The sequence below is a fragment of the Tachysurus vachellii genome, chromosome 23 (genome assembly GCF_030014155.1).
Source record: "Tachysurus vachellii isolate PV-2020 chromosome 23, HZAU_Pvac_v1, whole genome shotgun sequence".
Taxonomy (NCBI): domain Eukaryota; kingdom Metazoa; phylum Chordata; class Actinopteri; order Siluriformes; family Bagridae; genus Tachysurus; species Tachysurus vachellii.
Genome location: NC_083482.1, coordinates 3,451,418 through 3,592,817, shown reverse-complemented (window position 1 = coordinate 3,592,817; position 141,400 = coordinate 3,451,418). Strand labels below are relative to the sequence as shown.

The following is a 141,400-nucleotide window of genomic DNA, read 5'->3' as shown; positions in this document are numbered from 1 at the left end:
AAAATGAGATACCACACATGTTTACAATACACTTTAGGTGGATAGGTTAATTTACTCTTTAGCCCTTAATTCTGTGTTGTCTTATGAAGCTGTGTGTCTTGATGTAGTACCAGGGTCCTGGGGGATCCTTGTTTCCTTTCACTATGTACTGCATCAGATATATATAAAGTCAAAATTGCAATAAAATCCTCTGACTTCTTCACTTGACTATATGCAAGGTCACAGATTACATGAATTGAGTAGTTTGGAAATGGAACAAAGAAATGATTGGTTGTTGAGAACAATGGTGAAAGGTGACTGGTTGTTAGGAACAATGGTGATTAGTGATTGGTCATTGGGAAATAAAGATGTTCAGTGATTGGTATTTTCGGGAACAATTGTAATCAGTGCCTGGTCAAGTGATTAACTGTGGGGAACAATAGTGATCATTCATTCATTCATTCATTCATTCATTCATTTTCTACCGCTTATCCGAACTACCTCGGGTCACGGGGAGAACATGCAAACTCCACACACACAAGGTGGAGACGGGAATCGAACCCCCAACCCTGCAGGTGTGAGGCAAACGTGCTAACCACTAAGTCACCGTGCCCCCCCCCAATAGTGATCAGAGATTGTGAAATAATGGTGATCACTGATTGGTTGTTGGAAAACAGTAGTGATCTGTGACTGGTTCTTGGGAAACAATAGTAACCAATAGTGAACAGTGGGAATAATGGTGATAAAAATGTTACTAGATTAATCGCTAGGCTCATTTTTAAAAAAGAAAGTTCTCAAAGTGACACTTTTGATTTTCCAAATTAATGAAAAATTATATTTTGTTTAATGTTTTTAAACAAAAAATGTTTTTTAGTAAACCTGCCCATTGTTTGATTTTTGAGTTTTGATTAAGTTGCTACATTGGATAAGTAATTTGGCAAAAATACCTTTTTTACAGAGTTGTTTGTTGATACACACTACAAAGTCTCTGTTGGTAACGGAGGCATAAACCTGATCTATGCACAGTTTTACTCTGTTTGAGAACTGAAATGTGGCACAGTGAACCATCTCGGAGAACTTGCCACAGCTATCTTAAAGTTGCTTTAAGAAACCAAGAGGAAAACCAGCAGTAGTTTCTCTTTTATTACGTTTACATTTACAGCATTTCGCAGACCCCTTATCCAAAGTGACGTATATAAGTGCTTAAATCTCTAACATTGGATACATTAATGCTGGCTCACTAGGTTACATACTTAAGATACCATGAGTTTAAAACATTGTTCAAAATTACAATGAAAAAGTGTCAAAGGTTAGGATAGGGAAAGAAGTGCTAGTTGAAGTGTTTCCTGAATAAGTAGGTCTTCAACCGTCGTTTGAAAATAGTCAGTGACTCAGCAGTCCGGACCCCTAGGGGAAGTTCATTCCACCACCTTGGTGCCAGTACAGAGAAGAGTCTTGTAGTATACTTGCCTCTTACCCTGAGAGATGGTGGGACCAGTCGAGCAGTGCTGGTAGATCGGAGGGTTGCGGGGTGCAGTGCGAGGAGTGATGAGGGCTTTGAGGTAAGACGGAGCTGGTCCATTTTTGGCTTTGTAGGCCAGCATCAGTGTTTTGAATTATTGCTGACTGTTGCTTGTCTCCTTCAGTCGACCCAACAAATCAAATAAACATGATGCTTACTATATCTAGTCATAATGTCATAAACATTCAGCATCAGGGGACAGGTGAACCACCTTCATAGTCACTTTGTGATACAGAGAGACAAGGTGAGCACTCAGCAGGTTGAGTGAAATCAATAAATAAGTTGCCTGCCATGTTTCTCCATCTGCTTCATACATTTGTCAGTACACAGAGAAAGACATGAGAAACATACTTTTAGGAAACTGACAGAATGAGGGATTTATGAGGAACTGGGAATAAATGCTAAGGCTTCTACTGTATATGTAACTTCTGACCAGGAAATTCATGTTCATTTTTATTCATTCTATCCTTCTTTACACTTCTTCAATTATTTCTAAATTTTACTCATTCTTTCAAGCAAGTGTTTCATCCCATACTTACCCTCTTCATGTATAGTGTATCATATACTGTATAATTATCATTAACTCCAAATCATAAATGTTATTTCTACACAAAGTTCCATAAATTTGCTTTCTAACAGCCCTGAAAGCCCTTGACCAAACTAGGACCAAGACAAAACTGCAGACCAGTACATATCATCCTGATGAAAATCAGCACTGCTGTGCCTTATCTGAGATTTTTAATGCAGCTGTATTATCTAGTGTCTTACTAAAAGTCTTTCTGTCAGTGGAGGTCACATTCCCATGTTATGGTTCCAACTCTCACTTTCCTTTCGCTCTGCAACTTTCTCTCCTTATCGATCCGTTCTCTAGCTCTCTAGAGGGTTTTGCCAGGGTTAGCCCGAGCGGGATTTAGCAGCAGTCTTATCGATGTGGCACAGGAGACCGGCTTGGAGCAGATAAACCTCGAATCGAACTGTAATGCCTGCAAGGTGGGTTAAACATTGATTGGGCAAACAGAATGTTTCTGTCTCTCCTGATCCTACAGGACAATCAATAAGTCTCAACTTGCTGCACTGTTGCATCCAAACTGAGTGAGCACGATTTATTTGCAGTGTACTGTTTGATAAATAGGAAACTGCTTTGTATTCTGGAGGGTTCAAATAATCAATAGGGCCTTTCTGACCTTTCAGACCTCCATATACAGTATATAGCGATTGAGGTCAGTGGAGAATGGCCAGATTCAGGTTCAAGCTGCTAGAAAGGATATAGTAACTCGAATAATCACTCTTTACAACCATGGTGAGCATAAAAGCATTTCAGCCTGCACCAAACATTGAACCTTGAGGTGGATGTGCTCCAAAGGCAGATGATCACATCAGCTTTACTCCAGTCAGCCAAAAACAAGAATCTGTACTTTTCCACTGCATTGTGCTTGCAAAGTATTTAAATGAAAAAAAAAAACACTTCTTTTTTTAAAGTTTGACCTCTCCAGGGTACCGAAGCTCCAGGTACATAATTGCCTAAATGACGACACAACTGACTTTTCATTTGCCTTCGTCACTTCATCTGAAGGTAAGAGCAAAAATCAAATTCATAAGCTAGTAAGAGTGTGTAAAATGATGTGAATATACATGACCGTAAAATAGAAGACTTTGTCATATATACGTTGCAGCACAGTGAAATTCTTTCTTCACATATCCCAGCTTTGGAGGTTGGGGTCAAAACACATTGACTGCAATGATACAGCACCCCCTGGAGTAGTGAGGTTTAAGGGCTTTGCTCAAAGGCAGTGCTGGGGCTTGAACCCCAATTTTCCAATCAACAACCCCGAGCCTTAACCACATGAACCCTCACTGCCCCAAGCACTGTTGGATAAATAGTGATGAACTGGAAGCTGCACAACACCACTTAAACCCTACCCAGAGAACACCTTCCCACAAATGACAGAGGGACTGGTAACGGAGGCCAAAGTGACCAACAGTCACTTTGGGGGAGTTAAAGAGTACAGTGGCTGACAGTGGAGTGAGGGTTCTCCGGACAACCAGGACTGTATGGGAAGCATGGCTAAAAAAAAAAAAAAATCATTGAAGAGCATTGAAACTGACCCATGTGTTCTTTTGAGATTTTGTTCTTTAGGCAAGTTTCAAACACTGTGTCGTGTATAATCAAGCCTGTAGCCTAGAATTGCTTGAATCTATGTGGAAGGTGTGTGTTAGGTTTAGCATTAGGTTCAGCTGTACCAGGTGTAATTATGTTTTGTTGATTAATACGAGCGCTTAAAGACCAAACCCATGCAGGTGTCTAATCGTCAATGTACAGGGAAGTGAAAATAATAACATTTCCCCTTTCATTTGTAGTTACTTTTAGAACATATCTGGATGTGTGACATATTTTATCAGATTTTTTATTTCCTTTTTTTATTTCTTTGCATATTAACCATAATATTTACTCCTACAGAAACGTTCCTGTGGTGGTGAAATCATTTATGATGCATGAATCCACCCTGAGGCCATCTGCAGTACCGCACCACTGACAGCAGCATGTTCACTGTTTCTCCAGGTAACTGGAGTCGATCATGGACTAACGATATCTAACAGGATGAGCAGAATGATCACTTTATGCTAATCTGTGACCTATCATAATGTCTGAACAGCCTGCTGTTGCTGATACTAGTTTTGCTGTTGCTGAACCATTATATTAAGGTAGGCAGAGCTTCACTTTATTTTAATAAGTTTATGGTTATCGGATACTGTTTGTGAAGGACTGTTCCTGGTTTTTAGGGATAGGGTTCAGATTGGCCATAACTTTTACCAGAACCGAGCTGTTACTGAAGAGGGGTGAGTGAGAAGCACTGTGTCATATAATAACCCCTGTACGGCCTTTATACACTCTCCAGCCTTCAATAAACCCCATTAAGACACAAGTATCTTTCAGGATGTGGTTTCTTTGATCTTGTGATTCTCATAATAACTCATTTTACTCCACTATTATTAGATATGTGGGGATGTGGTAGCCTAGTTTTTAAGGTGTTGGGCTACCAATCGGAAGGTTGTGAGTTCGATTCCTACGTCCACCAAGCTGCCACTGCTGGGTACCTGAGCAAGGCCCTTAACCCTCAATTGCTCAGTTGTATAAAAATAAAATAAAAAATGTAAGTTGCTCTGGATAAGGGCGTCCGCTAAATGCTGTAAATGAAGTGAAATAAATGAAATATGTGTATGATATATCTTAGTATTCACAGGGATATGAATCAACTTTCGCTGCTGATGTAATTCCATGATTTCAACCAGACCAAGTATCATAACAGATTGATGTCAACGTCATCTTGTCATTGATGCCTACGTCATCTTTGCCACATGAGATGCCACTAATTTGTGTGGTTTGTGTTTTTATATATAGTTTTATTTTGTGGTTTTATAAATGTTTTATCATTTTCACTCACTTGACTCATTGTGAAACAAACCATTCTTTTTATTCAAATAAATGAGGAAGGAAACAAAGCGAATCTGCTCCAAGTTTCCATTTCAATGAAAACAACATAACAGACAAGAGCTCTTTTGAACAGAGGTAAGCTTTTTTCATGTTTTTTATATTTTTTATTCAGTGTGTGGTGCTTACGGCCACAGAAATCTGTTTATAGAGTATTGTGGACATAAAAACGTGATGCTTGTTCCAAATAGTACAGATGCCCTGGACTGCAAGTTTTAAACATTGTAGTGTCATGTCATTATTTTGACTTAATATCTTATTTCATGCTTTTCTCATTATTAAGTAGATCGATTAAATATTCAACACCTCACAATCGATAAATAATCAAAAAATTAACTCTGATGCTCAATGAACATCCTTTCAATGTTCGTCATTTTTATCTGGCTTTATAGTATACAGCTGTGGAGTGACGACAGAATCACATCTGCTGTCATGCAGATGAGTTTTGATTCTCTGAAAGTCCTTGTTTGTGTCATCTCAGGGTCTTGTTTTTATTTTTTTGTCCCTAATTTACTCATCATTCTTATTCAGAATATAATGTTTCCCAGACTGTAAGAAAGCCAAAAGTTGCTTTAGTAAAATTCAGTTCAGAAATATAATCTAATGATGGTTATTACATGCATTTAGGTATCACAGTTAAACTAACCACTAGGACCATTACATTATGAGTCAAAGTTATAAGTTATAAACTTCTGTAAGATGGAAACTTTCCTAACTGTGTACTTTTCCATTAGTATTTTTCATTGATGTAAGTATCATGTATATTGTATTTAACATTCTATAACCATATATTATACCCATGTACTGTATAAAGTATATAAAGTGTAATCCTACTAAATATAATCTGTCTTTAATCTGTCTTTGCAGCCATGCTGATTAGGAAAAGAACATTTTCCGCAGCAGTAACAGGTCTCTTGTTGCTGCTGTCAGGTACGATTTTTTACCTTTTTTTTTTTTAAAATATATGTTAAATTTTTTTAATTAAAATTTGCTGCATTATATTCCTCTGTGCCTGTGTATTGTGTAGTATGGACCAAATTGTTTTAGAAGTAAGAAGAGTGTAAGTGCTTACTATTTTGGGTGTGTGTGTGTTCCAGGAGTTCAGGCTCAGCACAGTGTAACTTTCTCCTCTCAGAGTCTCTGTTTTGTTACTGGATCTACAGTAAAAATCCCCTGTACATTTACACCTTATCACTCCAGAGTCACAGAGAGACAGTGGTATCGAGTCCAGAGCTCTGAAGGAGAACCACAAGACCTGAAAAAAGTTCCAGAATATTCAGGACGTGTGTCTGTAAACACCGGGAGGTCTTACTGTAGTCTGACAGTGAAGAATGTAAGAGTGAGTGACTCTGGAGTTTATAACTTTAGATTTAAAACATGGAGCAGTGACTGGATATCAGCTTCATCTGGAGTTCAACTGACTGTTACAGGTAACACACACATACATACACACACACACACACATTATTGTGTAATATGTAGTATGTATTTACAGTGATTTGGTCCATAATTGTGTGTAGACTTGCAGGTGAAGGTGGATCCTAACACTGTAGGACAGAGAGAAGTGAAAGTGACCTGTAGCTCCACCTGCAGACTCAACACACGCCGTTTCTACTGGTACAGGAATGACCAGAATATCAATTACACAGATGACGCCTCCACTGTACTTTACTCCACCAGTCTATATTATGAAGGCAGCTACTCCTGTAAGGTGTATGAGAGTACACACCGCTCTCCTCCAGTGTGTAAGTGTCAGAGTAAATCTCTGCTGACAGTTTAGCAGTGGACATGATGTACAAATAATTACATTTGTTAAAATGAATGTCACTGTCTAGTGTCAAAACCGATACGCAAATAAAATTAAACTGAACTGAATTGAATAGCGTACACAGATGAAGCGCCGTCATGAGGAGTCAGCTGACTGTTTAAGCTGCTGGACACAAATAAATTGAAATCAGATTTTCCGCCATTATTTTGTTGTGGTGTCGTCACAAGGCATGTTCAGCCAAAGTCAGCTTCGATACATCAAACATAAGAAATATAGAAAGGCTTTAAATATGTCTTTATTGAAAAGAAGAATCCAATATTTGCAATTTATGTCCTTTTCTGAAAAAAATAAAATGATGAAAAAAAAACATTTTGAATATAGTCGCAGCAAAATCAAGCATTTTTAACCACAACAAACAATCAGAGAAAATCTTAGAAATCCTTAAGGGAGTGTTAAGAAGTGTCACCGGGATGTGTGGAGAGAACCCCACAGCTCGTACTTAAAACATTTCAAACATTTTGTTCACCCATTAATGAATTTCTTCAGAAGTGTGGGCTTTGTCTCTTTGTGTGTTTCAGGTGTACTGGGTCAAAAGTGTTGGGGTGTGACTTACACTGCTGAACGTGTGTGTGCTCTGAAAAACACATCAGTTGATCTTTCCTGCTCTTATAAATATCCTGCAGGTCACACAGTGATAAAATCAGTGTGGTTCATTAAAGAGAATTTTTATCTTGAGCCTGAGGATGTGAGAGAGGATGAAGAGTATCAGGGCCGAGTGCAGTACACACAGAGCTCCCAGAATGACTGTAGTCTGAGAATCACTAACCTGAGAGAGAGAGACGCTCAAACATACAGGTTCAGATTATACACTGATGATCATACAGAAAAATACACCGGAGAACCTGGAGTCTCTCTGTCTGTCACAGGTAATGCTTCATGAGAAACTTTTAAGTTAACTATAAGACTATTCTACATTTGAAAATAAGACCAAACCATGTTTATTGTTTGCAGATCTGAAGGTTACAGTATCAGACTGGTACAGCTTGAATAAGAAGCTGAGCTGCATCACCACCTGCACTCTGTCTAACAAACCCACTTACATCTGGTACAAGAACGGACAGCGTGTTACTGACCAGGACACAAATGAACTGGATATCAGCAGTGAGGATGGAGGCAGCTTCTCCTGTGCTGTAAGAGGACATGAGGAACTTCGCTCTCCTGCTGTCTGTAAGAACTCACTTTAAACTTCACTCACTCTGTCATTGTCTCACAGGCAGCTTTTGTTAGATTTAATATTGAAATACAATAACATTGATATAAAAAAAAAACTGCAAGGTTGCCATGATTGGCTCTTTAAACAACGTCCTTAACCCTTGATCCTAAATGTCAATAAGCCCAAATAATAATATACATCATGAGCAGTTGTAATGCATAATTCTATGCGATAACATTTCCCTCTTACACAAGAAGAGTGCTTTGTTATATCAATATTGTATCATGCTAGGCTCTAAAGCAAAAACCAATGGAGGAGCACATTCAGAAATTACTTTCCCTAGGGTTCATCCAGCCGTCCACCTCACAAGCATTAGTGGGGATATCCTTTGAGAGGAAGAATGATGGAAACCTTTGTGCTTGTATAGATTACCTGATCCACAAGATCATCCCTACCCACTGCTTCTCATAAATATTTCTTTTTAATCACTGTATGCATTAATTCCAAGTTGGTCCAGCACAAAGCGGCGGCACTTACTGCCCTTGCATTGGGTCAGATTTGTTGGTTGGAACCTTTCAAAGACTACCTAGCTATGACATCCTTTTTATTGCAGAGGTAGATGTCTCAGATGTGGGCATGGGGCATGCTGGTAACAACCAAAAGCCATACCAACAACACATTTGCCCAGTTTTCCAATTGTCTCATTCCAGTTAACAGAAGTATGTTGTGGGTAATACAGTGAATAAAGCAATCATAGAGGAATAGAGACAATGGTTGGAGGGGGCCAAACACCAGTTCCTGGTTGGGGCAGATCATGAGAACTTGATGTATATTCAAGACACCTAACATCTTATATTGAATCAGATCAAATGGACATTGGCTTTGACAAGAAAGACTTATCATCCTACCTTAGGGAATATCCTTTACTTTTCTTTGCTTATCCTTTGCTTTTAATCACCAGATAACCCAAACTGCTAATTACAAGAGGTGATTAGGACCCACCGTCCTTCCGAGGCAGAATGTGTGGTTTTCTACTAAAGATCTACAGTACCTCTGCACGTATATTCCAAGAAATTACCTTCTGAAAATGTTGGACCCTTTCAGGGTGTTAAAATTAAAATTAAGCCAGTCTATTATGGATTACAGCCGGTAGATCAGTGCTGGGAAGTGGTAGCTCAGTGGTTATACTGTGGTACTAATGCTCAGAAGGTTATGAGTTTGAATCCCAGGTACACCACTGCTGGGCCCCTTGAGCAAGGCCCTTAATCCTCAATTGCTAAGTTGCACAAAAAATTAACTAAATATAAGTCACTGGGGATATGGGTGTCTGCCAAATGCCATAAATTTACAGTTCCTCAAATCCAGGAGGATCAACCCCACATTCAAAGTCTTGAGCATCCCATACCAACTGAGTCCCATACCTGATTGACGGGGACCCAGTTCCAAGGAGTTCATCATTCAGCAACATCCCTTGTATAGGTCAGATCTCCCTCCTTTATTGGCCACCTTTATGTCTTTTTCCATGGCCTCATCAAAAAGCAGCTTGATGCTGCAGAACATCTGGCTCTCCTACACCTCTCAATTCAATTAGGAGCTATACTCAGAAGGTGCCACTAGGCACCTCTTCCTTCACCAATAGAGTCCTTTCATGTGTGTGTTAAATACATCTCCACTTATTTCCATCTCACACATGAACTGAGGTTAATTTTCCTGCCAGCAAAGTGACATCCCACATCTCCAAAGTTAGTTTTCATTGCAAGAGTCTGTCTTAAATTGTCCATTACATGACTGTTACCCAAGATATCATACCTCACTTTTTTAAGCTTTCAGTGGGGTCTATTCAATTCCTCTTCACCATAATACTCTTATTCCCAAACAGGATGGGGTACATAACACCTGATATAGGTATGTTATTGTGTCTAAATTATAGATAAATTGTCTAATGTAATTAATATGTAGGGGGACACGGTGGCTTAGTGGTTAGCACGATTGCCTCACACCTCCAGGGTTGGGGGTTCAATTCCCGCCTCCACCTTGTGTGTGTGGAGTTTGCATGTTCTCCCTGTGCCTCGGGGGTTTCCTCCGGGTACTCCGGTTTCCTCCCCAGTCCAAAGACATGCATGGTAGGTTGATTGGAATCTCTGGAATATTGTCTGTAGTGTGTGATTGCGTGAGTCAATGAGAGTGTGTGTGTGCCCTGTGATGGGTTGGCAGATGGGTAGGTAGTTCGGATAAGTGGTAAAAATGAATGAATGAATTAATTAATTAATATGTAATTCTTTATCATTTTCCAATCAGATTCCCCTAAAAACACCACAGCCGTGTTTCTTCCCTCTGGAGACACAGTAGAGGGGGATTCAGTGACTCTGAGCTGTAGCAGTGATGCAAACCCTCCTGTTCTCACCTACTCCTGGTTTAAACAGAGTTCAGCTGCAGACACACTGCTGATAACAGACCAGAATTACAGCATCAGTGAGATCAGCTCCCAGCACAGAGGACTGTACTACTGCACTGTTCACAACCAGCTGGGACACCACAAATCTACACCAAAACTCTTGGATGTGTTATGTAGGTACCAAAGTTTTTAGTTATTTTTGCTTCATACCAATGTTCCTACAGTATGTATGTTATGTAAGTGTCATGCCTTGATTTAAATGCATTCATGCTACATATTATGTGAAAATACTTGTTAGTGTGGCATGCACTAAACCTTTCAGTAATGCAGCTCAGCCTTGCAGCACATAAGGTCCAGACTAAAAAAGCCCTGACACAAAGAATTAAATCACTTTTGCTTGCTTACAATCTACCATACCATACTCTATTCTGTTTCATGTTGGCATATGAGTTCTCCAGCAGTGCAGGTGCCACTATTAATATTTGATGATAATTTCCACAACTATAGGAAGAGGATAGATGCTCCACAAAGTTAGCCATTTTGAAATGATTTGGCTTTGGCACATGGGGGCACGGTGGCTTAGTGGTTAGCACGTTCGCCTCACACCTCCAGGGTTGGGGGTTCGATTCCCGCCTCCACCTTGTGTGTGTGGAGTTTGCATGTTCTCCCCGTGCCTCGGGGGTTTCCTCCGGGTACTCCGGTTTCCTCCCCCGGTCCAAAGACATGCATGGTAGGTTGATTGGCATCTCTGGAAAAATTGTCCGTAGTCTGTGATTGCGTGAGTGAATGAGAGTGTGTGTGTGCCCTTCGATGGGTTGGCACTTCGTCCAGGGTGTATCCTGCCTTGATGCCCAATGACGCCTGAGATAGGCACAGGCTCCCCGTGACCCGAGGTAGTTCGGATAAGCGGTAGAAAATGAGTGAGTGAGAGAGTGGCTTTGGCACATACTGTAGTGTGTTCACCGTATTGTCGTGTGCACTACTTAGCAAGCAAACCTCCCTGCAGTTTCTCCACATTAACGCATTAAAGGTCTTGATATACTTCTGGAGGATTAGATGTTCATATGGATTCACATCACAGCCACAGACTCTGCAGAGGTATCACTGGCAGTGTCACACGATGGCAGCTATGTGAAATCCGACAAGCACAATATATGACAAACTCCTGATCAGAACATTTGTCTACACAGCTACAATAAAACCACAGACACAGTATGCAAGCTTGTGTATTTGTGAGGTTGTTTTCTGATATGTATTTCATATTATAATCTATCCAATTAGATTCCCCTAAAAACACCACAGCAGTGGTTCTTTCCTCTGGAGACACAGTAGAGGGGGATTCAGTGACTCTGAGCTGTAGCAGTGATGCAAACCCTCCTGTTCTCACCTACTCCTGGTTTAAACAGAGTTCAGCTGCAGACACACTGCTGATAACAGGCCAGAATTACAGCATCAGTAACATCAGCTCCCAGCACACAGGACTGTACTACTGCACTGCTCACAACCAGCTGGGACACCACAACTCTACACCAACACACCTGGATGTGTTCTGTAGGTACCACTGTTTTTATTTATTTTTGCTAAATTTAATACATTCGTTGTCTAATCAACCGCCATTTCTAATCAGACCCACCACGAAAACTATCTGTGACCATCATTCCATTCATGTCTGGTGATATGGTCACTTTGTTGTGCACAAGTGACTCCAACCCCAACAGCTCTTATACATGGTACAGGAAAACAAAAGAAGGTGTGAAATTGATCCAAAATGGTACCACGTTACCTTTATCCTCAAGAGAAGATGGATTTCACTACTGTACAGCAAGGAATAGATTTGGATCATCTAATTCATCAGAATGGCCAGATACATCAGGTAGTCGCTTCTCACAAGTATGCAATGTTTTGTATGATGGGATCATACATTACTTTTTCTTTTCTCCATTCAAGACCACGTTTCAGATATTGTCTAACATGTGGATTGTTGCTTACTGATGCAGAAAGAAGAGCTATGAAATACGTGGTCTCTGGATTCGCTATTGCTTTGATTCTGTCGTTCAGTGCTGTCGTTCTGTGGATGAGGTAAGTACCATTTACCTTAATATAAAATAAATTCTATGGGACACCATAAATTGTTCAAATATCTGGATCATTGTTTTTAATTGGTGCCATAATGTTTTACATATTATTCTTCCTCTTCATTTCTGAAATTTCCACACACGCAAACAATTATTGAGTTTTAGAATAAGTTCATTCAAATATATTAACCAGTACATGTACCAATAACGATTAGAAATCAGAAATAATTATGACCTTGATAAGGACAATGCTACACAGCTACATAGATCACAGTAAGTCCATATAGTCTGCTTTTAGCCATAACAATTGGTCCCCCTAATATTGTGTAGGTCCGGTCCTCCTTGTGCCACAAAAATAACTCTGACTTGTTGAGTCATGGACTCCACAAAATCTCTGGTAGTGTGCTGTGATATCTGGCACTAAAATGTTAGCAGCAGATCCTTTAAATCCTGAAAGTTGGGCCCCCAAGGATCAGATTGTTTGTCCTGTATATCCCACAGACCGGATCGAGATCTGGGGAATTTGGAAGCCAAGTCAGCACCTTGAAATTTTTCATGCATTATCCTGCTGAAAAAGGCCGCTGACATTAGGAAATACCGGTGCCATGAAGGGGCATGCTTGGTGTGCAACAATGGTACATGAGAAAATAACATCCACACCAGGACCACAGAAATCACTTGCCTTCTTTCATTCTTTATAGTGCACCCTGGTGCTATCTCTTCCTCAGTTAAATGTGATCACTGCTTATGCAGTTCAGTACACAACCAGGCTGACCAGACTGTAAACCATGGTGTGGTAGCAAATCTAGCCAGCTTGCCTAGCTCTGCGCTTGGTAAGAACAGCCTCAAAATCACGCTGTTCAACACATGATCACTCTCCATTAAGGGCTGTCTGATCCAAGGTCTTGCGGATAATCGCCAGTTAGACTTCTTTTGCTTGGTCGTGACCTGGCAGCAACAAAATGGCTTTTTGGTGCAGAATCAAGCGTGTGTCCCGTGGTTAGTTTACATTACGCAACCATACACTTACGGTCAATGGGGACTTCATGCGCTGCTTTACAACACAATTCACAAGTCATCTCTGGTGACTCTGTCCACATACACTACCTTAGAATCGGTTGCTTTACAGATCACTGGCTGTTATTTATCTACCACCGAGATATTGTAATGTATTCTTAAATGACATTTTTTTGACTTCTCTGTGTAAATTTTCCCGAAATATCATACTTTTGCATGATTTTAACATTCCTGTGGATAATGTTAATTATACGCTCACAAGCGACTTTATATCTTTCCCGAATAGTTTTGGATTCAAGCAATTTATTGACTTTCCACCTCGTTCAAAGGTCACACTGGACCTTGTTTGTCATTTGAGTATTGTACCATCTGAGTTACCTATCTCTGACCATAAATTAGTGTCCTTTACTGTTAATGTTTCGTTATCCAAATCTTCAAAGCATCGCTCCATGTCATTCAGAAATTTAAAAAACATAAATCCTTTCACTGTAGGGGGGCACGGTGGCTTAGTGGTTAGCACGTTCACCTCACACCTCCGGGGTTGGGGTTCGATTCCCGCCTCCACCTTGTGTGTGTGTGGAGTTTGCATGTTCTCCCCGTGCCTCGGGGGTTTCCTCCGGGTACTCCGGTTTCCTCCCCCGGTCCAAAGAGATGCATGGTAGGTTGATTGGCATCTCTGGAAAATTGTCCGTAGTGTGTGATTGTGTGAGTGAATGAGAGTGTGTGTGTGTGCCCTGCGATGGGTTGGCACTCCGTCCAGGGTGTATCCTGCCTTGATGCCCGATGACGCCTGAGATAGGCACAGGCTCCCCGTGACCCGAGAGTAGTTTGGATAAGCGGTAGAAGATGAATGAATGAATGAAATCCTTTCACTTTGACCGGTGAAATCAATAACCTACAATGTCCTGATCATTTAGCTCCTCCTTTAAAAACCCACACCGTCTCTTTTACTCACATCTCTTTTACTCACTCTGCACCCACTTGAGCTTCGTCAGCTCAAAGCCGGAGGCCGCTGTACACAAAAAAATGTATGGTGACCATTTCAATCTCTATAAGGATGCTCTGACTACAGCTAGATCAACTCACTACAATTAACTAATTAAGTCTGGTGAAGGTGACACAAAAGCCCTATTTTGCACAGTCAAAAACATTCTAAAACCCTGTGATACATTTCCAGATCACCTGTATTGCACTCCTTAATGTGATGCTTTAATGATTTTCTTCAATGATAAAATTATTAATATTCATCAACAGTTAACTTCACCATCTAATATCTTTTATAGCCACTTCCCTGTTAAGTTTTTTCTCACAGCTCGATCCTTTACCAAATCACCTGGTAAAACCCTGTCTGCCTGCCCTCACTGACCTCAATAATTTTAGAAATTTCCATATACTGTAATATCAAATCTCTCTTTTATTTCCAAAATTCTGGAAAAAGCAGGGGGGGCACGGTGACTTAGTGGTTAGCACGTTCGCCTCACACCTGCAGGGTTGGGGGTTCGATTCCCGCTTCCGCCTTGTGTGTGTGGAGTTTGCATGTTCTCCCCGTGCCTCGGGGGTTTCCTCCGGGTACTCCAGTTTCCTCCGCCGGTCCAAAGACATGCATGGTAGGTTGATTGGCATCTCTGGAAAAATTGTGTGTGTGTGTGATTGCGTGAGTGAAGGAGTGTGTGTGTGTGTGCCCTGCGATGGTGTGTGTGTGTGTGCCCTGCGATGGGTTGGCACTCCATCTAGGGTGTATCCTGCCTTGATGCTCGATGACGCCTGACGCCCGTGACACGAGGTAGTTCGGATAAGCGGTAGAAAATGAATAAATGGAAAAAGCAGTTGCAACACAGGTTCATGCTCAGTTTAGCGACAATAATCTATTTGAATAATTTCATCCTGGGTTCCATATTAAACACAGTATCACAGTGACTTAATGATAGTCACTGATGATCTCCAGATGGCTGCAGGTGCTGGACTCTTAACAATTCTTGTCCTGTTAGATTTGAGTGATGCCTTTGATATGGTTTCACACACTATTTTATTAAACCATTTAGCTGCTATTGGCATTACTGGTACACCCCTGGCTTGGTTCACCTCATACCTGTCTGACCGTACTCTGTTTGTTCAATTAAAAAATGTCCATTCTCGGTCGTTCCCTGTCAGTAGTGGTGTCCCTTAAGGTTCTGTCCTGGGCCCTCTTGTGTTCTTAATCCAGCTTCTCCCCCTAGGTCACATTTTTAGGAAATGGTATACAATTACATTGTCAAGAAGGTGGTACACAACTTTATATGTTCACAAAACCTGACTCTGTTCTCCCACCCTCCTGCCTCACCAACTGCTTACATGAAATAAACGCTTGGTTTTCCTCCAACTATCTCAAACGTGACAGTAATAAGATTGAGGTTATCCTTATAGGTTCTAAATCTACTCTTTCCAAATTCAACAGTCTCTCACTTTATACTGATGGTTCCTTAGTTTCTTCCTCTGCCCAGGTTAGAAACTTGGCGATCATCTTTGATAGTAGTATTTCCTTCGAGTCACATTTTAACAGCGTGTTCAAATCATGTTATTTACATCTCCGTAGCATTGCTCGTCTCTGCCCGTACCTCAACCCACAAACTGCTGCCATTCTTACACATTGTATGGTCAGCTCTCACATCGATTACTATAATCCACCTTTATCTGTCCTACCACAAAACGTCTTCACAAACTTCTTCAGAACTCTGCTGCATGTTATTAACCCAAACTCCCAACATGCATCACATTACCCCATCCCTTCAAAAACTCCACTGGCTCCCTAATTATCACAGTATCGACTTTAATATTCTACTCCTCACTTTTAAACTCTTCATAGCTTTGCTCCACCGTGCATCTCACATCTTATACAGTTCTACGCTCCTTCCCTTCAGAATAAGCTTCAGAAGAGCTTAATAAGCTTCAGAAGGGCTTATTCCACTTGATCTTAGGCTGCACTTAAATCTTCTTATGTGTGTGTTAGACGGCTGTTTTTTAGTATTGTTTTATTGTGGTTTATTGTTATTTTATTGTTTATTACTTGTTTGAATTTGTATGGTGACCTTGAGTGACTCAAAAGGTGCCTATAAATGAAGTGTTTTATTATTAAACATATGACGTTGATTGGTTTTGTGACATGTGATGGATTTTGAACATCATCTTTGTACACCTCGGGTATTGGGGGTTTTTTGCTGACAATAATGTAATGCATTAGGAAAAAATAAAAGTGCAGCCACGAGCCTGTGACCGAGCGATACTGCATCTGCAGTGAAGCGGCACCTCCAACCTACTCATGTGTCTTAGGCTTATGGGTTAAAAACAGCCAAAATCTCCTGAAAGTGATGAGGATTCTGCAGAAAATTGCTAATATTTATAGTATAAAATCCATTTGTCTTATTATTCTAATGGGGCTCACGACGCCTCTGACTTCACCTGTCAGTGGTTTGAATGTTCTGGCTGATGTTTGAATATCTACTGCATAGTCCAGAGGTTTTTTTTCACCCCTTTACATCATGAGGGTTACATTTGATGATGAGTATAAAAACGGATTGATTTCACAACGCAAGTGTAGCTGGTGACCTTGAATTTTTTTTTTTTAATGACACATATTTCCACAGGAGACGATCACCAGTGCTCAGTATCAGGAGTGAGAACAGCAAGGTGAGTTTTAATGAAAGAGATAGCAGAGGACTGAGATTTCCAGGCAATGGAAATGTCTAATAGTTAGAAGTTGGTACAAGATCTTTAAACTTAAAATATTTTGGCAAAATATTGAGAAATAATGTTCCAATGTGTGTCTATATATTCAGGTTAGATCATAAGGCCTTTAAATCTATCTCTCTCTCTCTCTCTCTCAGAATGACTCTGCTCCTGTATATGGTAATGTCTCAGCCATGACTTCTGACCCCACACAAACAACCTCCCCAGAAGATCAGGACATGGTTCAGTACTCCAGCGTTTTTTTCCAACAGTCCCACACACAGGAAGTGCCTCTCTACTCAACCGTTCAACTGCCAAAGGCTCTCAACCAGGAAGAGGAAGTAGAATATGCCATGGTGAACCTCGTCAGATCAAGAGCTGATCGGTAGGTGATGCAAACGACAATGACTGATAATGTCACACCTTCTGATTTCTTTCCACTTTCTCTTGGGGGAAAAAATACACTTCACAGGCACAGCTGCAGTTCATTCCAGAAATCCCAGTAAACTCATTACTGTCTTTTTGACTTAATTTTTTAGCTAATGCCAGTTTTCAGCAAAAAAAGTGTATACAATGTGTGTGTGTGTGTGTGAGTGTGTGTGTGAGTGTGTGTGAGCGTGTATGTGTGTGTGAGTGTGTGTTTGAGTGTGTGTGTGAGCATCTATGTGTGTGTGTATGTATGTGTGTTAAAAAAATATTTAAAAAACTACACCAGTAATGATTGTATTGTGACGTGACATACGGCTAAGTACGGTGACCCATACTCAGAATTCGTTCTCTGCATTTAACCCATCCAAAGTGCACACACACAGCAGTGAACATACACACACCGTGAACACACACCTGGAGCAGTGGGCAGCCATTTATGCTGCGGCACCCAGGGAGCAGTTGGGGGGGTTTGGTGCCTTGCTCAAGGCAGTGGAGGCACCTCAGTCGTGGTATTGCCGGCCCAAGACTCGAACACACAACCTTAGGGTTAGGAGTCAAACTCTCAACCCTTAGGCCACAACTTCCCCATAGAAAGACCTGATACCTGCGTTCTGAAATGAACTAACTGCAGACAGCACTGGATATTCTAAAGAAAAAAATGGATCGGTCAGAAATGGGTTTCTCTAACAACGGGCCTCATTCATAAACATCAAAAACATTTGTAGGTGAGTTTTTTTATAAGAAATTCTAGAAAGTCTACTTAGTGTTTATGACAAAAATTAACAAAAGCAGAAAGAAACAAATCTATGAATTAGGACCAATAAAAATAGGAGTTTAAATAAGCCTAAAGAAATGCTGATATACAAAACTCCAGGTTATGTAAGTAAAGTTTTTTTAACTGATGTAGACATGAGTTAAAAAAACTTCCATTTCTGCCTCTGAGAAAGGTTCTTTCCCCATTTTCTTCCCTTTTTCTGCAGTTAGCTCCCTTTGGGGTGTGGGTGTGGGTGTGTGTGTGTGGCTAAATGCAAATAAGTTGCATTTATACACAACTTTGCTGAATTTGTGCCAAATGTGACAATGATGCAGTTTTCATTTTTAGAGAAAAATTTGTCTCTTCACAAATGAAAATGTCTGCACTTTTTCAAACGTTGCAGGAAGGACGAAATTTACAACAACCTGAAATCCAAAGAATAAGAAGCATCTAAACAGACCAGAAACGTCATCGTCTCCAGCTAATTTCTTGTGTTAAAATAAGATCCAGATATTCTATTCTACAAAAAAATAATGTATTAATGAATTGTAATTTATGGAAGTGAATTTATACATTTAAAAATGAGATTTTTTTTATCTCAGATTAAACTGAAGTCTTTTTTATATGAAATTCTGTGTTATTTGAAAATGTTTCTTTTATAATTTAATGTATTGGGAGGCTTTTATTTTTTTTGTTTGTTTGTTTTTACCATTTGTACGATTATATTGTTTGTTATTAGTGAACTTGCAGCCGCATATACAAGCAAAATGTAGGTTTATTTAAAAAAAAGTACTTACATACATTTATACAACAATCTTTGCCTAAATGAGGTTGTGCCACAAAAGTTAATTCTGTTTGTCTGAGATTAGAAAATCTGACCATCACCGCCCTCTAGTGGATATTTCCAAACAGAAGACGTTCATCAGACGTTCATCAGATCATAGAACTGGATGCCTCATTACTTTCATTCAATATCTTTTGCCCTGAATTCAGCGCAGGGCCCCATGACATGGTCTGGAATATGCAAAGGCACTATTTTTTTCCTGTTATGTGCAGGGACATGACAGATGCTGTAGCATTACACCATGTTTGGAAATAATTCCATCTTGGGTTTGTGTGTTATTTGTGGCTTTCTTTAACAACATCGTCACCTTATTTCTCCAGACACTTGACTCCTCTGTAAGAACAGCGTCTCTGACACTATCAGTTAATCAGTACCCATGATGTTTCCTCCTCGTATTGCTCATTATTCCATGTGGATTATTCTCAATGTTGATGTTCCAGCACAGTCACTTGTATTTTTAGTTTTATTGAGTAAATCATACAAATGCCACCTTTTTCTGAAAAATTTTAACTAAACTTTCCATTGTAAAGTGTTAAGAGTGTTTTAGTATTAGGACAGGGTTGCCAAGACCACCATTTTCATTTGGAATTGTGCAACATTTAATCTGTTCATAAAGGTTAATTTTTCCCCCATGGAGTAAAGATTTAACACATGACATTAATTATATTATTATTATATATATAATTTATATTTCATCAATGAAGAAAACCATGAATAGCATCAGAACCAGAGGTGTAAAAATAAATTATTTTCTATTTTCACCAGAACGAATGATTTTGTTCACCAGCTGTCAATCTTACGGTACGATGATGTATTTATAAACCCAGACTGTGGGTATGATTAGTCATGTACAGTGATTTTCATATTAAAATTGTATGTAATGCAAAACAGTGACTGTATGGGACTGTATTTTGAATTTTGGGATATGTTTATTGGTCAAACAGGCAGGCATTTTTATGTAGATCTGGCAACCCTACATTAGATTCAAGTGTTTCATCAAAGACAATGGGTTCTTTTTTGGATAATTAAGGTTTATTGGTTGCTTTAATTAGATCAATATCACCAAGAGTACTTAAAGACCGGATGCTCTACTGAAACTGTAATCGTCACTGGAACTGGAAACTATTAACATCTTCTTTCCTTTCTCATTTGTCATGATGACAGCGTCTGTAGAAGATTGTAACTTGAGAGCCTTGCAAGAATTCACTATTTCACAGAAAGACAGACATCTAATTGACTTACTTGGAAGAAAAAAATCTTTGCGTGTACATTTCTTATTACAGTAAACACCAGAGGTGGGAGTAATTCACACATGTGCAAGTCACAAGTAAGTCTCAAGTCTTAACCTTCAAGTCTCAAGCAAGTCCAAGTCATTTTTTGTGAGAGTCAAGTCAAGTCAAGTGAAGTCACTGCTTTATGTCAAGCAAGTCAAGTCAAGTCGTAGCTTGAGTCAAGCAAGTCACTGGCAAGTCATACATATGTTTGATAATTTAACTAAATGTATATATTAAACAAAGTTAAATCTACAGTATTTATGACTATGAGAGTTTTATTTGCAGCAAAAATGATTATATGCATTTATTTTTAAAAGGTGTCCACATACAGGTGAGTTGTAAATACAATAAAAGTCTAAAAATGAATAAAAATCAAAACTACAAATAATATGTAAATGTAACTGAAATAAATTTCAATATGCCTCAAACATGGCAGAAGACCATGGAAAAGTATATATAAAAAAGTACAATGGTTTCTTTGTTCATGGGACATGAACACATCCTTAAATTAGATCCTTCCTTTTAACAACAGAATAACAACAACAACCAATCACGTCAACCAAAAAACGTAAATTATTGAATCCCACAAACCTTGAAGTGAATTAACTATTGGAGAGAGAGAGAGAGAGAGAGAGAGAGAGAGAGAGAGATATGATTGGAGTGAGTGTAATTTATTAATTAAAGGGATAGTTCACCTAAAAATGAAAATTCTGTCACTTTTCTCACCCTCATGATGTTACAAACCTGTATAGATTTCTTTGTTTTGATGAACACACGTAGATATTTTGAGGACTGTTTGTAACCAAACCATTCATGAGCCCCATTCACTTTGTCAGGACTCAGCCCGGACTTTGGCCACGTGCATGTGTTTACGTTTCTCGTCACGTGTCTGCCCTGCCTTCGTCTGCTCCTCCGTGTCGTCACACCTGATCCTTATTGTATCATCATTGTCTTTTGTATTTAATTGTGCCGCGTTGCCTCGTGCAGCGCAGCATCTACTGTGGTCTTAGTTTTGTTTAGTCCTGTCTCGAGTCCGTGTTCCTGTTTTGTGTTCGTGTTAATAAATCCCTTTTGTTTTAGCTATCCTGCATTTGGGTCCGCTTCTGTTCCGCGTCATGACACCCTTCCATAGTGGGAAAAAGAATACTATGGAAGTGAATGGGGCTCATGAATGGTTTGGTTACAGACATTCCTTAAAATATCTTCCTCTGTGTTCATCAGAACAAAGAAATTTATACAGGTTTGTAACATCATGAGGGTGAGAAAAATATAAAAGAATTTTTTATAATATTTTTTTTATTTTTGGGTGAACTATCCCTTTAAATTGAATGTGTGTGTGTGTGTGCGTGTGCATGCGAGACAAGAATATGGCTCTGCTTGCAACTCTGAAATTTTTTATATTTGTTTTTTTTATATATTTGTGCATCCCCATAAACGATCCATACGCTTTTCACTCAAAGCCGAACACTGAAGACCAATTATAAGTCCTATTGCAAAAAAGCTGACATTTCCACATAAACAATGACCAACCATTTACACTACATTGCACTTGCAAAAAAATTAATTTGATAGAACTTTGTCATTCAATTGTGAGCGATGTGGTCGCATTTAACTCAAGTCCGAGTCAAGTCTCAAGTCATGAATGTCAAGTCAAAGTCAAGTCGAGTCTTTTTTTTAATATTTGTCAAGCAAGTCTCAAGTCTCAAGTCTCAAATTTGTGACTGAAGTCCGACTCAAGTCAAGTCATATGACTCGAGTCACCCATCTCTTGTAAACACACAGGGTGACAGCAGATCTCAGCTCTTTTAATGTCATTTCATATTTACATGAAGCGTGAAACCGCCCTGAGGCCCATCTGCAGTACTTCACCAGTTATAGCAGCAGTTTCACACACACTCATTAATTTTGTTCTTTCTTTTTTTAGAGCAACTAATGTATTGCGATATCCCAGCATCCCCAACTTTATATAAGACTTTTGTGATGCGGTTTGCTTGGAGCTAAACTTCCTCATGTAACTCCAGTGTAATTAATGTGTGTATGAGATGTTTTTAGTGTTTTTAGGTCACGTAACACTTCTCTGAGCCCATTATAACAGCAGTTATTCTACTTTGGTTAAGTCTGCTACCAAAATAAAAAGGGTTGTCTTTATCACTGATGACACCTATTGAAACAAGTGTTTATAACCAGTAGTGTTCCTGGTTTGTCAGTTGTCATGAAGGGCTTCTGTGAGCGTCATGTAGTGGTATGAACCACTGATACACTTGACTTCTCATGAAACAAACTACTCTAATTATTCAAGTAAATGAGGAAGGAAACAAGTGAATCTGCGTTCCATTTCAGTGCAAACAACTGAACAGACGAGAGCTTTCTGGAAGAAAGGTCAGCATTTTACATACTTTTTGTACTTTATTCATTATGTTTTACATTAATATACTGTTAAAGTTGCCTGTTTAAACAGTATTGTGGAAATGAAAACGTGATAGTTGTTTCATTTGATGCGTGTACGTTTCCTAATAGCACAGAGGTCGTGAACAAGTTTTGAAAAATGCTCGTTATTTTTGCCGTAGTAGCTTGTTATTTTGATTCGTTATTTCAAGATATGAGGTCTGTATTTCACCAAATGTGTAATTTGTACTTCAAATTTTAACGTCCCACATCCTTTCAGCTCACGGTCTGACTTTATAGAATACAGCTAAGGAAGTGTGATGATTTATCACTGAGTCTTTGGTAACAAAGACTCTTCATTATGCCATCTCAGGTTTTTCCCTAATATTTAACAGTTAAGGTAACCACAATGTATGTTATTATTCCAACAGTTTATCTGTTATGAGTTCAAATAGTGATAGCTCTTTGAAATGATGACAAATTAAGTCATTTAACCCCAGTGTAGGTGCAGGTAATTAGCCTAGCAACGACCTTGCACAGGTCATCAGCCTACAGGTGCTGTACCTGGCCACGCTTCTTTATAAGTGTCACGGTCAGCGCGCCTCCCATGCCCACCGAACACCAACACAGAAAAGCGTCTCCAGAATACTAGCTCTCCCGGACTACACCTCCCAGAATCCACCACTGACTCTGATTACTCCACCACCTGTTCCTCATCAGCCGCTTCCTATAAAGACTGAACTTGAACTTGACACCAGTGCGAAGTCTTGATCTGTTTCGACAATCATTCTGAGCAATTTTCTGGTTTTCTCTATTCTGTTTTCGGTTTCTGCTTCTGTGTTTTTGTTTATGATTGTTTGCTGCCTGCCCTTACCCTCTGCCTGTCTTACCGTTTCCGATTTCTGCCTGCTCTCTGCGATTGTGTTTATTTGCCCTGACCTTGCCTGTACGACTACGAGTTTGTCTTTATTAAAAAGCTGCAAATGGATCATCCACCTAACGACTCTTTGTTACAGAAGAGTTCGCCGCCGGACGATCCAGCAGCGGTCTTTCAACTCGCAGCTCAGCTCTCCGATCAAGCGCAACAGCCCGCCGAACAACACCAGCAGCTAACGCAACTCACCACACTCACCGATGAGCTCGCCGCCACATTGCAGCACCTGCAAGGAATCACCGGCGCACCGAGCCATCAATCTCCGGCGATGCCGCCCACAACGGTCACGTTTGCCACCAGTCCTCACCTCGCCTTCCCGGAGAAGTTCAACGGGGATACCGGGAGGTGTAAGGGATTTCTTATGCAATGCTCGCTCTTCGTGGCACAACAGCCCGCTATATATCCGACCGAGGCTTTATCCGACCGAGGCCTTTGTGTGCACTCTCCTCACTAGCAAGGCGCTGGATTGGGCCACCGCAATATGGAAAGAAGACGGAACCACTTTCCCGTCCTTCGAGCACTTCCTCGCACAAATCCGCGCTGTCTTCGATCACTCCGCCACCGGTGAGAGCGAGGAGGAGCGTCTACTGAAAATCTCGCAGGGTGATCACACCGCCGCTGAGTATGCGCTGGCATTCCGCACCCTCGCCGCGGCTGCAGGCTGGGAGGAACGGCCGCTGAAGCTGCTATACCGGAAGGGCTTGAACCCGGAAATGCAAGCGGAGCTTGCCTGCCGGGACGAAGGGAAAAACCTGGCCAAGTTTATGGACCTCTCCATTCGAATCGACAACCTGATGCACACCCGACGACACCGAGCACGCGCCGTTCGCTTCGAAAGCCACCAATCCATGCAGCTCGATTTCACGCACCTCACGGCCAAGGAACGAGAAAGGCGATTCCACTGGCGCTTCTGCTTGTACTGCGGAGAATCTGGCCACAGGCTGTCGGCTTGTCCCATCCGACCTCCTAACAAGCGTGACACTCTGGTGAGTCGAAGCCTCTCCCTTCCTCAATCACAGAACTGTGCCCAGATTAACGTATATCTCGAGGTGCGAGGAACAAAGATTAGCCCGGCAGCGCTCATCGACTCAGGTGCAGCCGGGAACTTTTTGTCAGAGGAGCTTGTGCGGACCCATGATGCGCCGGTAACCCATTGTGCGCCCCCTGTGGCCGTGGAGGGTATTGACAGCCAGCCGCTCGGAGAGGGGCACATCACGTGTATGACAAGGTAGTAGTAGTAGTAGTAGTAGCCTTTATTGTCACTGGTCACAGGTACCAGCGAAATTAGCCATCAACCTGCCCATACATACAATACATACAATATGACAAGGGGGGGACAGGACAGGAAGACAGGGGATTGAAAAGAAATACAGCATAACATGAGGGAAGGGAGGAGAAAAAAAAAACAACCCCCAGACTATGTGTGGGAACAGGAAAAAAACACCTCAGCAACATAAGCACATAAACAGTACACCATAAACACACGACGTGCAACAGGGGAGGGGAGTGGGGGGGTGGAGGTAATCCAGCACAGGCAAGCAGCCATCAGGTCCTGCGGCCTTTATCTTCGGCGCTGGTCACAGACCCGCTTGTCAGACTGGCGGTACAAAGCGGCGAAGGCGTGGGATGGGGGGTGGGGGGTGAGTGCATATCTTTATATATATGTGTGTGTGTGTGTGTATGTATGTAAGTGTAGGCCTGGAGAGTCGTTGCTCCCGGCATCAAATCTTGGTGCCTCAGTCCGCAAGATTGTCATAGCGTTACACAGCAAATTGCCATGGAGACAACTTTGATTAGGTCCCAAAGAGAGTCAACAATCAGCAGGTGTCTGTAGAAGTGGGGAAAGGAACGCAAGAGCGTCTCGCTGCAGTGCTCTTCCAGGGGAATTGTTGTTCCAACAGCGGCCTTGGACGAGGCCAGTGCTGGTTGGGGGGAGCGGAAAGCAAATAAGATTGGGATTGTTTGGTCTTGGGCCAAAACAGTATCCAAAGCAGTGAGCTTCATCGTGATGTTATCCATATTGCGGTTATTAGTCCCAGCCTCAGTGCTGACCGCTCTGCCCACTGCATCGATCATGACGGGCAGCTTTGGGAGATTTTGAACAGCTTTTACCGTTTTCTGATTCTCTCGATAACCCAGGGCAATGCCTAATCCAATCAGCAGAACTCCTGTTATCATGGTTCCTTATTGTAGGGACCTCAGCCTACAAGTAGGGGCCCATCATCACAAGCTGATCTGCTTCCACATCATCCACTCTCCCCGACATGCCTTCATCCTAGGCCTACCATGGCTCAAACTCCACAACCCAGTCATCTCCTGGCCCGAGCGAATTCTGAGCTGGGGCAGCGCATGCACCCAGCACCACCAGCCCACAGAGAGACCACTTCAGCTTAACACCACGATGACCGACCTACCTGGGCTCTCGAGTGAGTACCAGGACCTCGCAGAAGCATTCAGCAAAGCCAAAGCAACCCAACTGCCCCCACATCATGCCTGTGACTGCGCCATTGAACTCCTGCCGGGTGCCACACCACCCAGAGGGAGAATCTTCCCTCTGTCACAACCAGAGTCTGCGGCCATGAACAAGTACATCGGGGAGGAGTTGAAGAAGGGGTTCATCTGGCCCTCCGTGTCCCCAGCGTCGTCGGGCTGCTTCTTCATAAAAAAGAAGGACGGGGGCCTACGGCCATGTATCGACTACAGAGCCTTAAACGACCTCACGTTGAAGTTCCGGTACCCTCTTCCGCTTGTCCCATCAGCCCTGGAACAACTCCTCCGAGCGCGGTACTTCACCAAGCTAGATCTCCGTAGTGCCTACAACCTCGTCCGCATTAGAGAGGGAGATGAGTGGAAAACCGCTTTCTTGACCCAGTCCGGCCACTACGAGTATTTGGTCATGCCGTTTGGCCTTTCTAACAATCCGGCAGTGTTCCAGTCATTCATCAACGATGTGTTCCGTGACATGCTAGACCGTTGGGTAATCGTCTACATCGACGACATCCTTATCTACTCTGAAAACCTGAAGGAGCACGTTCAGCACGTGAGGGCGGTGCTGGAACGGCTGATCCAGCAACGTCTATACGCCAAGGCAGAAAAGTACAGAACTACAGAACGTTGTTCCTGGGCTACGTCATTGCGGCCAAAGGTACATTCAGCACTATCGCTGCACCGCTCACGTCCATGACCAAGAAAGCCCCAGCCCGTCTCATCTGGTCACCGGAGGCGCTTACGGCGTTCCAACACCTGAAGGAGATCTTCACCTCGGCTCACATCCTTCACCACCCCGATCCAAACCGACCATTTGTAGTGGAGGTGGACGCCTCCGACACCAGAGTCGGAGCCGTCCTGTCTCAGCGCCAGGGGCCGGCCAACAGGATGTTCCCATGCGCGTACTTCTCCCGCAAGTTATCTCCCACGGAGAGCAATTACGACGTGGGAGACCATGAGCTGTTAGCCATGAAAGCAGCATTTGAGGAGTGGAGGCACTGGCTGGAGGGCGCGCTGCACCTGTTCAGAGTCTTGACCAACCACAGAAACCTGGAGTATCTCCGTGCGGCCAAGCGCATGAACCCCTGGCAGGCAAGATGGGCGATGTTCTTCACACGCTTTCAGTTCTCCGTGACCTACCGCCCAGGAAGCAAGAATGCTAAAGCTGTTGCTCTGTCACGTGTGCACCGAGAGGTAGACCAGGACACACCACCTGAACCCATCATCCCCGAGACCCGTGTCCTCGCTCCGATCCAGTGGGACGTCCTGACAGAGATCTCCCAGGCCAACGTGCAGGCGCCACCGCCTACCGAGTGTCCTCCTGAAAGAACCTACGTGCCCGAGAACCTGCGCACCACTCTCCTACAGCTCCCACATGCCAGCCCTAGCTCCGGCCACCCTGGCATCACAGGGACAATCCACCTGGCCCAAAACCAGTTCTGGTGGCCGTCGTTGTCCACGGACGTGCGGGATTTTGTGCGGAGCTGCGGGGTCTGCAACACTTCAAAGGTCCCTCACCAACTTCCCGTGGGACTGCTGCAGTCTCTACCAATTCCACAACAGCCCTGGTCTCACATCGCTCTGGATTTCATCACCGACCTGCCCCGGTCAAATAATTACACGGTCATTCTCACCATCACCGACCGATTCTCGAAAGCCTGCCGCCTGGTCCTGCTACCCAAGCTTCCTACCGCATTTGAGACAGCAGAGACGCTGTGCGATTCTGTCTTCCGTTACTACGGACTGCCCGAAGACATTGTTTCGGACCGAGGTCCCCAGTTCACTTCTCGAGTCTGGTCCGCTTTATTCAAACGACTGAACGTCAACGTCAGCCTCACCTTGGGGTATCACCCACAAGCGATCGGACAAATGGAGCGGTTAAACAAGGAGATCATCCGCTTCCTCCGCTCACACTGCCAAAACAATCAGACGGAGTGGAGCAAATATCTGATGTGGGGGGAGTATGCGCAAAACTCCCTCATCAAACCCGCCACCGGCCTGACGCCCTTTCAGTGCGTCCTGGGCTTCCAGCCTCCCCTCTTCCCATGGTCCGGCGCGCCCACTGACCTACCGGCCGTCGACGACTGGTTCCGCCGGAGCGAGGAAACATGGAGCATGGCACATCGCCAATTACAGCGGGCCGCAAGGAGACAGACCAGGCTGACAGACACCGCAGGGCAAACCCGGAATATCAACCCGGTCAATGGGTCTGGCTCTCGGCCCGCGACATCCGCCTCCGCCTACCCTGTCGCAAACTGAGCCATTCCAAATCATCAGGCAGATCAACCCGGCCTCGCACTGCCCCCGACCTACCGCATCTCGCCGACCTTTCACGTCTCGCTGCTTAAACCTGCTGTTGGGCCTAGAGAGAACCCAGACCGCCCCACTGACCCACCAGATCCGCCTCCGATGCTGATTGACGGGGAGGAGGCGTACCAAGTCCGCGACCTGCTGGACTCCAGACGCCGAGGAGGTCACCTGGAGTACCTAGTTGACTGGGAGGGCTACGATCCGGAGGAATGCTCATGGGTGAAGGCGGGCGTCATCCTGGACCCCTCGCTCACAACCGAATTCCACCAGCGATATCCTGACAAGCCGGCTCCCTGTTCTCAAGGACGACACCTTCATCGCACACGCCCTCACGTTTTGAGCCGCTCGTGCGGGGGGGATCTGTCGCGGTCAGCGCACCTCCCACGTCCACCGAACACCAACACTGAGAAGCGTCTCCAGAATATAAGCTCTCCCGGACTACACCTCCCAGAATCCACCACTGACTCTGATTACTCTACCACCTGTTCCTCATCAGCTGCTTCTGGTTGTCTCTATTCCGGTTTCGGTTTCTGCTTCTGTGTTTTCGTTTATGATTGTTTGCTGCCTGCTCTGATCCTCTGCCTGTCTTACCGTTTCCGATTTCTGCCTGCTCTCTGAGATTGTGTTTATTTGCCCTGACCTTGCCTGTACAACTACGAGTTTGTCTTTACTAAAAAAGCTACAAAATGATAATTTTGTAATAAATGCGCAAAAAAATGAAAGTATTGCATATTATTGCATACATATGGGGTACATAAAGAAAATGTAAAATGGATTTTTTAAAATCCATTATAAAATATACAATCCTAATTGTTATATAAATTACTACAAAATGATATTTTTGTAATAAATAAATGACAACATGAATACAAAACCATTTACACTATTCATGAGGAGAAAGGCTTATTTTTATATTACAAATTATAAAAATAATTGCATATTACAAATGAGGTACAAAAAGAAAAAGTAAGCTTTTTAAAAATCCATTATAAAATATCCAATCTTAATTGTTAATTGATAAACAATTTCAGATCATTTGAGCATGATGTAATGTATAGATAAAAAAAAGTTCAACCAAATTTATTGGAATTTTGGAATAAACACTCTTTAAAATCACCATATCTGGCAACATTATTGCACCGGTGGGCATATTTAATCCATCATAAAATTAAAATTTTAAAATGTTAGTTGATAAAACTCACTCAGATCACTTCATAATGATCAACTCCAGGCTCTAATTAAAGATCAGCCAATTTTACTGCGGAATTTTTTCATAATTCCTATTCAAAGTCACCACATCTTGCAATATAATTGTGCCATTTTAATCCATTATAAAATAAACAAAAATCAAAATGTTAGTTAATAAAACCATCTCACATCACTTCAGGATGATGTACCTGTAATGAGTCTGTCTGTGTTTTGCCCTGTTTCTGTCTGCTGTCTTGCCCTGCTGTTAATTGTTTGCTCCGCCCACTCATTTGTTACCATGGACACTAATTGAACTCTATCTCCCCCCAGGTGTGTCGTCTTAGTCTCTGATTGTCTCTGCGTTGTGATTGGGTCCTGTTTGGTATATCTACTCTGTTTGTTCACTTCCCTGGTGTTAGTCGTTATGGTGTGTTCATGTCTATGTTCCTGTTTCCTGTTTTGCTCAGTGTTCTGCCCTGTTTTGCCTGCTTGTCTGTTTGCCTGTTTCTTGTTTTGGTTTATTAAAAGTTTAAACTGCATTTGGATCCTCACTCGCCTTTGCCTCACCGCGACAGTACCATAGATCTGTTTTGTACAGGTCTATTTTTATTTATTTTTATTGTATCTACGTTTACATTTTTACCAAATTACTATTTTTCCTTATACTTCTACTTTCCTAAAATAAGTCATAAAACACATTTCACTACATGTCATATTGTGTATGTTTATGTAGGTGACAAATAATATTTTAATTTTAATTATCATTTTAGAAATGGATTCCAGACATTGTAATTTGAACGAAAATAGCCTTAAGATTTTACAGTTAAACTGCCTGATATTTGTTGTGAGCATAGAGTTGATCATTATGAAGTGATCTGAGTGAGTTTTATCAACTTATGAGTGTGTGTTTGAGTATATATATATATTATTTGAGTAAATTTTAACATATTAAAATTTCAGTTTTATATTATATTAAATAACTGCATTTCATTGTCTTGTACTTGTGCCTCCTGGTACAATTATACTATATATATGATGACTTTGATTAGGAATTATTAAAAAAAATTTGACAGTAGAATTACTTGATATTTATTCTGAACATAGATTAAGTCATATTGAAGTGACCTAAGATGGGTTAGTCAATTGGTGCAATTATATTGACAGATGTAGTAAATTTTAATAGGAACTATGAAAAAATTCCATAGTAGAATTGGCTCATCTTTATTGTGAACATGTAATGAGTCTGTCTGTGTTTTGCCCTGTTTCTGTCTGCTGTCTTGCCCTGCTGTTATTTCTGTCCACACAGGCTGCTCAGGTACTTGTTCAGTCTCTTGTCATTTCTAGACTGGATTACTGCAATGCACTGCTGGCAGGTCTACCTATGAACGCAATCCGTCCTCAGCAAATGATCCAAAATGCAGCTGCACGGCTTGTTTTCAACCTGCCAAAGTTCTCGCATACCACCCCGCTGCTGCGATCCCGCCACTGGCTTCCGGTAGCTGCACGCATCAGATTCAAAACACTGACGCTGGCCTACAAAGCCAAAAATGGACCAGCTCCCTCTTACCTCAAAGCCCTCATCACTCCTCGCACTGCACCCTGCACCCTCCGATCTACCAGCACTGCTCGACTGGTTCCACCATCTCTCAGGGTAAGAAGCAAGTATACTACAAGACTCTTCTCTGTACTGGCACCAAGGTGGTGGAATGAACTTCCCCTAGAGGTCCGGACAGCTGAGTCTCTGGCTATGTTCAAGCGGCGGGTTGAAGACCGACTTATTCAGGAAACACTTCAACTAGCACTTCTTTCCTTATCTTTTGCATTTATAAAAAAACAAAAAAAAAACACCTTTGACACTTTTTCATTGTAACTCTGAACAAATGTTTTAAACTCATGGTATCTTAAGTATGTAACTTAGTGATCCAGCATTAATGTATTCAATGTTTGAATTAATGTATTCAATGTTTAATGTATTCAATGAGATTTAAGCACTTATGTACGTCGCTCTGGATAAGGGCGTCTGCCAAATGCTGTAAATGTAAATGTTAATTGTTTGCTCCGCCCACTCGTTTGTTGCCATGGACACTCATTGAACTCATTCATTCCCTCTCGGTTGTTGTCATAGTTACTCATTGTCTCTGCTTTGTGATTGGTTCCTGTCTGATATATATACACTGTTTGTTCACTTCCCTGTTGCTAGTCGATGTATGTGTTTCTGTTTCCTGTTAGCACTGTGTTCTGCCTAGTGTTGCCTGCCTGTCTGTTTATCTGTTTCTTGTTTTTGATTATTAAATAATTAAGACTGCATTTGGATCCTCACTCGCCTTTGCCGCATCGCGACAGAATGACTAGCCAGTTCATAGCAGCCATCTTATGAACTGACTCGGGATTGGCGGCAGCCATCTTGTAACCAGGCTTGGTGACGGGCACATAGGCCTCAACCAGGCTTATAGAAAAAGTATCACTGTATTAATGTACATACTTACTACTAAATCTAATCTCTTTTTTTAAGGGGTGATGCAGCCATGCTGATTAGAAAAATGCACTTTTCACTAGCGCTAATTCTCGTGTTTATGGCAGGTAAGCTTCTATAAGTATTACTTTACAGTCTGCTCTGAAAGTATTGAAGTGACAAGGCCAATTTCAGTTCCTTTCAGTGTTCTCTTCAGGAGGTGAAATGCTGCTCAAGTGGGTTAAAGTCTGGTGATTGTCTTTTACAGATTGTCACTGTACTTTATCCCCCGATAAAGTAATTTGTTGTGTTGTCAATGTGTTTTAAATCATTGTGTAAATCATTTGCACAACAAAGTTCCTCTCAATTCATTTTTCTGCATTTCTCAGTAATCTTCAGACAGAATGCTTCTGTTGATTTCTGAAGTCATTCTGCTGCTACCATCATGAGTTAGATCATCATTAAAGATTAGTGAGAATGTTCCAGAAGCAGCCATGCAAGCCCAAACCATGACACTACCACCACCATGTTTCTTTGTGAAATCTGTCCATTCCAGAGATGCCAATCAACCTACCATGCATGTCTTTGGATGGGGAGGAAACCGAAGTACCCGGGAGGAAACCCCGAGGCACGGGGAGAACATACCCTGAACACAAGGCGGAGGCGGGAATCAAACCCCCAACCCTGGAGGTGTGAGGCGAACGTGCTAACCACTATTACCCCCCCCCCCCCCCCCCTCTCAACTTCAAAATGTCTTGCTTCTCTCCTATAGACAGCTCTCTGGTTTCCATTGTGGTTTATCAACAAGTAAGTCTTCACTATTGAAACCCTAGGCTCAATGCATCAGTAGACATTAAGAGCAAATAATTGAAACCAGGGGAGTTTGAGGTCCGGTGTGGGTGCAGGTTTTTATTTCAATCAAGCAGAACCCACACCTCAACCTTGACAGCCGAGATCAACTGAACAAATATGTGGATTAAAGTGTGACTCCTGCTTAACGGGGATGAAAACCTGCGCCCACACATGCCCTTTGTAGATATGATTGGACAGCCCTCCAGTCCAACCAATTGTTGGTTCAATTCAACAGGACACATCTGGGCAGTAAGAGAGCCTTGTCATTTACATGTTCAAATATATTTGATCAATTGAAAAATAGGTGTGTTCAAGCAAAAGGTAAACATGTTCTAAGTTGTTTAAAACATCTAGATGTGAAAATCAGGAAATGAAAGCTACAATTCTGATCCATCAGCTCATCTATTAAACCCAAACCTAACTGTCTTTGGTTTATCGCAAAAATAACAGACCTGGCCTTGCTGTTCAAATACTTTCGGATAAGTCTGTATGTTACTTTCTGTTTCTGTGTATAATGTAATATGCTCGATTTCGGTTAATATCCGTTAGATGTTAACAGCTAGTGTATCCCAGCAGTGTTCTTAATAATCTCCCCTATAATCTGGTGTCACCCAGTAGAAGATAAGCCTAGTTTATTCCTCAAATAAAAATCTTATGTAGATTTTTTCTTCACCACTCTCGCCTCCGAGGTTTTAAATTTACATCCGGATTTCTGTAAAGCTGCTTTGTGATGGTGTCTGTTGTTAAAATTGCACTAAATTGTTGAGATATTAAGTAATTTTGGATTATTAATATTTGTTTATACTGACAGCTTGAGCTAGGAGTGAGCCAAATTGTTTTACAGGCAAAAGGTGAGCAGGTTCAATAGTAAACTCACATATTCAAAGGATTTGTCCTGTGTGTGCGTGTGTGTGTGTGTGCGTGTGTGTGCGTGTGTGTGTGTGTGTGTGTGCGTGCGTGTGTGTGTGTGTGTGTGTGTGTGTGTGTGTTCCAGGAGTTCAGGCTCAGCACAGTGTAACTTTCTCCTCTCAGAGTCTCTGTGTTTTTATTGGATCTACAGTAAAAATCCCCTGTACATTTACACCTGATCACTACGGAATCACAGAGAGACAATGGTATCGAGTCCAGAGCTCTGAAGGAGAACCACAAGACCTGAGAAAAGATCCAGAATATTCAGGGCATGTGTATGTAAAGCCCGGGGAGACTGACTGTAGTCTGACAGTGAGTAATGTGAGAGTGAGTGACTCTGGAGTTTATTACCTTAGATATAAAACATGGGGCAGTTACTGGATATCAGCTTCATCTGGAGTTCAACTGACTGTTACAGGTAACACACACACACACACACACACACTTTATTGTGTAATATGTAGTATGTATTTACAGTGATTTGGTCCATAATTGTGTGTAGACTTGCAGGTGAAGGTGGATCCTTACACTGTAGGACAGAGAGAAAGGAAAGTGACCTGTAGCTCCACCTGCAGACTCAACACACATGGTTTCCTCTGGTACAGGAATGGCCAATACCACAAATACACAAAAGACTCCATTGTACTTGACTCCATCAGTCTATCTGATGAAGGCAGCTACTCCTGTAAGGTGTATGAGAGTGAACACCGCTCTCCTCCAGTGTGTAAGTGTCAGAGTAAATCTGTCCTTCAGCATCTAACCAATGATGTGCACAAATCTAAATTTAAATAAACTCTCTTGCAATGATTCTCATGATTCTCAATAGTAAGTGACCCCCAGGGTCCATGGGTCCACAGGTTTTTTTTATTTGCTTGTTTTTGTTTGTTTTATTTGTTTGGTTTAATTTACAGTGGTAAATAAATGTAATGAGAAAATCAAGATTTTATTTTTATTTTTAACACTTAAATTGACCCAAACTATATGAGAACCTCTGATCTATTCAGTGGTAGTGTTTAATAACTACACTGTATCTACTCTGTACCCTGTACATATAATTATCTCAGGGATGGGGACACAGATTTTGTGTGCAGCCTGGTAGTTTTTTTGTTCATAGCTGCCTTATGTATAAAAGTGTATAAAAGAGAAGTGCTTTCTAGAAAACAGAGAAAAAAACATGGACATAACTTCCTACTCTGCTAAATGCTCAGCTTGTAAGCTCTTAAAAATAACATGTTGCGCTGCGCTGTTTGTGTAGAGCTTCTTTATCAGCCGAGGTATAAGCTGACTGATGCAGGAACAAATTTTACTAGGCAGTGATTTCATCAGTCATCACGTCATTGTTAAGCATATTGAGAAAATTTAACTTGTCAAAAACAGTCATCATATACTCACATGCTCAAGATTCTGTATTACTACAGTAGGTAACTAACTGTATGTTATTGCATCATATTAGCTGCCACTTTTTAGCCAAAACAACTTTGGTCTCCAATCAAAATATGCAACTGAGCAACGCTCGGGAGTTTGATGGATTTATCTTTTTTCTACCATAATAGCATTCATTTATACACATGCTGTCTCTGTGTGTTTCAGGTGTACTGGGTAAACAGTGTTGGGGTGTGACTTACACTGCTGAACGTGTGTGTGCTCTAAAAAACACATCAGTTGATCTTTCCTGCTCTTATAAATATCCTGCAGGCCTCACAGTAATAAAATCAGTGTGGTTCTTTAAAAATGTTGATAATGAGCCTGAGGATGTGAGAGAGGATGAAGAGTATCAGGGCCGAGTGCAGTACACACAGAGCTCCCAGAATGACTGTAGTCTGAGAATCACTAACCTGAGAGAGAAAGACGCTCAAACATACAGGTTCAGATTCTACACTAATGATCCTGCAGGAAAATACACCGGAGAACCTGGAGTCTCTCTGTCTGTCACAGGTAATGTCACGCTATTATACATTTATTTATCTACAGTTTTACAGATACAGTAAAAGTAATTACAATCTAATTTAATATTTGCAGATCTGAAGGTTACAGTAGACTGGTACAGCTGGAATAAGAAGCTGAGCTGCATCACCACCTGCACTCTGTCTAACAAACCCACTTACATCTGGTACAAGAACGGACAGCGTGTTACTGGCCAGGACAGAAAAGAACTGGATGTCAGCAGTTGGGGTGCAGGCAGCTACTCCTGTGCTGTAAGAGGACATGAGGAACTTCGCTCTCCTGCTATCTGTAAGAACTCACTTTAAACTTCACTCACTCTGTCATTGTCTCACTGGCAGCTTTTGTTAGATTACAATAAAATCACATGTAGTGATACATAACTGTGTGATGCTTTAGTTATAGATTTTTTTTCTTCTAACTGATTTTGTATGTTTCAGGTGTTTATGATGAGAAGAACTGCTGGAGTGTGACTTACTCCACCCAGACTATCTGTGGTCTAATTGGCTCATCAGTGGACATACACAGTTATTTTACCTTCCCTAATAAATACAAGGCCATGAAAATGTTCTGGTTTATTAAAGAGCAGGTTAATGTTGGGCCTGTAGATATGATCAAAGATGAAGAGTATCAGGGCCGAGTGCAGTACACACAGAGCTCCCAGAATGACTGTAGTCTGAGAATCACTAACCTGAGAGAGAGAGACGCTCAAACATACAGGTTCAGATTCTACAATGATGATCATACAGGAAAATACACCGGACAACCTGGAGTCTCTCTGTCTGTCACAGGTAATGCTGCATGAGTAACATTTGTTCTTATAGGTAATAAGTTACACGTATTCTACATTTGAAAATAACACCAAACCATACTAATTGTTTGCAGATCTGAAGGTTACAGTATCAGACCCGGGCAGCGGACAAATCGATCTGAGCTGCATCACCACCTGCAGTCTGTCTAACAAACCCACTTACATCTGGTACAAGAACGGACAGCGTGTGTCTGAGTGTAAATCTGCCTCCTGCTCTGTAGCTGCAGTCGGTGGTGCGGTCAGTTACAGCTGTGCTGTTGAAGGCCATGACAGTCTCCTCTCTCCTCCAGTGTGTGAGTGTGGATTTTACTCTCCTCATTCAGAGTCCATCTACATCTCTATCAAACACTGATCCTGAACACACAGCAGCTGATTCAGGTGTTTTATTTCTGTTCAGATTCCCCTATAAACACCACAGCAGTGGTTCTTTCCTCTGGAGACACAGTGGAGGGGGATTCAGTGACTCTGAGCTGTAGCAGTGATGCAAACCCTCCTGTTCTCACCTACTCCTGGTTTAAACAGAGTTCAGCTGCAGACACAGTGCTGATAACAGCCCAGAATTACAGCATCAGTAACATCAGCTCCCAGCACAGAGGACTGTACTACTGCACTGCTCACAACCAGCTGGGACACCACAACTCTACACCAACACACCTGGATGTGTTGTGTATGTGACACCACTTAATATGAATGTACTCATAAAAAACAACAGTTATATATACAGACATGGGGGTAAAAACAAAGAACACACTACTTTAATAACAATAACCTCAAGTGACAAAAAAATAAGGTTTCAACATGTAGACATTGTTTCTCAAAAACTAAACTAATATTTAGAAACCAAGTGGGGAAAAGTAAGTATCTGGCACCAAGATGTTAGCAGCAGATCCTTTAAGTTTTCTAAGGTGCTTCCATGGATCGAACTTGTTTGTTCAGCACATCCCACAGATGCTTGATTGGATTGAGATCTGGGGAATTTAGAGCCCAAGTCAACACCTCAAACTCCTTGTTGTGCTCCTCAAACCATTCCTGAACCATTTTTGCTTTGTGGCAGAGTGCATTATCCTGCTGAAAGAGGCCACAGCCATCAGAGAATACCATGTCTATGAAAGGGTGTACATCTTACAACAATGCTTAGGGATGGCAAGACCCAAGGTTTCCCAGCATCCCATTGCCTCCACCGACTTGCCTTTTTCCCATAGTGCATCATGGTGCTATGTGTTCCCCAAGTGAGTGATGCACACACACCCAACCATCCAGGTGATGCAAAAGAAGACGTGATTCATCAGACCTGGCCACCTTCTTCCACTGATCTATGGAACAGTTGTGATGTTAACATGGCCATTGTTGCCACTTTCCGCATTGGACAGGGATCAGCATGGGCACCCTGACTGGTCTGTGACTATGAAGCCCCATACACAACAAACTATGATGCACTGTGTATTCTGACACCTTTCCATTAGAACCAGCATGAACTTCTTCAGCAATCTGAGCTACAGTAGCTCGTCTGTTCGGTTGGACCACACGGGCCAGCCTTCGCTCCCAATGTGCACCATTATAGTTGCTTTGAGACAATGTGAGACAAGAGCTGCAGGTTTGGAGATGCTCTGACCCAGTTTGTCACGAACGTGGGATAAAAATGGACCCAAATGCAGGACAGCTTAACAAAAACAGGATTTATTAACTAAAAAAACCACGAAACTGGACAAAGACAACAGAAGACACTAGGATTCTGCGCTTGCACGAGGCAACGCGGCTCAATTAAATAATACAAATAATCATGACACATGAGGGACAGGTGTGCAGAGGCGGGGAGGAAAAGACAAGGGCGGGGCAGACACGTGAACAAGGAACATAAACAAAAGGCACATGGCCAAAGTCCGGGCAGAGTCCTGACAGTACCCCCACTCGAGGCGCGGCTCCCGACGCGCCAATCCGTCCTGACAGTCCCGACGGGTCCGGGAGGGGGGAGCAAGGCACACGGCGAGGCAGGTGGGGGGAGCAAGGCACACGGCGAGGCAGGTGGGGGGAGCAAGGCACACGGCGAGGCAGGTTGGGGGAGCAAGGCACACGGCGGCGCAGCCAGAGTGGCCGAGCGACGTCCACAGCCGAACAGAAGGGTTGAGCGACGTCCACAGCCGAACAGGAGGGCCGAGCGACGTCCACAGCCGAACAGGAGGGCCGAGCACAACCCCCGACGCACCACGGTCAAACCCACCACTCAGAACCAGGAAAAGGGGAGGGAGGGCGGGGTAAAAAACAAAATCCTCCACAGAACAGAAAAAAAAAACCAAGAAAAAATCCAAGGGCAAAACACGGGCCTGCAACACCCCCCACGGACAGGAAGTGGGGCGGTGTCCTCCCCGGAAACCGGATGTGAAGCGACACCCCCCCACCGGACAGGTGCGGGGCGATGTCACAGGACACCGAAAAAAAACAAAACAAAACTCGGGTTGGCGACATGGCCCGCAACCAGGAAGTGAGGCGGCGCCCCCCGTGGGGAAACCGGAAGCGGAGCGGCGTCCCTCACCGGAAAAATGCGGACCGATGTCACCAAACCACAAAGTCCAGGGGAAAAAAATCCAATAAGAGAGAAAAAAAAAAAATAATAATTGCTCCCAATATCGGCCGGTCCAAGCTGCAGCTGTCCTGCTGGGTCCTGGTCTGGCGGAATCCTTCTGTCACGAACGCGGGATAAAAACGGACCCAAATGCAGGACAGCTTAACAAAAACAGGATTTATTAACTAAAAAACCACGAAACAGGACAAAGACAACAGAAGACACTAGGATTCCGCGCTGCACGAGGCAACGCGGCTCAATTAAATAATACAAATACTGTAATCATGACACATGAGGGACAGGTGTGCAGAGAAGGGGAGGAAAAGACAAGGGCGAGGCAGACACGTGAACAAGGAACATAAACAAAAGGCACATGGCCAAAGTCCAGGCAGAGTCCTGACACAGTTTTCTAGCCATCATAATTTGGCCCTTGTCAAACTCGCTCAAATCCTTATGATAGCCCAATTTTCCTGCTTCTAACACACTTTGAGAGGAAAAAAATGCACCTTTTTCCTAATGTATCCCACCCACTAACAGGTGCTGTGATGGAGATAATCAGTATTATTCACTTCAATCTGTCAGTGGTCATAATGTTATACCTGATCGCTGTATATCTGAGAAACTTTGTCTCTCTCTTCTTTACAACATTTCTTCCGTTCAATGATGTTTGAGGCCATTTGTTTACAGCACAACAAACGAATGAGTTCAGGTCTGAACTCTAACTTGACCATTCCAAACCCTTTGACATTTTCCTCTTATTGACGTGGATTTACTGGTGTGTTTGGGATCAGTGTCCTGTTGGCCTCACATTTGTCTCAATGACATTAAGCTTCCCAGTCCAGTGGCTACAAAATGATCCAATATTATCACGTCTCCTTCACCATTCTTGACAGGTGGACTGATATGTTTGTAGTGATGTGTTGGTTTTGTGGTGTTGCGCACGTTGATCAAAGATATTCAGCTTGATCTCAATCCAAAGGATATGTTTCCAAACGCATATAGATTAAGGAGGGAAGGGCTTGTTCCTAGCCTTACTTTCTATAACCCCTCCCAGACCGACGAGCAGCAAAAGTCTGCTATGAGGTTATGGCTGATGTCCTTTCTTCTTGGCATGATGTAGACACAGAATATGTCTTGAAAGTTTGTGAACCCTTTAAAAATTTCTACATTTCTACAGTACATAAATATGACCCAAAACATCACAGATTTTCACACAAGTCGTAAAAGCAGTCACTGTGAACCCAGTCAAACAAATCAGGCAAATATATTATACGTGGTAATTTTTTTAATTCAGGGAAATGTTTCAATATTAGATCTATGTGAGTGGCAAAAGTATGTGAACCTCTAGGATTAGTATTTAATTTCAAGATCAAATGAGAGTTTATCTGAATTATTGTTTGCTCATCTGGCTGGAAAAGGTTACAAAATCTTCTCTAAAGAATTTGGACTCCACACATCTATAAGTCAGACAGATTCTGTATAAACAGAGGAAGTGTAAGACCATTACTACCTTCCCCAGAAGCAGTCAACCACAAAGATCATTCCAAAAGCAAGACACGTAATAGTCTGTTGGGTTAGAACGGAACACAGGGTGACTTCTAAGCAATTAAAGGCCTCTTTTATGTTGGTTAATGTTAATGTTTTGCCACCAGGTGAACACTGAACAACCTTGGTGTGCATAGCAGAGCTTCAAGGAGAATGGCACTAATGTCCAAAAAGAACATTGCTGCCCTTGACGTTTTCCCCAAATGGTTTCTGTATGTTGGTTGTGTTTATGGGAACAAGTTTTTTTTTCTTTTTTGGTCACCTGAGGTTATTTATAATAAAATCTATACTCAGCATCTCTACAGGACAGTTTACTTCTTAAGCTGTTTTACTTCCACATGGCTTCACATAATTGCAGAGAAAACTAACAACCACAGATGGCGTGCAGTAATTTTGCTTAGGCACGTGGGAGCTGTGATCTCAGTGAACATACTGTGCAACAAATAATGTGATTGGAGAAATTATGCATAACGGCCTCAATGAACCACAGAGAGAGTGAGTGACCTTGGGGTTTGTCCACCAAGCCAGATTTAGATTTGCTGACAGTAATATTTCACTCTTCCTCTTTTGTACAGTGACATTTCTTTTCTAGCTGCTCTTACTTGTGGATTGCTTTCTTTCATTGTTAATATGAAATGAGCTTAAATTTATCATCATGTTCCTATCAGTGATTCGTCTTATAGAATACAAGGGGTTTTCCATACTAATTCATTTTCAGGAATATCATGTTTCTTGTTTAGATGCTCCTGTGTGTAAATTCATTCATAACCAGCTTCCTAAATAAGGCTTTTAATATTAAGACCTTGTGCCTGTTTTTAGATTCTCCTAAAAACACCACAGCAGTGGTTCTTTCCTCTGGAGACACAGTGGAGGGGGATTCAGTGACTCTGAGCTGTAGCAGTGATGCAAACCCTCCTGTTCTCACCTACTTCTGGTTTAAACAGAGTTCAGCTGCAGACACACTGCTGATAACAGGCCAGAATTACAGCATCAGTAACATCAGCTCCCAGCACACAGGACTGTACTACTGCACTGCTCACAACCAGCTGGGACACCACAACTCTACACCAACACACCTGGATGTGTTCTGTATGTACCACTGTTTTTATTTATTTTTGCTAAATTTAATACATTCGTTGTCTAATCAACCGCCATTTCTAATCAGACCCACCACGAAACCTATCTGTGACCGTCATTCGATCCGTGTCTGGTGATATGGGCACTTTGTTGTGCACAAGTGACTCCAACCCCAACAGCTCTTACACATGGTACAGGAAAACAAAAGAAGGTGTGAAATTGATCCAAAATGGTACCACGTTACCTTTATCCTCAAGAGAAGATGGATTTCACTACTGTACAGCAAGGAATAGATTTGGATCATCTAATTCATCAGAATTGCCATATACATCAGGTAGTCGCTTCTCACAAGTGTGCAATGTTTTGTATGATGGGATCATACATTACTTTTTCTTTTCTCCATTCAAGACCACGTTTCAGCTATTGTCTAACATGTGGATTGTTGCTTACTGATACAGATAGCAGTGCTGTGAAATACGTGGTCTCTGGATTCGCTATTGCTTTGGTTATATTGGTCATTGCTGTCATTCTGTGGATGAGGTAAGTAAACAACAATCCATTGACAATTCATTAAACTCTACAAATAATCCACATATCAAATCTGAGGCTCATTATTGAAAAAGAACTGAAGTAACATTCCCCAAAATAACGGCTTAGCAATTCAGGAAAACACAGGTCCATGTACACAACTTTGAGAACCACTGATTTAATTTTTCCACACATCATTGGGGTTAAATTCACTCATGTAGAATATATAAATAAATTAATGGTTATGTTGTAGGTTTTATGGCACATATTCCAACAGGACAAGAGCACCAGCACCAGCACCCACAGTCAGGAGTGAGGAGAACAACAAGGTGAGTTTTAGTGAATCATTCAATTTGTTCCTCAAAAACGTCAAAGCAGATTTGACACTCTCTCTCTCTCTCTCTCTCTCTCTCTCTCTCTCTCTCTCTCTCTCTCTCTCTCTCTCAGAATGACTCTGCTCCTGTATATGGTAATGTCTCAGCCATGACTTCTGACCCCACACAAACAGCCTCCCCAGAAGATCAGGACATGGTTCAGTACTCCAGCGTTTATTTCCAACAGTCCCACACACAGGAAGTGCCTCTCTACTCAACCGTTCAACTGGCAAAGGCTCTCAACCAGGAAGAGGAAGTAGAATATGCCACGGTGAACCTCGTCAGATCAAGAGCTGATCGGTAGGTGATGCAAACGACAATGACTGATGATGTCACACCTTCTGATTTCTTTCCACTTTCTCTTGGGGGAAAAAATACACTTCACAGGCACAGCTGCAGTTCATTCCAGAAATCCCAGTAAACTCATTACTGTCTTTTTGACTTTTTAGCTAATGCCAGTTTTCAGCAAAAAAAACAATGTCTACAATGTGTGTGTTTGAGAGTGTGTGTGTGTGTGCGTGAGTGTTTGATTGTGTGTGTGAGCGTGTATGTGTGTGTGTGTGTGTGTTAAAAAAATATAAAAAAAATACTACTCCAGTAATGATTGTATTGTCTGATTTAGACAGTAAATAAGACCTGATACCTGCGTTCTGAAATGAAATAACTGCAGACAGCTTTGGATATTATTAAAAAAAATGGATCGGTCAGAAATGGGTTTCTCTAACAATGGGCCTCATTCATAAACATCATAAACATTTGTAGGTGAATTTTTTATAAGCAATTCTAGAAAGTCTAATTAGTGTTTATGACAAACATTAACAAAAGCAGAACGAAACAAATCTATGAATTAGGACCAATAAGAACAGATTTAAGATTTAAGAACATAAGTGTAATGACAGGTCATGAGACGGAGGATCCATGTGCACGCTTTTTAATACAAGCTCGAGGTACAACAGGCGTAGGTCAGAATCAGCAAACACAATATCAAAGTTGAGGCAAATCAGAAACAGTAATACAGACAGAAGGTCGGGGCAGGAGGCAGACAATCATAGAGTGGAGCAAAAACCAAAACAGAGTCGGGACAGTCGGGACGGACGGAGGGAGGGACGGACAGCAGAGGCGGATATAGACTTCACAGAGAAAGGAAGTTCAAGTTCCTGCTTTATAGGAAGCCGGTGATTGAAAGCAGCTGGTGGTGTAATAATGACAGGAGCGGTGGTTTGTGGGAGATGTAGTTCGGGAGTCGCTAGAACTCGGGCTAAGGTTCCCTCTGGTGGCGGTCGGGAGACGAGGCAGGTACTTCATTCATAACAATAAGCCTAAAGAAACGCTGATATACAAAACTCAACTTAGAGTATTGTTACTGTAATTTCGTCAGACGAGACGAGACGGAATATGTTCAACAACCTTTTTTTTCATGACTAAGACGAGACAATGACAAGATTGCACCACTGTCCAAAAACTCTGACTTAAGCCCTATTCGGACGGGACTAGTTTTCTAAACGACGTTAGAGTTAGAATTTTTTTTCAGCCGACGTCTGTCATTTCATGTATGGATTCGGACGGGATTAACATCTCTGTGTTTATTACGGAGGTAGGAGTGTCTGTGTTTTACATGTGGGCGTTGCACAAGACCACATGTCCAGGATGCGTGGATTGCGTTTGGTCATCATATGGTTTTATATAGAACTTCTTATAAACCCACTGGAATAAATAAGTTTTTATATAATTTTCACGTTATGTAATTGACTATAGAAATGAAAGTACTCTTACCTGAAACTGATATTACAGTAGCCAGTCTTAACAATTTACGTGATTTGGCTCTTCTTGTTGAGGTAATTTGCTCTGGAATTTTTACACAGGTCGTGTGAGATAAAGACAGACATGGCAGATTCGGACGGGATTAAAATCACAAAGTACGTCTGTGAAACTGAAATTTCTCTAACGACCCCCTGTAAAACTAGTCCCGTCCGAATAGGGCTTAAGACTAAATTAACATGCATTCGCACTGTTTAGTGTGTGTAGAAACAATTCGTCCACACGCCGCTCAAAAAAAAGTCCACCGTCTAGTCAGGCTTTTTATGTTAAATTATATTTCCTGTCCCTGCTCAGGCTCTTTTATTGTACATGACAGCTTATGTCCTGATGACCGGTCTTTGCATTACGATTAAAAGCAGTATCAATAAAGTAAAAAATGTGATGTGCAGTCAAGTTCGAGTGAAACACTTTTTTTACTGAAATGTTTATCAGTAATAATCTCAGTAATAATGTGTTATTTTAAAAAAGACTACAATTTCTTGACTAAAACTAGACTAAAATGACGAGACTTTTAGTCGACTAAAACTTGACTAACAAGAAAAGATATGTGAATGACTAAATATGACTAAAAGTAACAAGGACATTTGGCACAAGACTAAGACTAAATTAAAAATAGGTGACGAAATTAACACTAACTTATTGGTGCATATGTTGTTCAGTTTGCCATTTAAAAATGTTTGTTTTTTCCAGATTATGTAAGTAAATGAAGTTTGTTTTTTTTAACTGATGTAGACATGAGTTAAAAAAAACTTCCATTTCTGCCTCAGAGAAATGTTCTTTCCCCATTTTCTTCCCTTCTTGTGGTGTCACCTCAGTTTGGTGTGTGTGTGTGTGTGTGTGTGTGTGCATGTGTGTGTATAATTTGTGCCAAATGTGACAATGATGCAGTTTTCATTTTTAGAGAGAAAAATTTTTCCTTCAAATTTGTCTCTTCACAAATGAAAATGTCAGCACTTTTTTTAAACGTTGCAGGAAGGATGAAATCTACAACAACCTGAAATCCAAAGAATAAGAAGCATCTAAACAGACCAGAAACTTCATCGTCTCCAGCTAATTTCTTGTGTTAAAATAAGATCCAGATATTCTATTCTCCAAAAAAATAATGTATTAATGAATTGTAATTTATGGAAGTGAATTTATACATTTAAAAATGAAATTCTTTTTTTTTTTATCTCAGATTAAACTGAAGTCTTTTTTATATGAAATTCTGTGTTATTTGAAAATGTTTCTTTTATAATTTAATGTATTGGGAGGCTTTTATTTTTTTTGTTTGTTTGTTTTTACCATTTGTACGATTATATTGTTTGTTATTAGTGAACTTGCAGCCGCATATACAAGCAAAATGGAGGTTTATAAAAAAAAGTACTTACATACATTTATACGACAATTTTTGCCTAAATGAGGTTGTGCCACAAAAGTTAATACTGTTTGTCTGAGATTAGAAAATCTGACCATCACCGCCCTCTAGTGGATATTTCCAAACAGAAGACGTTCATCAGACGTTCATCAGATCATAGAACTGGATGCCTCATTACTTTCATTCAATATCTTTTGCCCTGAATTCAGCGCAGGGCCCCATGACATGGTCTGGAATATGCAAAGGCACTATTTTTTTTCCTGTTATGTGCAGGGACGTGACAGATGCTGTAGCATTACACCATGTTTGGAAATAATTCCATCTTGGGTTTGTGTGTTATTTGTGGCTTTCTTTAACAACATCATCACCTTATTTCTCCAGACACTTGACTCCTCTGTAAGACCGGCATCTCTGACACTATCAGTTAATCAGTACCCATGATGTTTCCTCCTCGTATAGCTCGTTATTCCATGTGCATTATTCTATAATGTTAGATAATGTTGATGTTCCAGCACAGTCACTTGTATTATTAGTTTTATTGAGTAAATCATACAAATGCCATTTCTGACCTTTCAGACCTCGTACTATTCATGGTGGGAATTAAACTGTGTATTTATGTAGAGTTTGTTCAGGTTGAGTTTAAAAAATGTAAAAAAAATTTAACTAAACTTTTCATTGTAAAGACTTGTGTGTTAAGAGTGTTTTAGTATTAGGACAGGGTTGCCAAGACCACCATTTTCATTTATAATTGTGCAACATTTAATCTGTTCATACAGGTTAATTTTTCCCCCATGGAGTAAAGATTTAACATATGACATTAATTATATTATTATTATATATATAATTTATATTTCATCAATGAAGAAAACCATGAATAGCATCAGAACCAGAGGTGTAAAAATAAATTATTTTCTATTTTCACCAGAGCGAATGATTTTGTTCACCAGCTGTCAATCTTACGGTACGATGATGTATTTATAAACCCAGACTGTGTGTATGATTAGTCATGTACAGTGATTTTATTTTCATATTAAAATTGTATGTAATGCAAAACAGTGACTGTATGGCAGTGGCATATTTTGAGTTTTTGGATATGTTTATTGGTCAAACAGGCAGGCTCTTTTATGCAGATCTGGCAACCCTACATTAGATTCAAGTGTTTCATCAAAGACAATGGGTTCTTTTTTGGATAATTAAGGTTTATTGGTTGCTATAATTAGATCAATATCACCAAGAGTACTTAAAGACCGGATGCTCTATTGAAACTGTAATCATCACTGCAACTGGAAACTATTAACATCTTCTTTCCTTTCTCCTTTGTCATGATGACAGCGTCTGTAGAAGATTGTAACTTGAGAGCCTTGCAAGAATTTCACAGAAAGACAGACATCTAATTCACTTACTTGGAAGAAAAAAATCATTGCGTGTACATTTCTTATTGCAGTAAACACACAGGGTGACCGCAGATCTCAGCTCTTTTAATGTCATTTCATGTTTACATGAAGCGTGAAACCACCCTGAGGCCCATCTGCAGTACTTCACTAGTTATAGCAGCAGTTTCACACACTCTTATTTTTTTTTTCTTTCTTTTTTCAGAGCAACTGATGGTGTGGCCTAAACATCTCGTGTGGCCTAACCATCTCTCTCTCTCTCTCTCTCTCTCTCTAATGAGAGAGAGATTAGGCAGATATTTAACTTCATCTTACAGTTAATGATTACTGAAATATGCTGATGGCCAGCTCGTTTTCTTCCTTAGCTGTGAGTGTGTGTAATGTATTGCGATATCCCAGCATCCCCAACTTTATATAAGACTTTTGAGATGCGGTTTGCTTGGAGCTAAACTTCCTCATGTAACTCCAGTGTAATTAATGTGTGTATGAGATGTTTTTAGTGTTTTTAGGTCACGTAACACTTCTCTGAGCCCATTATAACAGCAGTTATTCTACTTTGGTTAAGTCTGCTACCAAAATAAAAAGGGTTGTCTTTATCACTGATGACACCTATTGAAACAAGTGTTTATAACCACTAGTGTTCCTGGTTTGTCAGTTGTCATGAAGGGCTTCTGTGAGCGTCATGTAGTGGTATGAACCACTGATACACTTGACTTCTCATGAAACAAACTACTCTAATTATTCAAGTAAATGAGGAAGGAAACAAGTGAATCTGCGTTCCATTTCAGTGCAAACAACTGAACAGACGAGAGCTTTCTGGAAGAAAGGTCAGCATTTTACATACTTTTTGTACTTTATTCATTATGTGGTACATTAATATACTGTTAAAGTTGCCAGTTTAAACAGTATTGTGGAAATGAAAACGTGATAGTTGTTTCATTTGATGCGTGTACGTTTCCTAATAGCACAGAGGTCGTGAACAAGTTTTGAAAAATGCTCGCTCGTTATTTTTGCCGTAGTAGCTTGTTATTTTGATTCGTTATTTCAAGTTATGAGGTCTGTATTTCACAAAATGTGTAATTTGTACTTCAAATTTTAACGTCCCACATCCTTTCAGCTCACTGTTTGACTTTATAGATAAGCTAAGGAAGTGTGATGATTTATCACTGAGTCTTTGGTAACAAAGACTCTTCATTATGCCATCTCAGGTTGTTCTCTAATATTTAACAGTTAAGGTAACCACAATTTGTGTTATTATTCCAACAGTAAATAGTGATAGCTCTTTGAAATGATGACAAATTAAGTCATTTAACCCCAGCGTAGGTGTAGGTGCAGGTAATTAGCCTAGCAACGACCTCACACAGGTCATCAGCCTACAGGTGCTGTACCTGGCCACACTTCTTTATAAACCTATAGCGAATACCCTACGTTGTGAAGTTGTCTTATAGACAGACGCACTAAACTACTCTGAGTAGTTTTAAGGGTTAAAAAAGAAAGGGAACTTGGATTCAGAGAAGAAACATATATAGAGAAAGTAAAGGAAGTTATATGTAAAAAAAGAAATTCTTAGAAGCAAGAAAAAAGTGGTCTGAATTCACTATAAATATACAGGTCCTTTAAGTAAAAAGTGATTTGCACCATTCTCATTTTGTGTCTTTAAATTGACAGTAATAGGTCTGTTCTGTGCTACAAAATGATATTTTTGTAATAAATGAAAAAATATGAAAATATTACATATTATTGCATACATATGGGGTACATAAAGAAAATGTAAAATGGATTTTTAAAATCCATTATAAAATATACAATCCTAATTGTTAATTGATAAACAATTTCAGATCATTTGAGCATGACGTAATGTATAGATAAAATAAAGTTCAACCAAATTTACTGGAATTTTGGAATAAACCCTCTTTAAAATAACCATATCTGGCAACATTATTGCACCAGTGGGCATATTTAATCCATCATAAAATGAAAATTTTAAATTGTTAGTTGATAAAACTCACTCAGATCACTTCATAATGATCAACTCCAGGCTCTAATTAAAGATCAGCCAATTTTACTGCAGTTTTTTTATAATTCCTATTCAAAGTCACCACATCTTGCAATATAATTGTGCCATTTTAATCCATTATAAAATAAACAAAAATCAAAATGTTAGTTAATAAAACCATCTCACATCACTTCAGGTTGATGTACCATAGATCTGTTTTGTACAGGTCTATTTTTATTTTATTTTATTTTTTTTATTGTATCTACATTTAAATTTTTACCATATTACTATTTTTCCTTATACTTCTACTTTACTAAAATAAGGAACAGTCATAAAACACATTTCACTACATGTCATATTGTGTATGTTTATGTAGTTGACAAATAATATTTTAATTTTAATTATCATTTCATAATGGATTACAGACATTGTAATTTGAATGAAAATGACCTTAAAATTTCACAGTTAAACTGCATGATATTTGTTGTGAGCATTGAGTCGATCATTCGAGAGAAGAGGAAAGGTAAGAGTGTAGGACTGAGAATAGGAACTCTGAATGTTGGTACTATGACAGGGAAAGGTAGAGAGCTGGCTGATATGATGGAGAGAAGGAAGGTGGATATACTGTGTGTACAGGAGACCAAGTGGAAGGGTAGCAAGGCTCGTAGTATAGGAGCAGGATTCAAGCTGTTTTATTATGGTGTGGATAGTAAGAGAAATGGGGTAGGTGTGGTCCTGAAGGAGGAGTTTGTGAGGAATGTTCTGGAGGTGAAGAGAGTGTCAGACAGGGTGATGAGTCTGAAGTTAGAGATTGAGGGGGTGATGTTGAATGTTGTTAGTGGTTATGCCCCACAGGTAGGTTGTGAGTTAGAGGAGAAAGAGAGATTCTGGTGTGAATTCGATGAGGTGATTGAGAGTATTCCCAAGGGTGAGAGAGTGGTGATAGGAGCGGATTTTAATGGACATGTTGGTGAGGGGAACACAGGTGATGAGGTGGTGATGGGCAAGTTTGGAGTTAAGGAAAGGAACCTTGAAGGACAGATGGTAGTAGACTTTGCTAAGAGGATGGACATGGCTGTGGTTAACACTTATTTTCAGAAGAGGGAGGAACATAGAGTGACTTACAAGAGTGGAGGTAGGAGAACACAGGTAGACTACATCCTTTGTAGAAGAGGCAATCTGAAAGAGATTAGTGAGTGTAAAGTGGTAGTGGGAGAGAGTGTAGCCAGACAGCATAGGATGGTGGTGTGTAGGATGACTCTGATGGTCTGTAAGAGGAAGAGGTCAAAGATAGAGAAGAAAACTAAGTGGTGGAAGCTGAAAAAGGAGGAATGTTGTGAGGAATTTAGACAGAAGGCAGGCTCTGGGTGGTCAGGTAGTGCTGCCGGATGACTGGGAAACTACAGCAGAAGTGATCAGAGAGACAGGGAGAAAGGTGCTGGGTGTGTCATCTGGAAGGAGGAAAGAAGATAAGGAGACTTGGTGGTGGAATGAGGAAGTTCAGGATAGTATCCAGAGGAAGAGATTAGCCAAGAAGAAGTGGGATACGGACAGGACTGAAGAGAATAGACAGGAATACAAGGAGTTACAGCGCAGAGTGAAGAGGGAGGTGTCTAAGGCCAAGCAGAAGGCATATGATGAGTTGTACACTAGGTTAGACACTAGAGAAGGAGAGAAGGACTTGTACAGGTTAGCTAGACAGAGGGATCGAGATGGGAAGGATGTGCAGCAAGTTAGAATTATTAAGGATAGAGATGGAAGGGTGCTCACAAGTGAGGAGAGTGTACAGAGGAGATGGAAGGAATACTTTGAGGAGCTGATGAATGAGGAAAATCAGAGGGAAAAAAGAGTAGAAGGGGTGAACTCTGTGGAACAGGAAGTAGATAAGATTAGAAAGGATGAAGTCAGGAAGGCTTTGAAGAGGATGAAAAGTGGAAAGGCAGTTGGTCCTGACGACATCCCAGTAGAGGTCTGGAAGTGTCTAGGAGAGGCAGCAGTGGAATTTTTAACTAGTTTGTTCAACAGGGTTTTAGAAAGTGAGAGGATGCCTGAGGAATGGAGAAGGAGTGTGTTAGTGCCGATCTTTAAGAATAAGGGTGACATGCAGAGTTGCGGCAACTATAGGGGGGATAAAGTTGATGAGCCATACAATGAAGTTGTGGGAAAGAGTAGTGGAAGCTAGGTTAAGGAAGGTGGTGGAAATTTGTGAGCAGCAGTATGGCTTCATGCCAAGAAAGAGCACAACAGATGCAATTTTTGCTCTGAGAATGTTGATGGAGAAGTATAGGGATGGTCAGAGGGAGTTGCACTGTGTGTTTGTAGACTTAGAGAAAGCGTATGACAGGGTGCCAAGAGAAGAGCTGTGGTACTGTATGAGGAAGTCAGGAGTAGCAGAGAAGTATGTCAGAGTGGTGCAGGACATGTATGAGAGGAGCAGGACAGTGGTGAGGTGTGCTGTAGGTCAGACAGAGGAGTTTACAGTGGAGGTGGGACTGCATCAGGGATCGGCTCTGAGCCCCTTCCTGTTTGCTATAGTGATGGACCAGTTGTCAGAGGAGGTCAGACAGGAGTCTCCTTGGACGATGATGTTTGCAGATGACATTGTGATCTGTAGTGAGAGCAGGGAGCAGGTGGAGGAAAACCTGGAGAGGTGGAGGTTTGCGCTGGAGAGAAGAGGAATGAAAGTCAGTCGTAGTAAGACTGAGTACATGTGTGTGAATGAAAGGGAGGGAAGTGGAACAGTAAGGTTACAGGGTGAAGAGGTGAAGAAGGTACAGGAGTTTAAGTACTTGGGGTCAACAGTCCAGAGTAATGGAGAGAGTGGGAAAGAAGTAAAGAAGCGAGTGCAGGCAGGTTGGAGTGGGTGGAGTAAGGTGTCAGGAGTTCTGTGTGATAGGAAAATATCAGCAAGAATCAAGGGGAAGGTGTACAGGACAGTGGTGAGACCGGCCGTGCTGTATGGTTTAGAGACAGTGTCACTGAAGAAGAGACAGGAATCAGAGTTAGAGGTAGCCGAACTGAAGATGTTGAGGTTCTCTTTGGGAGTGACAAGATTGTACAGGATTAGGAATGAGTACATCAGAGGGACAGCCCATGTTGGACGTTTGGGGGACAAAAGTTAGGGAGGCAAGATTAAGATGGTTTGGTCATGTTCAGAGGAGGGAGAGTGAGTATATTGGTCGGAGAATGTTGGACATGGAGCTGCCAGGCAGGAGGCAAAGAGGAAGGCCAAAGAGGAGGTATATGGATGTAATTAATGAGGATTTGAAGCTAGTGGGTGCAAGTGTTGAGGATTCAGAAAATAGGGATAGGTGGAGAGAGATGATTCGCTGTGGTGACCCCTGAAGGGAAAAGACGAAAGAAGAAGATTGAGTCGATCATTATGAAGTGATCTGAGTGAGTTTTATCAACTTATGAGTGTGTGTTTGAGTATATTATATATATATATATATATATATATATATATATATATATATATATATATATATATATGTATAACATATTAAAATTTCAGTTTTATAATTTATTAAATAACTACATTTCATTGTCTTGTACTTGTGCCTCCTGGTACAATTATACTATATATATGATGACTTTAAATAGGAATTATTAAAAAAATAATTCCACAGTAGAATTGCTTGATATTTATTCTGAACATAGATTAAGTCATATTGAAGTGACCTAAGATGGGTTAGTCAACTGGTGCCATTATTTTGACAGATATGGTAAATTTGAATAGGAACTACAGTATGAACAAATTCCAGAGTAACATTGGCTCATCTTTATTGTGAACATAGAGTAGGTCAATTTGAAGAGACTAAAAGTGCTAAGTGATTAAAATGTACTTCCCGGTACAATTACATTGTCAGATATGATGATTGTGAAGAGAGTTTATTAAAAAATTCCACAGTCAAACTGGTTGAACTTTATTTTATCTATACATTACGTCATGTTCATTCATTCATTCATCTTCTACCGCTTATCCGAACTACCTCGGGTCACGGGGAGCCTGTGCCTATCTCAGGCGTCATCGGGCATCAAGGCAGGATACACCCTGGACGGAGTGCCAACCCATCGCAGGGCACACACACACACACACTCTCATTCACTCACGCAATCACACACTAGGGACAATTTTCCAGAGATGCCAATCAACCTACCATGCATGTCTTTGGACCGGGGGAGGAAACCGGAGTACCCGGAGGAAACCCCCGAGGCACGGGGAGAACATGCAAACTCCACACACACAAGGTGGAGGCGGGAATCGGACCCCGACCCTGGAGGTGTGAGGCGAACGTGCTAACCACTAAGCCACCGTGCCCCCCCACGTCATGTTCAAATGATCTGAAATTGTTTATCAATTAACAATTAGGATTGTATATTTTATAATGGATTTTAAAAACCTTAGTTTTCCTATTTGTGCCTCATTTTTAATATGCAATAATTATTATAATGTTAGCCTTTATCCTCAGAAATACTGTGAATGGTTTTGTATTTGTTTTGTCATTAATTTATTACAAAAATTTCGTTTTTATAGTAATTTATATAATCACCCAATATAATTCATATATCGCCCATTCGGATACAAACAGGGTTTTATACTGCGTCTATACCCTCAGAGCCAAAGAGAACAATTTTCTATATTTCTATATTTCTGACTGAAGTAAGAATCTGTTTTATTATTTTATTGATATGATTATAGAAAAAGTATCACTGTATTAATGTGCATACTTACTACTAAATCTAATCTCTTTTTAAAGGGTGATGCAGCCATGCTGATTAGAAAAATGCACTTTTCACTAGCGCTAATTCTCGTGTTTATGGCAGGTAAGCTTCTATAAGTATTTCTATATTACTTTACAGTCTGCTCTGAAAGTATTGAAGCGACAAGGCCAATTTCAGTTCCTTTCAGTGTTCTCTTCAGGAGGTGAAATGCTGCTCAAGTGGGTTAAAGTCTGGTGATTGTCTTTTACAGATTGTCACTGTACTTTATCCCCCTGATAAAGTAATTTGTTGTGTTGTCAATGTGTTTTAAATCATTGTGTAAATCATTTGCACAACAAAGTTCCTCTCAATTCATTTCTCTGTATTTCTCAGTAATCTTCAGACAGAATGCTTCTGTTGATTTCTGAAGTCATTCTGCTGCTACCATCATGAGTTAGATCATCATTAAAGATTAGTGAGAATGTTCCAGAAGCAGCCATGCAAGCCCAAGCCATGACACTTACCACCACCATGTTTCACAGATGAGCTTTGGATCAAGAGCAGATTCTTTCTTTCCTCACACTTTGGCCTTTTATCTTAGATTCAGAAATTTTGTGTGTTTCTTTGTGAAATCTGTCCATCTGATTCTTACTGATGATTGGTTTGCATCTTGTGGCATGGTCTCTATATTCCTGCTCTCCAGATCTTCTTATTCTTCCAATGTTGAATTGTGATACCTTCATCCCTGCCCTGTGGATGTCACTGATTGTTGTTTCTGGATTTTATATCACAGCTCTCAGTATTTGTCATCAGCTGCCTTTGGTTTTTCTTAGCTGACCTGTTCGATCTGTAGTTGTTCGTCTTCAAGTGGTTTCTCTTCAGGACGTTCTTGTATTGGCTGCACCAAATGTTTGTGCAATAGCTCTGATTTCCCCTATTTTCTCACTCTCACTCATTTTCTACCGCTTATACGAACTACCTCGGGTCACGGGGAGCCTGTGCCTATCTCAGGCGTCATCGGGCATCAAGGCAGGATACACCCTGGACGGAGTGCCAACCCATCGCAGGGCACACACACACACACTCTCATTCACTCATGCAATCACACACTACAGACAATTTTCCAGAGATGCCAATCAACCTACCATGCATCTCTTTGGACCAGGGAGGAAACCAGAGTAACCGGAGGAAACCCCCGAGGCACGGGGAGAACATGCAAACTCCACACACACAAGGCGGAGGCAGGAATCGAACCCCCAACCCTGGAGGTGTGAGGAGAATGTGCTAATCATTAAGCCACCAGCCCTCCAGTCCAACCAATTGTTGGTTCAATTCAACAGGACACATCTGGGCAGTAAGAGAGCCTTGTCATTTACATGCTCAAATATATTTTATCAATTTGAAAAATAGCTGTGTTCAAGCAAAAGGTAAACATGTTCTAAGTAGTTTAAAACATCTAGATGTAAAAATCAGTAAATCAGTGTGTGCTTTAACTCTCTTCATTTGAATATATTGTCTTCTGGTAAAGTAGGTTCCTGACTTTTGTATACTATCTGCTTAACTCACTTTGTTCTAGAGTAGTGTGATTTGAATTGTTATATTCTATACCATTGTTGATTTTTATAGTGTTGGTCCTTGTTGTTCTCTCAGCTGATTAATCAGGAGTAGTTTCAGTCTACCTTAAGGTGTGAATTGGGGGCAGGGCTTACCTATTTAAATTGAAGGTTTGTAAGTATCTCTCTCTCTCTCTCTCTCATTGTAAACTTTGTGTCTAATACTGTTTTGCTATATTCTACCATACCTTAATTCTCACTCTTGACTGCAAATATGTGCCTTAAACCCATCTCTGTACTCAATTCCTACACTCGCAGACACTCTCGTCCACAGAGCAGAGGTCACAATCCCAGTAACCTCATCTACCCTCCTCTGTTGTGTAAGTCTCAAACAGTGGTGGTAGGTGGGCTCTGGAATTGCCAGTCTGCTGTGAAAAAAGCTGATTTTATCTCTGCTTTAACTTCCCATTACTCCTTTGATTTTCTTGCGCTAACAGAGACCTGGATATCCCCACAGAACACTGCTACACCAGCTGCTTTATCCTCTGCCTATGCTTTCTCTCACTCACCACGAGAAACAGGCAGGGGTGGTGGTACAGGTTTATTGCTGTCAAAGAAATGGTGCTTTACACCTCTCCTCTTGTCTCATTTAACCATCTCCTCTTTTGAATTCCATGCCATTTCAGTTACCTCTCCAATTAACCTTGTTATCATTGTTGTTTACCGCCCTCCTGGTCCCCTAGGTGACTTCTTGGAAGAAATGGACACACTGCTTAGTGCTTTCCCTTCTGATAGCTCCCCCCTGACAGTGCTTGGTGACTTCAACCTCCCCTCTGACAAGCTACATTCTTCTTCCCTCCTGTCTCTTCTTGACTCATTCACACTCACACTCAACAGCTACATCCCCACACACAAAGGAGGCAATGTGCTGGACCTGGTTTTCACCCGTCCTTCTCCAGCTACAGACGTGACTGCTACCCCACTACACGTCTCTGATCATCACCTGGTATCCTTTACCATCACTCTCCCTACCCTACCTAAAACTACCTCTCACCCCCTCGCTCTAACCCGCCGCAACCTTTACTCTGTCTCCCCTTCTTCTGTAGCTTCTGGCACTCTTTCTTCCCTTCCTGATCCTGAGTCTTTTTCCTCACTGCCCTTGGACTCGGCCACAGATACTTTCCTCTCATCTCTTTCCTCAACTATGGACTTCCTCTGCCCTATGTCCACTAAACCCAAGAAAACTTCTTGTTCTGCTCCTTGGCTTTCAGATGTGCTGCGCAACAATCGAAGAGAGCTAAGATCATCAGAGAGAAAGTGGAAGAAATCACAACTTGATGCAGATCTTGATTCTTACCGAACACTCATGGCCAAGTTCTCCTCAGATGTGACTTCTGCCAAGACTTCCTTCTACAAGGAAAAGCTTGAAGCTTCCTCACATGACCCTCGGAAATTCCACAACATCATCTCTTCTCTGCTCAACCCCCCGGCTCCACCTTCTTCATCCTCCCTGACTGCAGAAGACTTTGCTTCTTTCTACCAGGAGAAGATTGAGGAAATCTGCCGGACCTTCACTTCAGCCCCGACTGCACTTACATCTCAGAGTATGGACTCCCCTACACCTTTGTTGTCACATTTCTCAACTGTAACAGCAGAAGAGATTCTAAAACTCATCCAGTCTTGCAATCCTACCACCTGCCCATTGGATCCACTCCCTTCCACTTTGCTGCAGACCATCTCGCAAGACCTTCTGCCCTTCATTACAACTATCACCAATAGATCCATAGCATCTGGTCAGGTACCAACTACCTTCAAGAGAGCAAGGGTTATTCCCATCCTGAAGAAACCTGCTCTGGATCCATCAGACATCAGTAACTACAGACCGGTATCACTTCTCTCGTTTCTTTCAAAAATTCTTGAACGCATTGTCTTTAATCAACTGTCTGTCTATCTCTCACAGAACAACCTCCAAGACCCCAACCAGTCTGGCTTTAAAGCAGCTCATTCCACAGAGACAGCCCTTTTAGATGTCTCTGAGAAACTACATGCTGCTAGATCAGCCAATCTCTCATCTGTCCTTATCCTCCTTGACCTTTCAGCAGCGTTTGATACGGTCAACCATAAGACTCTCTTAGCCACCCTCAGGAGTCTTGGGATATGCGGATCAGCTTGGGAATGGTTCGCTTCCTACCTGGAAGGACGCTCATATCAGGTAACATGGAGGGGAGTGACATCTGCTCCACGCAGACTCTCCACTGGCGTCCCACAAGGCTCAGTACTTGGTCCTCTTCTTTTCTCCCTGTATACTCACTCTCTTGGTGAAGTTATTTCCTCACATGGGTTCTCTTACCACTGCTATGCTGATGATACACAACTTATCTTCTCTTTCCCACCCGCAGATGCCACAGCTTCTGACCGGATCTCTGCATGTCTGGCAGAAATTTCATCATGGATGACTGCTCATCAGTTAAAGCTTAATCCTAGCAAAACTGAGCTGCTCTTCATCCCAGGTGATTCATCCCCAGGTCATGATCTTGCTATATCCTTGCACAACGATCTGATCTCCCCTTCAGCCACAGCTCGCAACCTTGGGGTAACCATGGACAATCAACTGTCCTTTTCCTCTCATGTTGCTAATGTGACTCGCTCATGTCGGTTTCTTCTCTACAACATTAGAAGGATTCGACCATTTCTGTCCACACAGGCTGCTCAGGTACTTGTTCAGTCTCTTGTCATTTCTAGACTGGATTACTGCAATGCACTGCTGGCAGGTCTACCTATGAACGCAATCCGTCCTCTGCAAATGATCCAAAATGCAGCTGCCCGGCTTGTTTTCAACCTGCCAAAGTTCTCTCATACCACCCCGCTGCTGCGATCCCTCCACTGGCTTCCGGTAGCTGCACGCATCAGATTCAAAACACTGATGCTGGCCTACAAAGCCAAAAATGGACCAGCTCCCTCTTACCTCAAAGCCCTCATCACTCCTCGCACTGCACCCCGCACCCTCCGATCTACCAGCACTGCTCGACTGGTTCCACCATCTCTCAGGGTAAGAGGCAAGTATACTACAAGACTCTTCTCTGTACTGGCACCAAGGTGGTGGAACGAACTTCCCCTAGAGGTCCGGACAGCTGAGTCACTGGCTATTTTCAAGCGGCGGTTGAAGACCTACTTATTCAGGAAACACTTCAACTAGCACTTCTTTCATTATCTTTTGCATTTAAAAAAAAAAAAAAAAAAAAAAAAAACACACCTTTGACACTTTCATTGTAACTTTGAACAAATGTTTTAAACTCATGGTATCTTAAGTATGTAACTTAGTGATCCAGCATTAATGTATTCAATGTAAGAGATTTAAGCACTTATGTACGTCGCTCTGGATAAGGGCGTCTGCCAAATGCTGTAAATGTAAATGTAAGTAAATGAAAGCTAAAATTCTGATCCATCAGCTCATCTATTAAACCCAAACCTAACTGTCTTTGGTTTATCACAAAAATAACAGACCTGGCCTTGCTGTTCAAATACTTTCGGATAAGTCTGTATGTTACTTTCTGTTTCTGTGTATAATGTAATGTGCTCGATTTCGGTTAATATCCGTTAGATGTTAACAGCTAGTGTATCCCAGCAGTGTTCTTAATAATCTCCCCTATAATCTGGTGTCACCCAGTAGAAGATAAGCCTAGTTTATTCCTCAAATAAAAATCTTATGTAGATTTTTTCTTCACCACTCTCGCCTCTGAGGTTTTAAATTTACATCCGGATTTCTGTAAAGCTGCTTTGTGATGGTGTCTGTTGTTAAAATTGCACTAAATTGCTGAGATATTAAGTAATTTTGGATTATTAATATTTGTTTATACTGACAGCTTGAGCTAGGAGTGAGCCAAATTGTTTTACAGGCAAAAGGTGAGCAGGTTCAATAGTAAACTCACATATTCAATGGATTTATCCTGTGTGTGTGTGTGTGTGTGTGTGTGTGTGTGTCTGTGTGTCTGTGTATCTGTGTCTGTGTGTCTGTGTCTGTGTCTGCGTGTGTGTGTGTGTGTGCGCGTGTGTGTGTCTGTGTCTGTGTGTCTGCGTGTGTGCGTGCGTGTGTGTGTGCGTGTGTGTGTGCGCGTGTGTGTGTCTGTGTATGTGTGTGTCTGTGTATGTGTGTGTGTGTTCCAGGAGTTCAGGCTCAGCAGAGTGTAACTTTCTCCTCTCAGAGTCTCTGTGTTGTTATTGGATCTACAGTAAAAATCCCCTGTACATTTACACCTGATCACTCCAGAGTCACAGAGAGACAGTGGTATCGAGTCCAGAGCTCTGAAGGAGAACCACAAGACCTGAGAAAAGATCCAGAATATTCAGGACGTGTGCCTGTAAACACCGGGGGGTCTGACTGTAGTCTGACAGTGAGTAATGTGAGAGTGAGTGACTCTGGAGTTTATTACTTTAGATTTAAAACACAGAGCAGTGACTGGATATCAGCTTCATCTGGAGTTCAACTGACTGTTACAGGTAACACACACACACACACACACACACACACACTTTATTGTGTAATATGTAGTATGTATTTACAGTGATTTGGTCCATAATTGTGTGTAGACTTGCAGGTGAAGGTGGATCCTAACACTGTAGGACAGAGTGAAGTGAAAGTGACCTGTAGCTCCACCTGCAGACTCAACACACGCCGTTTCTACTGGTACAGGAATGACCATGATATAAGTTACACAGAAGACTCCATTGTACTTTACTCCACCAGTCAATATGATGAAGGCAGCTACTCCTGTAAGGTGTATGAGAGTACACACCGCTCTCCTCCAGTGTGTAAGTGTCAGAATAAATCTGTCCTTCAGCATCTAACCAATGATGTGCACAAATATAAATTTAAATAAACTCTCTTGCGATGATTCTCATAATTCTCAATAATAAGTGACCCCCAGGGCCCACGAGTTTAACATTTGTGCATTTTTTTTGCTTGTTTTTGTTTGTTTGTTTGGTTTTATTTACAGTGGTAAATAAATGTAATGAGAGAATCAAGAGTCATAAAGGAGTTAATTTAAGGGTTAATTATTATTTATTTTATTATTATTTTTATTTTTAACACTTAAATTCACGAAAACTATTTGAGAACCTCTGATCTATTCAGACTGAGCAGAAACCTGGAGTTTTTAACTTTCTCTCTCTAAATGATGGATTTATCATTTTTTTCCCCACCATAATGGCATTCAATTATAGTCATTCACTTCTGTCTCTGTGTGTTTCAGGTGTACTGGGTAAACAGTGTTGGGGTGTGACTTACACTCCTGAACGTGTGTGTGCTCTGAATAACACATCAGTTGATCTTTCCTGCTCTTATAAATATCCTGAAGGTCACAGAGTGATAAAATCTGTGTGGTTCATTAAAGAGCAGGTTAATGTTGAGCCTGATAATGTAAAAGAGGATAAGGAGTATAAGGGCCGAGTGCAGTACACACAGAGCTCCCAGAATGACTGTAGACTGAGAATCACTAACCTGAGAGAGAGAGACGCTCAAACATACAGGTTCAGATTCCACACTGATGATCCTACAGGAAAATACACCGGAGAACCTGGAGTCTCTCTGTCTGTCACAGGTCATGTCACACTATTATATATTTATTTATCTACAGTTTTACAGATAAAAGTAATTACATTCTAATTTAATATTTGCAGATCTGAAGGTTACAGTATCAGACTGGTACAGTAATAAGAAGCTGAGCTGCATCACCACCTGCACTCTGTCTAACAAACCCACTTACATCTGGTACAAGAACAGACAGCGTGTTACTGACCAGGACAGAAAAGAACTGTATGTCAGCAGTAAGGAGGCAGGCAGCTTCTCCTGTGCTGTAAGAGGACATGAGGAACTTCGCTCTCCTGCTGTCTGTAAGAACTCACTTTAAACTTCACTCACTCTGTCATTGTCTCACTGGAAGCTTTTGTTAGATTACAATAAAATCACATGTAGTGATACATAACTGTGTGATGCTTTAGTTAGAGATTTTTTTTTCTAACTGATTTTGTATGTTTCAGGTGTTCCTGATGAGAAGAACTGCTGGAGTGTGACTTACTCCACTCAGACTATCTGTGGTCTAATTGGCTCATCAGTGGACATACACAGTTATTTTACCTTCCCTAGTAAATACAAGGTCATGAAAATGTTCTGGCTTATTAAACAGCAGGCTAATGTTGAGCCTGAGGATGTAAAAGAGGATAAGGAGTATCAAGGCCAAGTGCAGTACATACAGAGCTCCCAGAATGACTGTAGTCTGAGAATCACTAACCTGAGAGAGAGAGACGCTCAAACATACAGGTTCAGATTCCACACTGATGATCCTACAGGAAAATACACCGGAGAACCTGGAGTCTCTCTGTCTGTCACAGGTAATGCTGTATGAGAAACATTTGTTCTTATAGGTAATAAGTTACACATATTCTACATTTGAAAATAACACCAAACCATTCTAACTGTTTGCAGATCTGAAGGTTACAGTAACAGACTCGGATAGCAGACAAATCGATCTGAGCTGCATCACCACCTGCAGTCTGTCTAACAAACCCACTTACATCTGGTACAAGAACGGACAGCGTGTGTCTGAGTGTAAATCTGCCTCCTGCTCTGTAGCTGCAGTCGGTGGTGCGGTCAGTTACAGCTGTGCTGTTGAAGGCCATGACAGTCTCCTCTCTCCTCCAGTGTGTGAGTGTGGATTTTACTCTCCTCATTCAGAGTCCATCTACATCTCTATCAAACACTGATCCTGAACACACAGCAGCTGATTCAGGTGTTTTATTTCTGTTCAGATTCCCCTAAAAACACCACAGCAGTGGTTCTTTCCTCTGGAGACACAGTGGAGGGGGATTCAGTGACTCTGAGCTGTAGCAGTGATGCAAACCCTCCTGTTCTCACCTACTCCTGGTTTAAACAGAGTTCAGCTGCAGACACACTGCTGATAACAGGCCAGAATTACAGCATCAGTGAGATCAGCTCCCAGCACAGAGGACTGTACTACTGCACTGCTCACAACCAGCTGGGACACCACAACTCTACACCAACACTCCTGGATGTGTTGTGTATGTGACACCACTTAATATGAATGTACTCATAAAAAACAACAGTTATGTATACAGACATGGGGTAAAAACAAAGAACACACTACTTTAATAACAATAACCTCAAGTGACAAAAAAATAAGGTTTCAACATGTAGACATTGTTTCTCAAAATCTAAACCAATATTTAGAAACCAAGTGGGGAAAAGTAAGTATCTGGCACCAAGATGTTATCAGCAGATCCTTTAAGTTTTCTAAGGTGCGTCCATGGATCGAACTTGTTTGTTCAGCACATCCCACAGATGCTCAATTGGATTGAGATCTGGGGAATTCGGAGCCCAAGTCAACACCTCAAACTCCTTGTTGTGCTCCTCAAACCATTCCTGAACCATTTTTGCTTTGTGGCAGTGTGCATTATCCTGCTGAAAGAGGCCACAGCCTTCAGAGAATACCATGTCTATGAAAGGGTGTACATCGTACAACAATGCTTAGGGATGGCAAGACCCAAGGTTTCCCAGCATCCCATTGCCTCCACCGACTTGCCTTTTTCCCTTAGTGCATCATGGTGCTATGTGTTCCCCAAGTGAGTGATGCACACACACCCGGCCATCCATGTGATGCAAAAGAAGACGTGATTCATCAGACCTGGCCACCTTCTTCCACTGATCCATGGTACAGTTCTGATGTTAACATGGCCATTGTTGCCACTTTCCGCATTGGACAGGGATCAGCATGGGCACCCTGACTGGTCTGCGACTACTGTATGAAGCCCCATACGCAACAAACTATGATGCACTGTGTATTCTGACACCTTTCCATTAGAACCAGCATGAACTTCTTCAGCAATCTGAGCTACAGTAGCTCGTCTGTTCAGTTGGACCACACGGGCCAGCCTTCACTCCCACCATTATAGTTGCTTTGAGACAATGTGAGACAAGAGCTGCAGGTTTGGAGATGCTCTGACCCAGTTTTCTAGCCATCATAATTTGGCCCTTGTCAAACTCACTCAAATCCTTATGATAGCCCAATTTTCCTGCTTCTACCATAAACTTTGAGAAAAAAAATCACTTTTTTCCTAATGTATCCCACCCACTAACAGGTGCTGTGATGGAGATAATCAGTATTATTCACTTCAATCTGTCAGTGGTCATAATGTTATACCTGATCGCTGTATATCTGAGAAACTTTGTCTCTCTCTTCTTTACAACATTTTTTCAGTTCAGTGATGTTTGAGGCCATTTGTTTACAGCACAACAAAAGAATGAGTTCAGGTCTGAACTCTAACTTGACCATTCCAAACCCTTTGACATTTTCCTCTTATTGACGTGGATTTACTGGTGTGTTTGGGATCAGTGTCCTGTTGGCCTCACATTTGTCTCAATGACATTAAGCTTCCCAGTCCAGTGGCTACAAAATGAGGCAAAATTATCACGTCTCCTTCACCATTCTTGACAGGTGGACTGATATGTTTGTAGTGATGTGTTGGTTTTGTGGTGTTGCGCACGTTGATCAAAGATATTCAGCTTGATCTCAATCCAAAGGATATGGTTCCAAACACATATAGATTAAGGAGGGAAGGGCTTGTTCCTAGCCTTACTTTCTATAACCCCTCCCAGACCGACGAGCAGCAAAAGTCTGCTATGAGGTTATGGCTGATGTCCTTTCTTCTTGGCATGATGTAGACACATAGAATATGTCTTGAAAGTTTGTGAACCCTTTAGAAATTTCTACATTTCTGCATAAATATGACCCAAAACATCACAGATTTTCACACAAGTCGTAAAAGCAGTCACTGTGAACCCAGTCAAACAAATCAGGCAAATATATTCATTCATTCATTCATCTTCTACCGCTTATCCGAACTACCTCGGGTCACGGGGAGCCTGTGCCTATCTCAGGCGTCATCGGGCATCAAGGCAGGATACACCCTGGACGGAGTGCCAACCCATCGCAGGGCACACACACACACACACACTCATTCACTCACGCAATCACACACTAGGGACAATTTTTCCAGAGATGCCAATCAACCTACCATGCATGTCTTTGGACCGGGGGGAGGAAACCGGAGTACCCGGAGTAAACCCCCGAGGCACGGGGAGAACATGCAAACTCCACACACACAAGGTGGAGGCGGGAATCGAACCCCGACCCTGGAGGTGTGAGGCGAACGTGCTAACCACTAAGCCACCGTGCCCCGGCAAATATATTATACGTGGTAATTTTTTTAATTCAGGGAAATGTTTCAATATTAGTTCTATGTGAGTGGCAAAAGTATGTGAACCTCTAGGATTAGTATTTAATTTCAAGATCAAATGAGAGTTTATCTGAGTTATTGTTGCTCATCTGGCTTGAAAAGGTTACAAAATCTTCTCTAAAGAATTTGGACTCCACACATCTATAAGTCAGACAGATTCTGTATAAACAGAGGACATGTAAGACCATTACTACCTTCCCCAGAAGCAGTCAACCACAAAGATTTATTTTCTAGCTGCTCTTACTTGTGGATTGCTTTCTTTCATTGTTAATATGAAATGAGCTTAAATTTATCACCAGTTGATGTTCATACAGTATTAGTGATTCGTCTTATACTTATAGAATACAAGGGTTTTTCCATCCTAAGTGGATTTTCAGGAATACCGTGTTTCTTCTTTAGAAGCTCCTGTGTGTAAATTCATTCATAACCAGCTTCCTAAATGAGGCTTTTAATATTAAGACCTTGTGCCTATTTTTAGATTCTCCTAAAAACACCACAGCAGTGGTTCTTTCCTCTGGAGACACAGTAGAGGGGGATTCAGTGACTCTGAGCTGTAGCAGTGATGCAAACCCTCCTGTTCTCACCTACTCCTGGTTTAAACAGAGTTCAGCTGCAGACACACTGCTGATAACAGCCCAGAATTACAGCATCAGTAACATCAGCTCCCAGCACAGAGGACTGTACTACTGCACTGCTCACAACCAGCTGGGACACCACAACTCTACACCAACACACCTGGATGTGTTCTGTAGGTACCACTGTTTTTATTTATTTTTGCTAAATTTAATACATTCGTTGTCTAATCAACCGCCATTTCTAATCAGACCCACCACGAAACCTATCTGTGACCGTCATTCGATCCGTGTCTGGTGATATGGGCACTTTGTTGTGCACAAGTGACTCCAACCCCAACAGCTCTTACACATGGTACAGGAAAACAAAAGAAGGTGTGAAATTGATCCAAAATGGTACCACGTTACCTTTATCCTCAAGAGAAGATGGATTTCACTACTGTACAGCAAGGAATAGATTTGGATCATCCAATTCATCAGAATTGCCATATACATCAGGTAGTCGCTTCTCACAAGTGTGCAATGTTTTGTATGATGGGATCATACATTACTTTTTCTTTTCTCCATTCAAGACCACGTTTCAGCTATTGTCTAACATGTGGATTGTTGCTTACTGATACAGATAGCAGTGCTGTGAAATACGTGGTCTCTGGATTCGCTATTGCTTTGGTTATATTGGTCATTGCTGTCATTCTGTGGATGAGGTAAGTAAACAACAATCCATTGACAATTCATTAATCCCACTTTACAAATAATCCACATATTAAATCTTAGGCTCATTATTGAAAAAGAACTGAAGTAACATTCCCCAAAATAACGGCTTAGCAATTCAGGAAAACACAGGTCCATGTACACAACTTTGAGAACCACTGATTTAATTTTTCCACACATCGTTGGGGTTAAATTCACTCATGTAGAATATATAAATAAATTAATGGTTATGTTGTAGGTTTTATGGCACATATTCCAACAGGAGAAGAGCACCAGCACCAGCACCCACAGTCAGGAGTGAGGAGAACAACAAGGTGAGTTTTAGTGAATCAGTCAATTTGTTCCTCAAAAACGTCAAAGCAGATTTGACTCTCTCTCTCTCTCTCTCTCTCTCTCTCTCTCTCAGAATGACTCTTCTCCTGTATATGGTAATGTCTCAGCCATGACTTCTGACCCCACACAAACAACCTCCCCAGAAGATCAGGACATGGTTCAGTACTCCAGCGTTTATTTCCAACAGTCCCACACACAGGAAGTGCCTCTTTACTCAACCGTTCAACTGGCAAAGGCTCTCAACCAGGAAGAGGAAGTAGAATATGCCACGGTGAACCTCGTCAGATCAAGAGCTGATCGGTAGGTGATGCAAACGACAATGACTGATGATGTCACACCTTCTGATTTCTTTCCACTTTCTCTTGGGGGAAAAAATACACTTCACAGGCACAGCTGCAGTTCATTCCAGAAATCCCAGTAAACTCATTACTGTCTTTTTGACTTAATTTTTTTAGCTAATGCCAGTTTTCAGCAAAAAAAACAATGTCTACAATGTGTGTGTGTGTGTGTGTGTGTGTGTGTGAGCGTGTGTATGTTAAAAAAATATTTAAAAAAATACTACACCAGTATTGATTGTATTGTCTGATTTAGACAGTAAATAAGACCTGATACCTGCGTTCTGAAATGAAATAACTGCAGACAGCTTTGGATATTATAAAAAAAAAATGGATCGGTCAGAAATGGGTTTCTCTAACAATGGGCCTCATTCATAAACATTTGTAGGTGAATTTTTTATAAGTGTGGCCGGGTGTAATAAAGAACACAACACACCGGAAGCAGCAATGCTTTTCTCAAACTGGGGTTTAATCTGACTGCTGTTTGTAAGAAGAAAAATAAAAAGAATACAGCGGTCGATGGGAGCAAATTTGAACAAAACCCAAAGACTGATTTAAACAATTACAAAAAGATGAATCTTGTATGAATTTGAAGATGACAAGGTTAAATCTCACTTAAATCAAATCAGAACACACCTCAGAAGGCCATATTCTAACAAAAAAACAAGATTCCACTATTAATTGAGATACTTAAGTCAGGCTAAACAAAAATACACACTTAAAGCATTCTAACAAATTCTACTAGCTAATACGAGCTACTGCTAGCTACTAATACTGTTAAATACAGTCAATTACAAACAAATACTAAGAAAATACGGTAGTGGCTAATGTACAAAAGAAATAAAAGCACATTAGTTCAGCCGTTTTACTTGTTTCTTTCCTTAAACAATCATCATGCAAAACATACATTAAACCAAGCATATGCACATTTCACACGCACATTTGGCAGAATTATTACGTAAACATTCATACACAAAGGACAAACCTGGTACAGTAACTAAACCTTTTACATATGAAAATAATGAAGTCCACATACCCAATCCGCCAAATCACCACAAGATTCACCTGTCACAGGCACATTAAATCCAAATGTGTCCTAAACAATCACCAACTCGCGGCAAGCACAATAAACTAAGTTCTCTCACCACGTGAAAAAGATGGCTTCTTCGACTTAGCCCACAGCTTCAAAACTCGCAAACTTTATTGAACAAAAAGGAGAACGTGCGTCCCTTAAAGGAGCCATGACCATTTTTTAAAACACCACGATAGTGTACATTTTAGCACCTGGCTACATTCTCCCCTGCTGAGAAATCATTGTCCTCAATGATATCAATACATATTCTTAACCTCTTTCACAGCTTCTCTAAAGAACACACTACCAAGACTTGTAAGAACCTGGGAAAAAACTTCAGGACTGAGCGAGACAGAATTACAAGTCGATCGTGGCTCATTGAACGGGTTTGAATGCATACCAGCATTAGCTCTGCAGGTTCTTCTAGGCATGGGAACAGGCCTCCTAGACAAAGGTGTATCAGGCGGAGGAACAGGGCTCTGTTCATGCACCACTGATAGCTCTAATTCTTCTGGCTGTCCCACACTGTCTAGAACAGAAACAGGTTCAACACCTAAGGCTTCCTCAATTGAGCCGGTGAGGTCAACCTCTACACCGCTTGCTTCTTCCAGGCGAGGTAATATAACCTCCTCAAACACCACATAGCCTGGGTCAGCATCTTCTACTTTACCCTGCTCAACCCGACACTCAGACACTGATGAGGGCAAACTACGTTCTGTTACCATGAGTTCTACATCAGAATTCACACAAGGACGCAGGTCAACTCTGTGGACTCTCTTACTGGGACCACCTTCCAGAGGCTCAACTGTAAACGTGGTATCCCTTACATCTATGACCCTATACACTGTAGGAGACCAAGCATCTTGTATCTTGTTCCTACCAGCAGGACGGTGACGCAAATAAACTGTCTGACCAACGACAACATTAGGACAGTAGACTTTGTCATTTAATGACGCTAGTCTCTCCCCAGCCTTGCGTTCTGCATAGTCTCTCGCTCTTTCGTGAGCTTCTCTGAGTCGGTTCTGGTGTGTTTCTAACCAATCCTGCCTACCATCCACAGCTCGCTCTTGGCCTAGAAGTGCATCAACAGGAAGACGTGGTTCTACACCAAACAGCAAGAAATACGGTGAGTAACCGGTGGTTGCATGAGGGGTTACATTGTATGCGTAGATTAACTCTGGCAGGTGTTCTGGCCAGCGTTTTTTCTTTTCAGAAGGTAACGTTCTTAACAACTCATGGAGCGTTCTGTTAAATCGCTCACATTGAGCATTACCTTGTGGACGGTAAGGAGTCGTACGCGTTTTTCTTACTCCATACAGCCGACACAATTCAGCTATCACCTCACTTTCAAAATTCCTTCCTTGGTCTGAATGTAACCTCTCAGGTACCCCATATTTCATGAACCATTCTTTTAGCAAAATCTTGGCTGTGGTATCAGCTCGCTGGTCTTTGGTAGGGAATGCCTGTGTGAACTTGGTAAACACATCTGTAACAATCAACACATTCTCTCGACCATCTGAGGCAGGTTCAAGCACTGTATAATCCACTGCCACCACTTCCAAAGGCCGTGAAGCTAAAAACGGTTTCATGGGCGGGCGTATTCTCGGTTGCGGCATTTTGGTTAGAATGCACCGTTGACACTTTTTAACCCACTCCTTAACATCTTCATACATGCCAACCCAAAAACACCTCTGCCTTAACAGGTCAAGTGTACGTTCAATGCCCTGGTGTCCCATCTTATTATGGACACTCTCTAGGACTTGATCCTTTAAGCAGTCAGGCAAAAGCAACTGCTGGCACTCCCCACGACGAAGATCAGTCACAACACGATAGAGCAACCCATCCAGCTCCCTAATATACTTCCACTGCTTTAACAATGACCGTACAGGCTTAGATAGGCTGTGTCGTTCCTGACTGGTGGGCTTCCGCTTCTGATCCAAAAACTTCCTAAAAGAACAAAGAATTTGATCCCTTAGCTGGAAATCCCTCAGCTGAGCTTTGGCATAGCCTGGAAGAGTAAATGTACATCCCTGAGAAGTAGTCCCCCCGTCTTTAGGCCCACACTCCACAGCACGAATCTGCCTAACTTTACAGCACTGATCACCAGCTGTCAACAGTTCTGGGCCTAAGGGTGTACCCTTATTGACCACATTACAAATGGCAACACAGTCATCGTATTCTGCATCTTCAAAATTAACAGGCTCCCCTGCTAATGGCTGCCTAGAGAGGGCATCAGCAGCAGCATTATGCCGTCCGGCCCGGTATTTGACCTCAAAATCAAAAACCGCTAATTGTGCCACCCATCTTTGCTCGATGGCACCCAGTTTTGCTGTTTTCAGATGACATAATGGGTTGTTATCAGTAACCACTACAAATTTTGAGCCTAATAAATACCCCCGGAACTTTTCGGAAACAGCCCATTTGAGAGCTAGTAATTCGAGCTTCATACTACTATAGTTCCGATCATTCTTCTCTGCATTGCGTAGCCTTCTACTAGCGTAGGCTATCACCCTCCGACAGTCACCCTGTTGCTGGAAGAGGACTGCACCTAGCCCTTCATTACTAGCATCAGTCTCCACTATAAACGGAAGAGAAAAGTCTGCATAGCCTAATATTGGAGCCGATGTGAGCTTCTCCTTCAACAACTCGAAGGCTACCTGACACTCTGCGGACCATAATGAACAAAACTCGAGCTTTCTCACAATTCCATGTTGTTTCAGGCACAAGTTCACCAAATCATGAAGAGGACCGGCTATCTTGGAAAAACCTTCAATGAACTTTCTGTAATAACTACAGAAGCCTAGGAAAGATCTTAACTCCCTCAACGTACTTGGAATTTTCCAATGCTTTACAGCCTCAATTTTTCCAGGATCAGTACCAATGCCCTGAGCAGATATCTGATGGCCTAGGAACTTCACTTTCTCTTGAAGAAAATGGCATTTTCCTAGTTTAACCTTAAGACCTGTCTCCTTTAATCTACTGAAAATGACATCCAGTCTCTGGAGATGTTCATGAAACGTGGATGAGTACACCAGTATATCATCCAGATAAACCAGCATGATCTGGAAGATCAAATCCCCCATTGTAGATTGCATAAGACGTTGGAACGTGGACGGTCCATTACAAACTCCAAAAGGCATACGAGAGTACTCAAATATACCAAATGGGGTAGTAAATGCGGTCTTCGGTTGGTCTTGTTCACGCACGGCCACCTGATGATACCCGCTAGCCAGATCTATAGTTGAGAAAAACTTAGCACCATGCAATGCATCAAAACTCTCGTCAATGCGAGGCAAAGGAAAGGCATCTCGCTTCGTCTTAGAGTTTAACTGTCTGTAATCGACACATAGTCTAAGGCCACCATCCGTCTTCCTCACAAGTACTATGGGTGATGCATAGGCACTATTACTTGGTTTGATAACCCCCTTCTTAAGTAGCTTGGCGATATGTTCCCTAGCCTCACTATACTGGTTTGGTGGGATACGCCTATAGGGCTGAGAAATGGGAACATCATCTACCAAATGGATCTCATGCTGCACTCTGTCAGAAAACCCTAGCTCTTCATCGTCAAGTGCAAATACATCCACATACCTCAAAAGCAAAGCCTCAAGTGCTGCCCGCTGCTCAGGGGTACCACCTAACTGTAACTTGTTAAGGAAATCTGGGGATGTACCCGCCAATCCCTGTCTCTCTTTTGCGTTTACCGTTATTTCCTCTACTCCAGCTGAAATTCTCTGGAACTTCACTTCACAACCCTCAGCAGGACTTAAGGATTCAACAGGACAGAGTGTACCCAGCCGGGTGCGAGGTGACAACCATACATCCTCTGCAGAGAGATTTACAACTTGTACTGGAAACAATGGTTTTACTGTGGACACAAGAGAAGGTACTACAATCAAGCCCTCAGGTAAAGGTACGTTTCCAGGCTCTAACAACAGTTTTAAACCCTCAGGTAGTGAACTCTTTACACCCCTTACCATTAGAGTTGCAACTGATAACGCAGGTATGTACACTGTCTCCTTACCAGCTACCCGTACAACAACTCGTTTCTCAAGCTGACTAGCACTTTGCATTTGCTGGAAAGCTTCTCTCCAGTCAGACTGTAACTCCCCTCCTAAGGTGGTATTGAACTCAGCATGAACTAACTGTCTACACCGGCCTATGATATTCATACCAATAAGAGCTGGCACAGCTGAAGAGTTTTGAGCATCTCGCACTACTAGGAAACCACAGTCTGGCAAGGTGATGCCCATGGTTTCAACCGGTAACTCAAGATAACCCAGGTATGGGATATCTAACCCATTTGCGGCAGTAATTTTGAGCCACCCGGACGTGGAAAGCATATCGTCTACTTCACCTGCTAAATGCTCTTTAAAGAAATGCTCTGTAATTGTACTGACTTGACTCCCTGTGTCGAGTAAACATGAAACACTTACTCCCCCAATTCTCAAGTCAACTACAGGACATTTCCCCACGGCATGTTGGAGTAACCTATCACGATCTGAATCCTTGGGGGTCGAGCCAACAGACTGCCCTCGCATCGCCTGGCTCACAGCGACCGAGGGTGTGCATTTCCCTGCGACATAGGCAGAGATGCATCCTCCTGGACCTTTTGTTTGTCCCTCTTCACACAGTTTTTGGCTATGTGCCCCACATTACTGCACTTAAAGCAAATAGGCTGGCCATCATCAGTAAACCTAGGTTGCATCTTTGATTTTGTACGATTCACAAACTCTGGCTTAGTGCAGTGTAAATTCAGTTTTTGAACTGCTTGAGTCAACTCTCCTATGGCCTTACCCTGTTCCACTACTATTTTAAGAACTTCTTCAAGCGTAGCAGAGCTTGTTGCAGGCATAGCCATAGCTGCACACTGGACTTCTGTAGCCTCAGAGCTTACATTACGGTTAAGAGCTACCTTACTAACACGCAGTTTAGGATCTTCAAGAGACCACATTAATGCTTCATCTCTTACTTCAATCAGAGTTGACTGTGGCTTGTCCCTCACTAACTTACGAAGTTCTCTTCGAAGTGCTGCATCTCTTACTCCCTCAATGAACTGGTCTCGTAAGGCAACATTTGCGTTTGCAACAGCATCGGGCGACTGCTTCAAGACAGAGTTCAATAGTTGTGACAAGGCGTGGGAGTATGCACGAAGGTCTTCACCTTCCAACTGCTTGCGAATATAGAAAGTCTGCAATAACTGAGCAAGACTACGCTTTTCCCTAAATGCCTCCCTAAGGTATGAAAAGACATCTGCTATTCTCTGAGGTTGGTTCCCCCCTCTTAATCTTACTTCTTCTAATGCAGCACCTTTTAATAGGGAAATAACAAAGTCTGTTTGATCTTCTGGAGGCTGGTTTCTTACCAGCAATACCCTTTCTACCTCTTCGATAAATTCATCAACATTCCTACCGTCTTTACTGAAATCACCACTGAAAGACTGAATGTGACGTTCCCTTGGCACATATACATAAGACCTAGTTGGCTCTCTACCTAGGTTGGCGATAGCTGCCATAGCTTCAGCATGCTTTCTGCTGAGCTCTTGGATCTGTCTCTGCACCTCGTCCATATCATGACTCACACCCGCACCAGCAGTACCCTGCGCTACTGGATCTACATCAGATTGTGACATGATAAATTAAATAAAATGTTCTTTCAACAGTACAAAGTCTTTCAATGTCCCTTTTTTTTTAGTTTCAAGGATATATGACTGCGAAGATCTGTTTAACACTGCTTCCGCTTCCAGCAGGACACACGCAGCAGTCTTCTAGTAGACAGTACGCCCTTGAGCTTCGACCCCGGACAGCGATAGTCCCTCTTCATCCAGCGATCCAGTCCCTTGGCCACGAACCTTGAGCCGACGTCATCACACTGGACACTCCTAGCACGGTTGACCACCTCCACTCCGGGTCCCTGCAGCTCACGTACCCACCACTACCGTATTTTTCAAAAAACAAAAATACCGTAACGCCTAAAGCTCCCAACTGTCAGATACCCCACTCCTGGTACCAAAAATGTGGCCGGGTGTAATAAAGAACACAACACACCGGAAGCAACAATGCTTTTCTCAAACTGGGGTTTAATCTGACTGCTGTTTGTAAGAAGAAAAATAAAAAGAATACAGCGGTCGATGGGAGCAAATTTGAACAAAACCCAAAGTCTGATTTAAACAATTACAAAAAGATGAATCTTGTATGAATTTGAAGATGACAAGGTTAAATCTCACTTAAATCAAATCAGAACACACCTCAGAAGGCCATATTCTAACAAAAAAACAAGATTCCACTATTAATTGAGATACTTAAGTCAGGCTAAACAAAAATACACACTTAAAGCATTCTAACAAATTCTACTAGCTAATACGAGCTACTGCTAGCTACTAATACTGTTAAATACAGTCAATTACAAACAAATACTAAGAAAATACGGTAGTGGCTAATGTACAAAAGAAATAAAAGCACATTAGTTCAGCCGTTTTACTTGTTTCTTTCCTTAAACAATCATCATGCAAAACATACATTAAACCAAGCATATGCACATTTCACACGCACATTTGGCAGAATTATTACGTAAACATTCATACACAAAGGACAAACCTGGTACAGTAACTAAACCTTTTACATATGAAAATAATGAAGTCCACATACCCAATCCGCCAAATCACCACAAGATTCACCTGTCACAGGCACATTAAATCCAAATGTGTCCTAAACAATCACCAACTCGCGGCAAGCACAATAAACTAAGTTCTCTCACCACGTGAAAAAGATGGCTTCTTCGACTTAGCCCACAGCTTCAAAACTCGCAAACTTTATTGAACAAAAAGGAGAACGTGCGTCCCTTAAAGGAGCCATGACCATTTTTTAAAACACCACGATAGTGTACATTTTAGCACCTGGCTACATAAGCAATTCTAGAAAGTCTAATTAGTGTTTATGACAAAAATTAACAAAAGCAGAACGAAACAAATCTATGAATTAGGACCAATAAGAACAGATTTAAGATTTAAGAACATAAGTGTAATGACAGGTCATGAGACGGAGGATCCATGTGCACGCTTTTTAATACAAGCTCGAGGTACAACAGGCGTAGGTCAGAATCAGCAAACACAATATCAAAGTTGAGGCAAAAATCAGAAACAGTAATACAGACAGAAGGTCGGGGCAGGAGGCAGACAATCATAGAGTGGAGCAAAAACCAAAACAGGGAGGGAGGGAGGGAGGGAGGGAGGGACGGACGGACGGACGGACGGACAGCAGAGGCGAATATAGACTTCAGAGAAAGGAAGTTCAAGTTCCTGCTTTATAGGATGCCGGTGATTGAAAGCAGCTGGTGGTGTAATAATGACAGGAGCGGTGGTTTGTGGGAGATGTAGTTCGGGAGTCGCTAGAACTCGGGCTAAGGTTCCCTCTGGTGGCGGTCGGGAGACGAGCCAGGTACTTCATTCATAACAATAAGCCTAAAGAAATGCTGATATACAAAACTCAACTTAGAGTAGTGTTAATTTCGTCAGACGAGACGAGACGAAATATGTTCAACAACCTTTTTTTTCATGACTAAGACGAGACAATGACAAGACTGCACCACTGTCCAAAAACTCTGACTTAAGCCCTATTCGGACGGGACTAGTTTTCTAAACGACGTTAGAGTTAGAATTTTTTTTCAGCCGACGTCTGTCATTTCATGTATGGATTCGGACGGGACTAACATCTCTGTGTTTATTACGGAGGTAGGAGTGTCTGTGTTTTACATGTGGGCGTTGCACAAGACCACATGTCCAGGATGCGTGGATTGCTGTATGGTCATCATATGGTTTTATATAGAACTTCTTATAAACCCACTGGAATAAATACGTTTTTATATAATTTTCACGTTATGTAATTGACTATAGAAATGAAAGTACTCTTACCTGAAACTGATATTACAGTAGCCAGTCTTAACAATTTACGTGATTTGGCTCTTCTTGTTGAGGTAATTTGCTCTGGAATTTTTACACAGGTCGTATGAGAAAAAGACAGACATGGCAGATTCGGACGGGATTAAAATCACAAAGTACGTCTGTGAAACTGAAATTTCTCTAACGACCCCCTGTAAAACTAGTCCCGTCCGAATAGGGCTTAAGACTAAATTAACATGCATTCGCACTGTTTAGTGTGTGTAGAAACAATTCGTCTACACGCCGCTCAAAAAAAATGTCCACCGTCTAGCCAAGCTTTTTGTGTTAAATTATATTTCCTGTCCCTGCTCAGGCTCTTTTATTGTACATGACAGCTTATGTCCCAATGACCGGTCTTTGCATTACGATTAAAAGCAGTATCAATAAAGTAAAAAATGTGATGTGCAGTCAAGTTCGAGTGAAACATGTGAAACACTTTTTTTACTGAAATGTTTATCAGTAATAATCTCAGTAATAATGTGTTATTTTAAAAAAGACTACAATTTCTTGACTAAAACTAGACTAAAATGACGAGACTTTTAGTCGACTAAAACTTGACTAACAAAAAAAGATATGTGAATGACTAAATATGACTAAAAGTAACAAGGACATTTGGCACAAGACTAAGACTAAATTAAAAATAGGTGACGAAATTAACACTAACTTATTGGTGCATATGCTGTTCAGTTTGCCATTTAAAAATGTTTGTTTTTTCCAGATTATGTAAGTAAATGAAGTTTGTTTTTTTTAACTGATGTAGACATGAGTTAAAAAAAACTTCCATTTCTGCCTCAGAGAAATGTTCTTTCCCCATTTTCTTCCCTTCTTGTGGTGTCACCTCAGTTTGGTGTGTGTGTGTGTGTGTGTGTGTGCATGTGTGTGTATAATTTGTGCCAAATGTGACAATGATGCAGTTTTCATTTTTAGAGAGAAAAATTTTTCCTTCAAATTTGTCTCTTCACAAATGAAAATGTCAGCACTTTTTTTAAACGTTGCAGGAAGGATGAAATCTACAACAACCTGAAATCCAAAGAATAAGAAGCATCTAAACAGACCAGAAACTTCATCGTCTCCAGCTAATTTCTTGTGTTAAAATAAGATCCAGATATTCTATTCTACAAAAAAATAATGTATTAATGAATTGTAATTTATGGAAGTGAATTTATACATTTAAAAATGAGATTTTTTTTATTTTTTATCTCAGATTAAACTGAAGTCTTTTTTATATGAAATTCTGTGTTATTTGAAAATGTTTCTTTTATAATTTAATGTATTGGGAGGCTTTTATTTTTTTTGTTTGTTTGTTTTTACCATTTGTACGATTATATTGTTTGTTATTAGTGAACTTGCAGCCGCATATACAAGCAAAATGGAGGTTTATAAAAAAAAGTACTTACATACATTTATACGACAATTTTTGCCTAAATGAGGTTGTGCCACAAAAGTTAATACTGTTTGTCTGAGATTAGAAAATCTGACCATCACCGCCCTCTAGTGGATATTTCCAAACAGAAGACGTTCATCAGACGTTCATCAGATCATAGAACTGGATGCCTCATTACTTTCATTCAATATCTTTTGCCCTGAATTCAGCGCAGGGCCCCATGACATGGTCTGGAATATGCAAAGGCACTATTTTTTTCCTGTTATGTGCAGGGACGTGACAGATGCTGTAGTACTACACCATGTTTGGAAATAATTCCAACTTGGGTTTGTGTGTTATTTGTGGCTTTCTTTAACAACATCATCACCTTATTTCTCCAGACACTTGACTCCTCTGTAAGACCGGCGTCTCTGACACTATCAGTTAATCAGTACCCATGATGTTTCCTCCTCGTATAGCTCATTATTCCATGTGCATTATTCTATAATGTTAGATAATGTTGATGTTCCAGCACAGTCACTTGTATTATTAGTTTTATTGAGTAAATCATACAAATGCCATTTCTGACCTTTCAGACCTCGTACTATTCATGGTGGGAATTAAACTGTGTATTTATGTAGAGTTTGTTCAGGTTGAGTTTAAAAAATGTAAAAAAAATTTAACTAAACTTTTCATTGTAAAGACTTGTGTGTTAAGAGTGTTTTAGTATTAGGACAGGGTTGCCAAGACCACCATTTTCATTTATAATTGTGCAACATTTAATCTGTTCATACAGGTTAATTTTTCCCCCATGGAGTAAAGATTTAACATATGACATTAATTATATTATTATTATATATATAATTTATATTTCATCAATGAAGAAAACCATGAATAGCATCAGAACCAGAGGTGTAAAAATAAATTATTTTCTATTTTCACCAGAGCGAATGATTTTGTTCACCAGCTGTCAATCTTACGGTACGATGATGTATTTATAAACCCAGACTGTGTGTATGATTAGTCATGTACAGTGATTTTCATATTAAAATTGTATGTAATGCAAAACAGTGACTGTATGGCAGTGGCATATTTTGAGTTTTTGGATATGTTTATTGGTCAAACAGGCAGGCTCTTTTATGCAGATCTGGCAACCCTACATTAGATTCAAGTGTTTCATCAAAGACAATGGGTTCTTTTTTGGATAATTAAGGTTTATTGGTTGCTATAATTAGATCAATATCACCAAGAGTACTTAAAGACCGGATGCTCTACTGAAACTGTAATCGTCACTGGAACTGGAAACTATTAACATCTTCTTTCCTTTCTCCTTTGTCATGATGACAGCGTCTGTAGAAGATTGTAACTTGAGAGCCTTGCAAGAATTTCACAGAAAGACAGACATCTAATTCACTTACTTGGAAGAAAAAAATCATTGCGTGTACATTTCTTATTGCAGTAAACACACAGGGTGACCGCAGATCTCAGCTCTTTTAATGTCATTTCATGTTTACATGAAGCGTGAAACCACCCTGAGGCCCATCTGCAGTACTTCACTAGTTATAGCAGCAGTTTCACACACTCTTATTTTTTTTTTCTTTCTTTTTTCAGAGCAACTGATGGTGTGGCCTAAACATCTCGTGTGGCCTAACCATCTCTCTCTCTCTCTCTCTCTCTCTCTAATGAGAGAGAGATTAGGCAGATATTTAACTTCATCTTACAGTTAATGATTACTGAAATATGCTGATGGCCAGCTCGTTTTCTTCCTTAGCTGTGAGTGTGTGTAATGTATTTTGCGATATCCCAGCATCCCCAACTTTATATAAGACTTTTGAGATGCGGTTTGCTTGGAGCTAAACTTCCTCATGTAACTCCAGTGTAATTAATGTGTGTGTGAGATGTTTTTAGTGTTTTTAGGTCACGTAACACTTCTCTGAGCCCATTATAACAGCAGTTATTCTACTTTGGTTAAGTCTGCTACCAAAATAAAAAGGGTTGTCTTTATCACTGATGACACCTATTGAAACAAGTGTTTATAACCACTAGTGTTCCTGGTTTGTCAGTTGTCATGAAGGGCTTCTGTGAGCGTCATGTAGTGGTATGAACCACTGATACACTTGACTTCTCATGAAACAAACTACTCTAATTATTCAAGTAAATGAGGAAGGAAACAAGTCAATCTGCGTTCCATTTCAGTGCAAACAACATAACAGACGAGAGCTTTCTGGAAGAAAGGTCAGCATTTTACATTTATACATTTTACATTTATACTTTTTGTACTTTATTCATTATGTGGTACATTAATATACTGTTAAAGTTGCCAGTTTAAACAGTATTGTGGAAATGAAAACGTGATAGTTGTTTCATTTGATGCGTGTACGTTTCCTAATAGCACAGAGGTCGTGAAGTTTTGAAAAATGCTCGCTCGTTATTTTTGCCGTAGTAGCTTGTTATTTTGATTCGTTATTTCAAGATATGAGGTCTGTATTTCACAAAATGTGTAATTTGTACTTCAAATTTTAACGTCCCACATCCTTTCAGCTCACTGTTTGACTTTATAGAATACAGCTAAGGAAGTGTGATGATTTATCACTGAGTCTTTGGTAACAAAGACTCTTCATTATGCCATCTCAGGTTGTTCTCTAATATTTAACAGTTAAGGTAACCACAATTTGTGTTATTATTCCAACAGTAAATAGTGATAGCTCTTTGAAATGATGACAAATTAAGTCATTTAACCCCAGCGTAGGTGTAGGTGCAGGTAATTAGCCTAGCAACGACCTCACACAGGTCATCAGCCTACAGGTGCTGTACCTGGCCACACTTCTTTATAAACCTATAGCGAATACCCTACGTTGTGAAGTTGTCTTATAGACAGACGCACTAAACTACTCTGAGTAGTTTTAAGGGTTAAAAAAGAAAGGGAACTGGGATTCAGAGAAGAAACATATATAGAGAAAGTAAAGGAAGTTATAAGTAGAAAAAGAAATTCTTAGAAGCAAGAAAAAAGGCCTGAATTCACTATAAATATACAGGTCCTTTAAGTAAAAAGTGATTTGCACCATTCTCATTTTGTGTCTTTAAATTGACAGTAATAGGTCTGTTCTGTGCTACAAAATGATATTTTTGTAATAAATGAAAAAAATATGAAAATATTACATATTGCATAGATATGGGGTACATAAAGAAAATGTAAAATGGATTTTTAAAATGCATTATAAAATATACAATCCTAATTGTTAATTGATAAACAATTTCAGATCATTTGAGCATGATGTAATGTATAGATAAAATAAAGTTCAACCAAATTTACTGGAATTTTGGAATAAACCCTCTTCAAAATAACCATATCTGGCAACATTATTGCACCGGTGGGCATATTTAATCCCTCATGAAATGAAAATTTTAAAATGTTAGTTGATAAAACTCACTCAGATCACTTCATAATGATCAACTCCAGGCTCTAATTAAAGATCAGCCAATTTTACTGCAGAGTTTTTTTATAATTCCTATTCAAAGTCACCACATCTTGCAATATAATTGTGCCATTTTAATCTTAATTACAAAATAAACAAAAAACAAGATGTTAGTTAATAAAACCTCTCATCACTTCAGGATGATGTACCATAGATCTGTATTGTACAGGTCTATTTTTATTTATTTTTATTGTATCTACGTTTAAATTTTTACCATATTACTATTTTTCCTTATACTTCTACTTTACTAAAATAAGGAACAGTCATAAAACACATTTCACTACATGTCATATTGTGTATGTTTATGTAGTTGACAAATAATATTTTAATTTTAATTATCATTTCATAATGGATTACAGACATTGTAATTTGAATGAAAATGACCTTAAAATTTCACAGTAAAACTGCCTTATATTTGTTGTGAGCATAGAATCGATCATTATGAAGTGATCTGAGAGAGTTTTATCAACTTATGAGTGTGTTTGAGTATATTCTATATTATATATATATATATATATATATATATATATATATATATATTATAACATTAAAATTTCAGTTTTATAATTTATTAAATAACTGCATTTCATTGTCTTGTACTTGTGCCTCCTGGTACAATTATACTATATATGATGACTTTAAATAGGAATTATTAAAAATAATTCCACAGTAGAATTGCTTGATATTTATTCTGAACATAGATTAAGTCATATTGAAGTGACCTAAGATGGGTTAGTCAACTGGTGCAATTATATTGACAGATATGGTAAATTTGAATAGGAACTATGAACAAATTCCAGAGTAACATTGGCTCATCTTTATTGTGAACATAGAGTAGGTCAATTTGAAGAGACTAAAAGTGATAAGTGATTAAAATGTACTTCCTGGTACAATTACATTGTCAGATATGATGATTGTGAAGAGTTTATTAAAAAATTCCACAGTCAAACTGGTTGAACTTTATTTTATCTATACATTACGTCATGTTCAAATGATCTGAAATTGTTTATCAATTAACAATTAGGATTGTATATTTTATAATGGATTTTAAAAACCTTACTTTTCCTATTTGTGCCTCATTTGTAATATGCAATTATTTTTATAATTTGTAATATAAAAATAAGCCTTTATCCTCATGAATACTGTGAATGGTTTTGTATTCATTTTGTCATTTATTTATTACAAAAATATCGTTTTGTAGTAATTTATATAATTCATATATCGCCCATTCGGATACAAACAGGGTTTTATACTGCGTCTATACCCTCAGAGCCAAAGAGAACAATTTTCTATATTTCTGACTGAAGTAAGAATCTGTTTTATTATTTTATTGATATGATGATAGAAAAAGTATCACTGTATTAATGTGCATACTTACTACTAAATCTAATCTCTTTTTAAAGGGTGATGCAGCCATGCTGATTAGAAAAATGCATTTTTCACTAGCGCTAATTCTCGTGTTTATGGCAGGTAAGCTTCTATAAGTATTTCTATATTACTTTACAGTCTGCTCTGAAAGTATTGAAGCGACAAGTGGGTTAAAGTCTGGTGATTGTCTTTTACAGATTGTCACTGTACTTTATCCCCCTGATAAAGTAATTTGTTGTGTTGTCAATGTGTTTTAAATCATTGTGTAAATCATTTGCACAACAAAGTTCCTCTCAATTCATTTCTCTGCATTTCTCAGTAATCTTCAGACAGAATGCTTCTGTTGATTTCTGAAGTCATTCTGCTGCCACCATCATGAGTTAGATCATCATTAAAGATTAGTGAGAATGTTCCAGAAGCAGCCATGCAAGCCCAAGCCATGACGCTACCACCACCACGTTTCACAGATGAGCTTTGGATCAAGAGCAGATTCTTTCTTTCCTCACACTTTGGCCTTTTATCTTAGATTCAGAAATTTTGTGTGTTTCTTTGTGAAATCTGTCCATCTGATTCTTACTGATGATTGGTCTGCATCTTGTGGCATGGTCTCTATATTCCTGCTCTCCAGATCTTATTCTTCCAGTGTTGATTTGTGATACCTTCATCCCTGCCCTGTGGAGGTCATTGGTGATGTCACTGATTGTTGTTTCTGGATTTTTCTTCACAGCTCTCAGTATTTGTCATCAGCTGCCTTTGGTTTTTCTTAGCTGACCTGTTCGATCTGTAGTTGTTCGTCTTCAAGTGGTTTCTCTTCAGGACGTTCTTGTATTGGCTGCACCAAATGTTTGTGCAATAGCTCTGATTTCCCCTATTTTCTCACTCTCACTCATTTTCTACTGCTTATACAAACTACCTTATGTCACGGGGAGCCTGTGCCTATCTTTGGTTTATCACAAAAATAACAGACCTGGCCTTGCTGTTCAAATACTTTCGGATAAGTCTGTATGTTACTTTCTGTTTCTGTGTATAATGTAATGTGCTCGATTTCGGTTAATATCCATTAGATGTTAACAGCTAGTGTATCCCAGCAGTGTTCTTAATAATCTCCACTATAATCTGGTGTCACCCAGTAGAAGATAAGCCTAGTTTATTCTTCAAATAAAAATCTTATGTAGATTTTTTCTTCACCACTCTCGCCTCTGAGGTTTTAAATTTACATCCGGATTTCTGTAAAGCTGCTTTGTGATGGTGTCTGTTGTTAAAATTGCACTAAATTGTTGAGATATTAAGTCATTTTGGATTATTAATATTTGTTTATACTGACAGCTTGAGCTAGGAGTGAGCCAAATTGTTTTACAGGCAAAAGGTGAGCAGGTTCAATAGTAAACTCACATATTCAATGGATTTGTCCTGTGTGTGTGTGTGTGTGTGTGTGTGTCTGTGTGTGTGTGTCTGTGTCTGTGTGTCTGCGTGTGTGTGTGTGTGTGTGCGCGTGTGTGTGTCTGTGTCTGTGTGTCTGTGTGTCTGCGTGTGTGCGTGCGTGTGTGTGTGCGTGTGTGTGTGTGCGCGTGTGTGTGTCTGTGTATGTGTGTGTCTGTGTATGTGTGTGTGTGTTCCAGGAGTTCAGGCTCAGCACAGTGTAACTTTCTCCTCTCAGAGTCTCTGTGTTGTTATTGGATCTACAGTAAAAATCCCCTGTACATTTACACCTGATCACTCCAGAGTCACAGAGAGACAGTGGTATCGAGTCCAGAGCTCTGAAGGAGAACCACAAGACCTGAGAAAAGTTCCAGGATATTCAGGACGTGTGTCTGTAAACACCGGGGGGTCTGACTGTAGTCTGACAGTGAGTAATGTGAGAGTGAGTGACTCTGGAGTTTATAACTTTAGATTTAAAACACAGAGCAGTGACTGGATATCAGCTTCATCTGGAGTTCAACTGACTGTTACAGGTAACACACACACACACACACACACACACACACACACTTTATTGTGTAATATGTAGTATGTATTTACAGTGATTTGGTCCATAATTGTGTGTAGACTTGCAGGTGAAGGTGGATCCTAACACTGTAGGACAGAGAGAAGTGAAAGTGACCTGTAGCTCCACCTGCAGACTCAACACACGCCTTTTCTACTGGTACAGGAATGGCCATTATATCAAATACGCAAAAGACGCCTCCACTGTACTTTACTCCACCAGTCGATCTGATGAAGGCAGCTACTCCTGTCAGGTGTATGAGAGTGAACACCGCTCTCCTCCAGTGTGTAAGTGTCAGAGTAAATCTGTCCTTCAGCATCTAACCAATGATGTGCACAAATATAAATTTAAATAAACTCTCTTGCAATGATTCTCATGATTCTCAATAGTAAGTGACCCCCAGGGTTTTTTTACTTTTTTGCTTGTTTTTGTTTGTTTTATTTGTTTGGTTTTATTTACAGTGGTAAATAAATACAGTATAATGAGAGAATTAAGAGTAATAAAGGAGTTAATTTAAGGGTTAATTATTATTTATACTATTATTATTTTTAACACTTAAATTGACCCAAACTATTTGAGAACCTCTGATCTATTCAGACTGAGCAGAAACCTGGAGTTTTTTTAACTTTCTCTCTATAAATGATGGATTTATCATTTTTTTCCCCACCATAATGGCATTCAATTATAGTCATTCACTTCTGTCTCTGTGTGTTTCAGGTTTACTGGGTCAACAGTGTTGGGGTGTGACTTACACTGCTGAACCTGTGTGTGCTCTGAATAACACATCAGTTGATCTTTCCTGCTCTTATAAATATCCTGAAGGTCACACAGTGATAAAATCAGTGTGGTTCATTAAAAAGGTTCATGCTGAGCCTGAGGATGTAAAAGAGGATAAGGAGTATGAGGGCCGAGTGCAGTACACACAGAGCTCCCAGAATGACTGTAGACTGAGAATCACTAACCTGAGAGAGAGAGACGCTCAAACATACAAGTTCAGATTCCACACTAATGATCCTGCAGGAAAATACACCGGAGAACCTGGAGTCTCTCTGTCTGTCACAGGTAATGTCACACTATTATACATTTATTTATCTACAGTTTTATAGATAAAAGTAATTACAATCTAATTTAATATTTGCAGATCTGAAGGTTACAGTATCAGACTGGTACAGTAATAAGAAGCTGAGCTGCATCACCACCTGCACTCTGTCTAACAAACCCACTTACATCTGGTACAAGAACGGACAGCGTGTTACTGACCAGGACACAAATGAACTGTATGTCAGCAGTAAGGATGCAGGCAGCTACTCCTGTGCTGTAAGAGGACATGAGGAACTTCGCTCTCCTGCTGTCTGTAAGAACTCACTTTAAACTTCACTCACTCTGTCATTGTCTCACTGGCAGCTTCTGTTAGATTACAATAAAATCACATGTAGTGATACATAACTGTGTGATGCTTTAGTCATAGATTTCTTTTCTTCTAACTAATTTTGTGTGTTTCAGGTGTTTATGATGAGAAGAACTGCTGGAGTGTGACTTACTCCACCCACACTATCTGTGGTCTAATTGGCTCATCAGTGGACATACACAGTTATTTTACCTTCCCTAGTAAATACAAGGTCATGAAAATGTTCTGGCTTATTAAACAGCAGGCTAATGTTGAGCCTGAGGATGTAAAAGAGGATAAGGAGTATCAAGGCCGAGTGCAGTACACACAGAGCTCCCAGAATGACTGTAGTCTGAGAATCACTAACCTGAGAGAGAGAGACGCTCAAACATACAGGTTCAGATTCCACACTGATGATCCTACAGGAAAATACACCGGAGAACCTGGAGTCTCTCTGAATGTCACAGGTAATGCTGCATGAGTAACATTTGTTCTTATAGGTAATAAGTTACACATATTCTACATTTGAAAATAAGACCAAACCATTCTAACTGTTTGCAGATCTGAAGGTTACAGTATCAGACTCGGATAGCAGACAAATCGATCTGAGCTGCATCACCACCTGCAGTCTGTCTAACAAACCCACTTACATCTGGTACAAGAACGGACAGCGTGTGTCTGAGTGTAAATCTGCCTCCTGCTCTGTAGCTGCAGTCGGTGGTGCGGTCAGTTACAGCTGTGCTGTTGAAGGCCATGACAGTCTCCTCTCTCCTCCAGTGTGTGAGTGTGGATTTTACTCTCCTCATTCAGAGTCCATCTACATCTCTATCAAACACTGATCCTGAACACACAGCAGCTGATTCAGGTGTTTTATTTCTGTTCAGATTCCCCTAAAAACACCACAGCAGTGGTTCTTTCCTCTGGAGACACAGTGGAGGGGGATTCAGTGACTCTGAGCTGTAGCAGTGATGCAAACCCTCCTGTTCTCACCTACTCCTGGTTTAAACAGAGTTCAGCTGCAGACACACTGCTGATAACAGGCCAGAATTACAGCATCAGTAACATCAGCTCCCAGCACAGAGGACTGTACTACTGCACTGCTCACAACCAGCTGGGACACCACAACTCTACACCAACACACCTGGATGTGTTCTGTAGGTACCACTGTTTTTATTTATTTTTGCTAAATTTAATACATTCGTTGTCTAATCAACCGGCATTTCTAATCAGACCCACCACGAAACCTATCTGTGACCGTCATTCGATCCGTGTCTGGTGATATGGGCACTTTGTTGTGCACAAGTGACTCCAACCCCAACAGCTCTTACACATGGTACAGGAAAACAAAAGAAGGTGTGAAATTGATCCAAAATGGTACCACGTTACCTTTATCCTCAAGAGAAGATGGATTTCACTACTGTACAGCAAGGAATAGATTTGGATCATCCAATTCATCAGAATTGCCATATACATCAGGTAGTCGCTTCTCACAAGTATGCAATGTTTTGTATGATGGGATCATACATTACTTTTTCCTTTCTCCATTCAAGACCACGTTTCAGCTATTGTTTAACATGTGGATTGTTGCTTACTGATACAGATAGCAGTGCTGTGAAATACGTGGTCTCTGGATTCGCTATTGCTTTGGTTATATTGGTCATTGCTGTCATTCTGTGGATGAGGTAAGTAAACAACAATCCATTGACAATTCATTAAACTCTACAAATAATCCACATATCAAATCTGAGGCTCATTATTGAAAAAGAACTGAAGTAACATTCCCCAAAATAACGGCTTAGCATTTCAGGAAAACACAGGTCCATGTACACAACTTTGAGAACCACTGATTTAATTTTTCCACACATCATTGGGGTTAAATTCACTCATGTAGAATATATAAATAAATTAATGGTTATGTTGTAGGTTTTATGGCACATATTCCAACAGGAGAAGAGCACCAGCACCAGCACCCACAGTCAGGAGAGAGGAGAACAACAAGGTGAGTTTTAGTGAATCAGTCAATTTGTTCCTCAAAAACGTCAAAGCAGATTTAACTCTCTCTCTCTCTCTCTCTCTCTCTCTCTCTCTCTCTCTCTCAGAATGACTCTGCTCCTGTATATGGTAATGTCTCAGCCATGACTTCTGACCCCACACAAACACCCTCACCAGAAGATCAGGACACGGTTCTGTACTCCAGTGTTTTTTTCCAACCGAAGCACACACAGGAAGTGCCTCTCTACTTAACCGTTCAACTGCCAAAGGCTCTCAACCAGGAAGAGGAAGTAGAATATGCCACGGTGAACCTCATCAAATCAAGAGCTGATCGGTAGGTGATGCAAACGACAACGATCTAAAAAATCTATATCAAAATTATCAGTGGCTCATTCAACAAGCTGAATATGAATGAATTCATGCAAGATATTCAATGTTCTATAAAAACATTCATACTTTATGTCCTCCAAGAGATCATGAGTTTGTGTAAATGTATAATTATGTAGACTCAAAGTTAATCTTGATTGTTTGGTTTTAAATTATGTTATTTATACCCAGATTATTTTATATTTCAATTTTACTGGTATTATCATTATAAATGTCCATTACATAAAAGCAAAGCAATACAAATCCATAAATAAAGACTAGTTGGTTTAATTTCCTTTTTTTTTCTATTGACGGAAACCTGACTAAAAAAATCCATTTCTGCCTGCAAGAAATTCCTTTTTTTTTCATCATTTTGTTCTCATTTCACTGTCAGCTCTCTGTCAGCTTTCCCGTTCATCTACATACTCGTATCAGAACGGAATAAATTAGCAATACAAAATAATGAAATAAATTAACAAAATTAATAGATAAACAAAATTTGTTGCAATTTTGAAATTTCTCCAAGTTTCTTTGTTCAGAAATTAAAATCCCTGGATTCATTTCATGTTTTACAGGAAGGATGAAATCTACAGCAATCTGTCTACAAAAACCAGTGAATAAGAAGAGTCTAAAACGACCATAAACTTATAACCTGTTACTTTTTTTCCTCAAAAAGCTTATTTATGTAAGCAAATTGTGTTAGTTTAGTTGATGGCTTAGAAATATTATGTATATAAATATTATATGTTTTAAACCTTAAATTTAAAAGTACTGTAGCCGATCAGTTTACTAATTCCAAGTATTAAGCATTATTGGTTATTGCTGTTTTCACTGTTTTTATTTATTTTATTATTTGTTTTACCCACTTCGTGATGTGTTATCTTTCATTTTTATTTTGAATTTGATGCTTTTTTGTATAATTGCATTTTTATACCATATTAAAATGAATTACAGTTTTAGTCCTTTTCACAGCGTAGTGTATACACACAGTAATTTATTTTAATAAAAATATATTTTTTTTTATTCATTTGAGTCACATAAAGACAAAAGGTTGCGGTTTCAACTCGTGAAATCATCTCTGTATCGTCTTCAAGCTTCAATAAACTCAAATGTGGTTAAAACCTTTCCAATTATATGCTTGGCTTGAATAATATTTCAGTCCTTCTATATTTAGATGCAGACAGTAATTTACTGTAACGCTAATGCCCCTCGGTTTAGTCATAACGAAACAAACCATTTTAATTATTTAAGGAAATTGAGGAAGGAAGTCTAGCACTTTCTCCACAGATAGATCGTAACAATGCCAAAGATCACACACTGCTTCTCCTTTATCTCTCATTGCAGATAAACACTTGTGAATTTTATATATATACTCGGTCTCCTTCCACAATGTATTAGCGGCAAGCCAGTAGCTTGAACGCCTGCTAGCGCAGTTGATAGTAAAGACTAGCGACCTGTAGCAACAAAATCACACTTAAAACACTTAACATAATATTATATATAATTATTTTTTTACACATTTATTTGCCTAACATAAAAATGTGTAGTCTGGGATAAATAAGGCAAAACATAATGTTGCATTGGCATCGCCGATATATTTGCAGGATATCTTTGTTCACAGTTGAGATAAAATTATTTGCAATCAGATGTAAAATAATCCTATAGGAACAGCCATATTACCAGTGTACCGACCAGAGGTGGGTAGAGTATCCAAAATCTGTACTCAAGTAAAAGTACAAGTACTTATGGGAATATTTACTCAAGTAAGAGTAAAAGTAACAATCTTAATAGTTACTTTAGTAAGAGTAAAAAAGTATCCAATGAAAAAACTACTCAAGTAGTTAGTTACTAGTTACTTCTCATCTGATTGATATGAAGTAAAAACCCTGATTTTCAAACTACTTGGACAGCTTTCACACACCTCTCTCTTTATTCTGCTAATATAAAACACAGGTTGAAGTGTGTGTGTATGTGTGTGTATATATATATATATATATATATATATATATACATATATATATATATATATATATATATATACACATATATATATATATATATATATATATATATATATATATATAAAATGTGATTAATGGTTTAATGATGTAAATGAATGATGTGCTGGGCTAACCTGCTCTTCCTTTTAAGATTAATTTACTTTATTCTTACATTTGTTCCATTTTATAAGTAAGTACATGGATTCTTTAGGTAGGGATAAAACAAAATATAATCCCCTTTTTATTTTGTATATGTTCTACACTTTAGTGAACAAAAAAACTTAAGTGAGATGTCAGGATTTGCATAAAAATGCAAAACATCTTCATTCATTCATTCATCTTCTACCGTTTATCCGAACTACCTCGGGTCACGGGGAGCCTGTGCCTCAGGCGTCATGCCTGATCTCAGGCGTCATTGGGCATCAAGGCAGGATACACCCTGGACGGAGTGCCAACCCATCGCAGGGCACACACACACTCTCATTCACTCACGCAATCACACACTACGGACAATTTTTCCAGAGATGCCAATCAACCTACCATGCATGTCTTTGGACCGGGGGAGGAAACCGGAGTACCCGGAGGAAACCCCCGAGGCACGGAGAGAACATGCAAACTCCACACACACAAGGTGGAGGCGGGAATCGAACCCCGACCCTGGAGGTGTGAGGCGAACGTGCTAACCACTAAGCCACCGTGCCCCCGCAAAACATCTTACAGCATGCAATTCAATTTATTTTGTGGAACATGGATATGAAAATGCAGACGCTTATAATGAACGTTTGTACATGAACGTGTTGTTTGTAGGGATCACAGGATTGCACGAGAGCATATACAGTATGAGGGAAAACATTCAGACAGTGTGTGAAATGTAGTATTACGTTAAGGTCAAAGTGCCCATAGTTACCAAATTACCATCAAATAGGCATAATTTTGACACTTACTGTACCGCTACGTGTTTTTTTAGCTTGGAGCTGGAATTCTTGTTAGCTGCGATGTCTGTTTGTTTTGGTGCACACAGAATGCATCGCATTATAAAGCTATTATTTTTTACATCTTGGAGTGAAAATATAGAATTAATTTGAGCCCACGGGTGATCTGCCTTTGATAAAGTTTCCAGCCAATAGGAATTGTTTTAGCGTGGTAACAGCCATAGTTACGGGAAAACAAGACTTGTTTAAAATTAAAAAAATGTGAAAATGTTTAGTTTTATTTGTAGGCTGTTATATTTAATTAATTGTTCAAAATGGTGTTTCCATTGCAGTGTTTGCGTAAAATATTAACAATGTATAATAAATAGTAAATAATAATAAACACACACACATATATATATATATATATATATATATATATATATACACACACACACTTACCAATGAAAAAAACAACAGTTGGACATTTAATTCCTATATAGGTCTAAAAATCAGTCCATCTGTCTCTCAGTCTGTTCACAACTCCATCACACTGATCCATATGCACTGTATATTTAAACATTTTTAAATAGCTGAATATAAAAATGTTTCAATGTCATTACCTGCACAAGAACAGAAATGAGTATCGACGGTGATGGAGATGGAACAACAAACATCATGGAGAGCAACAAACATCTCCTACAGCCACTGCTACACAACAGCTATGCAGGCCAATGAAAAGCTAATGGCTGAAAATGAAAATCTTTTATTTAACTCATGGAGTGAGCCAGTCTACGGCACAGCCATTTCTTGTCTTTGTTCTGCACAAGCCAGCCAGGTTCAAGGTGTTTACTGCAGTGGTTAGGCCATTATCCATCCCTGAAATGGGACAATGTTGACTCACAGCAAGAAGTACATGGAATCAACTTGCTTGCGTGTTCTTTGTGTGTTTCTTTAGGGATTCTGATTTTTTAAACATGCATATTCTATGAATTGAGAAATCTAAATTGTTCTTAGGCTTGTGTGTGTGTGTTTGTTGCAATGCGGCAAAGGCGAGTGAGGATCCAAATGCAGTTTAAACATTTATTAATCAAAACAAGAAACAGATAAAGAGACAGGCAGGCAAGACTAGGCAGAACACAGAGCTAACAGGAAACAGAAACACATACAACAACTAGCAACAGGGAAGTGGACAAACAGTGTATATATATATCAGACAGGAACCAATAACAAAGCAGAGACAATGAGTAACTATGACAACAAACAAGAGGGAATGAATGAGTTCAATGAGTGTCCATGGCAACAAACGAGTGGGCGGAGCAAACAATTAACAGCAGGCAAGACAGGAGACAGAAACAGGGCAAAACACAGACAGACTCATTACAGAGAGTGTGTGTGTGTGTGTGTGTGTGTGTGTGTGTGTGTGTGTGTGTGTGTGTGTGTGTGTGTGTGTGTGTGTGTGTGTGTGTGTGTGTGTGCGCGTGTGTGTTTTCGTTCTCAGTAATGGACTATTGGACTATATTTACACTGTACTAGGATGCTAGGACAGTACATATTAGGATACATTCAAGTAACTTCTAACTTTTTTCTCCATGTATAGCTTCTCCTAGTTTTAAATGCTTTACTGTATCTTGCCTCATGGTATTTTTCTCTCTCACACACTTTTTGTACTTTTACATTCAAACTCTGCAATTGTGCATTCAACTTGAGCAAATTTAATTCTTTTTTTGCTCAATTTGAATGCACAATTGCAGAGTTTGAATGTAAAAGTACATAAATCTAAAACTAATAAGATTAGCTTTAAAAATGACAAAGAAATGTTAGTAGTTATAAATAATAAAGTAATCAAGTAGTTAGTTAGTATGGTCATTAACCTTTATATAACGATCAATGTGTTAAAATACAGAAAATTATTTTCATCAAAATAATTATCTTCATTTTAACACATTGATCGTTATATAAAGGTTAACGTTTTAAAAATGCAGATCATTATTTTCATTAAAAAAACAAAACATCAAAATACACTATATAATATAGTATTTTTTCTCACTCTCTCACTCATTTTCTACCGCTTATCCGAACTACATCGAGTCACGGGGAGCCTGTGCCTATCTCAGGCGTCATCGGGCATCAAGGCAGGATACACCCTGGACAGAGTGTCAACCCATCGCAGGGCACACACACACACACACACACACTCTCATTCACTCACACAATCACACACTACAGACAATTTTCCAGAGATGCCAATCAACCTACCATGCATGTCTTTGGACCAGGGAGGAAACCGGAGTACCCGGAGGAAACCCCCGGGGCACGGGGAGAACATGCAAACTCCACACACACAAGGTGGAGGTGGGAATCGAACCCCCAACCCTGGAGGTGTGAGTCGAACGTGCTAACCACTAAGCCACCGTGTCCCCCTAGTATTTTTTCTGTAAATTATTATATAATTTATATAGTTCTGTGGATTAATTATATTATTAAACACACCACATTAATGCCAAGTTTGTACTATAACTCCAATATTTATAGCTGAATTGAGTTTCACTGCTACAGGATCATCAGCTACCAAAGATTTCTGTCACTGATTCCTAAAGGACATGTCCAGTATATAAAGGAGCAAATGGCGAACTTAGTAACCAGGTAAGCCCTACGTAAGCCTCAGGTAAAGATAGAGTTGTTCAGATGAAGGAATTTTATTTTATTTCTTTACCAGAAAAAAAAAACTCAGAAGAAGACTGAATTCGGTATTGCATGGAATAAGAGCAATTATAGTATTTATTACATGTCTGGAAACCGAACTGCAAGTTACAGGTAGAAAACAGTACAAACCATTCATAACACAAAAAAATCATTAATGCTATATTTCAATTGAATAAAATGCACTATTTGAGAAAAGTAAAATAATAAAGCACACACACAATAAGACATTAGACTAACAATTTGTTGGCACTAAAAATGCATTATATTCGAATTTATATCGTTTTTGCTTTTTTTTTTAAATATACATATATACAATATGTGGTATAACTCACTATCCAAAAAAATCTATGTATATATTATTCTGTTACTATTTTTACAAATCTATATCTTTTATCCCCTTCTTTATTCAATCCTGACTATACATATCTACAAAGTATACACTCACTTGATGCTATTATTCTATTAAATCTTTAGATGTTTGATTGAGGAGGCTAGACACAAGGTGGTGGAGCTATGATATTTGTGCTGTTTATTTACAAATGGCTTCCATTTGCCCCGAATCTTTACCACTAGACGGCAGCAGCAGGACGTTTGAGTTTCACCTCTGCGTACTGGACCTGCTCGTGTTCCTCTGTGGGCTGAGATGATCCCTGAGTGCGGGAAGAGAAGAGAATGCTGGAGTAGTGAACGTCATCCTGAGGCGCGACAGCCACCTGTCCACTCTGAGGATCCGAGTCCTCGGTGGAGCTTTGTCTTTGACCTGATTTGGACTTTCTTCTCCTGAGAAAATCAAAAGCATGTTGAGCAAAAGCAGTCTGTCAATGATCCTGTAAAAGATCTAACTCTGTACATACCATATCCACAGAGATCCTGCGATGATTATTAAAGCCAGAACGACTGCTGCTCCCGCTATGATGCCGATATTGTTCCCTTTAGGACATTCTGAGCAAAGGTCAACCACTGGAACTGATGCGTTTATGAATATATTGTTAGTCTTGTGATAAATGTGATAAATCTTCAGGCGCTTGTTTGTATCTGCTTTGCTTTACATGTGCTACATAACTCATTGCTGTGAATCTGGGCATACAGTATGTAAGGGATAATGATTTTTTTACTCACATGTAACAATTTGTTCAGGAGAGCGAAGATCCTCACGTCCTTTCACGGCACACGAGTATTTCCCTGCATCCTCGCTGGAGATCAGGTAGAGCTTGTTGTGTTTGGTGAGTTTGCTAATAACTGGCTGTCCGTTCTTGTACCACATGTAAATGGGGCTGTTGGGCAGAGTGCAGGAGGTGATGCAGCCCAGCGTTACTGCCGTCCGTTCTTCTGATGCCACAGCATAGTGACTCAGTCTTACCTGCAGATCTGAACATGCACAAAATAAAGGAACGAGATTTAACAGACGAACATCGACACAGAGAGACCAGAAGTAGTTCAGTGGAGGATATTAACCTGTAACATTCAGAACCACTCCAGGTCTACCAGAGAATTTGTCACGTTGATTAGTTATTCTAAGCCGATATTCTCCAGAGTCTTTCTTTGTCAGCTGCTTCATGTTCAAAGTGAAGTTTCTGTTTTGTTCCACATATTTAACTCGATTAACAAACTGATTTTCATTCTCCAGGTTTTGGAAGTCCTTAGAAGAATGCCAGTATATTGTATCAACTCTCTGACCATCGGGAGGTATGTAATTTCCAGTAAATTCCACTGAAGATCCTTCCAGAACACAGACTCTATTGTCTGGGTAGGTCACACTCCAACAGTCCCTGCCAACACCTGAAATAGAGAACAGGTCACTGGATGGGATGGTTTGCAATTCATTTTTAAAGCTTTAGCCCCTACCATAAACCATAACAGTTTACAAAACCCACAAGTCATTTCAGTGAAGAGAAATTAATACTCACATAGAGAAGGAGAACGTATCTCGTTAAAGCCATGAACAGAGCAGGAGTAACTGACTTGTTCAGTAGTTGTTAAGGTGAAAGTTCCCTGTTTGTCTTCGTAATCCTTTAAGAATTGTCCATTCTTGTACCAGTAGTACAGTTTAGCAGCAAAAGTTAGACGACAGGAAGTGTGGCAGGTGAGAACATATTGTGTGGAATCACGGGTCACCTGCAGGTCTAAAAGAAGTTAAAGGTGAATGTTTCACTTCAGACATGTACAATAGCACTGGTTATTCCAGACTGGCTGCTCTGTTACCTGTAACTGTCAGAGTAACTCCAGTGGAGCTCACGTATTTCTCTCCTTTGTCCTTTACGAGCACTAAGCGATACTCCCCTGAGTCTCTCTCTCTCAGGTCTGTTATTGTAAGAGTGAAGGTTATGTTTGTCATCTCTGTGTAGTCCACACGTCCGGCGTAGTCAGAGTCTAAAGTTAAATCCTCTGGATGTTCCTCCTCCCTCCATTTAGCTTTGTCCTTTAGACTGAACCAGAATCCAGTGATGATACCGATATTTGAGTAGGAGCAAATCAGGTTCACAGACGACTGTCTCAGAGCACAGATGTTCTTATGAGAGCATGATACCTCCACGTTCTGGATACCTGACACTGAAACTGAAATGTTTATACAGTGAAATATGAAAAAACTATAAACCTGTTTAGAATCAAACACAGATTATAAAGCACGTGTTCATTTGAATGCACATGTTCGAATTAATGGTTCAAGCACAAAGAACTTCGATAACTTTTTCTTCTGTAACTATATTCTGTGTTATCTTCAGACAATGAATGAAGTCCAAAAGTTATTCCAAGGTTTTTGAAAGATCAAACCATTCACGTATTATAAATATGACAAGTAAAAAATAGTGAGGTTATATCTGATCATAACACTTTGGTGTACTGACACTAAATTTGGTCTTATAAAAACCAGCACCTGAGAATAACAGTGCCACCTGCTGGCCACTATATATATATTATATATATTTATAATTAATTATATTTAATAATATATATATATATATATATATATATATATATATATATATATATATATATATATATATATATATTATTATTATTATTATTATTATTATTATTATTATTATTACACGGTCATCACTTGGTTTGTTGTCTTAACATTTTATTGTTAAGAGCTTTTGAAAGTGACTATATACCTCCAGTTACCAATTTACCACATTTTCCATACCTCCACTACCAATTTGTCCATTTGGTGGTTGTTGTGGTTTTTTATTTATTTATTAATTTGTTTATTTGTTTGTTTGTTTATTTATTTATTTATTTATTTTCTCCCATTGGAAACTGGGGAAAATAGCATGACTAATGTATCCCATGTAGCAGAGGAAGATTCATCTAGTATAAAGTAATTATGTTAGACTAATCACTTATGAAAAAAGTTATAAATATAAAATTTTGTATACGCCCTTACCTGTAATATACCCCAGCAGGAACAGCAGCATGACTCTGGCTTCATAGACCATTGTTCCTGTAAGTATAATTAAAAAATATTAATGTGAGATTGATTGATTGATTGATTGATTGATTGATTGTGAAATAATACTTATGCGGCGGCTTGGAAAATCTATTGACTTGCTGCAATGTTGACGCAATTCTACTATGTGTCAAACTCCAGACTTAGTTAAAGTTCAGCTAATGAAGATGCCTTGCCTATGTTTCTATTTATCTGCGTTACTGAATAAAATCATTAGACAATGATTAGTTTACAACAAGAAATGAGTTCTCCTGTTTCATATCCTGAGGTAACATTCATTTAAAAAGTCAAAAAAACACAAGCCTCACTATGACTTTGCACTCAGCTGATCTTTTACTTTTCTTTCGTGAGTTAGATGACTGAGCAACATAGGCTTCCTGTCCATTTCTATTTCTGTCTAGCAGTTACAAAATAAGATAAATGAAATAATTTTAAATAGAATAAGACTTAAATGGCTTAAGCACAAAATAGTAGAGATCTCTTTTTGTCTTACCTCCTCTTAGGCTCTTTTGTAATGTAGAAACTTACATGAAGTGGGTAGTTGTGTTATAGTAGGCGTGAGTGTGTCTTGTGGGGGTGTGAACATGTGATGGATAGAAATTATGAAACAGAAGGGTGAAAGAGATGTAAGTTAGTTTCCCTTATTCTATTAATAAAACATATCTTGGCATATGATATCTATTGAACACATAAACAATACATCACGCTGTCAGAAAGCACCATTTATCACCCAGTGAGCCAAAGTACAGGGTTGTAAACTTTTCACTAAGGTCATGTTTGATTTATTTGATTTCATTTTTGTCTCCTTGGTACACTTTGAGCACCGAGTGTGTGAGTCATCCATGTTGTCATCACATGCGGGCTGGTTTCTTGATGTCACTCAAAGACATCAAGTTCGAGGCCTTTTTTGACCTCATGACAAAAATAATAAAGTGGATGTAAAAGCTCTAAGAAATAGTTTTCATTAAATGACCTAGAAGTATTTAATTCATTTTTGAATGGTGTTGTTTTTGTCTACCTGACGAAGTGTTTCTATAACTAGGTAGGTTTGATTTTGCAGTCACAGACAGACAGACAGACAGACAGACATTTCAGTTCATGTGCTGAGGCTCGTGTCTAAATCCCCACCTGAGACTTTTTTCCTACTAAGTCGAGTCTAAGGCGAAGAATAATCAACATGAGAGCTCATTCCCCATTATAACCTTCATAGCAGTAGTTAATTGATAAAAAACAATTTGTACATATATTATCGTATTATGTATTAAAATTAATAAAGACTAGTTGTTGCAGACTTAGGATCAAATCTTTAAAAGGGGATCAGGTGTTAAAATGCTAAAACTTTACGTCCCTGCGTTCCTTACGTACGTTACATCTAAACCCCAATGGCTGCAAAATTTCAGAACGTTTAGCAGAAAGGTTTATGTCAGATTGTAAAAATATCTAATACTATTTATTTAAAAGTAAACAAAAAAACAAGTAATATTTTAACGAGGTTGCACACAAACACAGTAACACAGTATAAGCGCCTTCACAACAGCGCTGAAAACCTCAACCCAGTAATGTTGCTGAAATTTACACCATTTACACAATCTGAAAACCTGCAATGCCAGTAACCTCTGCAGGAAAAGGTGTTTTTTTTGTTGTTGTTTGTTTGTTTGTTTTGGGGTGGGGGTGTTAATCCTTCTCAAATTCATGGAGTATGAAAATAAATAATGGCGTTTGGGCCTTATACGAAGAAAAGCATCACATCTCATTCGTTGATGTGTGTAAACACTTTTGAATGTCATCTGCATGGAGTGTAGGAAAAAAAAAACAGGAATTAATGTGCAAATGATTTGCAAACAGTTCTCTACTGCTCAGCAGCGATGTCGTACGTTTCCTGAAATTACATCATGAGCCAGAATTAAGCAAATGGTTCAGTTCAGTTAAATATAGTGTCCTAAAAAGGTTTTTTGCATATCGTATTTATTTTATTATGACTATAAACTTTAAATCTGACTCGGACTTAACTAAATTCAGTCTAACAAACAAAAAAAATAATGAGGAACAAAACAGAAATAATCAGACTTCTTAGACTGAAGCTCTATTTGCAGTATATTTTGAATATATTAAGCCATTTACATGGCCTTTTTTTACCGCAGATAATTGTAAGGTATTGTAATTAATTTAGAAATATGTTGGTGGATAATCTGGAATAATGATTCTGATTTCTTGACTATATATATATCAACATTTCTATGTCTTTAAAATCCACTTATGTGTCATTTTTGTTACTAAAAATGCGCTTGAATCTGCTCGGCACCATTATTCATTCATTCACTCATCTTCTACCGCTTATCCGAACTACCTCGGGTCACGGGGAGCCTGTGCCTATCTCAGGCGTCATTGGGCATCAAGGCAGGATACACCCTGGACGGAGTGCCAACCCATCGCAGGGCACACACACACACACTCATTCACTCACGCAATCACACACTAGGGACAATTTTCCAGAGATGTGCTCGGCACCATTATATTAATATTATTAAACATGATTCTATTCATGATTCTAAAGTATAAATACTGTGTCTGGGGCCTGTTTCATGTGAGTGGCACAACCCCACCTCAATGGTGTAGAAATTTCAGTTTAACAATGGTTGCTCAACAAGCCGGTGGCGACTTCCACTTTTCTCTGAACACTGCAGCAACAAAATGGCCTTTAGGGAAATATGTTCCTCTTGACCAAAAATCTGTAAAGCCTGTAAAAAATTTCTAATCTATATACAGTACATAAACTAAACACACCGACGAATATAGCGATTAAACTGAAAGGAATCATTTATAATACAGAGTGAATAAATACATGACACAAACATTTGAAATTTTTTATTTCTGCACACCATCTTATTCCAAATTGCAAAATCTTAGATTATGACGGCAATATATTTCTTGTTTTTTTTATTATTATTATTATTATATATTAATATTTCTTTTTTACCTGAGTAGCTAAGACTTCTTTCACTTAAATAACTTAGTTGTAGAAATTCATTTGAATTGATACGTGAGATTTATTGCGTCAGGGAGCCAGCGTGCTGTCTTGGGTGGGTGGGGCATACTGACTGTCACCTGTCAATCACAGCACTACTAGTCAATCTGTGAGCTCGTGTTTGTGGAAGAACATCTAATGTGCTTTATTATTTGAATTAAAATAGAATCTTAATTTTATAAATGACCACCTGTCACTTTTTTTTGTCACCCAGGCTATAGTCTATAATACTGTTCTGCCATTCAGTATGTTTTTGTCAGTAAAAAACTGAGCATGATTTCGACGAGTACACAATGTGTAGTACTAGTCGCTACAGTGAGTAAATCAGTCATCACATATAAAAGAAGCACTTTGCTAGCCTGAGTAGTTAGTGATATCATCGAATATGACATCATGGTGGAGTTGGTGCTGAAGCAGGCAGCGCTGGATGATCTGAAGCACTGTGGCCAGACGGCGGTTTAAGGCCAAAAGGTGAGGCTCGGTGAGGAGGGGAGCCACAGCAGCCAGTGGATCCTGAGCTAGAGACGCCCGCATGACATCACTCAAACGATACTGAGGGGAAGCGAGCAGATGCAGGCGGAGCAGCGTGGAGCGCCGGATCCTGTGAAAGTGGCACATGATGAATGAATAATAAACACTTTTCCACTGGTCAATGAAGCAATGTGTGTTTGTATTATTTAAAAAAAACGGTGAAGAATATGGAAATATGGAAGAACATAAGAATATGGAAAGAACACTGTGATACTGTCTACAGGAGGATCTCCACCAAGAAACACCAAGAGTCTAAATCAACATGCTACCAAGCTTCTCTTGATGCTACCACCACTACCACCACCACCATGCTTCTCTTGATGCTACCACCACCATGCTTCTCTTGATGCCACCACACTTCTCTTGATGCTACCACCACCATGCTTCTCTTGATGCCACCACACTTCTCTTGATGCTACTGTAAGGCGTGGAGGTTTAATAGAAAATAACGTAAAACAAAAAAACGATAGAATACAATGAACGTTAAACAAGCAACCTCACACTACCACCACTACCACCATGCTTCTCTTGATGCTACCACCACCACCATGCTTGTCTTGATGCCACCACGCTTCTCTTGATGCTACCACCACTACCACCATGCTTGTCTTGATGCTACCACACTTCTCTTGATGCTACCAATACCACTACACTTCTCTTGATGCCATCACGTTTCTCTTGATGCCACTACCACCAAACCACTCTTGCTGCCACCACACTTCTCTTCATGCCACCACCATGCTTCATTTGATGCTACCACCACCATGTTTCTCTTAGTAACTCTAGGGATGATGTTCTCATGGTGATGGAATTCTGGCAGATGTACCTTTTGTGCCAAGGCACAAAGAAGTTCCATTTTGGTTTCATCAGCAAACAACCCTTTCCCCCCACATGTCTTTGTTACACCTTTGTCTTTGTTTTTTTTGTGCAGATTGACATGAGACACAAATTCCACAGTTCTGTTCAGTCCCAGGTTGTAACACTACAAAATGTGGAGAGGATCAAAGAGGTTGAATATTTAAGCACATATAAAAATCTGCTGTATTTTTGTCCCCTTAAGGATTATTTGTACATTTGTACATTTCTTCATGAAGTAAACATGCATGCTAGATATGTTGATTTACCTGCAGCACTGCACAAGAGGAGTGAGGATCGATGGCTCGTCCTTCGAGTGACGACCAAAACTACGGCATATAAACACACAAACACCCAGAGAATACCCCATAAGCCAAACTTGTATATATGACATTCCCATACACATGAAAAATTGTGCAAAGTTGCAGTCACATCTAAATACTCACGCTCTTCCATTATCTAAATGTAGCAGAAACGTGTTGTTGCCAAAAATTTCAAATGTTTCATAGTGGTGTCTGTCCATATTACCTACAATTTCCATAACAGATAAAAGAATTAGGTTTAAAGGGCTACAATTAATGGACACTTTAGAACAATACAATGCTTAAAAGACCTTACTTTGCAGAAAGTCCAAAATGGTCATATCGATGAGATCCACCAATCGGGTGCCTCGGTCATAGGGCGGAGTCTTTTTCACCGCATTGCAGTATTTTGGGGTTTCCTCCCACCTGCAACATATTTCAGCATCTCCATTATTAATTAAATGCTGAATAATAATATACATTGGTACCCATCAGTTTTCACCAAAACCCCTCATTCTTATAAGTTCATGTTTTTATAGTCACAGAAAAACACAAGGACTCGTATGGTGGATGTTCCAGATTTGCGGGGGAAAAAACAACAGGAAAACAACTTATGTAATTGTTAATATGGTGACTTGTTCTGTACAAATTATGTAAATATCTCATCGCAGATTATTATTCAGTTCACACTTGTCCACACAGATACACTTGGGGTGCATCTCAATCAGTTCTCTCTCTCTTTCTCTCTCTCTCTCTCTCTCTCTCTCTCTCTCTGCAACTCCACTGCAATGTTCACTCTCTACAAATCCCACAATGCAACATAAAACATCAGCGTACACTATGTCTACAAATGTTTGTTGTCTTTGTTGTAGCTCTCAAATGATTACTTACCTTAGTGGGATTTCACTTTAGTTGACGTTTTATTAGTGGAATTTTTTAAATCATTAGCTAGACTCTGATCCTGCTTGACGCACCATGGGTAAAACCACCATAACCAAAACACATGATATCAACACTTTTCGTTTTTACAGTGACTGATGAGGAAATGAGTATGTCATGAAAATGAGTCAGCAGTGTCCGAATGTGTAGTGAATGAGTCCTTACCAGTGTCCCAACTCGTGTACATGATTCACCACTTTGGGAGCTGATTAAGACACACCCTCAGACGGACATGAACAGACTCCGAATAATCATGTATATATTATACTGCACTGCTGGACTTGTTTCACACACACACACACAGTTTACTCACAGAGCAATCTTGCTGCGGCTGTACGAGCGCCTCCATGGGTTTCTCCAGGAGCGACGTGGTGCGAGGGAAAGGTCCGGCAACATGGCTGCAAGGGAACCCTCGAGAGCATGGGGTCGACCACACACCGCATGCTCCGTGGAACAATAGTATGAGCACTGGCCATAAAAGCATGAATTTCCCACTGAAACACACACATGGTCAGATGCACAGCATAAAAACCACAGAAGAACTGACACAACAGCCATTAACACAACACATTTACAATTCACAGATCATTAACATAGATATTCTGGGGTTTTTTTTTCTTGTATACCAAACCTGGAGAATTGAAGAAGGTCCTAGCCAGTTTGTGATCAGTGGTGATGTCTTTAACTTCCTTAATTACATCGATCAGCCTTCCCGCAACCGGGGGTACACGCCGAAATCCCAGGATCCTTAAAGAAAGAGAAAGGGAAGGGAGCAAGTGACAGGAAGAGGAAGCAACGTAGTGTTCTGAGATTAGCTTTCATGGTGTGAAAACAGCCGTGTCAGGGCACATACCTGTCTAGGTGGAAGGCTGCAATTTCAGCGTTGTGCCTCTCAAAGTCCGAAAAATAGTACAGGTTCACATTAGTCTCGTCGTTCCTCTCCTGTCTGTAACACACAAAAAATTGGTTCAGTAACACAAAGGTGGGTAAAGTAGAATGATCTCAGATGGACTAAAGCATTAAAAGCCTCTCCATATTACTAAATATGAAGCTATTTTGAATGGTAACCGCATAAGAGGCATTAGTTGACAATACGTGAGTGTAACTGTGATGCGCAAACGGTAGTCAAGAGTTGGACTCACTTCATGGGCTTGAAGAGCGCTTGTCCGTAGTTCGAAAACGTAATCACCAACTTCAGCTGTGTTCCTCCTGTTTTCTGAACTGATACAGGACAAAAACTTTTAAAGTGATGTTACCTGAGAGTCTTATATGAATGTTATATCCTTTGCTCGTCAAAGAAAACGTATCCTGAGGAATGATTTCGACACCTTACATTAGTCTTTGGGTTTCACTAAAAACCCTGTAAGGTGAAGGTGTGGAGACCAGTCTTCTACACTAGAGGTCTCCCTGCTCTCTTTCTCTTACTATCTGTCTCTTCCTTGTTCCTGGTGTAAGATTAAGATTAGAATCATTTACCTACACTGATGATCCGGTGTGTTGACAACTGATGCAGAAGAGCAGCCAGGTTGGTGTCTCGGTGCTGATAAAGTTGCCAGCGGGAGATGCTGAGGTGAAAGCGAAGCCAGGGAGGGTGGGTGTCTGTACTGCTGTTCCACAAGATAGGATCATAGCCCTCCTTGCTGTTACTTAACCTTAATGGGAGGGTTCAGAAGTGCAAAGACTGAGATTGGCCGAGCAAGGCAACATAACAACTGACACCAGAGGTGCCAAAACTTCTAACAAGAAAAACCCTAGTGTATGTGAGGGAGAAAAGGTGCCTAAGCTAGGGACATTGGTGATTCAAGGGTTAAGGTTCTGGATTGCTGATCAGAAGGTCAGGGGGTTCAAGCCAGGGCACTTTATCATGGCTGACCATGCACTCTAACATCTTACCAACCTGGGATATGCAAGGAAAAGTCACCACAGTAATTGGTGCCGAAGAATAAGGCCCATGAAGTCTGGACTAAATAAAGTTAGCAAGGCCTCAAGCATATTTAAGACAGGGACATCTGCAACAGTTGCAAAAAGGCAACGGCATCATTATGAGCGTTTAAGCTCCCACGCACTTTAGTAGCGTAGTCCTGGTCTACAAGTACTCCAGTACTGCAGAAAGTGCTGTTCAAAATCTCATGACAGTAAAAACATCAGCACTTCTTGAAATTATCCATTTAACTTGTTTGTAACAACACTTTACAGGCTTGTGCTTGTAGCATGTTTGTCCATGGTGTTACACGGCAGGCACTCAATTCCAGGGGTTTCGTTACCATGATGTAAAGTGGGCGTGTCTTGGAAAAACGCCTTCTTTAAAAAAAAAACAGCATACTACAAAGGACAAAACAGTCATACAGGTTGATTTATTTTAGAAAACAAATAAACAACCAAAAACTACGGTTATGGTTAGGGTTAGGGTTAGAGATAGATTATCAAATAGGCCATGCCTACCTGATGGCACAATATCTGTTACGCTGTACTGAAATCCCTGGAAATAAGTGCCTGCCGGTGTTACACAGCTGCTGTGTGCAGGAAACAGACAGCAAAGACTCCAAAGAAAAATCTGTGTTACCTCAAACATCCATGTGCGGCATGAACTGCATTATGAGTTCTAATACGTTAACCTCTACCAAAAGCACATTTTTTCAAATCCCTCCTGCTTTCCTCTTTACTCTCACTCATTTTCTACCGCTTATCCGAACTACCTCGGGTCACGGGGAGCCTGTGCCTATCTCCGATGTCATCGGGCATCAAGGCGGGATACACCCTGGACAGAGTGCCAACCCATCACAGGGCACACACACACTCTCATTCACTCACACACTACGGACAATTTTCCAAAGATGCCAATCAACCTACTATGCATGTCTTTGGACCGGGGGAGGAAACCGGAGTACCCGGAGGAAACCCCCGAGGCACGGGGAGAACATGCAAACTCCACACACACAAGACGGAGGCGGGAATCAAACCCCCAACCCTGGAGTTGTGAGTCGAACGTGCTAACCACTAAGCCACCTCTTTAGTCACAGGCAAATTTAATTTCATAGTTAATTTTCACAGGACAGGAAGAGTTAGATAAACTTATTACAACAGCTAAATCAACAACTTGTTCACTAGACCCCATTCCAACTAAATTACTGAAAGAAGTGTTATATAAAGCTGGTAAGCCTCTTCCTTATATTATTAACTCCTCGCTATCTTTAGGTTACGTCCCTAAATCCTTCAAGTTGGCAGTCATTAGGCCACTCATCAAAAAACCTAATTTAGATCCAAATGACCTATCAAATTACAGACCTATTTCACATTTTCCGTTTATGTCTAAAATACTTGAAAAGGTAGCTAACTAAGCTCCTTCTAACAGGAGAACAATATCCTCAAAGAGTTTCAATCAGGTTTCAGGCCCCATCATAGCACAGAAACTGCACTTGTGAAAGTCACAAATGACTTGTTCTTAGCTTCGGACCAAGACTGTATGTCCCTATTAGTTCTACTTGACCTTAGTGCTGCATTCGACACTATAGATCACAACATTCTCCTAAATCGCTTACAAAATTACACAGGTATTCATGGACAGGCCATGGACATTCATTGGTTTAGATCCTACCTGTCTGATCGATACCATTTTGTAGAATTAAATGGTGTATCCTCCAGTTTATTACCAGTTAATCATGGGGTCCCTCAAGGATCAGTTCTAGGACCTCTGCTGACGACACACAATTATATATTTCATCAAAACCAGATGAAATAGCTAAAGTGTCCAAATTAACTCTATGCCTTAGAGAGATAAAAGACTGGATGAGCTGCAATTTTCTGTTGTTAAACTCTGATAAGACAGAAATACTACTTATAGGTCCAAAAACCAGTACACAGAAGCTCTCACACCTCAACTTCCATTTAGAGGGATGTACTGTTACTAGTAGCTCGACAGTGAAAGACCTGGGTGTTATATTACACAGCAACTTGTCTTTTGAAAATCACATAGCCCATACCACAAAAATAGCCTTTTTTCACCTTAGAAATATTGCCAAGCTGAGAAACATCCTGTCTGTATCTGATGCTGAGAAACTAGTTCATGCTTTCATGACCTCTAGACTGGACTATTGTAATGCATTACTAGGTGGTTGTCCTGCATCTTTAATAAATAGGCTACAGTTAGTCCAAAATGCAGCTGCCAGTGTTCTCACTAGGACAAGAACATATGACCATATAACCCCGATTTTATCATCTCTACACTGGCTACCTGTTAAGTTTAGAATTGATTACAAACTGCTGCTACTTACATACAAGGCTCTTAAAGGTTTAGCTCCCATGTATCTAACTAGTCTTCTAACATGTTACAATCCTTCACGCTCTCTGAGATCACAAAACTCAGGACTTCTGGTAGTTCCCAGAATGTCAAAGTCTACTAAAGGAGCATTTTCTTATTTAGCTCCCAATCTCTGGAATAGTCTTCCTGATAGTGTTCGAGGCTCAGACACACTTTCCCAGTTTAAATGTAGATTAAAAACTCATCTCTTTAGTCAGGTGTACACATAATACATCCCATAATCTTGTGCACTATTACATTAGACTTGCACATTTTTATGTGCAGCAGATATGTTAATCCCTCTCCACTGCTTCTCTCTTTCTACCCATCCCGAGGCATCCAGACATTGTACCAGCTCCGATCGTCTTCCGTGTGATGAAGATCTCGGACCTCCACTGAGATGAGGCCGACTCTGTGAGAATCCTGAGACATCTACAGATCTACCAGCTCCAGTTGGACTCTGTGATACTAAGAGATCTGAACTCCATGTGATCCTTACACCAATACAACAGTTGTTTGACTGTATATTTGTAATCACACCCTCTAGTGTCACCCATATGAGGATGAGGTTCCCCTTTGAGTCTGGTTCCTCTTAAGGTTTCTTCCTTACCAATTTAAGGGAGTTTTTCCTTGCCACTGCTGCCTGAGTCACCTCAGACTTGCTCATTGGGGATAAATACATATACATACGTACATACATACATACGTACGTACATACATACTGTGAACTATATATATATCTTGAATTTTTATTATATTAATTCTTTATACTTTTCCTTATGTTTACGCTCTGCTCTATGTTTATGTTCTGTAAAGCTGCTTTGAGACAATGTCCATTGTAAAAAGCGCTATAAAAATAAACTTGAATTGAAATTGAATTGAATAGTTCTTAGATTTTTCAACATTAAAACAATCGGTTTTATTTACAGAACCTTGTATGATTACACCTCACCACTGCTCTGCATTGTGCTCCTCGTTTGCCTGGGTTCGGACTCGCAGCAGAGTGTCGTCGTCAGGACTTGATGGACTATGCAGGGTATACAGCGCGTGGGAGAACAAAGCCTTCAGTTTGGCGAGATCAGCTGCTCTGACACGACTGCTGGTAGAGCCGGCCTGTGTGAGGTTGGTCGAGGTGAGGTTGTGAGGTTGAGCTTGATGCCGTTGAACAGGCTCGCAGGTTGAGGTGAACGTCGACAGGACCAGTAGTATTGCTAGCATGTGCAGAGCCAACGTCACGCACAACATCAAGGCACACACACTCCTCACGCGACGGCACCGACACGCCCTCATGCTGACAGAAGAAACAGACAGATTCTGGATACTTCTTTAATGACCTGGACAATGACGTTTTAACGATGTCCAGTATGTTCTTACCTGTTTCTGTGGCTCCACTCCGTTCCACTATCAGCTCTTCAGGAACAAGAGAGCAAATGTTGGTAACTGGCGCTGTTTTATTCATCTGTTTACTCTCACTCTTTCCCCAATCTCCTCCAGTCTCTGCCAGGTTGGGGCGATCTGAACTGATTGGAGTGTGTTTGCTTGCCCCTTTTGTCAGACAAGTAGAGACCGTGTACATTTTGCATCTAGTGGAGTATACTGAGGGCCCCATAGCCACCAGGGGGCCCATAACCAAGCAAGATTTTTTTTGTGTGTAGTTTCTTATTTTAAAGGTATGATTGGTGGATGTTTTATGGTATACTACCCAGGCCTGTGACAAAGCATTTTAAAAAGGACCCAAGAATAAAAATACACAGACATGCTAAACTAGCTGTAATACCACTATGTTACATGCACACATTGTTCTTTCTCTTTCTTTCTGGCACTTGTGTGTGTGTGTGTGTGTGTGTGTGTGGTACCATTGAGTTTACAGTAGATAGCGATTTCATTGACATCATTGAGCAATGGAACGTAGCAAACCAATCCCAATCGTATGTTTATCAGGAGAAGCACATGAGGTCAGGTCACAGCACCCTGTACACACTCGTTTCACAAAGACACACAAACATGATTTCTGATGATTTTCTGTGTCTGTCACACACACAGCTCCAGACTGGGCAGCTTATCTTTTGGTAGTGTTACACTGATTTGTGTTTTCTATTTGAGCTGCCTGTACTGTTTGAGTATCTCGTTGCCTTTAGGCATGAAGCCAGCTCTGTGAGCTGCTCTAGGATCTCAACACACACACACACAAAAGAGAGATGACAGGAAGCATGGAGTTGCAGAAATTTTTCATGAAGATTGAAATTGATTTGAATGCAGGGATTCCACCACAAAAACAAATGAATCAATAAAGTTTTTTTTTTTATTCCACAATAAAAGTTGAAACAGTCACAAATTGTGCAAAAATTGATGACATTTTAGAAACTATGTACATATTATATTCACAGCCTAAGTCTAGAAAAAATAGATTTCTTTGTATTATTATATAAAAATACATTTCCTGAACATCAGGTATCAAAGAACAGGCTGAGGAGGACAGTTGGAGAGGAGGTGTAGAATGTGGAGAGAGAGAGAGAGAGAGAGAGAGAGAGAGAGAGAGACAGAGCGCAGAAACAGCACCAAACACCCAGATGGTCTGGCAGCACACAGAGAGTGAGAGTCGTCGAAGAAATAGAAAAACGTGAAATGTCACATTTTTCTTGATAGACTTCATCGCTGAGGGATTTGTGCGTGTGGGGGGGTGGGGGGTGGGGGGTAATCTGGGCCTTTTTTTTCCAGCCGTTGGTTTGTGCTTGACAAAGGGTTTGTGCATTCATGTGACGAGTGTTAGGAGCACTTCCACACGCACACAGCCAGACTTCCACCAAAAAACATGTACAGAAGGTTCTTCACCTCGTGCGTAATCTCGAAGCCGAAGCCCTCGCCGATCACCACATGCCACGAGCTGCCGAATTTCTTGTCCATCGACTCCTTTATCATCCTGGCTGCGTTCTTGACACATGTGCACACAAGGAAAGAGGAAGTACTGATACACGACAGCAAACACACGATCCTTTATTTCTGGTGGTCTAGTGGGCTAAATGCACCAGTGTGTGTGTCATTATTATTATTATTATTATTATGTATTACATTTTACTGCGTGTCGAGTCACACAAACGCACACCTCATTGTTAGATGCAAACTTTTCACACGCTGTAACACACAGCTCCATCGTCTCCGCCTTCATTTCCTCCGGCATGTCTGTGTGCTGTGAAAAGAATATATATATAGAGAGAGAGAGAGATGGAGAGAATGAGACACCTGACAGACTGTGAACTGCAAAGAGAACAAGCATCTAAAAAAAGGAGATGAGAGTCATCTTCACACCACCTTCTGTACACGGTTCACGCTCAGATATCACACGTTCAGTAAAGTTACTCCTACGTGTCTTCAGCTATTTTCTAATCAGCTGTATGTGATAAGTGGGCCAACATTGTTGTGGATGCAGCATACTAAAATTAAACCAACCGACAAGCAGTTCAAGATGGAAAAGAAAACAGTGAAAGAGAGAACTACACAGGACGTGTTTCATATTTCCACTCGGTAGTAAAGCTTCTTACTCTAATCAGAGGGAAACTGTGCAGCCGCTTGTAGTCTGCGTCCTCCTTCTTGCTTTCTCCCGTTTCTGCCATGCCGCTTGCTCTGCAACAAATGCATAGAAAGGTCAATGATATGTCCGTCCTGTCAAATAGGTCTAATCAATTCCAATCTGATCATCTAATATTGATATACTGAGGTAATTACATCATGATCCACTTTTGTCTTTATTGTATGGCTTCAGTACTTTGTTACACACAACTTGTACCATCATCTCCCTTTCCCCCCCAGATTTCCCCAAATTCAGAATCTAACATGATCATTGATGATGTTAGAAAGAAAGAGAATAGAGAATAAAGAAAGGATGATATCCTCTGACTGGTCAGTACATATATTCCTGCAGAATATCCGCTTTGGAAGACGTTTTGCTAAAGCTAGGTTCACACACCGTGATTCTATGTAGGCGGTTGCCATAGTAATAACTCATCAGTGGGTGATGAGACTAACGTTCCAAGTCTTGCCACTAAATCGAAACATTGTAGAGGGAGATTTGGTATCTGTGTTATAAAATTCAGCCATCTGTGTGCTCACTACTGTCTTCACTCCCATATATGTGACTCCCACATCTAGTCGATGCTCTTATTGAATAGCTCCAGTCTTAGATGGCTTTGCCATTGCGAGTCGTCATATGTCTGAACGTAGCATAAGACTTCATTTAAGATTTCGAGCAGACTGAGTGACATGTTTTCTTATTGTCATCACGTGCCGCTCCACTATTTCACCTGCATTTCTTTTCTGGTTACATGTAACGTCCAGAGATTTTTTTTAAAAGGGTTTATTGTGGATCTTATTATGGTGAGATTGTGGCACATGCTGATGTCAGATTTAGTTTTTATGTTGAGTTTAGCATGGGGTTCTCCAGGACACATGGTGGACAGTAGGTGGACTGGTGACACGTGTGTGTGTGTGTGTGTGTGTGTGTGTGTGTGGTGCTCTAAGCTTGTACTGTATGTAGGTTTCTTTCCCATCTCCACGCCCTGTGTTCCTGCTATAGGCCCCAGTTCCACCATCAGGATAAAGAAGTTACTGAAGATGAATGATTTAAAATGTTAGAAGTGTATCATGGGGGAATAAAAGTATAATCCATTTACAGCAATTTAAGTAATTAGTCAGAAAAAAAAACCTGTCAGTGTTTGTAAACAAATAACTCCGCACGTGCACAATGACTTCATGTTGTGGGCGTCTGAAATAAACAGAAAGTGACGTTCTGTCGTTATAAACGCTGTGCTTTTTATTTACACTTCATATCCAAAACAGCTGGAGATGATCACCTGAGATATCTGCTTTTGCTCAAATTTACTTATTTAGAATTAGAAAGATCATTCAACTGGGGGGAAAAAAACAAAAAAACAACACCACTTCTAAACTAGTAACGCTAACCAAAACAAAACATTTAGCTAACATGCTAAAAGCTAAGCTAACGAGTAACTGCTTGTTTCATACAATATACGTATATAAATACATCTATAATTCATATACGACCGCTATAAAAGAATAGTACATAAGGTATATTTAGCTACAGGAGCAGTATAACTTATTCCTTACATGTTTAACGGAGAGAAATGATATACCCGGTTAGGTTGTTAAGGAGACATCGTGATCCTAGCAACAGGAAATCTCGCGAGAACTGAGAACCGCTTCCGCCTTCTGTGAACTCTCGTGCATTGTGAAGAAGATGAAGAATGATGATGATGATGCTGAATTGTACTCATTGTTAATGATGTCGCTGTCTTGATAAACAGTCTTCTGACACGAACAGAACTTCTCATGTTACTTTGTTTCCAACAACAGCAATGAATAGTCTTTGATTATCACCTATTATTTTACACTTTATGGCCAAATGTGTGTGAGTTTGTGGACATCTGACCATCACACCCTGTTGAAGGGTTGTTTCAACACCCTTGTGTACAAATTGGGCTCAGTGACATGGTTCCTTTGTTAAGGTTACGGTGTTTAACCCCTGACCTCAACCCCAATGAACACCAAAGTGATGAACCGCAACGCCGACTGCATCCCAGACCTTCTCACCTACCTGACTTTACTAAAGCTCTCGTGCCTGAATGATCGTATATCCCCACATCGACACTCACCAGGAAATCTGAGCTTATTATAGTTGTTCAGCAAGCGTGTATGGGTGCGATGTCCATGTACTTGTGGCCATGTGTCATTTGTTATTAACATATATACATCATCGACATCAGGTGGCACGTCTTTCTCTCTGCTTTGTCTGCCCTGATTTCTATCCGCTTAAACATCTGGCTGCTGCAGAAGATTCCACTGCTGCCCCAAATACATGCTTGACCTGAGAGCACTCACAGATATGTGTGTGTGTGTGTGTGTGAGAGAGAGAGAGAGAGAGAGAGAGAGAGAGAGAGAGAGAGAGAGAGATGACTCAACCACACAGACAAATACAATCTGAATGTCTTAGAATGTCATCTGATAGTGCACTTGACTCAATTGTAATGGACTATAATGATAGTGTCAAACTGTCAGCTTTTTTTTTCTTGGAAAAAGTGTTTGTTTATTCGCAAGTAGACTTAGAGAGAAGAGGTAGCATTTAGTTAAATGGTGACATTGGAACCTTCATGTAGTAATCATGTAGTATCACAGAGACAATGATTTGATTGCACTTTTTAAGGATTAATGTGGCTTTTCCTTATTTGCATAAGTGGATTGCTGTGTGTGTATCTGTGTGTGTGTATATGTGATGTGTGTTGACCAGTGGTAATACTAGGATCTATACAATTATTATGATGTGATTTGTGTGTGTGTGTGTGTGTGTGTGTGTGTGTGTGTGTGTGTGTGTGAGTGTGAGTGTGTGTGTGTGAGTTTAGTGAGGCTAGTAATGTAATGTAATATGTATAATGATAGGATGAAGAAGAGAAAGACAGACAAAGCGCCAGATGGGACTGTAGGGAGCCTGAGCTGGGGGTCCTAACTGCTGTGATTTATATACATCTATAATTCAGCAGCTCCGGATAAGAGAAAAGGAATGAGGAGGAAGACAATAAAAAGAAACATGATTCAATGTAGTAGTAGTAGTAGTAGTAGTAGTAGTAATAATAATAGCAGTATTATGTGCTGATATATTTTCAGTGACCATAAATTTGTATGTTAAAATGTAACACTAATCTCACCAATAACTAAATTAGCTTGCTGTGGCAATATTGAAAGTATAATATCTTTATATACATTTTATATTCCTTTAATGATCTAAATAAGTTAGCATTATGGTCGGGTCTTCATCAGCGGTCGTTTGAAGACTTCGGCAGGAAGGAATTAGTGTTGGGTCTGTGGTGAACTCAGATTCTGTGGTTACCTGTTAGTTCCTCAGGAGCTCTCGTGTTGCAGTATTATAAACCGTTGTAGAAAGGATATTATTTACATTGACATTATTTACATTGACATTATTTCCTGTCCAGCGTCACCCAAATGAGGATAAATTTCCCTTCTGAGTCTGGTTCCTCTCAAGGTTTCATCCTCATATCATCTCAGGGAGTTTTTCCCTCGCCTCCGTCGCATCAGGCTTGATCATTCGGGATAAATGTTAGAGATACTGTAAATAGTAACTTAAATTTTAAAATTGAAATGTTTTTATTCTGTTTCTATACTTCTGTGAAGCTGTTTTGAGATGCTATATCAGTATATTGCATTTAATTCAATCTAAATATATATGGGCTTTATAAGCATCAAAAGTTATGCTGTATGATTTGCAGATCAACTTTTAAGATCTGTCATAGAAAAGGAAATATTCCTGCTGAAAGCTTTCTTCAAAATTGACTCAAAGCATTCTTGATGTTCTAATTCAGTTGTTTATTTATTCTTTAGGCTCGTTTTCAGAATTTGGAGCTCAGACATTGAAATTCAGGTCAAAATGCCACGCAGCGTTTGTATACCGCGAGGACGTCTGTACTGTATCTCTTTGATGAGCTAGGCTGCCGTTCGAAAACACTTCTGTAATCTTTGTAATCCTGTTGTTTTAGCACAAAGCCCATCAGATTATCTGCCTCACATCAACACACACACACACACACACAACGTTCTGAAGCAAGAAATACAATACAATGCAGATCATTTCCCATCAATGTTGTTTATATCATCCACATAGTTCACAAGAGAATAAAAAATAATTCATTGTGGTGCAAACAGTGTACGGATAAAGCGCTACGGTGACATCACGGCAAGTCGCTAATGGCCCAAGAGGCAAAAATAAAGGAGGTGTGTCTACCCAAGCAAGCGCTTCCTTTTGCTCTCCTCACAGCATGATCAATATATAATTAAAAACTAAATAAATGAAGAAATACCAGTTTGTAAAATTAGAGGACAGGTGTCATCATTAGCTCTATACATCAAATACGCTGATATTATGCTTTAATAAATTATTCTGGCACTAAAAAAGAATTATTATTATTATAAACAGTCCTAATTTGGGAGAAAAAGAACCAATAAGAAACTCAAGTTCAGACATATCTAGAATTAATAATCTAATTCTGAATAGAAAATGATACGAATTATTCCTACAAATATCCGTGTAAATTATAAACTCTAATAAAGCATTTATTTATTATATAAAGAACAGAAAGTCAAAGTCAAACCGAGCGATTTGTTTATTAAACAAACACCAAAAATGCGAACGTAAAAATTCTTATCAGAAGATCGAGAACATGGTTCGAAAAGTTTGCCTAAACATGACACAGCAGAAGAAAGAAAGAAAATGGCACAAGGTCTGAGAGCGAGAAACAAAATCGATTCGATGTCAGACGCTTGCATTTAGTAAGAGTGCAGTGAATTTTAAGTCAAGGCCGCTACAATCACAGTTACACCGTCAAAGAAAAACACAGTCAGCAGGGAAGGAAAATATTGATCTTACAGAGAAACGTGTGGAAATGGATGAGTGCGGGAATGATGTGAGGGGACATCACACCCAAACAGGAAGATCACACACACACACACACACACACACACACAGGAAGATACACAGTGGCTTTTAAGCACTTAGCAGTTCCGGTCATTTGGCTCTGCAGATCCACACACACATGTACACACACACACACATACACACACACTGACATGGACAAGACTCGATTATGAATACAGTAGCACAGTGACCATTCCAAATAAACACACTCCAACAATCCCTCATTTCTGAGGTCCAGTGTCACTGGAGCAGGGGTCTACAGGTTCCTTGGTGGCTCCTCCGAAAACATCCACGTCTCGTTCCGTCCACGACACCACGTTCCCCAGCAGCACAGACTGGCCACAGGCCGCCAAGGTGCCGATCTCAGCCGGTGACAGAACACGGTCCCACAGGTTAAACAGAGACATCTCGCCCACCAGAGCTTGGGAAGCATCGAACTGTCCTCCCGGCGTGTCCTGAAGCACAAGAGATGCACATGTTTACTGGAACGCTTTAGAACGACTTCCTTCCTAATTGAATCTCTTCATCAGATTTCCTTTGTTCAGTTCCAAGAAATGCTTTATGCTTTATCAGTTAAAACTATAAAACGTGTCATTTCGTGTTTGTAGAAAAGTGTCCAAAAGCAAAACAGGAGACAAGACGGCTTTCCAGATTTCATTCTAATCCCACCGAAAGGTAACTCTGCATTCTCTGCATTCTTCATTCAGAGTTAAGAATTATTGCTGAAGGCTTCATCACAACAAATTAAATCACACTTTCTTTATCTACAGCTTCACCTGAGGTGAGACGTATCTTCTCTTCATGTCACCGATCATCGCTGAGGAAGTAACCACTGATTTGTTCAGTCTGTTGCTTCTCAGTTTTATATAGATGACCTTTCATACTTAACAACTTTACCACAACGTGATAGATACCGTGTGAGGAAATGTCGCTTCGCTATCGAGCTAGATAGGTTTTTGACATGATTAGGAAGACTGACTGACTGTTTTCAATGGCAAGACAAGATTATAAAGTAAACTAAAAAATATGATGTTTGAGTTGAATTATATTTCACCAAATCTGTATTCTCAAAGCAGAGATACTAATATTTTTTTAGCCATAGCCATGTCCACTTGGTTTTCCTCCCTCGTTGCAACCCACAGTTACATCTTACCTGTTCTTGTCCCAGAACCAGCACACCCCCTGCCCTGATTGGATGCCATGTTGACAGCCCTTCACCCCTCCCCTTGAGCTTGCCGCCCTGATAGGCCTTCCAGACGCCATCACGGAGAGTCCAGCTCACACACACGTGCTGCCAAGTGCCAGGTGGGAACATCAGGGGCAACTGTGCAACCTACAGTAGATGGCAATATAGCAATATAATGTTATAACATCAAGGTAAGGACTAAAAATGGTTGACATTTAGGACTGAGACCTGGACTTCTTTGTTTGTTTGTAGTACAGTTTGAGTGCCTTGCCTTGGATTCTTTCTGGTAACCCATCCTCTGGATGGGACACCAGTCCATCACATGGCACAAATTCACACCTAGAGGTAATTTAGGGTCAACAATCCATCTACTGCCTTGTTGACCCCAAAGGACACCAACCAGACTTTGGGATCGAACCAGGAAGTGTGGAGCTAAGAAGCGGCGACACAACCTGCCATACCACAGTGTCAACCTCACTGATAACCACATTAGCATGAACCGAACCAACCACACTCCATGTTAGTTTTCTCGATATAAAGCTGCCTATCAAGATCCTCCAGTTAAGGATGGTTATGTCCAGCAGTACTAACAGGTACAAGGTATTAAACAAGCAATTGCTTTATCTTTAAGACCTTAAAGACATATTTATCAGAAAGTGAAGCCGTGCCCCACCTTAGCGTTAATAAGCAGCTCTGCTGGATTATGGACACCTTGCAGGAGGACGAGCTCGTTGGGCTGCTTGTCCACGGCGTACGAGAATGGTGTCCCGATCCCGCTTTCGGTCGCCTTCAACCACATACAAGCCGTGAAGGCGTACATCTCCGGAACGTTCCGTCTCACCAAGCCATACATGTAGTTGGTCCGCATGGGGAATGAGAGCTTGTAGCCATGTGGGAAACTCTGACCATTAAAACCTGGGGGAAAAAATGGGAGCCATGTTGCCAAGTCACTAGTCAGTAGTCAGGAACAAGTTCCAAATGATGTACTTTAACTAGAGTATCCCAAAATATCATGCTGATACAATGCAATACTATACCTAGGTTTTTTCTAATCATGGTATGCATACAAGTCACAGGCTGTCACAAGAACATATTAATACATACATACATGCATCTCGCATTATCACCAAATGGCTACTGAATTCTTGAATATCAGTGGTCAGAAGTGCACTTTTCTGCAGCTCCGTTCTGGATGCATAGCGAATCACAGGTTTATATACTGTAAAAGCACTGTCAAAAACTCACTTTGTTCCAGTTCTGAGATACGTTCTTGCAGCGTGCTGAGGCCATGGTCGATGTGCTGGTGGTGGTTCTGTGTCTCCTTGCGTAGGTTCTTTCTCTCCGCCTCCAGCTGCTTTACCTTCTGCACGAGCTCTCCGCCCACATCCTCCACCCGCCCACCAGGCTGGCCCAGTGCCAACCGCATGCCCGTGGAGCCTACTGCAACCTCCGAGTGGTTCAGCAAAGCAGGCACCATCTCCAGCTAAGGGTCAAACAGAAAGAGGGGGGTGTAGAAAACCAGAGGAGTGCATTCTAATCATTAGATGCTGATGTTTAATAATATCACACATCCACAAATATTATGACTACTGAGCGGGATTTCTGCATTTCATACCGGACCGGACTGGATTCGTCTTATTTGAAAACTGGATCATATCCACTGTGCAAACCGGAACTTGTGTGTGACTAATGGATCATACGATAAGTGAAAGCCAGGAAATGAATCAATATCAATTTGGCTTGGCTGCTGAATATCTCACTCCTAAGTGTAGACAATGTGACAGCTCTGTCTCTCACACACACACACTTCTAATTTATGCATGTGTTTTTAACCATCACCAATGTTTTTTTATAGAATTACAAAGAGCAAAAAGAGAGCAAACCAAAATATCGACTTAAAGCACCTGAGAGATGCTCAGAGAAACCGAAGAACCTTTGAGGTTCTTCTGAAATCCTCTAATTCAATTCTATTCTATTTTATCTTTATAGCCCTTTTATGGTCTTTTACAGAAATCCTGGATAGATTTAGAAATCCCTTGTGAGGAACCTGACTCCAAAGAGAACCCGTGATCAATAATAGGGGGATAATTCATTAATATTCTTTCACTACACATCTCAACACTATAGAACGGATCTATAGCGTGTGTATTTTGGTTTGTTTGGGTTTTTTTTTTTTACAAAAATTCCTGGATCTTAAATCACCCCAAAGCTGTTTTTAGTGAATGAACATATAGATTGTGGAGGGAAAACCTTCTATATAACAAAGTGGAACCATAATAATATAGTGTAGGCCCAGTAAAGCAGTATGTGTTTAGAATAATATAGAAATGTTTGGACACCAACATTTGGACATGGAACATAATTATAATAAAAATAACATTAGACTATAGGGTTTTGGTCCCAAGCCTCTCACCTCTAGCTTCTCGATGCGGTCTTTGAGCTGGAGGATGGCTCTCTCCAGCTCCTCGACAGCCCGGGCGGTGTGCAGTTGTGTAGCTGCAGACTCCCGCACGCCATCACCAGCCATGATGCGGCGCCGTGCGGGCCATGTGGCGGCTCCGCGCTCCGTCACGGTGCGTTCATCCAGCAGCTCGCTCTCGCAGTCGGCGAGTTTGCCTGTGAGTTCGTCGATCGTCTTGCGGTCGGCGGCGATCTGCTCGTTCTGCAGCGCCACGGTGCGCCTGAGCTCCTCGGCGGTCACGCTTAGGGCGCTCCAGTCCTCGTCGTCGTATTCGGCCTGCTGTTCCACCTCTTTGTCGCGTCTGCGGCGCTTCATCGCGCATTCCCCGGGCGGTACAGGCGAGCACAGGAGACGGCTGAAGGTGAAGCGCTGCGGACTGCCGCCGGTGCTCAGCTCGCCCAAGAGCGGCGTCTCGCGGCCCGTTCCTGCCCCCTCCAGAGTCTTCCTCTCGCTGGTGTCTGCACCCCACAGCGCTCCCAGAGAGCCGCTGGGAACCGGGGACGCGGTGCCGTTGGCGGCCGCGGGAGGCTGCAGGGCGGCGGCCGGGGCGCGCGAGTACACGCTCGCCACGATGCACACGAGCGCACCGAGAAACGCGAGAGCTCCGGCCCCCGCCACGATCGCAACAAATTTCATCTCAACAATTACCGAAATCTCCCCGTGACGCAGGTCTCTGCAACGTCTCAACTAAACGACTCTATCCGAACCGCGTTTAGATTTTAAACACAAAAGGGAAAATCCTGTGTGCGTTGCTTTATGATCTCTTTATGATGTCCTTCCGTGGATTGTGGAAATTATTTGAACGATTCCGTGAGCAAGTGTGATGTCTCCTGGTACGGCCTGCGCGCCTCGTCACTAATCTACGCTCCTTCTCCTCCTCATCCTCCTCCTCTTACTTTACGCGTTGCTAAGCACCCGCGCACTGGTTTCCATGGACACACAGAGAGGGATGCTGAAAGGCGGGAAATGGCACCTACAGGTAAACACGAGCATCTTTAATTGGCATGAACACAAATGACGTGAGCACCTTAGTATCTGTGCACGTGATTTCTTTTATGCTGAGATGTTATGCTCAAATTGTCACGTTTGTACCTTTACCAAGAAATGTTTTGCATGTTTTTATAACATTTATACTAGTCATGTAAATATGATCAAAATCATCCAATTCTTTTCAAGTTTCATGTAATAGTGGCCTATAAAATGTTGAACAGGGTCACAGGGCAGGTGCACAGCTGGCTCAGGAACATGTGGTGATGCCACCGGAGGAGCTGGCATCTGCATGTGGGGATAAAGACGTCTCCACTGACCTCAGACTGTTGCTAGCAGAAAAAGCTTCAGGGAATTGATGATGATAAACATTTGACCCAATGCTTATTCAGTAAGTTGCATGATAACATTTTCCAGTTGTGGATGATTGATTACGGAATACAAAGTCAGGGTTTGTTTTCATCCCAGTCTTTATTACCAGAAATCCAATAACTTTACAGTTTATACCGTGTTCACTTTGTGATCTTTTCTAAAAACAACATTTTTTTTCTATAAGATGGATTTTGGACACTATTGAATGAGCACTGATCCAGAGGGAACATGTTACTCGTTTACAACATGTAAATCAGCCTAGTTTCTCGTGTAATGCTTTATCATGTGCATAAGTATATTTTTTTTAAAGGAGAAAAGGAACAGAAAGGAACACTGACATCAGAGTCCAGGATAGTTTCCACGGTTTCTTCTTCTTCTTGCACTTTCATTTCAAATACTCTATATAAATAAACAAATAATTTGTTGCATCAAATCGTTGCAAAAAAAGTATACAGCACTTTCTCCACAGAGAAAAAAAAACCCCATACAATCCAACAAAAGGTCAAAAGTCTAGCCACTCTCCCATGTACACGCAAGTGGATGGGGAGATTTCTCCGCCTTCCTGGCAGTCGTGGAACACCTGGAAAAAAAACAGGCATTTCAGAATTCTACGTTCACATTTCAGACAAATAATTTAAGCAAGCTTTATGTATTGTATGTTGGTGGTCAAGAAGCTTACAGGCTAGATCTCGTTTCACAGGGGTGCCAATATTTTTGTGCAGCAGGTATCGTTATAGTGAAACACTGACGCAAAGGTCCAGAGAAACTGGTATTTAGTAATGAGCAGCTGTCTTTCTTTAAGCAAGTAAAAAGTCCACAGCCCCACTTGTTTTCTATTGGCTCAAATGATAACAGACGTCCGGCGTCCTTTCCCCTTCAGTGAATTTGGCAAACTTCCTAGTAAATGTTTTTATTTATTTATTTTTATTCAAGCTCCCGTATGGTCGTATATTAAGGAATTAAAGGCTGTAAATGTTAAATCATAAATATCGTCACCTCTAGCTGGTGAAAATCCCTTTTCTGATGCATTAAGTGTATGATTGTAGCCTGTACTTCCTGGAAACCACGTTGGCTTCTAGGATTATTTGTTGGTGTAAGTTTTACACAATGTTTACCGGGCAGAGACCGCAGGGTGTTTTGACCAGGCCTGTGGGCTGGATGATGGCGTTCACACCCCTGTAGAGCTTCATTTGCCCGTCCACGCAACCTACTGTGCCCTCTTTAGCCGCGATGATGGTCATTTCTACCTTCCCGTCATAGATCAGTGTGTTCAGGATGGTCTCGATGTCCTCCATAGACAGATCCACCTACAATACATATTACCGTGACTTCAATATTCATGACTTTCATTTGGTAAAAATTAAGATTTAATACATGAATGGTCGTGCCTTGCTAATCCCCAGCTCGCAGATGTACTTCCAGACTTCATATGAGGTGGCGAACGAGCTGTTTCTCTGCACCATCGGGCTCTGTTTACTGTCTCTCGCTGCTTCTGCCTGGAGTACACACAAAAAGTCGCAGCCTTTTCTCCTGTTTCTGTTCTACAGAAAAAGATACGAAGGCCAGTTAAAGAAGCATGCCTGTGATGTTCCTGACCTTACTCTGCAGGAATTTGAAGCACTGCTGGTTGAGAACTTCCACAAACTCAGACTCGAAGTCCTGATCGCTGTACCAAGCTCCTCCTGTAACCGAACGGTCCGGTTGCAGGTTGTACAGCATGTACACCTTCTTTTTCGAGGCCTGGACACGACAGTTACGAGTTAAAAACTTTCAGGTTTCGATCCAGGAACTCAAAAACAGCACTTCTTATTCGATCAACTCACTGCGACAGACTTGACAGCTTTGATCAGTTTTTTGCTCTCAAGGTTCTTGAGGATTTTGTTGATCTCTGTCAGGGGGAGGTTGCTTTTATAGCGGATGTCTCTACTCCAGATTCCTGAGAAGACATGAAATTATCACGAGTGCTCTCTCTCTCTCTCTCTCTCTCTCTCTCTCTCAGAAAGGCTCATAATACATGCAGTGAATTCAAAAGAAATCAGAAGAAGATATTTCATTCCTTCACCTTTATTCCCTGCATCCTCAATGATCTGGTAAACGAGCTTCTCCTGGTTGTCAGAGCCCTTCATTTTACTTATAACAAAAAACACAAACATTGGAATAGGAAATACATACCTGGACAATGTGCCATCTTGTGAAGAAGTGGCTTTACCTTGCTGCCTGAATATCCTTTAACCGGTACAACAAGCCATTGCTGTTTCTGAGGAGGTCCAGCTGGCCCTGTGTGAATAGCAGTGTAGAATGTTACACATGACATTGGTCATACAGATACGGTGATCAAGAAACCGCTGTAATGTTGCTGTAGACGTGGCCTTTTTATTAGGTACACCACACACAACTGGGGCTGTCACTGTATTCCTTGGTAAGGACTAAGCGTTAGGTGATTTTCAGATGATTTACCACAGACAGCAGACGGTTGATGGCCATGGCCCTCTGCTGAGCTTCCACTTGAGGCATGTCATTTTGGATGACCTGATCAGTGATGCCTTGTGGAAACTGCTGACACAGCTCCTTTATTCTTAATCACAATCACACACACACACACACACACACACACAAGCATCATATACACATTAATCCTACTCTATTACAGCAATAATGCACCACATGTCCATGCATTTATACAGGAAAACATTTATACTGAATCCACGATCATAACCTTAATAGTCTGAACTTTGAACATATATTAAGCAAGAGATCTTAAACAGACTGGTCCACAATATACACTAGCTATAACTAGTAAGCAACACAACCTACCTGTTTTCGATATCCACAGCATCTGCGGACTCCTTTTTAACCTTAACGTCTGTCATTATTGAAAGTTAATACGAGTACTAAGATGAAATACGTTAAACTGCAATGTATCAGCAAAACTACTAATTTTACTACAACATAGCAGCGTGTTTTTTTCTTAGCAACCCGTTTTCCTATCGTAAACCAACACCTCCCGAGGCGAACAGCCGAATTGTAGCCAATCATACTTCGGAGCTGTATTACAAGATGAGATTTTAGCCAATCATATCGATGAAGGCGGGATTTAAATGAATACGGGTGGGAAAAGAAGAGCGCATTTACAGCGTGTTGCTTGGGTCCTTCCGGGTTAATGCTAGTGGTGGCGCATTTATTGCCTGTATGAAAGCGGTTTGTACTTCTTATTTTTTCCGCATAGAATTTTAATTTGCGATTGAATGAAAACAAATAAAATTTAATTTGCCCTGAAATAAGATTTTATTATTATAACTATGATAATAATAATAATAATAATAATAACAATAATAATAATAATTATTATTATTATTGTTATTAATAATAATAATAATAGTAAGCCAGTGTCAACTGCTACGAGACTATTTCAACATTTGGGAGATGTTTTATTATTATGTTGAGATAAATAAAATAAAAAAAAATTAAAACATAAGAAATTATAGAAACTTGCTGTTGGCTTAGACGGTTGCTAAGGGCTATGCGTTTGACCAATCAGAGCGTCTGTTGTTGTTTAGCCGAGTTGATGAGTGCAGCGTCAGTGGATACCAGGTAAACGCTTCTGTTGTAAATTGCCATCATTTGTTGACATGCATAGTTAAAAAAATATCGATTGAATCGCAAAAAAGTTATTAGAAAAATGGTTTGAATGCTTAAACTGACTACAAAGCAAAAGCCAAGCCTGAATAGAACCCTGTAACAGAGCCATGTGGGTTTCAGACTGAAATATCAGTAACGATTGGTTCATGTAATAGCTCATGTTTTGGTCATTCATTCATCATTCATTGCTTTATCCTAATCAAAGAGGTTAATGGACCCAGGGTTTATCCAGAGAACACAGGGCATCAACACTAACCCGAGCTGGGAAAACTGTTGTCATAACACCTTGTAATCCTTATATTCATTCATTCATTTTCTACCGCTTATCCGAACTACCTCGGGTCACGGGGAGCCTGTGCCTATCTCAGGCGTCATCGGGCATCAAGGCAGGATACACCCTGGACGGAGTGCCAACCCATCGCAGGGCACACACACACTCTCATTCACTCACACAATCACACACTAGGGACAATTTTCCAGAGATGCCAATCAACCTACCATGCATGTCTTTGGACCAGGGGAGGAAACCGGAGTACCCGGAGGAAACCTCCGAGGCACGGGGAGAACATGCAAACTCCACACACACACACAAGGTGGAGGCGGGAATCGAACCCCGACCCTGGAGGTGTGAGGCGAACGTGCTAACCACTAAGCCACCGTGCCCCCCAATCCTTATATTGTTGTTTACAAATTAATTCTTCTGGACCCTTGTAAGAACTCAGGTTGTCAAATGGGAGTAAATAGTCATGAATCCAGCTGACTACGTGGAGATCTATTTACTTCCCATGTTTGTAGAGGTGATTATGTAGTTCACTGAACGGTTAATACTACTTCATTGGTTAATCTGTTATTACATTTAAACCCTAGGTTAAAGGCTGGGTGATAAATCTGGAACTTTTCTCTGGATATCAGTGATCTTAAAGCTTCAGGATGACTGCAGGTTCTGTTGTGGCTCCATTTATCATTCCCATTCGTATTCCAACTCCTGGGAAAGCCAAGCATGTAATAGACACCAATACACCCATTGAGATCAAGTCAGGTGAGTTCAAGCTCACCGGATTGTTTTTTTTTTTCTCTCTCTCCCAATTCGGCTTCAAATATTAATTTTTTATGTTGTTCTGTTCTGTTGATTATATTTTTATTAACAGCAGGGGTGTGAAAAATACTGAGAAATCTTATTTGCATGAAAGTATTAATACAAATAGAATTTTCCAGACCAAACATACTGGATGTGTATTTTTTAAACTGATAAAATCAAGCGAATGTCATGTTTTCCTTTGGAAAGTAACCTTTTTTTACTCTTACTTTTTTATTTTATTAGTAAGTTACATCATTTGCTAATGAATTAATCAGAAATAAATTATATGGTAAATATCTATCTTTTGCCATTAGCTAGAATTTTTCAGGTATGATAACTCTGGAAATCAATCCTAAGCAAAGAAAACAAGTTAATGCAGTAAATGTTGGCAAATAAGCTTAGGCAAAGTAGGGAAGAGCGCTAGCGATTAGCATATGAATGTGAGTTGTCATGCTAGCTACCATATAATATGTTAATAATGCTGACTTTGGTTAGCTGCAGCTGAAGATTTCCTCATTTTTCTTGCTGAAAGAAGTGTGATTTAAGATTCTTTCCCATATTTGTTGAAGAAATTAAAGAGTTTCTTTTTCTTTTTTTGAGCTTTTATGAAGAATTTGAAGCTACAGTATATCTTTGACTTTTACCTCAGAGTTGTTACACTGTAATCTCTGCATATGTAGCATAATCTTATTTTAGTTTGTTAGCAGGTCAGCTAATAAGAATCATAGATATCTACAGGTGTAGATATCTATGATAAGAATGAGATCCAGTGAGCTAGCTGGTCTAACGGCTAGTTTAAATGCTAGTGTTGTGGCTAGCTAATTTAAATCTTTCTCATCTAATTTAAATCTAGCTCTAACTACAACTTTTACAACAGAGTTGTTGCTAGTGTACATTTTTGAGTAATGGTAGTGTAATGACAAGCTAGTTTAAGTCTTTCTCACATTTGCTGAGGAAATTGTAGATTTTATACTTTTTTTTGTTGTTGTTTTTTTTTTTTAACTTGAGTGAAGAATTTTTAACTATATCTCAAACTTGGTTTCTTAGTAAGCCAGCTATTAGGCATGCTATCCAGTTAGCTAGCTAGTGTGATGACAAGCGTAAATTTTACTGTATTTTATTTCATTAGAGTTTTTTTGTTTGTTTGTTTGTTTATTACTTTTCATGAATATTGAAAAAATAATTCATATTTTGTTTACTTTTTAAGAATAAATCCTCAATTTCCTCAGATTTATTATACTTTTCCCTATTAGCATAATATAGTTTTAGTTTCTTAGCAAGTCAGCTAATGAGCATGCTAGTGAAATGGAAAGCTAGTGAAAGTTAGTTTACATTTTTATTTTCTCGAGTGAAGTATAAGAAGTTATACCTCAAACTTTTACCTCAGCGTTGCTGTCATTTTACCTTTGCATATGCATGTAGCATAATCTTATTTCAGTTTGTTATCACTGGTAGAAAGCTAGCTAGTGTAAATCATTCTTAAATGTATGGAGTAAATTAAATATATACCTTATGTAACATGCTGTAGGAAATAATTAATGGCCTGAGTTATTTTGTTATTGTACAGCGTATAAGAGATAGTAATGGGTCTGCAAAATGGTTTGAAGCACACCCTTGGTCTTTCTATATTTCAGACAGCCCTGAAGTGAGAATCTTCTACACACTGGATGGCAGTAAACCAGAGCTGGTGCGAAGGCCAGGGATTAGGGATAGCAGCACGCTGAGTTACACTGAGCCCATTCGCTTACCCAGCGGCAAAGTTCACGTCAGGGCCATGGCTGTGACCAGGTGCTGTGATTAATAAAATAAGATGCTGAGAAAACACAGAAACTTATCTTCCAAATGTTCACAATTAAACATATTTGTTTACTTAAAAATTACAACTGACTAAACACTTTATCTGGTATTAGAAAAAGTTTGAACATGAGTGGCTTTTCCACGTGGCTTTGGAAAAGTGGTTTAAAGCGGCAATTAGTAACATTCATGTTTTTAAACTTGTATTAAGCATCAAATTATGTTTAGACCTTACATTTATTGTTTCACCGTATTCTTGTGTGATGAAGCTCAATTGTTTGCCTTTTTTGTTTTCTGGGTGCCTTTTTCTGGCCCTGAAATTGGCGCTACCACTAGCTGTTGCACGGGGTTTCTTTTTTTTTCTCATAAAAAGTAATAATTACGATATTTCTAATACATATAGTTGTTTCAAAGACAAGTTTCAAATATGACGGTGATTCATAATCTCGGGCTAGTTTCCAGGCCCTGAAATTAGGTTCAACCCCAGTTTTCTTTTTTCCCTAAAATGATTGAGGGACAACAAATGTAATGTTATGTGATTTACAATATTGAAATGTAATGGTATGTTTCTTTATTAGCTTCTGTTTACATTTTTCTGGGCCTGAAATGAGCTTTTTTCTTTAGGTGGAACAGAGCTGCCTAACAGAACGGGGTGGGTTTATGTGTGAGGGGATTTGAAAAGCTTGTCAGAGTTTTTAATATAATTCCAAAGTTCAGCAAGTTTTCCTTGCTGATCACTCTAAGAATTGCATACTGCTTCTTTAAACATGCTTGTGTCTCCTTTAATTTGGAAAACTGGTGTTTTTGAGCATTTTGAGTACCTTTCCTGCCACAGTGATGGAAGACAAAGCGCCGTTGTTACAAAGGTCTTCCTGGTGGATTGTGTGCCCACTGAGCTCCAAGAACCCTCTGAGGACAACCAGGAGAGCTCCGTAACGAGTTTGGGAAACGTCAGTGTCGCTCTTATCCTACCTTGTATTAAAGAGGCATACTGTAATTTTATATAATAGTGAATGAGTTTACTTCATTGTTTTTCTTAATTTACTACAGGAACAGGTGAACAGTGCTGGAGATGTTTCTACACAAAATTTAGGTACAGCATTTTCTGATTATATTATTATACCTCAGTAGTTGTTCTAGCTGCAAATCACATCACAATGAATTATCTATACACTAATATCAATAACCCACTGTAATTCTTATTACTTATTTTGTTTATTTAGTTTGTAGAGAAAGAATATCTGCTGACTTGTATTTACATGTATTGTTCTGTTAGATATTTCTAACAACGCAGCACGGCGCACTCGGAAAGGCCCTCGTTTTCTGTCCCAGCGCATACAGAGTGCACCCGTAGCTTCACCAAGAAAAAGCACACAGGTAATAATAACTAAGTGCTTCTCACTCAGGGTGGTGTGTTGAGGACGTTTCCAAAAATGCCCTCAACGCTGCACTCAACATTATAAATAAAACATTCTAGCACGTTCTAGCATGCTTGCAGTCACAAAAACGTACAAAGTATGTTCTAAATATTACAAAATAAGTGATGTGGTTTTTCATTACTCAATTAACGGGCTGCATTTTTGTCACATCGACTTTAAGTGAGAGAGAAAAAAAAGGGAACTGTTTATTGCTCACTCACTCATTTTCTACCGCTTATCCGACTTCTCGGGTCACGGGGAGCCTGTGCCTATCTCAGGCGTCATCGGGCATCAAGGCAGGATACACCCTGGTCGGAGTGCCAACCCATCGCAGGGCACACACACACTCTCATTCACTCACACACACACTACAGACAATTTTCCAGAGATGCCAATCAACCTACCATGCATGTCTTTGGACCGGGGGAGGAAACCGGAGTACCCGGAGGAAACCCCCGAGGCACGGGGAGAACATGCAAACTCCACACACACAAGGCGGAGGCTGGAATCGAACCCCCAACCCTGGAGGTGTGAGGCGAACGTGCTAAAAACTAAGCCATCGTGCCCCCCCCGTTTATTGCTCATATAATGTAAATGACAACAGGATTTTATTTTAATAGAATTATGAAAGGAAGAAACTGTACTTCAATACTGGATGCTTCATGCCATCCTGTTGGTGATTATTTTCCTAAAACAGAACCTTGTGGCAGGGTACATCACCCGACCTAAAACAGAAACACTGACATCAGGTGGATGAAGAGTTTCCTCAATCAGCAACTTTATTGGAGAAATGCTTCTTAAACTTGCTGTTTTCTTACACAAGCTATTGTTACATTTATTTGTTTTCATATATATTTTGTTTCTACCGTTTCAGAGTGCAGGAGATGACGACAGCCTGCTCAAAAAGCTGAACAGCACACAGATCTCTCGCATCCAGAGAGAAACTGATTTCCTCAGGTAAGAGTGGCAACGATGACTAGGTAAAAAAGACAACGACATTTTATGACATAAAGGGGAATAAAGAAGGAATGGTCTATTGTCATCATCACCAACAACAAAAATTATGTTCTCATTTACATATGAAGACACTACATTTATTTTTTTACAAAGTCAGGTGAATAAACCTGTAGGATCACATGCATAAGGTGTTGGTCTGGTTCTCTGTGCATGCAGATGTTTTAAGTGTTTGAGCCACCGGCCCTCAGACCCCTTCGCTCGGTTCTGTCTGAATTGTGGAGCTCCGGTGCCTCCGATCCCAGGACAGAGACTACCCCCTACTGAAGGGGGGCAGGTAAATACAGCTTTGCTATAATAAACAGTAGAGCCCTGCACTATAACATTCATCAAAGGTGTACATACCCAAGAACGCTGGTGTTCCTATTAAAGTGACAGCGGTGAGTGTGTATAGAAAATCTGCTTTTGCTGTGGTTGCTTTGGATATCTAGTAAACTGTGTGTGTGTGTGTGTGTGTGTGTGTGTGTGTGTGTTGTTTCAGATGATCCTGTGTGTGCAGTGTAAGAGTATGGTGCCAGCGAACACGTCCTCGTGTGTGGTGTGTGAGTCTCCTATTTCCCCACAGCTTCAACCACAGGCCAGCCTGAGGCTGCAGGTATATAAGACTAAACACACACACACACACACATTATTTAAATATCCAGATATATGAGTGCACCTAATACATTTTTATAATCCAGGACAGCTCTAGAAATCATCTCCATGACTGTCCGCACACCTACACAGACCAGCTGTAGATGCTCAGTACATAATATCTCACTTCTGCCTGAAATGGTGCACATGCATCTGCTGCGAAGATGAAATAGCTCTCAAACTCACACACTCGCACTCGTTCTTTATATATCTGCATGTAATATACTGTATAACATGCGATTGGAAGTTCACAATTTGGATCATCCTCTATCGTAGGGCAAACAGATCTGTCCATCATGTGGCACAGGAAACCCCACCCACATCACCTACTGTGTGACCTGTGAGACCAGACTGTCTCAAGCCAACACTGTAAGATCATATCATATTTATGCTAATCTGAGTATTCATAGTTAATATATTTTGAGTTATGCAGATCAGATTGGTTTATTCTTCTGTTTTCTAGCCTATGTTGAGCGGACAACGCGCTCCTCCTCTACCCTCCCCGGAAGAGAAGATGGTTCCCTGCACCAAATGTAACAGAGTGAACCACTCGGATGCTCGTTTCTGCGATTGGTGTGGTGCAAAGGTGATCACGCAACCCATTAACAATTCAGTAACTGAAGTGTTTTGCTCCTCTTGCTAAATGTTACTGTTGCTTTTAATGCTGTGGAATGTTTTTGTTCTTAAAAATGTAAATTTGTTATTTGTGTGGGGTTTTTTTTTTTTTCTCCCAGACTGCCCACACAGCAAAGTATCTGACCTGTTCTAAATGTGGAGCCAGCAGTCACCCGTATGCTAACTTCTGTGGAAGCTGTGGCGTGTTCCTGGAAGGTCCACCCCGAGGGTCTGGCAGCAGTCCGCAGCCGAGTGCACGAGCGGACGCGCTGGCACCAGTGCAGGTAAAACGCACACCTGCCATACCTCGTGGAAGTAGACGAGTTAAACATATCCTATAACTTACAGCCTCATCGTTTCTCTAGAGTTCATCTACACGCCATGTTCAGGTAGTGAGCACGGCGAGGTGTGTGGATGTGCAGACACAGACTGCTGGCCTCTTCTATCCCTCCAGCACTGATCTGCAGAAGCAGAGGCAACAAAGAGAGGCGGAGCTTAGCAGACAGGGGCAGATGAGTGACAGGAAGCCTTTGCTCTCAGCTGTTAGCCCTGGACGAGGTAACATGCGCCTTTATATCCAATATACGTATATCTTATATGATATTCAGTATGTTCTGTATATAATACTAAAAAAACATTAACTATGCACCTGGTCTATGTGTGTGTGTGTGTGTGTGTAGGATTCTGGAGGAAGCAGATGGATCACATCTGTGCTCACCTGCGCAGTTACACGCAAAACAATAGCGAGTTCAGGGCGTTGGTCGGAGAACCACGGATGGGCAGAGTGAGACCCCAAACAACACCCAGGCGTTTTTTTTTAAACCAGTGGAGCCAAGAACATCACCAGAACATCATGTATCTTTATGTTTTTAGTTTGTCATCAGTTAGGCTGGATGAACTTAATAAGACAAGAAAGTACAGCTAATGTTACACTGAAACCACAAACAAGTGCAAACTTCACCTCCTGATAATAATAACAATAATCCTCTCCACACTTCATATTGAAAATCACATAATTAGTCAGTGGAAATGAGGCTTGATGTAACTGTATGGTGAGTGCTAGTAACTGTATGGCTTCCTTTATTACAGGGCAGTGTATAAAATAGTATTTAATCCATCACAGACAGTTACAATACCTGCATGTGCTTATATTTTGTTTTGGATCTTCGGTATTCTAGCTGATCTCTGCTGTGATTGAAGAGGACAGCTATGAAGTCAGCATGCGTGTTAACTTTGTCTTGGCGTCTCCAGACAGATCCGCGGTAACGGCCCACTTTACTGTAGTTATTTTCCCAAGATTCAGCGACTTGTTCATTGCAGTATATTGTACATCCTAAATGTGGTGTGTTTGTGTGTGTGGGTGGGTGTTTGTGTGTGTGTCTGTTTTGTGTGTGTGTTGTGTGTGTGTTTTGTGTGTTTGTGCGTGTGGGGTTTTTTTTTGTGTTTGTGTGCGTGTGTCTGTTTTGTGTGTGTGTTTTTTTTGTGTGTGTTGTGTGTGTTTTGTGTTTGTGTGTGTTTTGTGTTTTGTTTGTGTGTGTTGTGTTTTTGTGTGTGTTTTTTGTGTGTTTTGTTTGTGTTTGTGTGTGTATTTTTGTGTGTGTGTGTTGTTTGTGTTTGTGTGTGTTTTTTGTGTGTTTTGTTTGTTTTTTGTGTTTTTGTGTGTGTGTTTGTGTTTTTTGTGTTTTTTGTGTGGGGGGTTTTTGTGTGTGTGTGTAGTCATCATCAGCAGGGCAGCTGGATGGATCGTTGCGTGAGAAACTTAATCTCAGTGATGTCACTGAGGGGAGGAGCAAACTAACCACCAGCCACACCAGCCTAGCTACATGTACGTATTATACTGAACCTATGCTAAATACCCCTGGTGTATTCATTACACTAACATCTTGGTCTTAGTCAGATTTTAAACTCATGTAACCTGAGACCGCCTTTTCTGCATTATCGATCATTTGGGTGATCATTTAATAATTAATATTGATCCCATGTTAAATACTTCACTGAGACGAGTGAAGATAGCTAAGACTATTATTTGTTATTTTTATAATAAGGTTCAGTAAATACCACTTTATATGAAATGTAAAGAAAGTTAACTTAGATAACTTGTAACCAGTGTGCTTGTGTGAGCAGTGAGTGAAGCCGCAGCGTCTGGAACCGTGAGTGCTAGGAACCGGAAGATGAGCTGCACTTCAGCCACAGCTGAGCAATCACCCGTACTTACTTACTTCTCTCTCTCGTTCTCTCTCTCGTTCTCTCTCTCGTTCTCTCTAACACGTTTCTCATAAACTTCATGCATCAGATCTCACAAACACTATAAAGCTGTTCTTTTTTTTTTCTTGTCTCTACAGGTGTCCAAAGACGGCCTGCTGCTGAGGGAGGTGGGACCAGAGGGCCGGGGCCGAATCTCAGTGGTGGAGCAGCTCATGGATGAGGCAAGAATTCTAACCATCTAAACTCACAGCACATTCAAACGTGACAAATGCAACGAAAGTTAACGATTGTAGCAGCTTCGTTGAGATTTAATTATTAAAGATTTTTATTTTTTTATTTTTGTCAGGGTGCCAACCCGTCGTGCCTGGACAGACACAAGCGTCCAGCTCTGGTTGCGGCCGTGTTAAACGAGCACCACGACGTCATCCCTATGCTGGTGCAGAAAGGTGCAGATGTCGACCAGCTTTCAGGGCCGTGAGTAACCGTCGCTCCTGTTGCTGGCTGAATGATTTCTATGATTTGAAACATTTCTATACCTTAAGAATGCCAAATTCGTACACCATGATACTCTATCAATGGACGCACCATCTGATTCCTGTTACATTACCGTTGACATGGCTTCATACTGTTAGAAGGGTTTTTGTTAATATGGACCAACTTCCCATTATGTCAAGTGAAATGTAGACCTTCATGAAGATGGAACTGCTGATTAAATATTGAGTAACGATAAACATGGCTGTGCAGGTTGAACAACAGCGCTCTGCATGAAGCTGCAGCTTTGGGGACTAAAGGCTTGAGGAGTGCGGAGATTCTTCTCGGGTGAGAATTTAACCGACAAAAATGTATTTATTTATTTTATACTTTGCTTCTTGACCTGTTCAGTGTTCTTGTAGTACTGATGTTCTATGACCACTGCATGCTGTGTATGTACACACCAAACATCCTGGATCAGAACTAATGTAGCTGCTGGATGTTCGCTTCTTTTATGCTTTCAGATGCAACGCAAGTTTGAGAACACTGAACAATCACGGTCAGACACCGTACAACATGGCCGAGGCTTCAGGCTGCAGCTCCATGCTCTCGCTATTAGCAAGTCCTGGTGGACGGGGCAGGATTAACAGCCGGAGCTCCTCTGGACTCGACACGTTCTCTTAGGTAGCCAGGAGTTCCCTCTCTGTGATATCGGACCTTAGAGAGAGCAGGAACCGACTGAATACGGACTCGTTTTTGGTACAGAAACAATCTGGAAAGACGGAATTGAACTTGTTTTAGCTTGAAGTGTTTATTTTGGACCATTATTTGGTCTGATTTTTAGCTTGCTCATTATTTTCAGACATGCAAATAATATCCCAAGATAACAGCAGAGAAATGATCTCATACTTGTTGGAATGGTAAAAAAAACTATTTGGACTTTAGTGCAAATTCTTGGTATAAGTTATTACTTGTACAAAGGAAATGTTCCAAAAGTAGCTGCCTCCAAATCATATGACAGAGATGCAGCTCACAGTGTGAAATGTAACCTTCTTTTCCCTGTCGCACACAGGTAACGGTTTGTCTGGTGTGAGTCAGTTAGAAAACGTTTACAGGTGTGTAGCTCACTAGTGTCTAATGCCATTCTCTGGTGTCCTGTTGGTAAAAAGAAAATAAATTAGAAGAGATCCATTTCGTATTGGTTTGTAATGGTAAAATTCCCTTGTTTTATTTCTTTTTTTTTTTTTTTTTGCAAAAACAAAACAAAAGAAAAATTAGAATTTTTCAGTCTGTAAATAAAATTTAACATACATTTACTTAAACGCCAAAACTTTTACACATCTATAATATTGTCTTTTCCTGCCAACATCCCAGTCCAGTTGAAAGTTGGTTAGCGTCTCAGCCGCAGGAAAAACGCGTGGCGGCATTCTTTACTGTCCACTGGGTAATATTTATCATAGAAGTCCAAGATGTATTCCTCAGACTTAAAGCCGAACTTCTGATACAGCAGCATGGCTGGGTTGCTGGCGGAAACGTGAAGGGTGACGTCCTTCCCCATGCACGTCTACACAGAGACAAGACATCTTTAAGTGGTGTTGCGCAACAGATTACGGATGTTACATAACTGTAAACATTTTCATACTGTGATCATGCTTTAGCGACACAGTCAGAGCCGTGGTTATAGTTTACAAACTAAATACCGTGGCAGTTTTTTTCCCCTTGGTTGGTGTTGCCTTGTGGTAAGGTTCTGTCTCTCACCTGAATCAGATGGTAAATCATGAAGGTAGCGATCCCGGCTCTCCTCCACTCAGGATGCACCAGCAGGAAGGAGATGTAGGCTTCGTTATATTTCACGTCCGGCACCATGAAGCCGAATCCGATCACCACCTTCTTATAGAGCACCACGACGCTGAAATCTGGGTACTGCAAGCACTCGGACAGGTCCACACCTTCAAACACACGCACGATCAGCAAGAGCTTTAGGTAAATGTTTAAAGCAGGGGTGCGCATACTTGTGCACACTCACAAAGCGTGGAAGCTCCAGCACAGAATGTTTTCCTCTGGCTTACCTGGCCAAAACATATCCTGACACATGGAGTTGACAGAAGGGATGTGGTTGGGTCGGACGTAGCAGTAGTCTACGGGTGATTCGGGTTCTGGGACCCAGGACGGGTCGTTCCTGTGAGGACGTGATCGGATCTCAGCCAGCAGCCTCATCTTCAGCGGCCTCGTCTCATAGTCTCTCCTGCGTCCACACACAGCCGTGTTAACACCTCTATATTTAATCAATCCTATAACAGCTTTACAGAACACTTGCATAACTGTGTGTACAGTACGCCTACACGACACCACTCGTTTCAGTGAAATGACACTTACTGGACATACTGCAAAAAAAAAAAGTGTTATATTAAGCTAGCTGGGAGGCAGACGTTCATGATATTGGTCTCGTTAGCTCTCAGGAGGATTCCTTGATTTCTAATAAAACAGCCTGTACCAGCTATGTAATGTTGTTAATACGTGATCTTGTCCGTTTGTTTGCTTGTGTAGCTTTTGTACCTTATGTAAGGTTTGAGAGTTCTAGATGTGTAAGGACTCTTAATGTCTTGGTCCAGACATGCATCAGAGCCCATGAGTCTGTGCCAGAAGGAGACGTTGGACTGGAACACGCCCTTCTTGCTGGATGTCGTGACCTGTAAAAGAGAATAAGACGATTCTAACGGTTTGTTTGCACTAGCGTGTGTTGCTAGAGGTTTCTGTTTAAATCCACATCAGAGTGTTGAAACACAAAGTTGTGTGTTACCTGAAAGCGGTCGAGTATGCGCAGATCCTGGCTGTTCATCCTGTACTTGCCCATCTCACTGACCGTGGACACCTGTGCTCCGTACACACCGCCGACCAAACTGAGGGTGGCGCTGACAGCCTGGTCGACGTCCAACAGGGGGAGACCACGCTCACGCTTAGCCTGTCTAACCAGGAGTTTACGGTGCAGTCGGTTGGCCTGTGGCGTGACAGCCAGCGCTTGGGGACATGCTTCCAACCTCCGTAGCAGCATACGCTCTTCATACAGGCTGAGAGGCGCGTAGCGGGGTGTGGGTGCTGGGCCGACTTCACCTTTGTCCTTCCTGCGCTCGCTTTTCTCTTTTCTGCCTTCGTCTCTGCTGTCCTCTGCGTCGTCCTCACTCTCTGGCTCCTGTTTTATAAGCTCCTGCTTTTTGCGTGCGAACATCGTGCCAGCTGGGCCCCGGGGCGGGGGTGCAAACTCGATTCCTGGGTCGATTGCGCACTCGCCGTCTAGCTCTTCGTCATCTAGGTGCAGAGCGAAACGTAAAAATGTTAGCAGCTGACATTCAGATTACAAAAATGACTCGAGCATCATCCATACTCACCGTGAAAGAGCGCCTGTGGGGGCATGGCATCCGGTACAAGGTCTGCCTCCGACAGCAGACTAGGTGTGGCAGAGTGCGAGGCAGGCGTGCCAGGAGCAGAGAAATCAGGCGAGGGTGACGGCGATGGTGACGTACGGTCTGACGAACTCAGTGATGCGAAGTCCACCACCTCACCCCTCTCCAGCGTGAAAGAGCGTCCGGTCGGCCTGAGTGGCACTGACGAAGCAGCCTCTCTCTGTGCTCGCCGGATCTCCTTGGCCTCCTGTGTGCGGGACCGCTTCTCTTTCAGCCGCATGGCGCTCTCCACTGCACTGCGCCCTCCTCGCTTCCGCAGCCCCTCCACCGTAATGGTGGGGTCTGGTGGAGGCTTCGATGTAGCTGGAATAAAATAACATCAGTATTACTGATTTGTAGAATCAACTGAAATGAATAACCTTGACTTAAGAGGTGTGACCAAAGTTCTACCTTTGACCTTGAGGGATGTACCGGACACTTTGTCTCCCTCTGGTCTAAGGGTTGGAGGTCGGTTTTGGACCAGCTTCCACCAGCCAGGCTCGCCAAACTCCTGCGCTCCCGAGCGGAAAAATGTTGGGCTCCCTACAGACAAACAACCCGCTACTGTGCTCCACCACGTTGAGGTCTTCTTCCTGCAAAAAAAAAAGAAAAACAAACACTGGTAAGATTATTTTTTCAGACAGAAGTTTACAGATGACATGACAACTGATTCGCTTACTGTGGTTGAGTTGATGCAGAGTCAAATCACAACACACCACGGTTCGATCTAAAAGCACCCAATCTCAGACTTTTTTTTAAACCATGTGAAAATGTAAAACTTGAAAAATAAACACATTAATAATCCCAATGCAGTCTAAAGACATGGATGATTGGCTTCAGCGTTTTTCAGAGCTGTACGATCATATGATCATGCCACAGGATTTATTTCTTTTAAAACTAAAGTTTTGTACCTGAGTAACCAACAGCCATGTTTGACTGAGAATATACCTGTGTCTGTGTGTGTGTGTGTTGTCTCTCACTCACCTGCTGCCGAGTAGAAATGTCCAGTGTCGGCTGATGAAAGCGCATATGTCCTCCTTCCAGCGGAAGTAGCCTTGCCGGCCCGTACCCTCCAAAGACAGGTTATACATGGCGAGCATCACCACCTGCACACACACGCACACAGTGACAATGTCCTTTGAGCACATGATAATGATGATATTACTTCTAGGCTTTAGGGTTTCTAATAAAGCATCATTTTCCTGGTCAAAAGAAGCTACCAGTAACTTGTTTTAAATACAGCAGTAGAATGTTATCATACAAGATAAGATCCTACAAAATACCTGCTGCCACGTGAGGCGCATCCTCTCAAAACTTTCCTTGCCGTCATCGGAACAGTCGGAGCAGATGAACTTAAAGAAGTTGTCTCCTTTCAGGTAACTGGGCTGCTCTCCTCGAAGCTGGGCTGGTAACCAGATAACGGCAGTAAACAGGGTCAACATTGAGCCTCATTGTGGTTAACGGTGAACTCAAGAAATCAAATCATCAAAGCAAGATTGGAATTTTTTTACTTTTTTAAACCGTTAAGCCTAGAATCTTGTTCAGAGGAATTTCATCCGTCAGGTAACTAACTGCAAACCCAGAGACTACGGGGTCCTCTCACCAGCAGGGATCCACTTGCGACACTTTTCGCAGTAGAAGGCGGTGTCCTCGCTCCAGGTGCCCTCTGTGTCCTCGCCTGGATCGCTGGTCAGCGAGTCACCGCTCTGGTCATGCGAGAGGTCCACGGACGCCTGGTCCTCCGATTCGACAATGAGCAGAGTCTCACCCTCCACCTCGCCCTCCTCCAGGCCATCAGAAGCTGACGTACAGAGAGCCTCCTCGTCCTGTCCCATCATGCCTCGCTTTTCCAGTCCATCCATTTTCTCTCTGTAATGAAAAAAAAAACAGCACTGAAATGCTATCACAGCCCTCAGACATACTATAATCACTGACGTGGAGAAAGGTTTCAGAACAAACCTGAGGTGTACGAGGTAAAGTCGTACCTGACCTGAAACAGGACCCTATAATGCTACCTGTTCAGGTTCACGAACGTTGAGTGCTTTCAGCTTCCTGCTGCTCTCTGTGTGTCACGAGCTCCCTGGTGAGGCGGATCTGCTCCTCGAGGGCGCGCTGGTTCTCGCGCTTCCTCTCCACACGCTCCAGGTCTCGCAGAACTCCCTCTCGAAGCCTCTGTTGAAGAACCGCAAAGCGGAGTCATAATAAAGATCAAAACAATTCAGAGGGGTGTCACGGGTCCATGATCATATTTGTAGTTATTTTATATATATATATATATATATATATATATATATATATATATATATATATATATATATATATATATATATATATATATATATATATATATATATATATATATATATATAGTGGGATGTTGTAGCCTAGTGGTTAAGGTGTTGGACAACTCATCAGAAGGTCATGGGTTTGAATCCCAGGTCCACCAAGCTGCCACTGAAGGGTCCCTGAACAAGGCCCTTAACCCTCAGTTGTATAAATTGGAATAAAATTGTAAGTCACTGCTTATTTGTTTTTGTACAGCATTTCTGCTAAATGCTGTAAGAGTAAATGTAGTTCTAGTTACCTATCTGGACAGGTGATGTGTGGGCGTGGCTTATACACATTGACACCACAATGTGACCTGAATATGTTTTTTTTCTGCTCAAACTGGAGTAAAAGAGGCTCCAGTTCTTAGTGTTACATCATTTCTGTCACATCATTCTCTTTTATGCTAGCTAGTTAGATAAAGGCACGGCTGCAGCATTAACACAGCTAGCCGCTAAGCTAACTCTGCTGCATTAACACAGCTAGCCGCTAAGCTAACTCTGCTGCATTAACACAGCTAGCCGCTAAGCTAACTCTGCAGCATTAACACAGCTAGCCGCTAAGCTAACTCTGCTGCATTAACACAGCTAGCCGCTAAGCTAACTCTGCAGCATTAACACAGCTAGCCGCTAAGCTAACTCTGCTGCATTAACACAGCTAGCCGCTAAGCTAACTCTGCTGCATTAACACAGCTAGCCGCTAAGCTAACTCTGCTGCATTAACACAGCTAGCCGCTAAGCTAACTCTGCTGCATTAACACAGCTAGCCGCTAAGCTAACTCTGCTGCATCATCTGGTCCTACCTGTCTGTCCCAATTCTGCTTAAGGTGCACTCCAGCCACGGTGCCTACAGTCAGTACCACGGATAACCCGAGAACGATTTTAGAGGCTGTAGACATCGCTAAAGGACATTGCGGGACAAGAAAGCAGCTGGTTAGCACTCTAGGCTCGCTTTGATACGGCTATGATCAAAGGTCGAATCCCAAATCCCTGAGTGTCCCATACAGAGTGAACTACTTACAGTGCACAACATAGTAGCTAGTGTGCCTACATAGGGAGTGAGTAGCCATTTGAAATCGAGCCTTAGTTTTGTTTCTTCGCCTGTTTGTCAGAACGATAGATGATTACAGCGCCCCATTAGGGCTGGAGCAGCTGCAGGCGAATGCATATATATATATTACATATACAATACTTTTATTGTCTGCAGTTTTACTTTTACATAACTATCGACTGCGTTGAATTAAAGTAGCATTAGTCATAAGAATAGAAAATATTCTTGTCAGAGTTCTACACTGCACGTGTCCACGTACTACACCATAGTGACCGGATGGTGCGTTCACCAGCACTTCAAATCTCTGTTGAGTCGTAATTACGAAACGACAACGACAACGTTCTCTACCTAGTTTATTTCTGATCAAAGCTGTTCTTAGACCATTAAGTCATCTTATATAAGGCTACGATCATTAGCTTATAATCAGAGAACACTGAAACGATTGAAAAGGTTATTACAAGCTTAGAATCAAATTAAAATAGTTTTTGTTTCCACCTATGCTTTTTTTTTATTGTGGGAATAAATATATAACGCATAAATTGTTTAAATGTTGTGTTTGCATGTTCGTGTGTTATTTTTGGACCGAATAATATTGGCACTAAATTGTATTTTACTGTGTGTTTTGTCTCATGCTGCATTCACGTGCTCCTGAGATTGACCAGTTTTCCAGAGTACAAAGTTATGCCACAAAGATTATCTAGACCTGTATTTTTTTCTACGTTCTGTAAACCTTTTTAAAAAGTACCTAATCTATCCAGAACCCCCTAAAATGTTTATTTTTCTTGTAGTTATAAGCGATGAACGGTACGGGTCTATGGGTTTCATCCCAGATGATTTAAATCAGTGATGATGGAAATAAATTGCACATAGAAGAGAAATTAATAACGATTCTTGGTCTGCTTTGTTGTAATGCGAGACTAAAGATGAGTAGGATGCCCGAACCTTCTAGAGTATCAACGTAGTTGTTAAGCCACCACGAGGAATTACGACCGGAAAAGAGGTTTCAAGTTGGGAAATATGTATCTAAATTGTTATTATTTACTATAATTCTAATAACATGTGATGTCTCATTTTGACAAGATGCTGGAATGGTGTTTTTAAGGATGGCTATGAACATGAGGAACTATGAAATTTCCACAAATACACAGAGAAGGAAACTGACAAAGTCAAAAGAGTTTATTCAGAATGGTCCAACAGCCAATGAGCTCAGGTTCTGTGCACAGAAACAGCGCATTGATAAGAGAATGGCCAGAATGGTTTGAGTTGACCAAAAGGCTACAGTAGCTCTGTACAAATGTGGTGAGACAGAAAGCATCTCAGAATGCACAAGCTTTCAGCTGGATCAGCAATTACTCGTCTGTCA

The 141,400-nt window shown here is 40.8% G+C and overlaps 12 protein-coding genes across 17 annotated transcripts; 5 read left to right on the top strand and 7 right to left on the bottom strand.

The window, feature by feature from the left end:
- The first annotated feature begins 5,049 nt into the window (after positions 1-5,049).
- On the top strand, positions 5,050-6,771 carry LOC132838492 (sialoadhesin-like). Its single transcript, XM_060858818.1, has 4 exons — positions 5,050-5,069; positions 5,859-5,921; positions 6,089-6,421; positions 6,512-6,771. Exons 2-4 carry the CDS (start codon positions 5,861-5,863, stop codon positions 6,769-6,771), a joined length of 654 nt encoding a protein of 217 aa, XP_060714801.1. The 5' UTR covers positions 5,050-5,069; positions 5,859-5,860.
- A 458-nt stretch (positions 6,772-7,229) lies between these two features.
- On the top strand, positions 7,230-10,560 carry LOC132838491 (B-cell receptor CD22-like). Its single transcript, XM_060858817.1, has 4 exons — positions 7,230-7,254; positions 7,338-7,565; positions 7,771-7,986; positions 10,271-10,560. The coding sequence occupies exons 1-4, from the start codon at positions 7,230-7,232 to the stop codon at positions 10,558-10,560; spliced, it is 759 nt and encodes a 252-aa protein (XP_060714800.1).
- Positions 10,561-22,687: 12,127 nt separating this feature from the next.
- LOC132838490 (sialoadhesin-like) lies at positions 22,688-46,971 on the top strand. Its single transcript, XM_060858816.1, has 15 exons — positions 22,688-22,841; positions 32,279-32,346; positions 34,065-34,397; positions 34,482-34,703; positions 35,570-35,914; positions 35,999-36,211; positions 36,361-36,711; positions 36,806-37,024; positions 37,129-37,398; positions 41,656-41,925; positions 42,002-42,247; positions 42,372-42,453; positions 42,695-42,770; positions 42,889-43,115; positions 45,606-46,971. The coding sequence occupies exons 2-15, from the start codon at positions 32,340-32,342 to the stop codon at positions 45,643-45,645; spliced, it is 2,901 nt and encodes a 966-aa protein (XP_060714799.1). The 5' UTR covers positions 22,688-22,841; positions 32,279-32,339; the 3' UTR covers positions 45,646-46,971.
- Positions 46,972-48,054: 1,083 nt separating this feature from the next.
- On the top strand, positions 48,055-88,704 carry LOC132838489 (sialoadhesin-like). The gene is made up of 15 exons (XM_060858815.1): positions 48,055-48,208; positions 54,138-54,204; positions 59,799-60,131; positions 60,222-60,443; positions 60,884-61,231; positions 61,311-61,523; positions 61,671-62,021; positions 62,116-62,334; positions 62,439-62,708; positions 65,422-65,691; positions 65,768-66,013; positions 66,138-66,219; positions 66,465-66,540; positions 87,580-87,806; positions 88,414-88,704. The coding sequence occupies exons 2-15, from the start codon at positions 54,150-54,152 to the stop codon at positions 88,457-88,459; spliced, it is 2,958 nt and encodes a 985-aa protein (XP_060714798.1). The 5' UTR covers positions 48,055-48,208; positions 54,138-54,149; the 3' UTR covers positions 88,460-88,704.
- A 4,791-nt stretch (positions 88,705-93,495) lies between these two features.
- On the bottom strand, positions 93,496-97,491 carry LOC132838725 (uncharacterized). The gene is made up of 8 exons (XM_060859275.1): positions 97,400-97,491; positions 96,844-96,902; positions 95,658-96,011; positions 95,363-95,578; positions 94,911-95,234; positions 94,575-94,823; positions 94,310-94,421; positions 93,496-94,235 (listed from the first exon to the last, which is right to left on the bottom strand). The coding sequence occupies exons 2-8, from the start codon at positions 96,893-96,895 to the stop codon at positions 94,025-94,027; spliced, it is 1,518 nt and encodes a 505-aa protein (XP_060715258.1). The 5' UTR covers positions 96,896-96,902; positions 97,400-97,491; the 3' UTR covers positions 93,496-94,024.
- A 2,372-nt stretch (positions 97,492-99,863) lies between these two features.
- fam20cl (family with sequence similarity 20 member C, like) lies at positions 99,864-108,310 on the bottom strand. The gene is made up of 11 exons (XM_060859252.1): positions 108,230-108,310; positions 107,808-108,146; positions 104,035-104,210; positions 103,701-103,779; positions 103,412-103,504; positions 103,190-103,305; positions 102,872-103,052; positions 101,936-102,045; positions 101,764-101,845; positions 101,587-101,646; positions 99,864-100,532 (listed from the first exon to the last, which is right to left on the bottom strand). The coding sequence occupies exons 2-11, from the start codon at positions 108,143-108,145 to the stop codon at positions 100,286-100,288; spliced, it is 1,482 nt and encodes a 493-aa protein (XP_060715235.1). The 5' UTR covers position 108,146; positions 108,230-108,310; the 3' UTR covers positions 99,864-100,285.
- An 829-nt stretch (positions 108,311-109,139) lies between these two features.
- Positions 109,140-112,101, bottom strand: dnal4b (dynein, axonemal, light chain 4b). Of its 5 annotated transcripts, XM_060859247.1 has the most exons (6): positions 111,977-112,072; positions 111,555-111,614; positions 111,378-111,457; positions 110,395-110,476; positions 109,959-110,042; positions 109,140-109,786 (listed from the first exon to the last, which is right to left on the bottom strand). In XM_060859247.1, the coding sequence occupies exons 4-6, from the start codon at positions 110,464-110,466 to the stop codon at positions 109,622-109,624; spliced, it is 321 nt and encodes a 106-aa protein (XP_060715230.1). In that variant the 5' UTR covers positions 110,467-110,476; positions 111,378-111,457; positions 111,555-111,614; positions 111,977-112,072; the 3' UTR covers positions 109,140-109,621. The 5 variants fall into 5 exon arrangements, with proteins under 5 accessions (XP_060715230.1, XP_060715231.1, XP_060715229.1 ...); XM_060859248.1 differs by lacking the exon at positions 111,378-111,457; XM_060859246.1 differs by lacking the exons at positions 111,378-111,457; positions 111,555-111,614 and having other exon boundaries at positions 111,977-112,101.
- Positions 112,102-114,517: 2,416 nt separating this feature from the next.
- Positions 114,518-119,976, bottom strand: nptxrb (neuronal pentraxin receptor b). The gene is made up of 5 exons (XM_060859163.1): positions 118,949-119,976; positions 117,781-118,018; positions 117,209-117,450; positions 116,503-116,682; positions 114,518-115,804 (listed from the first exon to the last, which is right to left on the bottom strand). The coding sequence occupies exons 1-5, from the start codon at positions 119,630-119,632 to the stop codon at positions 115,571-115,573; spliced, it is 1,578 nt and encodes a 525-aa protein (XP_060715146.1). The 5' UTR covers positions 119,633-119,976; the 3' UTR covers positions 114,518-115,570.
- A 231-nt stretch (positions 119,977-120,207) lies between these two features.
- On the top strand, positions 120,208-134,038 carry dzank1 (double zinc ribbon and ankyrin repeat domains 1). Its single transcript, XM_060859162.1, has 21 exons — positions 120,208-120,374; positions 124,862-125,033; positions 126,707-126,860; positions 127,702-127,816; positions 127,917-127,959; positions 128,143-128,243; positions 129,159-129,241; positions 129,458-129,575; positions 129,780-129,893; positions 130,208-130,300; positions 130,395-130,517; positions 130,666-130,830; positions 130,912-131,104; positions 131,227-131,330; positions 131,725-131,808; positions 132,263-132,371; positions 132,671-132,753; positions 132,889-132,972; positions 133,098-133,225; positions 133,496-133,570; positions 133,747-134,038. The coding sequence occupies exons 2-21, from the start codon at positions 124,925-124,927 to the stop codon at positions 133,904-133,906; spliced, it is 2,238 nt and encodes a 745-aa protein (XP_060715145.1). The 5' UTR covers positions 120,208-120,374; positions 124,862-124,924; the 3' UTR covers positions 133,907-134,038.
- On the bottom strand, positions 120,436-123,340 carry polr3f (polymerase (RNA) III (DNA directed) polypeptide F). Its single transcript, XM_060859185.1, has 9 exons — positions 123,170-123,340; positions 122,813-122,930; positions 122,565-122,632; positions 122,418-122,485; positions 122,179-122,291; positions 121,952-122,095; positions 121,744-121,851; positions 121,471-121,662; positions 120,436-120,935 (listed from the first exon to the last, which is right to left on the bottom strand). Exons 1-9 carry the CDS (start codon positions 123,223-123,225, stop codon positions 120,858-120,860), a joined length of 945 nt encoding a protein of 314 aa, XP_060715168.1. The 5' UTR covers positions 123,226-123,340; the 3' UTR covers positions 120,436-120,857.
- kat14 (lysine acetyltransferase 14) lies at positions 134,009-138,524 on the bottom strand. Of its 2 annotated transcripts, XR_009647661.1 has the most exons (11): positions 138,266-138,524; positions 137,946-138,067; positions 137,647-137,768; positions 137,074-137,255; positions 136,609-136,986; positions 136,023-136,528; positions 135,779-135,912; positions 135,292-135,467; positions 134,981-135,171; positions 134,534-134,786; positions 134,009-134,377 (listed from the first exon to the last, which is right to left on the bottom strand). XR_009647661.1 is itself a non-coding variant. In XM_060859160.1 (10 exons), the coding sequence occupies exons 1-10, from the start codon at positions 138,522-138,524 to the stop codon at positions 134,613-134,615; spliced, it is 2,244 nt and encodes a 747-aa protein (XP_060715143.1). In that variant the 3' UTR covers positions 134,436-134,612. The 2 variants fall into 2 exon arrangements, 1 of the variants encoding a protein (XP_060715143.1); XM_060859160.1 differs by lacking the exon at positions 134,009-134,377 and having other exon boundaries at positions 134,436-134,786.
- Positions 138,525-138,687: 163 nt separating this feature from the next.
- LOC132838664 (protein PET117 homolog, mitochondrial) lies at positions 138,688-139,978 on the bottom strand. Its single transcript, XM_060859164.1, has 2 exons — positions 139,790-139,978; positions 138,688-138,834 (listed from the first exon to the last, which is right to left on the bottom strand). The coding sequence occupies exons 1-2, from the start codon at positions 139,883-139,885 to the stop codon at positions 138,688-138,690; spliced, it is 243 nt and encodes an 80-aa protein (XP_060715147.1). The 5' UTR covers positions 139,886-139,978.
- Between the last annotated feature and the right edge of the window lie 1,422 nt (positions 139,979-141,400).

Bases quoted from the DNA above. Each gene is read 5' to 3' on its own strand.
- LOC132838492 (XM_060858818.1), top strand. From the start codon at position 5,861: ATGCTGATTAGGAAAAGAACATTTTCCGCAGCAGTAACAGGTCTCTTG. The intron at 5,922-6,088 runs GTACGATTTTTT...TGTGTGTTCCAG, and splicing joins TCTCTTGTTGCTGCTGTCAG to GAGTTCAGGCTCAGCACAGT. The intron at 6,422-6,511 runs GTAACACACACA...AATTGTGTGTAG, and splicing joins AGTTCAACTGACTGTTACAG to ACTTGCAGGTGAAGGTGGAT.
- LOC132838491 (XM_060858817.1), top strand. From the start codon at position 7,230: ATGTGTGGAGAGAACCCCACAGCTC. The intron at 7,255-7,337 runs GTACTTAAAACA...TGTGTGTTTCAG, and splicing joins TGGAGAGAACCCCACAGCTC to GTGTACTGGGTCAAAAGTGT. The intron at 7,566-7,770 runs GTAGTCTGAGAA...TATTGTTTGCAG, and splicing joins ACAGAGCTCCCAGAATGACT to ATCTGAAGGTTACAGTATCA.
- LOC132838490 (XM_060858816.1), top strand. The intron at 34,398-34,481 runs GTAACACACACA...AATTGTGTGTAG, and splicing joins AGTTCAACTGACTGTTACAG to ACTTGCAGGTGAAGGTGGAT. The intron at 42,454-42,694 runs GTAAGTAAACAA...GTTATGTTGTAG, and splicing joins GCTGTCATTCTGTGGATGAG to GTTTTATGGCACATATTCCA.
- LOC132838489 (XM_060858815.1), top strand. From the start codon at position 54,150: ATGCTGATTAGAAAAATGCACTTTTCACTAGCGCTAATTCTCGTGTTT. The intron at 61,232-61,310 runs GTCATGTCACAC...TAATATTTGCAG, and splicing joins AGTCTCTCTGTCTGTCACAG to ATCTGAAGGTTACAGTATCA. The intron at 62,022-62,115 runs GTAATGCTGTAT...AACTGTTTGCAG, and splicing joins AGTCTCTCTGTCTGTCACAG to ATCTGAAGGTTACAGTAACA.
- LOC132838725 (XM_060859275.1), bottom strand. From the start codon at position 96,895: ATGGTCTATGAAGCCAGAGTCATGCTGCTGTTCCTGCTGGGGTATATT. The intron at 95,579-95,657 runs GTAACAGAGCAG...AACTTCTTTTAG, and splicing joins AGTTACTCTGACAGTTACAG to ACCTGCAGGTGACCCGTGAT. The intron at 94,236-94,309 runs GTATGTACAGAG...TGATTTTCTCAG, and splicing joins GCAGGATCTCTGTGGATATG to GAGAAGAAAGTCCAAATCAG.
- fam20cl (XM_060859252.1), bottom strand. From the start codon at position 108,145: ATGAGGGCGTGTCGGTGCCGTCGCGTGAGGAGTGTGTGTGCCTTGATG. The intron at 103,780-104,034 runs GTAAATGATTCT...GTCCTGTATCAG, and splicing joins ACACCGGATCATCAGTGTAG to TTCAGAAAACAGGAGGAACA. The intron at 102,046-102,871 runs GTGAGTAAACTG...AATATGTTGCAG, and splicing joins AGCCGCAGCAAGATTGCTCT to GTGGGAGGAAACCCCAAAAT.
- dnal4b (XM_060859245.1), bottom strand. The intron at 110,043-110,394 runs GTAAGAAGCTTT...TTCTTTTCACAG, and splicing joins ACAGTTTCCCTCTGATTAGA to CACACAGACATGCCGGAGGA. The intron at 109,787-109,958 runs GTGTGCGTTTGT...ACATGTGTCAAG, and splicing joins AGTTTGCATCTAACAATGAG to AACGCAGCCAGGATGATAAA.
- nptxrb (XM_060859163.1), bottom strand. From the start codon at position 119,632: ATGAAATTTGTTGCGATCGTGGCGGGGGCCGGAGCTCTCGCGTTTCTC. The intron at 118,019-118,948 runs GTGAGAGGCTTG...TTTGACCCTTAG, and splicing joins ACCGCATCGAGAAGCTAGAG to CTGGAGATGGTGCCTGCTTT. The intron at 115,805-116,502 runs GTAAGATGTAAC...CTTGTGCTTCAG, and splicing joins TGGTTCTGGGACAAGAACAG to GACACGCCGGGAGGACAGTT.
- polr3f (XM_060859185.1), bottom strand. From the start codon at position 123,225: ATGACAGACGTTAAGGTTAAAAAGGAGTCCGCAGATGCTGTGGATATC. The intron at 122,931-123,169 runs GTAGGTTGTGTT...ATTGTGATTAAG, and splicing joins GCTGTGGATATCGAAAACAG to AATAAAGGAGCTGTGTCAGC. The intron at 122,096-122,178 runs GTGAGTTGATCG...TGTCGTGTCCAG, and splicing joins AAGCTGTCAAGTCTGTCGCA to GCCTCGAAAAAGAAGGTGTA.
- dzank1 (XM_060859162.1), top strand. From the start codon at position 124,925: ATGACTGCAGGTTCTGTTGTGGCTCCATTTATCATTCCCATTCGTATT. The intron at 129,894-130,207 runs GTATATAAGACT...CCTCTATCGTAG, and splicing joins AGGCCAGCCTGAGGCTGCAG to GGCAAACAGATCTGTCCATC. The intron at 132,973-133,097 runs GCAAGAATTCTA...TATTTTTGTCAG, and splicing joins TGGAGCAGCTCATGGATGAG to GGTGCCAACCCGTCGTGCCT.
- kat14 (XM_060859160.1), bottom strand. From the start codon at position 138,524: ATGGATGGACTGGAAAAGCGAGGCATGATGGGACAGGACGAGGAGGCT. The intron at 136,987-137,073 runs GTAGAACTTTGG...ATTTTATTCCAG, and splicing joins TACATCCCTCAAGGTCAAAG to CTACATCGAAGCCTCCACCA. The intron at 135,172-135,291 runs GTAAGCCAGAGG...GTGTGTTTGAAG, and splicing joins TCAGGATATGTTTTGGCCAG to GTGTGGACCTGTCCGAGTGC.
- LOC132838664 (XM_060859164.1), bottom strand. From the start codon at position 139,885: ATGTCTACAGCCTCTAAAATCGTTCTCGGGTTATCCGTGGTACTGACT. The intron at 138,835-139,789 runs GTAGGACCAGAT...GTTCTTCAACAG, and splicing joins AGCAGAATTGGGACAGACAG to AGGCTTCGAGAGGGAGTTCT.